Source organism: Astyanax mexicanus, chromosome 22 (assembly GCF_023375975.1).
Source record: "Astyanax mexicanus isolate ESR-SI-001 chromosome 22, AstMex3_surface, whole genome shotgun sequence".
In the NCBI taxonomy this organism is placed as follows: domain Eukaryota; kingdom Metazoa; phylum Chordata; class Actinopteri; order Characiformes; family Acestrorhamphidae; genus Astyanax; species Astyanax mexicanus.
Genome location: NC_064429.1, coordinates 7,887,174 through 8,018,666, shown reverse-complemented (window position 1 = coordinate 8,018,666; position 131,493 = coordinate 7,887,174). Strand labels below are relative to the sequence as shown.

The 131,493-nt window shown below is 36.8% G+C and overlaps 5 protein-coding genes and 1 long non-coding RNA gene across 14 annotated transcripts; 2 read left to right on the top strand and 4 right to left on the bottom strand.

The window, feature by feature from the left end:
• Window positions 1-2,206: 2,206 nt before the first annotated feature.
• On the bottom strand, window positions 2,207-5,955 carry LOC125786799 (uncharacterized). Of its 4 annotated transcripts, XM_049470335.1 has the most exons (10): window positions 5,653-5,955; window positions 4,929-4,979; window positions 4,208-4,297; window positions 4,034-4,093; window positions 3,843-3,887; window positions 3,447-3,506; window positions 3,256-3,300; window positions 2,765-2,992; window positions 2,547-2,603; window positions 2,207-2,390 (listed from the first exon to the last, which is right to left on the bottom strand). In XM_049470335.1, the coding sequence occupies exons 1-10, from the start codon at window positions 5,683-5,685 to the stop codon at window positions 2,337-2,339; spliced, it is 723 nt and encodes a 240-aa protein (XP_049326292.1). In that variant the 5' UTR covers window positions 5,686-5,955; the 3' UTR covers window positions 2,207-2,336. The 4 variants fall into 4 exon arrangements, with proteins under 4 accessions (XP_049326292.1, XP_049326293.1, XP_049326295.1 ...); XM_049470336.1 differs by lacking the exon at window positions 3,447-3,506 and having other exon boundaries at window positions 5,653-5,954; XM_049470338.1 differs by lacking the exons at window positions 3,447-3,506; window positions 3,843-3,887.
• Window positions 5,956-9,290: 3,335 nt separating this feature from the next.
• LOC125787061 (uncharacterized) lies at window positions 9,291-12,888 on the bottom strand. Its single transcript, XM_049470842.1, has 9 exons — window positions 12,842-12,888; window positions 11,291-11,411; window positions 11,117-11,176; window positions 10,926-10,970; window positions 10,530-10,589; window positions 10,338-10,382; window positions 9,850-10,077; window positions 9,632-9,688; window positions 9,291-9,475 (listed from the first exon to the last, which is right to left on the bottom strand). Exons 1-9 carry the CDS (start codon window positions 12,886-12,888, stop codon window positions 9,422-9,424), a joined length of 717 nt encoding a protein of 238 aa, XP_049326799.1. The 3' UTR covers window positions 9,291-9,421.
• Window positions 12,889-15,779: 2,891 nt separating this feature from the next.
• On the bottom strand, window positions 15,780-28,762 carry LOC103025978 (uncharacterized). The gene is made up of 13 exons (XM_049470334.1): window positions 28,587-28,762; window positions 27,675-27,844; window positions 26,047-26,165; window positions 25,890-25,936; window positions 25,672-25,761; window positions 24,592-24,691; window positions 23,124-23,316; window positions 22,860-23,040; window positions 21,288-21,498; window positions 18,530-18,690; window positions 17,207-17,409; window positions 15,959-16,037; window positions 15,780-15,860 (listed from the first exon to the last, which is right to left on the bottom strand). The coding sequence occupies exons 1-13, from the start codon at window positions 28,665-28,667 to the stop codon at window positions 15,810-15,812; spliced, it is 1,686 nt and encodes a 561-aa protein (XP_049326291.1). The 5' UTR covers window positions 28,668-28,762; the 3' UTR covers window positions 15,780-15,809.
• A 783-nt stretch (window positions 28,763-29,545) lies between these two features.
• LOC125786798 (uncharacterized) lies at window positions 29,546-31,599 on the bottom strand. Its single transcript, XR_007428825.1, has 3 exons — window positions 31,511-31,599; window positions 29,996-30,056; window positions 29,546-29,892 (listed from the first exon to the last, which is right to left on the bottom strand). It is a non-coding gene; the product is annotated as an uncharacterized LOC125786798 (long non-coding RNA).
• An 18,415-nt stretch (window positions 31,600-50,014) lies between these two features.
• On the top strand, window positions 50,015-85,977 carry anxa1a (annexin A1a). Of its 4 annotated transcripts, none has more exons than XM_049470333.1 (13): window positions 50,015-50,086; window positions 54,500-54,580; window positions 74,826-74,910; window positions 76,065-76,159; window positions 77,046-77,159; window positions 78,066-78,156; window positions 78,312-78,391; window positions 78,502-78,558; window positions 80,250-80,343; window positions 81,105-81,200; window positions 83,724-83,782; window positions 83,878-84,000; window positions 85,817-85,977. In XM_049470333.1, the coding sequence occupies exons 2-13, from the start codon at window positions 54,527-54,529 to the stop codon at window positions 85,874-85,876; spliced, it is 1,008 nt and encodes a 335-aa protein (XP_049326290.1). In that variant the 5' UTR covers window positions 50,015-50,086; window positions 54,500-54,526; the 3' UTR covers window positions 85,877-85,977. The 4 variants fall into 4 exon arrangements, with proteins under 4 accessions (XP_049326290.1, XP_022524006.1, XP_022524004.2 ...); XM_022668285.2 differs by lacking the exons at window positions 74,826-74,910; window positions 76,065-76,159; window positions 77,046-77,159; ... (6 more) ...; window positions 83,878-84,000; window positions 85,817-85,977 and adding exons at window positions 55,066-55,150; window positions 56,475-56,569; window positions 57,566-57,679; ... (6 more) ...; window positions 63,201-63,323; window positions 65,757-65,918; XM_022668283.2 differs by lacking the exons at window positions 50,015-50,086; window positions 54,500-54,580 and adding exons at window positions 70,976-71,048; window positions 72,898-72,968.
• Window positions 85,978-87,536: 1,559 nt separating this feature from the next.
• On the top strand, window positions 87,537-130,016 carry mfsd3 (major facilitator superfamily domain containing 3). 3 transcript variants are annotated; one of them, XR_007428845.1, is made up of 7 exons: window positions 87,538-87,686; window positions 90,780-91,546; window positions 104,080-104,227; window positions 114,787-114,887; window positions 118,335-118,444; window positions 123,628-127,492; window positions 127,524-130,016. XR_007428845.1 is itself a non-coding variant. In XM_022668245.2 (6 exons), the coding sequence occupies exons 2-6, from the start codon at window positions 90,856-90,858 to the stop codon at window positions 123,829-123,831; spliced, it is 1,254 nt and encodes a 417-aa protein (XP_022523966.2). In that variant the 5' UTR covers window positions 87,537-87,648; window positions 90,780-90,855; the 3' UTR covers window positions 123,832-130,016. The 3 variants fall into 3 exon arrangements, 2 of the variants coding, with proteins under 2 accessions (XP_022523966.2, XP_049326355.1); XM_022668245.2 differs by having other exon boundaries at window positions 87,537-87,648; window positions 123,628-130,016; XM_049470398.1 differs by having other exon boundaries at window positions 123,628-130,016.
• The last annotated feature ends 1,477 nt before the right edge of the window (window positions 130,017-131,493 follow it).

The window sequence follows — 131,493 nt, the reverse complement described above, 5'->3', positions numbered from 1 at the left end:
CTAACTAACTAACTTAATAAATCAAGTGTTTATTTAGGAAAAAGGACACTAAAATGTGCTTTCATGCTGAAATACTCAGTATTGTGCTCTTTAATAGAAATTAACGGGGCTAAATAACATTTAAGGGGAGGTAGAGTCCCCTAAAACAGGTCTACTGACACCCGTATCAAATACTGACTGTAAATACAGTTATAGATTCCAACAGACCGTCCTCATCCTGAACATAAACACACAAATTCACATTTTATATTTTCCTCATCACACTGTGGGGTGGGACAGTTTTACACTGTAGTAATTTTTGTCCTTTTTTACTAAATTACCCTTTACATCCCCTTTAAATTAAGATCACACAACAGAAAACACAGATTATTCCTTTTTTTACTCTCAAGAGAACATCCACCAGCGCTGGACGATATGATATAAGATTAATAATAAGTAATAAATGAAGTTTTGTATCTGATGATCTTATCTAGAGTCTGTAGATGTGAATCAGGCTGCACCGGCTGCTGAATGTGGAGTTATGAGTTTTACCCACAGACTTATACTGCTGTAAGTTTCAATTCCCAGCAAGAAAATCAAACCCTGATCTTCCACAGAGAGAACTGTGGTGTTATCCACTACACCACCTACTTCATTCATTTATTAATGCATTTATTAATCAGATAAAGAGATTTTATTAAACCCTGAGAAATTAAAATAAACAGCTGAATGTTTAAAAGCTGTAAAGTGGAAAAAGCTCTGGTTTTGGTTGTTTATTAAAGAGTGATTTTACAGCAAATTCAACAAAACCACACCATAAAAAAAGAGACAGACAACAAAATAATACAATAAATATAAACTTTATTAAAGCTTTAAATACAAACAAATAATATCAAATGTCTAAGATGGGAGGATCTATCAATCTACCAATCAATCTAATTGATGTCTATAAATATATAAATCTAATAATCTAATTAATGCAAATAAATATATAAATCTATTAATCTAATAATGCCTATACATATATAAATCTATTAATCTAATAGATGTCTATAAATATATAAATCTATTAATCTAATAATGCCTATAAATATATAAATCTATAAATCTAATTAATGCCTATAAATATATAAATCTATTGATCTAATTAATGCATATAAATATATAAATATATGAATTTAGTTAATGCCCATAAATATATCAATCTAATTAATGCCTATAAATATATAAATCTTTGAATCAAATTAATGCCTATAAATATATAAAGCTATGAATTTAATTAATGCCCATAAATATATCAATCTAATTAATGCCTATACATATTTAAATCTATCAACCAATCAATCTAATTAATGCCGATAAATATAATAGAATATCTATAATCAATCTAATAAATGCCTTTAAATATAATAATATATCTATAATCAATCTAATAAATGGCTAGATGGCTATGGCTATATATCTATAATCAATCTAATTAATGGCTATAAATATAATAATATATATTTTATCAATCTAATTAATGGCTATAAATATAATAATATATATTTTATCAATCTAATTAATGGCTATAAATATAATAATATATCTATAATCAATCTAATGAATGCATACTATAAATATATTAGTATATCTATAATAAATCTAATTAATATCCATAAATATAATAATATATTTATAATCAATCTAATGAATGCGTACTATAAATATAATAGTATATCTATAATCAATCTAATTAATGGCTATAAATATAATAATATATCTACAATCAATCTAATGAATGCCTATTATAAATATAATAATAATAAATATACAATCAATCTAATGAATGCCTATTATAAATATAATAATTATATATATATATATATACAATCAATCTAATTAATGCTTATAAATATAATAATAATATATATATACAATCAATCTAAAGAATGCCTACTATAAATATAATAATATATCTATAATCAATCTAATTAATATCCATAAATATAATAATATATCTACAATCAATCTAATGAATGCCTACTATAAATATAATAATATATCTATAATCAATCTAATCAATGGCCATAAATATAATAATATATCTTCAATCAATCTAATGAATGTGTACTATAAATATAATAGTATATCTATAATCAATCTAATTAATGGCCATGAATATAATAATATATCTTCAATCAATTTAATGAATGCCTATATATATAATAATATATCTACAATCAATCTAATTAATGCCTACTATAAATATAATAATATATCTACAATCAATCTGATGAATGCCTATAAATATAATAATATATCTTCAATCAATATATATAATTAATAGGTATGAATATTTAAATCAATCAATCTAATTAGTCCCTCTCTGACCCCCTGAAGCAGCTCAGGAACAGCTTCCTCCTTCCTCCCTGTGTGGAAAAGATCAGAAGAAAACAGAATAAATTAATTCTTGGTGTAAAAATCATTACTATAATAAATCAGAGAATCATTAAAATGTCTCTTTTTATATAGATTTATAGTGGTATGTGTTTTGTGTGTTGCTTTAGATTAAATTGAACTCTGACCTTTCTTTTGGGAGGGGTCTCCACCGCGTCCCTTCGCTCTTCCAGGTCCTGCACGTCCTACAAGAAGCAGAGATAAAGAAGTAAAGGGGTTTAATGTAGAATTGCAGACACTTTATTAATCATTTCACTGCAGAAAATAGAGAACGCTTTTATACCATCAGATAACATCATTATTATTAAATGAGACACATATTGAAGATACTGGAACAAACTCTTACCTGTGCAGCCGGTTCCGCCTCCAGACCTTGGTCCGCCTCCCCAACCAGCACCGAGACTCGAGCACGGGACCTGAAACGAGAAAACACAGAGGTCCAAAAGTTGGTGGTGAATCTTTTCAGGGATCTGCTCTGTGTTCTGATGGTGGGTGAAGGTGCAGTGACTCCCTGGCCGGTTAGCTCTGGTGGGAAGACGGTGGTGGTGAGGTCCTCCACTGAAGATTCTGAGCACTGTCCAATAAAAAGATTAGATAAGATAGTCCTTTATTAGTCCCACAGTAGTGAAATTCACACAGATACAGCAGGAAAAGGACAGCAAGGAACACAGAAACAGAAAGAGATAACAAACTATATTAGTATTAACAATATAAACGATAATTAATCATACAATTAAATGAAAAACCTGCATTGCACATAAAGATTATGCACATTATGTTTTAAAAAAGCCTAAACTGGGTCTGATGTAGGTGTGTAACAGTTTAATAGAGACTCACAGAGGAAAAAGGTGAAGTGTAGACGCTAGAGACGTCTGAATCCTCCTGAAAAAAAACAAATACATACTTTAATTCATACTGATCCATCTCTAGTTTTATTACTGCGTGGTGTTAAAAGTGATTTTGGTCTAAAATTTAAGAATTTTCTATGAAAGATAGTTAAATTGGGTTAAATAACACTGAGCGCTCACCTTCGACATCTCCACCTCATCGTCGAGGTCCTCCACCTCCCAGACAGGGTCGGCCAAAGCCTAGAAGAATCAGAGGGGAAGAAATGAGCAGGTTTTCTAAAGCTCTGCAGATCTTCAGTGGTTTTAAGGAGGCAGAGAGATGGAGATGATACTGGATTAACTGTAAACTCTTACCTGGTACTTGGTTTATTTCAAGTTATGCCCAAAACAAACCCATGATTAATTAAGAGAATTAGTACATTCCTTGTTTCTTTACATTTTAAGCCACACAAAGTGTACTTTTCCCGTCGTTATGATAGCAAAGACACACTGACATGCCCTAAATCAAGCTGTATGTTTAACATTGAGGCTATACTGGGTCTGATGTAGGTGTGTAAAAGTTTGATAAAGACTCACCGAAAAAAAAGACGAAGAGGAAACGGAAGAGACGTCTGACTCCTCCTGAAACAAAACAAATACATACTTTAATTCATTTTGATCCATCTCTAGTTTTATTTTTGAGTGTTGTAAAATGTGAATTTGGTCTAAAATTTAAGAATTTTCTATGAAAGATAGTTAAATTGGGTTAAATAACACTGAGCGCTCACCTTCGACATCTCCACCTCATCGTCGAGGTCCTCCAACTCCCAGACAGGGTCGGCCAAAGCCTAGAAGAATCAGAGGGGAAGAAATGAGCAGGTTTTCTAAAGCTCTGCAGATCTTCAGTGGTTTTAAGGAGGCAGAGAGATGGAGATGATACTGGATTAACTGTAAACTCTTACCTGTGCAGCTGCACCTGGGATGATTGCTGCAGGCTGTGGGCGGGAGGTGGGCACCGGGTGTAGGATGTGTTTCACCCAAGCCTTTCGGCACTGTCCAAAAAAGAGTCCAACAGAAACAAAACTAAACAAACAGCGGCTAAATAAAAAGATAAATTATTTATTATAAACACTCAGGACTGTCCTGAACCCAGCAATTTTTAGAATGCTACCAATTTTACTACCAGAAACACGTTGTTATTCACTCTAAAAAACAGAGGTACGATATAAGTACTTTTTTGTACTCAAATTGTACCCTCAAAGATATAATATTGGTCTTTACAGGGTCAGATGTGTTCCATCTGAAGTACAAAATCTTTCCTAACAGCAGGAAGTACAGATTTGTACCATTTAAAATGTACCAGCGAAAAAGGTACATTCATTTTTTTTGTACCACTGCACTGATAAACAATATATATTTTAATTACTCTTTAAGTATTCTTATAAGTACTCTTTTAAGTACAAATCTGTACTTATTTTTCTAAGTGTTTTCAGGAAATTAAGTTTTAACAGAGATTAAGCTCTCAGTTTATGGCTGTACCCAAAACCACATGGGTTACTATACTATACTATACTATAGTATACTATACTACACTATACTGTACTATTTCTCTGTGCTCTACTATGCAGCAGTAATGTGGTTTAATATTTAACAAGCAATAATAACAGTTTAATGGGAACTTACGGCGAAAGCCGGGGGACGGATGGTGGAGTCCTTCGAGCGGTCAGTACGCACCTGCAATAGAAATATACATATACAATATATTACAACCATTATCCATAATATATCAGCATGAATATGTACTTACAGTATGTGTATCCAACATATTATATATATATACATATATATATATATAATGTATTTTATTATATTTTCTTTTATCAGAAAGGCCAACTTTACAAGAACTTTATAAGAAAAAACTTTACAAGACCTATAAATCTAACTATATCATCTTTATAAAGTAATTTAGAGCTTTTTTACTGGTCTAATGATCATTAAACGAGGCTGTGCATTTAATTTATTGCTTTAAATTCTCTTCAGACACATGGAAAGCAGTGGACACTATATTATCATCTTATTTAATGATATTTTGAGCACATAAAGCAACCTATGCAGCTCCCAAACAGATAAAACAACTTCACAGCCTGATAGCTACAGTTATTAAATATAGTTAAGATATGATAACTAATTATGAGGTGTTTAGCTTAGCTTAGCTTAGTTTAGCTGAGTCAGCTCCTCTTATTGTAGTTTTACAGTGTTTACTCAAAGAAATCGCATCAGAAATGACCTTTGACCCTCACCTAAAAACCACCATCCATACCTGCTTTATTTAATAGTGAGTAATTAATCCAGATCAGTAAATCTGATTAAATAAACTTTAAAAAGTATTAAATTATTTTCTACTGACCTCCAGGGGGCGGACTCTGCTCGGAGACGCCATGTTCGACCGCGGGGTGGCGGTGTCCCTCACCGGCTCCTGTAACCTGTAAAAAAACAAAAACAAAAGGGAAAAAGCGAAAAAGACAGTTAATAAGAATAAAATATAGATAATATACTAATTAATGAGTAATTATAAAGAGTACAGATAATAAACAGTGAGAATAAATCAATAAACTGGTCTGTAGGTGAAGCTGTAGCTGTAGAGAGTCTCCGCGCTGAAAGTCGCTGCTGTTCTGAAGCACAAAAACAACAGAATGAAAACAACCGAATTAAAGCGGCCGCGCGTCGCCTAGGCAACCGGGATATCATATAAAAATCATCACATAATAATAATAATAATAATAATAATAATAATAATAATAATAATAATAATAATAATAATAATAATATCCACAGCAATAAACAATAACCACCACAACAATACCAACTCTAAAATAAATAAATAAATAAATAAATAAATAAATAAATAAATAAATAAATAATAAAAAATCCTTCGTTGAAAGGACACAGTACAAGCTAGAAAAACAGAAAACAAACAAGACGTACATATTTAATGTCAGTGAAGTTTAATACAAACCATACATATAAAAGCATATTAATGTGAAATTAAAGTAAATAAATATATTTATAGTTATTACACGGACAATATTAAATTATATAAATAATAAAATATATAAATATATAAATAAATAAATAAAACTACTTCTATACATTAACTAATTAATTAATTAATTAATTAATTAATTAAAATGCAAAATAATTAATTAAATGTTCAATTTAATGTGACAAAAATGTGATAAAAAAAACACTTTTAACGCTATTTATTTTTAATAAATAAGTGTGATAGATTTTTAACTGAAACTATATTAAGTATTTTATTTTTATTTTTTATTTTATTTTTTTATTTTACACATGATACGGACACGCAATAAAGTGTTTGTTTAAGGGAATTTGTCAGAGTAAATGTACTGGGAAATAAGAAATAATTAATTAAAGGTTTAATTTAATGTGTTTAACTGAAAAAAAAGAAGCGTAAATAGTTGTATGTCATCACTTTTATTAAGTTATTTATTTTATTATATAGGTTTAATTGATTTTTAAGTGAAACAATTTATTTATTTTATTTATTTGTTTTTTTTATACAGGATACGGACACTCTCTCAGAGTCTCTGTTTAAGGGAATTTTTCAGTGTAAATGTGGTGGTAAACGAACGCCCCCTGCTGGATAAGTTACAACATAACACTTCTTTATCCCCACCGACTTCTTCTGTTCTGTGATTGGCTAATCGTTTTTTTACTCAGCACGCTTATTGGACAGTGCAGACTAACTAACTAAATAAATAAATAAAGTATTTATTTTTATTTTATTGTTTTTTTTATACAGGAAAAGGACACTAAAATGTGCTTTCATGCTGAAATACTCAGTATTGTGCTCTTTAATAGAAATTAACGGGGCTAAATAACATTTAAGGGGAGGTAGAGTCCCCTAAAACAGGTCTACTGACACCCGTATCAAATACTGACTGTAAATACAGTTATAGATTCCAACAGACCGTCCTCATCCTGAACATAAACACACAAATTCACATTTTATATTTTCCTCATCACACTGTGGGGTGGGACAGTTTTACACTGTAGTAATTTTTGTCCTTTTTTACTAAATTACCCTTTACATCCCCTTTAAATTAAGATCACACAACAGAAAACACAGATTATTCCTTTTTTTACTCTCAAGAGAACATCCACCAGCGCTGGACGATATGATATAAGATTAATAATAAGTAATAAATGAAGTTTTGTATCTGATGATCTTATCTAGAGTCTGTAGATGTGAATCAGGCTGCACCGGCTGCTGAATGTGGAGTTATGAGTTTTACCCACAGACTTATACTGCTGTCAGTTTCAATTCCCAGCAAGAAAATCAAACCCTGATCTTCCACAGAGAGAACTGTGGTGTTATCCACTACACCACCTACTTCATTCATTTATTAATGCATTTATTAATCAGATAAAGAGATTTTATTAAACCCTGAGAAATTAAAATAAACAGCTGAATGTTTTAAAGCTGTAAAGTGGAAAAAGCTCTGGTTTTGGTTGTTTATTAAAGAGTGATTTTACAGCAAATTCAACAAAACCACACCATAAAAAAGAGACAGACAACAAAAGAATACAATAAATATAAACTTTATTAAAGCTTTAAATACAAACAAATAATATCAAATGTCTAAGATGGGAGGATCTATCAATCTACCAAACAATCTAATTGATGTCTATAAATATATAAATCTAATAATCTAATTAATGCAAATAAATATATAAATCTATTAATCTAATAGATGTCTATAAATATATAAATCTATTAATCTAATAATGCCTATAAATATATAAATCTATTGATCTAATTAATGCATATAAATATATAAATATATGAATTTAGTTAATGCCCATAAATATATCAATCTAATTAATGCCTATAAACATATAAATCTTTGAATCAAATTAATGCCTATAAATATATAAAGCTATGAATCTAATTATAACCTATAAATATATCAATCTAATTAATGCCTATACATATTTAAATCTATCAACCAATCAATCTAATTAATGCCGATAAATATAATAGAATATCTATAATCAATCTAATAAATGCCTTTAAATATAATAATATATCTATAATCAATCTAATAAATGGCTAGATGGATATGGCAATATATCTATAATCAATCTAATTAATGGCTATAAACATAATAATATATATTTTATCAATCTAATTAATGGCTATAAATATAATAATATATCTATAATCAATCTAATGAATGCATACTATAAATATAATAATATATCTATAATCAATCTAATGAATGCATACTATAAATATATTAGTATATCTATAATAAATCTAATTAATATCCATAAATATAATAATATATCTATAATCAATCTAATGAATGCGTACTATAAATATAATAGTATATCTATAATCAATCTAATTAATGGCTATAAATATAATAATATATCTACAATCAATCTAATGAATGCCTATTATAAATATAATAATAATAAATATACAATCAATCTAATGAATGCTTATAAATATAGTAATAATATATATATACAATCAATCTAATGAATGCCTGTTATAAATATAATAATTATATATATATATATATATATATATATATATATACAATCAATCTAATGAATGCCTGTTATAAATATAATAATTATATATATATATATATATATATATATATATATATATATATACAATCAATCTAATTAATGCCTACTATAAATATAATATATATATATATACAATCAATCTAAAGAATGCCTACTATAAATATAATAATATATCTTCAATCGATCTAATTAATGCCTACTATAAATATAATAATATATCTACAATCAATCTAATGAATGCGTACTATAAATATATTAGTATATCTATAATCAATCTAATTAATGGCCATGAATATAATAATATATCTACAATCAATCTAAAGAATGCCTATTATAAATATAATAATAATAATATGTATATATATATATATATATATATATATATATATATATATATATATATATATATATATATACAATCAATCAAATGAATGCCTATAAATATAATAATATATCTACAATGAATCTGATGAATGCCTATAAATATAATAATATATCTTCAATCAATATATATAATTAATAGGTATGAATATTTAAATCAATCAATCTAATTAATCCCTCTCTGACCCCCTGAAGCAGCTCAGGAACAGCTTCCTCCTTCCTCCCTGTGTGGAAAAGATCAGAAGAAAACAGAATAAATTAAGACTTGGTGTAAAAATCATTACTATAATAAATCAGAGAATCATTAAAATGTCTCTTTATATATAGATTTATAGTGGTATGTGTTTTGTGTGTTGCTTTAGATTAAATTGAACTCTGACCTTTCTTTTGGGAGGGGTCTCCACCGCGTCCCTTCGCTCTTCCAGGTCCTGCACGTCCTACAAGAAGCAGAGATAAAGAAGTAAAGGGGTTTAATGTAGAATTGCAGACACTTTATTAAACATTACACTGCAGAAAATAGAGAACGCTTTTATACCATCAGATAACATCATTATTATTAAATGAGACACATACTGAAGATACTGGAACAAACTCTTACCTGTGCAGCCGGTTCCGCCTCCAGACCTTGGTCCGCCTCCCCAACCAGCACCGAGACTCGAGCACGGGACCTGAAACGAGAAAACACAGAGGTCCAAAAGTTGGTGGTGAATCTTTTCAGGGATCTGCTCTGTGTTCTGATGGTGGGTGAAGGTGCAGTGACTCCCTGGCCGGTTAGCTCTGGTGGGAAGACGGTGGTGGTGAGGTCCTCCACTGAAGATTCTGAGCACTGTCCAATAAAAAGATTAGATAAGATAGTCCTTTATTAGTCCCACAGTAGTGAAATTCACACAGATACAGCAGGAAAAGGACAGCAAGGAACACAGAAACAGAAAGAGATAAACTATATTAGTATTAACAATATAAACGATAATTAATAATACAATTAAATGAAAAACCTGCATTGCACATAAAAATTATGCACATTATGTTTTAAAAAAGACTAAACTGGGTCTGATGTAGGTGTGTAACAGTTTAATAGAGACTCACAGAGGAAAAAGGTGAGGTGTATCTGCTAGAGACGTCTGAATCCTCCTGAAAAAAAAACAAATACATACTTTAATTCATACTGATCCATCTCTAGTTTTATTACTGCGTGGTGTTAAAAGTGAATTTGGTCTAAAATTTAAGAATTTTCTATGAAAGATAGTTAAATTGGGTTAAATAACACTGAGCGCTCACCTTCGACATCTCCACCTCATCGTCGAGGTCCTCCACCTCCCAGACAGGGTCGGTCAAAGCCTAGAAGAATCAGAGGGGAAGAAATGAGCAGGTTTTCTAAAGCTCTGCAGATCTTCAGTGGTTTTAAGGAGGCAGAGAGATGGAGATGATACTGGATTAACTGTAAACTCTTACCTGGTACTTGGTTTATTTCAAGTTATGCCCAAAACAAACCCATGATTAATTAAGAGAATTAGTACATTCCTTGTTTCTTTACATTTTAAGCCACACAAAGTGTACTTTTCCCGTCGTTATGATAGCAAAGACACACTGACACGCCCTAAATCAAGCTGTATGTTTAACATTGAGGCTATACTGGGTCTGATGTAGGTGTGTAAAAGTTTGATAAAGACTCACCGAAAAAAAAGACGAAGAGGAAACGGAAGAGACGTCTGACTCCTCCTGAAACAAAACAAATACATACTTTAATTCATTTTGATCCATCTCTAGTTTTATTTTTGAGTGTTGTAAAATGTGAATTTGGTCTAAAATGTAAGAATTTTCTATGAAAGATAGTTAAATTGGGTTAAATAACACTGAGCGCTCACCTTCGACATCTCCACCTCATCGTCGAGGTCCTCCAACTCCCAGACAGGGTCGGCCAAAGCCTAGAAGAATCAGAGAGGAAGAAATGAGCAGGTTTTCTAAAGCTCTGCAGATCTTCAGTGGTTTTAAGGAGGCAGAGAGATGGAGATGATACTGGATTAACTGTAAACTCTTACCTGTGCAGCTGCACCTGGGATGATTGCTGCAGGCTGTGGGCGGGAGGTGGGCACCGTGTGTAGGATGTGTTTCACCCAAGCCTTTCGGCACTGTCCAAAAAAGAGTCCAACAGAAACAAAACTAAACAAACAGCGGCTAAATAAAAAGATAAATTATTTATTATAAACACTCAGGACTGTCCTGAACCCAGCAATTTTTAGAATGCTACCAATTTTACTACCAGAAACACGTTGTTATTCACTCTAAAAAACAGAGGTACGATATAAGTACTTTTTTGTACTCAAATTGTACCCTCAAAGATATAATATTGGTCTTTACAGGGTCAGATGTGTTCCATGTGAAGTACAAAATCTTTCCTAACAGCAGGAAGTACAGATTTGTACCATTTAAAATGTACCAGCGAAAAAGGTACATTCATTTTTTTGTACCACTGCACTGATAAACAATATATATTTTAATTACTTTTTAAGTATTCTTATAAGTACTCTTTTAAGTACAAATCTGTACTTATTTTTCTAAGTGTTTCATATATCATATAAAATTATACACATAATAATAATAATAATAATAATAATAATAATAATAATATCCACAGCAATAAACAATAACCACCACAACAATACCAACTCTAAAATAAATAAATAAATAATAATAAATCCTTCATTGAAAGGATACAGTACAAGCTATAAAAACAGAAAACAAACAAGACATACATATTTACTGTCAGTGAAGTTTAATACAAACCATACATATAAAAGCATATTAATGTGAAATTTAAGTAAATAAATATATTTATATTTATAACACGGACAATATTAAATTATTTTAATTTTAAAATATATAAATAAATAAATAAATAGAACGACTTCTATACATTTAAAATGCAAGATAATTAATTAAATGTTCAATTTTATGTGATAATGTGACAAAAATGTGACAAAAACACTTTTAACGTTATTTATTTTAATAAATAAGTGTGATAGATTTTTAACTGAAACTGAATTAAATATTTTATTTTAATTTTTTTATTTTATACATGATACGGACACGCTATAAAGTGTCATTTTAAGGGAATTTGTCAGAGTAATTAAATGTACTGGGAAATGAGAAATAATTAATTAAAGGTTTAATTTAATGTGTTTAACCGTAAAAAAAATATTATTTATTAATAAATAGTTATTTATTTTTTCATATATAGGTTTGATTGATTTTTAACTGAAACAATTTATTTATTTTATTTATTTGTTTTTTGTACAGGATACGGACACTCTCTCAGAGTCTTTGTTAAAGGGAATTTTTCAGTGTAAATGTGGTGGTTAACGACCGCCCCCTGCTGGATAAGTTACAACATAACACTTCTTTATTCCCACCGACTTCGGACTAACTAAATAAATAAAGTATTTATTTTTTTATTTATTATTGTTTTTAATACAGGAAAAGTAAATAATTATTTTATGCTGAAATACTTAGTATTGTGCTCTTTAATTGAAAATAACAGGGCTAAATAACATTGAAGGGGAGGTAGAGTCCCCTAAAACAGGTCTACTGACACCCGTACCAAATACGGGCTGGACTGGTAGTCTGGTGTACCGGGCATTTTCCCGGTGGGCCGACAGTCCCCAGGGGCCGATGCTGTTGATTTGTTCAGATTTTTTTTTTTTTTCATTCCCTTTTTTTCCTAAGAGACCGAACAAAAATGTGTAAAAATCACTGACATCTTCGCTGCTGGAGTCTCCGCGTCCTCAGCAGCAGCAGACAGAGATGCAGGCTTGTGACAGAAACCGAGGAACAGACAGAGCCGGGAAGTGTAGCACGTAAACAGGTAATGTTAGTAATATTAGGATAACACAGGGACTTTCCTTAGCTCTGTTACATGAGAATGATGAGCAATGGCGATTGATTATCAGTATTAATCGGTATTTGCATACTTCCCAAATCTGGGAGCTATGCCCCCTTATTCTGATAAAACTGCAAAGTGTTGAATGAGCAGCAAGTGCACATTTTAGGCTGCATCATAGCATTTTACATATTTAGATTAAAGCTGTGCTGAAAGGCTGCATAGTAGTTTGAATTTGTAGCCTCTATGCTGTGGTTCAACATGTTTTAAACAGCACTCAAACAAGAAAAAATAACAGATTTTACTGATAAATGATAAGTAAAGGCTTTGCAATTTAAGCATGACTAAAGTAAGTGTAAAAAAAAACATTAAAAGAAATATTAGCAAAATATATGCCCACACTGAATAAGAGTAAGACAGTGTCAAATGCTTTTAGGATATAGTTGCGTTGCATGAATTCATAAAGCAGCCCTGTTTGTAGCCTGATACAAATACATGTTATAGCTGTTTAAAGGAGGAAGCACCTTTAAACTGAAGAATTAGAATTGAGCTGTTATTTCAGAAAATAATTCAGGAAATACATATTAAAGATGATTTCAATAAAAAGGATAAAACATCTATTCAACTACACAAAGCAGACAAAAATGGTGGAGTTAATAACAGACACTAAATTAGTGCTGGGCGGTATGGCCAAAAATGCATATCACAGTATTTTTAAAGGTTCTGGCGGTTTTACAGTATATCACTGTATTATTTATATATTTTGGCATGACTGGGCTTTTATATAGGCTGTTACTTACTATACTGTTTGGAGTGTATATAATATAAACACTAAGGCTTTAAATTAAGGCTTAGTATTGGGTTTACTTTGCCCCACAAAAGAAAAACAGCTAAAGAATGTAAACAACAGACCTTAAAAAGAGATACACCAGCAACTTTAACACCGTTTCCTTTACAAAAATAAATATTTTTATAAATAATTTAAACCATTATTACAGTATGAAAATCAGCCACATAGGGTTAAAGGGTAAAATCCCCCCCCCCCCTAATAATTGGTTTTATTTTATTTTCCCATTCCGCTTAAATGCTGCAGCATCCGCCATCTGTTGCTCAATTTAAGGTAAAAAAAGGGAAAGTTAGCTAGCTAGCTACTAAGAAAAACTACTAGCAATCTTTTTTTTAATGATAGTTATGCAGAATTTGGCAGTTAAACATTAAAACTACACATTAACTATGGTAATATAGTGCTAATCATCAGTTTTAACAAAGAAAATACTTTCTTTGGTTGCTTGCTCCGCTTGCATGGACTCCACAAGACCTTTAAAGGGGTTCTGTTGTAGCAGATGACACTTTATGTCCTGTACTTTGTGATGGATACATGAAATTTCATGTAATTTCATGGAATAAGCCTTGGTACCCTTGATCCTGTGGCTGGTTTACTGGTTGTCCTTTACTGGAGCACTTTTGGTAGATACAGAGAACTCTCCGCAAGAGTTGCTTGATGTTTTAAAGATGGTCTAGGCCGGTCATCTGACATCACAATTTGAGTGCATGTCATTAAAAAAATATATATACAGAAAGCAGTTTATATTTACCCACTGGCCACTTTATTAGTCATAAAGTTATGGCTGTTGCACACCTCCCTTGTTTGGTCTGGACTTCAATTTTTGTTCGCTCTTTGGAGAACTATTTAGGATTTATTTTTATTTTCTATTGATTACAAAAGGACAGGGACATAATTAAACATGAAACTTACAAACGATTAAGAAAAAAAGGAGGGAAAAACTAAAGAGGAAGATAAAAGGAAGGGCAAAATACAAGGAAATCAAATGGAAATAGGTAAGGATAGAAAAGAAGATTAATTGTTGGTAGAGAGTGATTTAGTAAATAATGGGAGAGACCCATTAAAACAGTAGGTGTGAAAACTGTTAAAAGGTTCAGACCATAGATTGTATATAGCTGGACAGAGCATCGTCTCTTAAAAGTGAAGCCACCACAGGTCGGGCGCCCCCTGCTGTTCGGTTTCAGAAAGCTTATAACCCCATTCCGCTCTGCAGCCTGTGACCTCGAGGAATCCTTCAGGGGCGGGGTTATTTAAATGAGTAGGCTGTCTCTCCACAGTCTTTCTCCCTTCTCTGGTCTCTACTGCGCTCTACAGACTCGGGTTTCAGGATCGCCAACATGGAGGAAGATTTTGGCTTCATTTTCATTGAATTAATGGGAACGGCGACACAGCATCCATCTTTTTAACAGTCTCTGGTTCAGACTTTTAGACCAAATACAGCAAGTTAGGCCATGCTATCACTGACCATTAAACAATAGAAGAAGAAAAAAAACCAGGTTGTCATGACAAAATATCACGTTAAAAAAAAAATCACGTATCAGTCTCAGTACAACAGATTGTGCTGGTGATTCCTGTATCTACTGTAGCTGTAGATAATCTCTTATTTATACACAGAAATAAAAGAATCCAACCCCATCTGATATATAGTGAGGCCCTTTAAATTGTATAGGGAGAATTTGCATACGCAGGTAGCTGTAGACCTGTATTTATGGAACGGTAAGCTCAAAATGTCTATTTTTTTCCTGATTAAACTGATGGTGACCGTTTAAATAGCTTCCAGATGTTTCCAAGAATGGAGATGAATATCTGTTTGAGTCCAAAGAAAGGTGTGGTTCATTCAGACATCAACTTCTTCTACAGGTTGTCCAGACTTTAGCCTCAAAATGACCTGGAAAGAGAAGCAGAGAAACAGAGAGGACGTTTCCTGTGACAGGCTGATTTTTTTTTTTTTGAGTCGTAAAGAAGTAGTTATATAACAGTTTAGACCTCTTTGAGCTGAGCGATTTCTTTACTCTCTGTGTTCCTCTGAGCATGGTTGGTGATCGCCTTTACTCGGGAAGCGTATCTGAAATATACAGCATTTATTTGTGTCACAGATGTTTTTTTTCCTGATAAGATTAAGTACATTTTTGGTAAGTATAATTTAAATATTAATATGAACTTTATACTAAATCGGTAAGATATACCATCAGATCCAGATTTGTCTCATTTTGTACACAACCGCAGTGGATTCAAAATAAAGCACTCGTATACTGTATGTATATATTCAGCATCTTCTATCAATTCAGGCCTAGTTCAAACCAATGGCTGCATGAGCATACAAATAAACATGTGAACATCTGTCACAACTGGATTAATGAAAAAAATATGCAATGGTTTAAAACCTCAAACAATGCAAAGAAAACAAGTTCATATTAATTTAGAAACAACAACAATACTAAAGTTTTATCTAAGGAGGAGTCAGAATCAATAATTAGTAGAATAACCAAGATTTGTCTCGGCATTAACTCCACCAGTCTTTCACACTGCTTTTGGGTGACCTTTAAAGCAGTTCTGTTTTGTTTGATGGCTTTGTTTGATCTTACTCTTGATTACATTCCATAGGTTTTCAATAGGGTTCAGGGTTGGAGAGCAATTTTTAAATGGACATAAAACATTGAAACTACACATTAAACCATGGTTCTATAGTGGTTATAATAATTTGCTATAATAATAACTTTCTTCTGTTTTTCTTTTAATTTATCTGGCCAATTGTTCCATCCATCACAGGTGATGCCTCAACAGCAGGAGGGTGAAGACTAGCACACGCCTCCTCCGACACATATGAGGTCAGACTCCGCCTCTTTTTGAACTGCTGTTAGCATCACAGCGCTAAGGCTCGAAGGAAAGTGTAGCAACTCGGTTCTGATACATCAGCTCACAGACGCAGCCTTGTGCTGATCCACATCACCCTAGGAGTGATGAGGGTAAAGAGCCGCACCCACCCAGAGAGAGCAAGACCAATTGTGCTCTCTCAGGGCTCCGGCAGCTGATGGCAAGCTGCATGACCGGGATTCGAACCAGCTCCTTAGACCACTGGACCGCCCAGAGACCCAGAATCTTGCCACTGTTTCTCAATTCGAAGGGTCATGTAGCCCAAACAGTTAACCATACCCCTCCAGCCTAACAAGAATGAAAACAGAGGCTAAGTAATAGGGCTTAGGTGTGAAATGGGATTGGACTCATGTGTCTCACATAAGTGAGGTGAGGGTCTCGTCCAGGTTGCAGTCAGAAGGGGAGATGTTGAGGAACATGAGAGTTTTGGCGTTGCCCCCCAGTGAGTCCTGCATCAGCTGGGTCAGCTTGTTGTTGCGGTAGGGAACATGGGACTGTTCCATCGCCAGAGCCGAGATCACGTCACCCAGTGCGCTCAGGGATTTATTGATGGAGTTAGCTTCCTGCACATAATACACACACATATATACATCTTACACTCTTTCAGTACTGAAAGTATTACAGATCAAAATGTATAATTTATTAGATCCAATAGATTTCCCAAGTATTACATTACTCTGTCCTATATAACCCTAGTTAAAAAACGTAGATTAAAATATACTAAGCCTTATTATGCTATAGTGCACTATAGTATTTTCTTGTAGCCACATTATTATTAATCAGTATATTTAAAGGGTGCTAAAATTAAACAACTTTTTTTTGTACTTATTATACTTTAATTATAGTATAAAAATAGTTAGAAAGTCTTACTTTAATTGTGCTTAATGCACTTAACTGTACAAAAATGGAACTATTTTAAATATACTTAAGTAACATTTAAACATTTAAACTACTTCGTGTATGTAACCCTATATTTTAAATATGCTTACAGTAAAATTATAATACATATAATGAGAATAACAACTGTATCACTATTATATTTTTATACACCAGGTATATTAGAAATGTACTAAGAATTGATGTTAAATATATGTGATCTATATTAACATTACAGTACAAATATGCTTCTTGTTTCTCTCTTTTGTAAGAAGCACACTTCTAGTATACTTTATTGGGTATAAAAATATATATATATATATTTTAATATACTGTACTACAATTTTTTACATTTTCCAAAATTTACTATTTTTTTTTAAGTAGTAGTCGTAATTTAATTTACTTTCTAAAAAGTTGATAATGATACATTGTACTTTAAGTGAACTACTGTAACAGTTGTTTTTAACACACTAAAATGCTAAAAATGTACAAAAGTATATTTGGAAATAAGTATTTAAGAAGTATATTGAATTACATTAAACTTAATGTGGATTTAAAATACACCATATTGTACTTTTTAAAAAGTATGATCAAAGTTTACTTTCAAACATTTGATGAAAGTACATAATAATAATGTACTTTTAATATTTTTTTAGTAAGTACATAAATCTGTTAGTATATTTACAGCATACTTATACATTTCTCAATATGTTTTAAGTACAATCAACAATTGTATTTTTTCTTCACCTGGGAAGCATTACATCTTTACTCCAGTAAACTTATTCTATGTTTGTGGTTTGAACAAACCTTGAGCTGGTCATCTCTGGCCCCTGTCTTCGCTGCTCTCTCACTTCCTGCCAGGTCAACGAGGTTCAGCTTGCCGAAGCTCACGCTACCGTTGGTGAGGTTTCGGCTCTCCAGCATGATGCTGAAGATCAGGTGAGAGCGAGAACTCTCCACATTCATCTCTATCAGATTAAAGTGAACAGAAGATAGTAGATTTACTAGTCAACACAGCCATATCCAGGGTTGGGAGAATTACTTTAAAAATGTATTCTGCTACAGATTACTGACTGACTGTTTAAAATGTAATTGTAATTGTACTGCAGTCCAAATTACTACTATATTAAAGTAAGAAAATCTCATTATTTTCTTTTAATGTTGGATTGATTCCTTGTTCTTTTGAAGCCACACATTCAAATAAAGACAAGAGCAAAACTTATACTTGTGTATAAATTCACACAATACATACCAAATCATCTCATGTGCACATAAAATAGTCTTGTGTCCTTATAAAGTCTTTATAAATGCTATAAAAACTAATGTTTGTCTGTAAAAAGTGCTTAGTAAGTGCCTAAACGTATATATGTATATATACGTATATATAGATATATATACAGGTGCTGGTCAACGAATTAGAATAATTTGAAATAGTGCAATCATGAAATTCTTTGAATGCATTTTTTGTGCAGAAAGCAAATCAGGTGTTCACCGCACCTGTCCTACTCGTTAGACTAATCACAGAACTCGTTACCTGGAAAAAAAATTGCTCAGCTGAGCTTTCCAAAAGGCCCATTTAGGCCATTTAACTGTGACACTGTTGTTTTATTGAATTAGAATAATGGAGAAACCGTTTCATTGAATTAGAATAATTTTTTTTTATAATTACAATCATCACTTTCTCAGTATTTTGTGGCTGCCCCCTTGGCTTGTATGACTGCCTGAAATCTCCGCGGCATCGATTTGACCAGCTTGTCGCAAGTTTCCGCACTCACAGCTTCCCAGGCAGTGGCGATGTTCTGCTTCAGTTGGTCCAGCGTAGTAGGCTTTCTGTCGCGAATTTTTCCGCTTGACGATGGCCCAAAGGTTTTCAATGACATTGAGGTCAGGCGAGTTGGCCGGCCATGCCAAAACTTCAAGCTGTTTTTTAGTGAACCAATCTTTGGTCGACTTTGCCGCATGAGCCGGTGCAAGATCCTGTTGAAATATGAAGTCTTCTTCGCCGAACTGTTCCTCAACAGTCGGAATCAGGAACGTTTCCAGAACATCTTGATATACGGCAGCATTGACAGTCTTCTTGAGGAAGCAGAGTTTCCCTACACCTCGAGCGGACATGCATCCCCAGACCATAACGCTCTGGGGAAACTTGACGGATCTTTTCACGCACTCGTGGTTGTAGGTTTCGCCACCACGACGCCAGACACGAGGACCTTGGTCACCGTAGGAGATGCAGAAGCGTGATTCGTCACTGAAGACCACTTTCTGCCAGTCTTCAGCAGTCCACTCGCCGTGTTCTTTGGCCCACTTCAGCCGTTTCTCCATTTGTTTCTTGTTCAGCATCGGTTTTACTGCTGGAACGCGAGATTTGAAGCCGAGTTCGCGCAGACGACGGTAAGTGGTTGATCTGGAGACGTCAGCGCCGGTCTGCTTGTTCCACAAGTCGGTGAGCTCGGAAGTGGACTTGAACCGGTTGCTGACTGCGATCTTTCTCAGCTGCTTGTTGTCGCGAGCAGAAGTTTTTCAGACGCCGGAACAGTTGGTGCGCTTGCTGCAGTTTTTCTTGAGAGCTTTGCAGACGGAAGACTGGCTGATGACGAGCTGCTCAGCAATTTTTGTTTGGGTCAAGCCTTGTTGGCGAAGGGCTTGAATTTGAGCCACTATTCCGGTTGAGAGGTCGCGCTGCTTACCCATGATTGATTTTACAACTTAGAAATTCTACTCAACCCTGACTTTATACTGCACAGTGAACACTTCACAGAAAACAAAAATTCGAGCATTTATTCTAATTCAATGAAACGGTTTCTCCATTATTCTAATTCAATAAAACAACAGTGTCACAGTTAAATGGCCTAAATGGGCCTTTTGGAAAGCTCAGCTGAGCAATTTTTTTTCCAGGTAACGAGTTCTGTGATTAGTCTAACGAGTAGGACAGGTGCGGTGAACACCTGATTTGCTTTCTGCACAAAAAATGCATTCAAAGAATTTCATGATTGCACTATTTCAAATTATTCTCATTCGTTGACCAGCACCTGTATATATATATATATTTTTTAAAGCAATCAGTTGGGGTGTTCAGGGTTGTTGGGAGTAAGATGCAGAAGGGGAGAAAAAAATAATAAATAATTGTATTATTGTGACTTACTATAATGTTTGAATTAGATGTAACCAAATTGGGTCTAAACCTGTGTTTTTAATGGATTCTGAGTTGTGTGTCTAGAAGGAAACATACTGTTTATAGATTTTTCCAGTGATTGATGTTAATGTTATTTCTTGTTTTCCAGTTCATGAGGATGATTTCCTTGGTGATGACTAGCGATATTAAGATTATTCTATTGTTTTCTGGTGTTGTATTAGTGGTTTATGTCTTTCCTAGTAGGCAGAGTAATGCTGTTGGGTGTATTTGGGTGTGCAGTGCCACATAGCATGGATATAATTATCAACTGTGGGAAACTTCTCTTTGAAACTTCTCTCCTAAGTAATGATGTTTACATGGTGCTATACATTTCTACACACTCTGGCTAAACCGATCAATCCAAACCCTTGAACATTGACAGCATGCACATACTGGTGGCAGCTATTCGGCGAATGGCGCAGCCCTGTTCAAAGAGAGCGAAGAGTTCTCCGGCGCTGGTCGCCTCTTTTGTCTCTGCTCCCTGAGCAAACACAAGCCCCTTTTTGTCCTTCTTAATTTCGATCCGCTTGGACAACGCCTCAGACGGACTCACAAACAGGTCCTGCAGCCGGTCGTTATACAGCTCCAACATGGAGGCTGAAACCTGCGGTTAGACACAAAATAGGATGAGATAAGAGTAGAAACAAGGTAAGGATAATAATTACCTTATTAAAATAGATCAGAAGAGACCAGAACATGCCAGAAGAGATGACAAGAGACCAGAAGAGATGACAGGAGAAGAGTCCAGATGAGAGGAGAACAGACCAAAATAGGCCAGAAGACAGAACAAGAGACCAGAAGAGAAAAAAAAAAGAAACCACAAGAGAGGAGAAAGGCTAGATGGCAAAAGCCCAGAGAAGAGAAGAAGAGACCAGAAAAGAGGAAAATAGACCAGAAGAGAAAAGATGAGGACAGAAGAGAAGAGACCAGAAGATAAGAAATGAGAATCAACCAGAAATATACAAAAATGACAGAGCAGAAGAAATCAGAAGAGAGGAGAAAAGTCCAGAAGAAAGAAAAAGAGACCAGAAGAAAAGAGACCAGAAGTGAAAAGAAGAGTCCATAAAAGAGAAGAAGAGGCCAAAAGAAAGGAGAAGAGACCAGAAGAGAAGAGAAAAGGATCAGAGGAGAGGAGAAGAGATCAAAAGAGAGAAGAAGAGACCAGAACATGTCAAAAAAGATGACAAGAGACCAGAAGAGAAGACAAGAGAAGAGTCCAGATGAGAGCAGAAGATACCAAAACAGACAAGAAGATAGAACAAGAGACCAGATGAGAAGAAAAAAAAAAACACAAAAGAGGAGAAAAAACTAGAAGAAACCAGAAGAGAGGAGAAAGGCTAGATGACAAGAGTCCAGAGAAGAGAAGAATAGATCAGAAAAGAGGAGAAAAGACCAAAGAGAGAAGAGTCCAGAAGAGAAGACAAGAGAAAAGACCAGAAATATACAAAAGAGACCAGAAAAGACAGAGCAGAAAAAAACAGAAGAGAGAAGTCCAAAAGAAAGAAGAAGAAACCAGAAGAACATATCAGAAGTGAAGAGAAAATTCCAGAAGAGACCAGAAGAGAAAAGATCAGAAGAGAAGAGATCAGAAGAGACGACCAGAATTTAAAAGAAGACTCCATTAATGAGAAAAAGAGACCAGTAGAGCTCAGAGGAGAGTTAAAGAAATCTGATAAGACCAGATAAGAGAAAATGACAGAGAAAAGTAGATCAGAATAGACAAGAAGAGAAAAGATCAGAAAAAAGTGTGCAATAGAAAATACAAGATCAAAAGAGATGAGAACAGGCCAGAAAAGATGAGATCAGAAGAGACCAGATTAGAACAAAACAGAATGAAACAGTTCACAAGAGAACTGACCAGAAAAGTCCAGAAGAAAACAAACTTAAACACAATACAATGATAGAAAACAGAGTGAGAACCGAAGACATATGATAAGGATCCAGAAACATGTTTTTTAAAGCTACCTTGAACTCAAACTTGCTCTCGTTCTCCTGGATGATTTCAAAGACAGTAGTGAAGGTTCTGGGGATGATTCCAGGGTTTTTATGCTCTCTGTCCCCAACCATGGTGAAGGTCTTCCCAGAGCCAGTCTGCCCATATGCAAAGATGCAGACGTTGAAGCCGTCCATCGCTGACTGGATAAGCCTTGAAGACAGAGTACAGGATCATCTATTGCATTCATCCTCAATCTCTATTAAATCTGTTTTAGTCTGAGGTTGTTTTTCTACCTGCTGGACTCCTGAAACACCTCGTCCTGCGTTCTCTCTGCAGTGAAGATCCGATCAAACTGAAACTCACGAGGTCCTCTCGGAGTCTCCAGAATCACAGAGTAATCATCCAGACACGACACAATGGAGCTGCCGCCGTTTGCCAGCTCTGCTTTAGTCTGAGGCCTTATTCGGCAGAACACTCGGATCTTACCTGTTCAGAGAATATATAAATAGACTCAGTGGACGCTTCATTGGAAACCCTGTGCTGGTGTACAGCTACACTGGTGTAGTTCCTCTGTTGATGCTCAGTTTGTGGTAGCTATCCTTTAACCTATTGGGGTTTCTTAGATTTGTCTTTAGAGCCCCAAAAATTTATTATATCTCTCTGCTCTGGGTTTTTCTGGAAAAAAAATAAGAGGCCACTTCAATTTCTAAATCAGATTCTTAGATTTTTCTATTTATAGGTTTATATTTGAGTAAAATGAACATAGTTGATTTATTCTATAAACTATGGGCAACATTTCTCCCAAATTCCAAATAAAAATACTGTCATTTAAAGCATTTACTTGCAGAAAAAGAAAAATGTCTGAAATAACAAAAAAGAAAGAAGTTAATATTCATAAAGTTTTAAGAGTTCAGAAATTAATATTTGGTGCAATAACACTGGTTTGGTTTTTATTTGCAGTTTTCATGCATTTTGGCATCATGTTCTCCTCCACCAGTTTTACATACTGCTTTTGGATAACTTTATGCCTTTACTCCAGATGCAAACATTTAAGCAGTTCAGTTTGGTTTGATGGTTTGTGACCATCCATCTTCCTCTTGATTATATTCCAGAGGTTTTCAATTAGGTAAAATCAAGGAAAAACGTCATCATTAAATGATCTCTTAATTTTTCCAGAGCTGTATATATGGGCCCAATCCCATTTCTAATTTGTAATCGTAATCCTTGTTTTGGGACGACATTTTAAAATCCTGATACAGATATCGCTATATCAGTGGAGCGCTAAAGTTTAGCAACCTAGCTGCTGATTAACTAGATGGGGAGCTAAGATGAGCTTTTATTTGCTTTTTTTTTTTTTGTTCAACCCTAAATTCTGCAGACTTTCCCATCTTTAGCACTTTGCATTTAAGGTGGAATGTTGTTTTGGATGATTTGTTTATGCATTTGAATTGTTTTTTTACTGAATCCATAGCTTCCCAGGATCCTGTAAGTGGTGAACTCTCTACTCTGTTTGTTTTTCTGCTTGTTCTGGCTCTGGCCTGTGTTTCTTTTGGACCTGAACACAGATCATTAAAAGCAGGAAGAATGCATGGGAAAGTTTTTAAATTCCCTGGAACGCTGCCATCTGAAGAGAAAAATAAGTCTAGGCCATTTCAGTTAATGTTATGTCTGGCTGTGGCTATTGAGCAAAAAAATTCTTAATTTCCTGTATTTTTCTGTAATAGATTGAGGACAAGTCTATCAATAGGGGAGCTAATGTACCTTTCATATCTTCCACCATGTTGTAGTATTTCTTCCTCAGCGTTCGCTCGGCCGTGTAATTCTCAATGATTTTCTTATTCTCTTCTCTTACCTGCTTGAGCTGAGGGTGAAAAAAACAAAACACAAAATTAGGAATTAGGAATTTATCTCATATATTCATTTTAGCATTCCTACCTTCCTGTCCACTACGGCTACGCTGTACCATCACTGACAAAAAAAATCTACTCTGGATTGCTAAAAAATGTTTTGCACAACTGACTGACTTTTAGAAAATGGATTGGACTAAAAGAAGCAGGAGGATCATTTTAATAAAGTTTTTTTAATATATTTTTGCTTACTCCACTCTCAGCTCAAATGTGAAAAAGGCAAAAAAAATGGGAGGCGTAGTTTGGGCGGGCACTGGGTGATGTATGGGTTTAGAGGCAGGGCAAGAGGGAGTGAAGATTGGTTGCAATTTTAAGCATTTATTTCTTTTATTGTTGATGATTATGGCTTACAGTCAATGAAAACCCAAAAATCAGTGTTTTAGCAAATTACAATATTATATAAGATCAATTGGTACCTTTAGCAGTGTGGGCAGTGTGCCAAGTCCTGCTAAAAAATGAAATCTGCATCTCTATAAAAGTTGTCAGCAGAGGGAAGCATGAAGTGTTGTAAGATTTTAAGGAAAAACAAAACTGCACTGACTTTAGACTTGATAATAAAACACAGTGGATCAACACCAGCAGATGACCTGTCTCTCCAAACCATCACTGATTGGTGGAAACTTTACACTAGATCTCGAGCAGTTTGGACTGTGTGTCTCCACTCTTCCTCCAGACTCTGCTCCCTTGATTTACAAATGAAATGTAAAATTTACTGATGATCAGTGATGGTCTGGAGAGACATGTCATCTGCTGGTGTTGATGCACTGTGTTTTATTATCAAGTCTAAAGTCAGTGCAGTTTTGTTTTCTCACAAAATCTTACAGCACTTACAGCACCCTCTGCTACTGACAACTTTTATGGAGATGCAGAATTCATTTTCCAGCAGGACTTGTTATATTTGGTTGGTGTGTGAATCTTGGCTGGCTGTTCTCACCTCGGCTTGCAGTTGTAGCAGGTGCTGCCCCACACTCTTCCCAGCCTCAGCGTCGAGGAAACCACTCTTTCTGAAATTCTCCTCAAAGGCCTGTAGATCAGAGCTACCAATTACACCATTACCAAAAAAACAATGAAATAAAACATTTTTGATCTAATGATTGGTAAGGATATGAATGGCCTTTACATATGAATGAGTGTGTGTTTATGCATTTATACTTTAACACTCTCATCCAGAGCTGCCAGATCATCTTCATTGATGGGTCCTGAATAAACGTAAAATTATATCAGATCATACATGATATCAGTACGTAGATTTCAGATGACAATGTGATTAAACTGGAATAAAAAAATACATTTCTTTTTGTATGTTTACCTTTGATTGTGGGTGTAGCCCCTGTTTTTATGCACTCTAGCGCCACCTGGATGACCTCACGCTTCTGCAGCTTAACCTGAGTCAGCTGATCCGCCTCGCTGATGTCTGGTTGGGCCTTCCTGCTGAAACACTTCATTAGAGCTTCTATTGGGCTCTTTTTTATGATCACAGTGTGATTTGATACTTTGATATATTGTGATTATCACACCATGGCTTTATATAAAATTTAAAAACAGCCTTAAAAAATTGTAGGTCTACGTCACAGACCATTTTCTTGAGCTAAATCCAGCAGGACCCGAGGCAAGTGTAAAGAAATCTGGTCTAATCTTAAGACCTTTTTAAGACCTTGATTAATATAATTTAAGATTAAAAAATGTAATGATAATTTCTTTGGTAGAAAATTATTTATTATCAAAACTTAACTTTTTCCATTTTTTATACATACATTTTTTGTTTGAGAACCGCAGTAAAATGCAAAAACGTTATTATAGTCTTAGTCAAAACTTATTTTGAGTTTCCAGCTTTCCAGTTAGCTAATTTACATGCCACTAAAGTTAGTATGCTAGCTAGCTCGCTGCTAATGTTAGCTAGCCCTCTGTTATCTTTATTTTCACAGTAACATTAGCTAACTTACACGCCACTAAATTAGTATGCTAGTTTGGTTCTCTTTCTGGTAACGATAGCTAACTCACCACTGAAATTAGTATGTTAGTTAGCTCTCCGCTAACCTCAGTTCTTTCCCCTGTAATGTTAGCTAGCTTGCCACTATGTTAGTATGCTAGCTAGCTCACCGATAATGTTAACTAGCTCGCGCTAATGTTAGTATGTTAGCTAGCTCGCCGATAATGTTAGCTAGCTCGCGCTAATGTTAGTATGTTAGCTAGCTCGCCGATAATGTTAGCTAGCTCGCGCTAATGTTAGTATGTTAGCTAGCTCGCCGATAATGTTAGTATGTTAGCTAGCTCGCCAACAATGTTAACTAGCTCCCGCTAATGTTAGTATGTTGGCTAGCTCCCCAATAATGTTAGCTAGCTCGCGCTAATGTTAGTATGTTAGCTAGCTCACCAATAATGTTAGCTAGCTTGCGCTAATGTTAGTATGCTAGCTAGCTTGCGCTAATGTTAGTATGTTGGCTAGCTCCCCAATAATGTTAGCTGGCTCGCACTAATGTTAGTATGCTAGCTAGCTTGCGCTAATGTTAGCTAGCTTACCGATAATGTTAGCTAGCTCACGCTAATGTTAGTATGTTAGCTAGCTCACGCTAATGTTAGCTGGCTCGCACTAATGTTAGTATGCTAGCTAGCCCGCTAATGTTGGCTAGCTCACTGCTAACCTTAGTTCTCTCCGTGGATTAGACGTTTACGGTGGGCCACTGTGTTTTCCCACCTGCATTAAACGCACAGTCTGAAAATTAAATACCTACAGAAAATTTACAGTAAATTTTAGACAATTTAAGACCTATATTACCTGGATTTTAATTTAATAATTTTAAGACTTTTTAAGGACTTGGGGGAAACCCCGAGAGATAAAAAAACAAGTTGCAAGCAGCCCAAGTTCTCAAAACATTGCCAAGCAGTGCTTAGGAGAAAATAGTTAATACATTTCCCTCCACTAATCTAATCTTTTACCCCTGTAACTGTGGTTCTGCGCTGTCTGTCTCTGTCAGGTTCTCCTGGATGGTCTGCAGCTCCGCTGCGTCGAGGTTCTCTCTGCCCTCGTTCAGATTTTTACGGTTCTCCTCGGACATCTGATCAAACTGCTGCCTCGCCTCCATCACCTCCTCATACACCTGATGAGCCTGAAGTAAAAAAACACACACAACTGTACCTCTAAACTAACTACAGAAAATATTTAGATAAATTCATACTTTTATTTTCATACTGTATGATGTTTTAGATATTATTATTCAGAATTGACTAATAAAAACATCAAAAAATAATAACTTTTCTAAGTATAATCGATAAAAAAGGATCGTCTGAAGTTTAAACTTTATGCTACTATAGTTTAATCAGAATAACTTCAGAACTTCAGAATTTTACTAGGATGAAGCTCTAATAAATAAATGAATGGTTTTATAATAAAGTTTAAAACCATACTGAAATTCTAATAATTAATTGTATAATTCAGCATAAAAAAAATGAATTGTTAGAATTTTATTTAAGATCCAGAATAAGATCCAGTTGTTATAAGTAATAAATATTTAGAAATAATTAATAAATAATATTAATATTCAGGTTGAAGTTGTATCCACATTAAAGCTGTGGTAACTTATATAATATCAAGAATGACTTATTATTATATTGTAGTTTTGACAACTTTATATCCCCTTTGAATTTATAATAATAACATATTTTCAGACTTAAGTTTTAATAGTTTAATATCATATATATTAATATGAATAAATACATATATATATATATATATATATATATATATATATATATATATATATATATATATATATATATATATATATGTTTGTGTGTGTGTGTGTGTGTGTGTGTGTGTGTGTGTTAGTGTTACTGTGCTCCACCCCTCACCTGTCCTACTACAGCAGTAAGGAGGCAGGTGTATGCTGACTGTGGAACTGCAGTAGCTCCTCCGTCCCCCTCCATCAGCATGGAGATCTCCCGCTCCCTCTTATACAGACTGTCCTTCAGACCCTCCAGACGGGCTTGTGCTCCCTCCAGTGGTGCCTCTGGGTCACTGTTCTCCTGCAGGGGTAAAAGAACCTCATCAGAGTGAAGGAGAATATAATATAATTTAAAAATTACTTTATTTCAGTAATTCAGTTCAAAATGTGAAGCTCATATATTATAGAGATGTATTAAACACAGAGTGATCTATTTTAAGAGTTTATAAAAACCCAAAATCAGTGTCTCAGAAAATGAGAACATTATATAAGACCAATTGTTACTTTTGGCAGTGTGGGCAGTGTGCCAAGTCCTGCTGGAAAATGAAATCCGCATCTCCAAAAAAGTTGTCAGCAGTGGATCAACACCAAACTCCAAACCATCACTGATTGGTGGAAACTTCACACTAGACCTTGAGCATTTTGGACTGTGTGTCTCTTCACTCTTCCTCCAGACTCTGGTCTCTTAATTTACAAATAAAATGTAAAATTTACTGATGATCAGTGATGGTTTGGAGAGACATGTCATCTGCTGGTGTTGATCCACTGTGTTTTTTATCAAGTCTAAAGTCAGTGCAGTTTTGTTTCCCCACAAAATCTTACAGCACTTAATACTTCTCTCTGCTACTGACAACTATTATGGAGATGCAGATTTAATTTTCCAGCAGGATTTGGCACACTGCCCACACTGTTAAAAGTACCAATTGGTCTTAAATAATATTGTAATTTTCTGAGATTGTGATTTTTGACTTTTCATTGTCTGTAAGCCATAATCATCAACAATAAAAGAAATAAACACTTAAAATTGATCACTCTGTGTGCAATACATTTAGATAATATATACGTTTCACCTTTTTAACTGAATTACTGAAATAAAGTAACTGGCTAAGATAGAATTGGGCGGCTGACTATTGACTGTTGTCAGGGTTTTAATCAGTATGTGGTGCACCTGTGTTTCCCTTGGCCAAGTTAGATACATGCCAGAAATTTACCTGAACACACCTCACTTCCAGACCACCACATTTATCAGTGTAAATATACTCGCAAGAGACTTGCCCAGGATGTAAGATAGAGCCCTTAAGCTTTTATCACATTCCAGCCATTATTTACCTCTTCTTTGGCTGCTTCTTCTCGCTCTTTAGCCTCCTGAGAGGCCTGCAGCATCTCCTGTACCTGACCCATCTCCACCCGCGCCATCTGCAGCTCCTGCAGCGCTAACACACCACCAGGAGAGGTCAGCACCAGCTCTGTACAGCCAGATTCAGTCATTTTAAACCATCTGAGTCTATATTATACTTTATTATATCAAGCACTTACTGGAGGCCTGGTGGCTGTGCAGCTGGTCTAATCGGGAGGTGAACATCTCCATCATCTTGCTCTGGAAAAACACATCACAGATTTAGATCAGACACTTTAGCATGGGCTCCAAAATCTAATCTTACACATCGGCTAAAACCTCAATTAGCTTTAATCTCACGTTTCTTATTATAATTAACAACAACAACAAAAATAAATAGCCATTCCCCTCCAAAACAACCACTGGTAACGTGAGACTATAGATATTACTGATTATAAACACACTCTGGATAATAAAAGGGTCCTTCTAAATTCTCTTTAAAGCTCAATCCAAGTAATTAAAACATGTCATTTGTATGGGTTATAAAAGGACAAATAAAGTACAATAAAATAATTAATTAATTTAACCAGCCAAACAACCATTGAAGAATTTAAAATAATTTTGAGCTGTCATAGTTCAATATAAAACCATTGTACAACCCCAAATCTGCAAAAGTTGTAATATTTAAAAAATAATAAATAAATAAAGTGTTTCTTACAGTTACTTTTGTTTGTATTGATTGCGGATAGTATTAACCCTATATACAGCTCCGTAAAACAATATATGTTTGAGTAAAATGAACATTGTTGTTTTAATCTATAAATTAATGATTATTTAAAAATTACAAATAAAAATATTGCTACTTAGAGTATGTATTTATAGAAAATGAGAAATGGTCAAATATCGTTTAGAAACAACAATACTATTGTTTTAGGAGTCAAAAATCAATATGACTATATTTACAAATATCACGTACACCTTTACTCCGCCCACTTCTACTCCGCCCCCTTCTCTACTGGACTTGGAGGAATCTGGGATAATAGACCATCATACCGTGTAAAAGATAAACTATGGTCAGATAAATATGTATTCCAGATCTTTTTTGGAAGAAATAGATGCCCTGTGTTCTGGACCATCCAGACTGTTATCAGCATCCAGTCCAAAAGCTAGGCTCTGTCATTGCATGAGCTTTTGTCAGTACACTTTGTGATGCAGCATCAATGCAGAAAAGCTTATTGAGACCTTAGAGCAACTTATTCTGCCTTTAAAAAAGAACTCCAGTGTAAAATTGACTACCTTGTCCACAGTGTCTGCCTCTTTGTGAAAAGCTAAATATCTAGCTAGCTCGCTCATTATTCAAAAAAAAAAAACAGGTTTGAAACTAAAGAAATCGTAAGAAAACTTAAAAAAAAAACGTTGTCAAAATACTGATTTATGGAATTTACGTAGTGTCTGCCTATTTAAAAAAGCAACAAAAGGAGTTCATTTGTAACATTTCCTACGTATTTAGGATGTTTTTACTCACTTTTTTCCCTCCCACAACATTAATCCTTTTCAGCTTCAAAAACACGTATTATGCAAATTAGATAATCACATCATTTAGAGACTTCTAGCAACTTTTAGCACAACCAATAGCTACTTTTTTTACTGAGAAGTTGGCAACACTACTTCAGAGACACGTCTGGAGTTCAGTGCTGTATTTGGCACTGCGGTACCTTCTCTCTGTCCCAGGTTGCAGAGTCCTGCCTGTTTCGCTCCTGAAGAGCTTTCTGCTCATCCTGCAGCTTCTCATTCACATTCTGCAGAGTCTGTTACAGAAATAAACCACAGGATAAGAGAGGATTACAAACAGATACATTCAAAACACTATGATTTAGAAGTTACATTTAAACGGCACACCTAGATAATCAGTAATGATGCTTTTTATTGTCATATATTTGTTTATTAACACAAAATTGTGCATTAATTGTTAACACTGTGAAGGAGTTTATGGTAAAATTAACTCCAGCTGAGAGTGTTTTACTGTAGATGGGATAAGTATTTTAACTCCCACAACAGTTCAGATTTAACTCCTGAACAGAGAGTTAAAAGGCCAAAAAACTATTTTGCATTTGCTGTGCACCTTCTGTCCTCCTTGTGAGCAAAAGCATTGGAACATGTGACTCTTAGGTGTGTTTTGTTAGTTTGAAATGTCCTGAAGAAGAAAGGACCAAGAGGTGGACCAAGGAAAACAACAGCAGTTGATTAAAGAAACATTTTGAGAGCTGTAAAGAAAGAACCAAAAATAACTGGACAGGAGTAAAGATATCACAGTGTACTGTTCACAAAAAACTTCATGAACAAAAGTACAAAGGCTTCACCAAAAGATAAAATCCGATATTAATCTTTATTGACGTAAAGTGAACTCAGACGTCTACCGAGAAAAACCGAGAAAAACACACCAAAACAGCCTAGAGTTCAAATTAAGGCAAAAAAAGCTAATGTCTTCAAACTCACCTTAATCTTCTCCTCCCACAAAGCATTCTTTCTATCAACCTTGTCCTGGTATATCCCCAGGACCCTCTTCAGCACATCCAGCTTGTTCTGGTAATGGCGTCTGATTGTGAGCACTGTCCTTTCCTACTTAAAAAAGCACTTTATTAGTAATATTCATATGCTTACGTATTCATTCGGTTATCTACGCAACCAATCATGTGGCAGCAGTGCAGTGCATAACATCATGTAGGTAAATGGGTCATCAGCCAGCTTTAAACATCCCATTCTATTGTTTTTTATTAATTTTAAATGTCTAGTTGTGGTTTCTATAATAAATTAATGTCATGTGAGATGTTTTCTGTGAAAAAAAAAATGGCTCTGGTGATCCGGTATAACACTGCTTTAGTCCGGTGGAGGAGTGGAAAAGAAAAAGAACAGTAGGATTTTGGCTCCTGCTCATGAATATTCATACATGCAAACATTAGCCTCTGATTGGCGAACAGCGCTGCAACACCAGAAATGTTTTAAAATAAAGAGATTTTTACAATAATAACAGTCTTTGCAATGTTATATGTTTATTTACAACATGTGTAATAATGCTCTGCTAAGACCGATAGTCTTAGAGTCTCTGTAAAACACAAAATCCACCGGAGATCCTATTTAAATCTACAGTTACTTACACACAGAGGTGGGTAGTCCAGGTCCAGAAAAAAATCCACCCCAGGGTTTTGTTGGCAGTTGTTGGGGTGGATTTTTACTTTTAACTAGTGTAAACAGAACATTTTTAAACATACAAATACCTATCTATCTCAATTATACTTGGCTGGTGGTGTTTTTCCTCCATAGACAAATTCTAGCCATTTGTTTCTTAGCTCTGAATTACTGGGTAAAGCATATAACTAAACACTGATGTGTTATTCGCACAAATAACACAGGAATGAAATGCCATGCTGACGAAACGGCGTCGCTGCCCGGCTTCTGCTCTGCCTGTGTGCGGTCGCAAGCAGAGGTAGGCGTGGCCATGAATACTAATTCACGGGTTGATGTAGATGCGGTGCTTTTCCTGATCGACACGTTTTTCGGATTTTTTTCTTTTACTAGCTGCTGCAGACAATGGAGGTTGAGGAATAGTTTCTTGAGTCCGAGATGAGACCCATGTAAGGTTAAGGTGGGCATATCATTTTACGTAGATATATTTCAGATACAATCCAGATTTTAACACAGTTTTAATTCTGACTGTATGTATTTTTTAATCTTTTATTCTCCTGGTTTGCAGCTCAGTGAATCATCATGGTGTTTTTTTTACTGGTACCTGATTCTCCTTTGATGCAATAAGAAAGTTCTCCTCCAGCTCCTGGACCATCTCCAGATGCCGATCCTTCATAGCCATCATGTCATCAGTGATCTGGTACAACGGCAAACACTTAATGGTAACTACAGGTGCATCTTAAAAAATTTTAATATCATTGAAAAGTTACTTTATTTCAGTTATTCAATTCAAAATGCGAAACTTATATATAATATAGATGTTTTACACAAACAGAGTGATCTATTTTAAACGTTTATTTATTTTATTGTTGATGATAATGAAGCTTACAGCCAATGAAAACCCAACAATCAGTGCCTCAGAAAATTATAATATTATATAAGACCAATTGGTGCTTTTGTCAGTGTGGGTAGTGTGCCAAGTCCTGCTGGAAAAGGAAATCCGCACTTCATGCTTCGCACTGCTGGCAACTTTTATGGAGATGCAGATTTCATTTTCCAGAATTTTAAAACAAATTCAGTCAGGAGTAGTGGTGTCAATCCAGAAAAAAAATCTGCACATTGGGCAGGGTCATTGGTTGGGGGCAGGGCAGATTACAGCAATTAACATAATTAATTGCATAAAAAACACATTATTGATACCAAATTATTTGCGTGTGTTAATACTTTAATGTTGGCAGTACTAGTCAGGAGCCAATAGGAAATATGCTTATACTTTTTGTTTAATGTACTAAGAAATGTTAAATAAACTTTACTTTATTTTTTTAGTGTGTCTCAGCTCAGTACTTAATATTTAATCCAAACGTAAGTGCATTTTATTGATTTATTTTAAGAACATAAACAGCACAATGTTGAGTAATATTTAATGGCTTTTTAATGAGATATATTTTACTTCTAAAAAGATTAGATAACTTTTAATTCATGTTATATTTATTAAAACTGGCATAATCAGCATGACCAAGCCTGCCAACCAGACTGATTATTAGTTAGTTTACATCTTACAGCTGATCCCCAACCAGCCAATCAGCTTCACTGACCAGCAGCTTGTTTACCACAGAGAAACTGATCATCATCAGGCAGCAGCAGCAGCAGCAGGAATGACAGTCATGTGATACAGCAGATACAGCCGTAGGGAATCCCCACAATGAGAGCTGTGTTCACCATCACAGCTCTTACATTACTGAGAAAAAAACAGAGAAAAGCCTCGAAATTTTCCTTTACTGATCTGAAAAACCAAAGCTTTTAACACGATTTGTTTTGTGAATATTGTGAATGTCTTATTAATGTATTTCTTAAAATGTTTAAATATATGCATTACTTTGCACCACATAATCCTAAAAAATTGAGGACTAGGAAACATATTAATTGTGTTAATGATTATATTTATTTTAACCTTCAAGTACACTTTACTCATGATTGGGTATTCACATATTCACTTTTCAGAACTATATCTGTTACGTATGCATATTTATATTTATATATATATATTTATATGGCACATAATAATTTCATAATCAATGTTATTGCACCTTGCACTTTGCTATGTTAATTATTTAATGACCATTATAATATATGATGAGAAACATGTATAGAACGTTTTTATGCCTTTATATATTTATTTTCTATTCTTCTATGCTGTTGAACAATGAAACTGAAACACCTGTCATCATTTTAGTGTGGGAGGTTTCATGGCTAAATTGGAGCAGCCTGGTGTTCAATCTTCATTAATTGCACATTGCACCAGTAAGAGCCTGAAGAGTGTGAAGGTTCAGTTAGCAGGGTAAGAGCACAGTTCTGCTCTAAATATTGAACACAATGCACACAACATTATGGGTGACAGACCAGCGTTCAAAAGAGGACAAATTGTTGGTGCACGTCTTGCTGGAGCATCTGTGACCAAGACAGCAAGTCTTTGTGATGCATCAAGAGCCACAGTATCCAGGGTAATGTCAGCATACCACCAAGAAGGACCAACCACATCCAACAGGATTAACTGTGGACACTGTAAGAGGAAGCTGACTGAAAGGGATGTTCGGGTGCTAACCCGGATTGTATCCAAAAAACATAAAACCACGGCTGATCAAATCACGGCAGAATTCAATGTGCACCTCAACTCTCCTGTTTCCACCAGAACTGTCCGTCACCACAATCAATTATTGTGCTCTAAAACCAGGTGTTTCAGTTTTATTTCATTGTTCAACCCCTGTATATTAAAATATAGTGTTTATAAATGTATGATTTGTAAGGATTATATGATGGAGTAGGAAGGTAGGAAGGATCTTCATACTTGGGTTATACAGAGTTTGGCAGAATCATAAGGGATGAAGATCTTCATGTCCGCTGGAGCCTCGATCTCTCCACGTTTCACCGTAGAGCTAACTGAGGCTGTGTTGGATCCTGGGGATTAAATCATGAGAGCGATTCAGCAAAACACTCAGATGTGACCTGTCCACATGAGATCACACTTCAGGAAATGAATCTCTCCAGGAAAGAGGATACCTTTAGCTGCATTATGATGGTCTGAACTGATCCAGTGCTTGAAAGTATTCCACTTCAGCCTTCCCTTCCTCAGCCATGAAGTACCCCCCCGTTTCCAGGTGCCTTCACAGGAATTTATAGATATTATATACTGTCATTTATTGAAATTAGTATGTAATATATCTTAAAACACTCTTTAATTAAACAAAACCCCAATGCTACATGGATTGCTGTCTCAGAAGCTATGTAAATTATATCAGGGTCACGCCACATGAGGACAGAAAAGGTTTTTTTCCAGCTGCTCTAAAAAAAAAAAAAAAGATATTCTCAGAGGCAACTTCTGGGTAGTGTACCTCTTGGTGAAAGATTGTTAACTGCTGGACATGCCTCTAAAAAAAGATTTTGAATGGACTAAAGGATGTGAAAATTAGACTGCTATGGACTGGAACCATAGTGTCTTTAGTGACAATATGTTGGGATCCAACAATGGCTTCAGCAGGATAATGCTCGTCCATACACAACAGAGTACTAGAGCCATCTTTTAATTCTGTATTTTTCCCCAATTAACTTATCCTTCAATACTGTTATGAGACGTGTTTTATGGACGCTTCCATGATGGCTGCCACTAGAACGGTATTTGTCTGACTGCATTGTGTTAAGTGTAAAGTTTGGTGGAGGGGGGATAATTATAATTATGGCATGGGGCTGTCTTTCAGGAGTTGGGCTTGGCCCCTAAGTTGCAGTGAAAGGAACTCATAATCTCTCAGAATTCAAAGAGATTTTAGACAATTTCATGCTCCCAACTGTTCCCCAATGTGGACAGTATGGCATCACATCAATGTCAATGTCAAAAGTTGGGGTTGCCAAAATACTTTCTGAAAATTAACCAGCGTGTTTTAATATTTTGTGTGTGTAAATTAACTTCTTGTGAGCGCAAATGTGAAGCTCACAAGTATAAAAAAGGGACTTGTGTGCGTGCTGAACAGAATATTGCTCTCAAGCTTCATTTTTCTCCTCTCGGGTGTTTATGTTCCTCTGAAATTCACAGTTTTCCTCGTGTGCCATGCAAAATACATGCGGCTTTTGTTTTTGAATGGGGTGGTTTTGACAGTTTGGGGGCAGGGTCAGGGTCGCCTCCCTCAGCGTACGCTATTGGCTGCCCGGGTTGTTTGGATGTTAGCATAGCCAGCTAGCTAACTCTCCTGCTGTCCTTTTTTCTCCGCCCTCCTCCGGCTCTTGGAGGTAGGCGGTCCATGACAAACCCTGGAAATATCAGCCAATAGCATTCGTTGATGGAGGTGACTCTAACCCCGCCCCCAAACTGTCAAAACCACCCCTTTCAAAACTCGAGCGCAAAAGCCTCGCTCCAGTACTAACTTCAGCCTCAGGTAATTTGCATGGTGCCTACCAAGAGGAGAAAAATGAAGCTAGAGAATGAAGCTTCAGTTCGCGCACAATTCCCTGAGTTTTGCTTGTGAGCTTCACATTTGTGCTCTCAAGAACTTAATTGAAACACATAAATTTGTTAAAACACGCTGGTTAATTTTTTTCGCCTGGTATTTTTGCGCGCCCGACTTTTGACATTGATGTGACGCCAGAGGACAGCCTCTTCCTGTTCCAACATGACTGGCCAACATTAGTGTCACAAATGCGCTTCAGGAAGAATGGTCAAAAATTCCCATAAACATACTCCTAAACCTTGTGGAAAACCTTCCTAAAAAGTTTTTAAAAATTGTGGGATGAGTAACTTCTTTTTGGTACTTTATTTTATTTTTTCAGTGAAAGTTTAAGGTAATTTTGCTTTATTTCCTTATTTAGCCTAAAAAAATTACACACCCTCTATATGTATTACTCATAGCACTCACTGGACTGAACAACACTTAGTCAATTGGATTGATTGTTACAGTTACAGGTAAGCCCAAAAATCCCAGGAGTATTGAGAATTTTTGACACATTTCCAAAAAAATTGTATATTCCAATATCATCAGTAACAACTGTAACTACAGTAAGAGTTGAGCAATAGAGTAGGTACAGCAAAATATTAAATGTATGGGTTATCATATATCCTTTGAATCTAAAAGTGAAGTAAATAAAATACAGTAATGCTGGACCAATTTTTTTATTGATTTATTTATATACATTTAAGCATCATATTCGCATCATTTTATAAATAAAAATGCAACAAATGTTTTTTTTTGACTGAAAACAGTGATTTTTGACAAATTTAACAGTAGTGCACATATAGACACAAACTTTTTTAAAAGAGGAATTTTATTCAAATCTATGTTTAGCACTGATTACAGTAATATATAGAACAATAATGCAGTAAGTGCCCAGTTAACACTCTTTCTACACTATCTCTCAAAATGCCATGTTCAGGATCACTGATTGTTTTTTTTTAGTATCAGTAAGTGTTTGAAGCGTTGATGTTAAGTAGCTATAAATGAATAAAAATGTACAGAATATAAAGATAGCTCTGGTTAGGTCCAGCAGCGCCCCCTTGTTGCCCATGCTCTCTTTCTTTCACATGTCTCTTGGTGTCATGCTGATATTTTCCTTCCAGAGTGTCCAACTTACAAGACAAAAAGAAGAAACACAAACCAGAATTCTAAAAAAAGTCTTTAAAAATAGTTTAATATCTACAATTAGATGCTATAGGCTTACATTGTTAAAAAACATTTCACTGACACTTTTTTTTTTTTACAAAATATCCAAAAAGAAAACAGTTATTTGGCCCTTCTGCCAGCCTTTCTTCTAATTAAATGAGAAAATAATTAAAGTCAAACTTTACATTAAAATAATGAAAATTAAAATGTGATGCATATATTATATAGATGTATTACACACAGAGTGATCTATTTTAAGCGTTTATTTATTTTATTGTTGATGATTATTATGGCTTACAGCCAATGAAAACCTAAAAATCAGTGTCTCAGAAAATTAGAATATTATATAAGACCAACTGTTGTTTTTAGCAGTGTGGGCAGTGTGCCAAATCCTGCTGGAAAATGAAATCTGCATCTCCATAAAAGTTGTCAGTAGCAGAGGGAAGCATGAAGTGCTGTAAGATGTTGTTGGAAAACAAAACTGCACTGACTTTAGACTTGATAATAAAACACAGTGGATCAACACCAGCAGATGACATGACCTTTTATCTTTTTAGATGCACTTATATATATAATATATCTGAATACCCAATTTGAGGTTAAGACTACACACTAATAGTAAGTAGGGGTTGGGCGGGGACTTGTCCATTGTGCAAATAAATTATACAATTTGTTGCTTTTTAAAGTTTTTATATTATCACTACTGGGTCAAACTGGTCAGAATATTATGTGTGCAAACAAATATATTAACATACATAATGTAAAGACAGCAAATATAAATTTGCTATTTTATATACACGTTTATTATACCAATTAAACCATAGATTCATGCTCCAAAAATGTATTCAAATATTTTTTTCTGTTTATTGTTTTGTTTGTTTTTTTAACTGAAACTGGTTGATTGGACCCAAAAATAGTAGAAGGGTTGTTTGATATTGTTATTCAGATATGTGACTTATGTTATTATATTATATCGTATACAATATATCGTGACACAGAAATATCATGATAATAAAAATCCATATCGTGATAATAGGGATGGTTTGTATTAAACGTAGTCTATTATTTACTGTGAAGCTTTAAGTGTATTTATTGTATAATTGTTTTAGTTTGCAGTTTATATGCATGAAAATATTCTGCAATATTTTTTGCTGCATTATATTATTTTATGCTATATTATTTATTTTGCCACATTATGATTATTCTGTTATACTCTTATACTATATTCCTGAAATTAATTAATTATTTTTCTGTTTTTCTTTATTGCCAAGTATATCGTTATCGCAAAAATACCCTGAAATATCGTGATATTATTTTAGAGTCATATCGCCCACCCCTACTACTTTGTTTTAAAACGATAAAATGTTCTATTCAGAATTTGCTAGTTTTGTTGGTAGGTTAAACAAGTCAAAATGCTTCTGTTACAATGTAATAGCTAAACAAATTTCTGGGTTTAGATTTACTACAGTAAATTCACTAATTTATCAAATAATTACATTTTATCTGGATGATCAAGGTGTGACTGGTATAAGTGATAAACTCCCACATAATTATAATCATATAAATTATGATTTTTCATTTTAGGCTATATTTATACAGCATGCTCCCTGTTAGATGTTAAATGTGTGAGCAGTAGGAATATACCTGTTTCAGCTTCGTGGTCCAGGTGTGTGTTGTGAACGTTGCAGGGTCGGTGGTGCTGTACGTCTTCTCTCAGGTCCGGGATGCTCCCGGGCAGCTCCTCCCGAACCCGCACTGCTGGCTGGGCTCGGACTGCTCTGGAGGATCCTGAAGGACCTCCGGCATCATCATACTGCAGGTTAGTGCTCTCCCAGGCTCCTGCAGACAAACATCACACATTAATACCATTAATAAACTACTTCCTTTATCCCAAGGAAGCTTAAGAACGCTACACTAAACTGACTTGTGGGATATACAGCTCCAAAAAAAAAAAATAAATAAGAGACCACTTTAAAATTAGTTTTTTTTTTATTTAACCAATTTAAAAACCTCTGGAATATAATCAAGAGGAAGTTGGATGATCACAAGCCATCAAACCAAACTGAACTGCTTGAATTTTTGCACCAGGAGTAAAGCAGCATAAAGTTATCCAAAAGCAGTGTGTAAGACTGGTGGAGGAGAACATGATGCCAAGATGCATGATGAAAACTGTGATTAAAAACCACCAGGGTTATTCCACCAAATATTGATTTCTGAACTCTTAAAACTTTATGAATATAAACGTGTTTTCTTTGCATTGTTTGAGGTCTGAAAGCTCTTAATCTTTTTTGTTATTTTAATTTTGTTATTTTATTTCGTTTTTCTGCAAATAAATGACAATATTTTTATTTGGAATTTGGGACAAATGTCTGTAGATTATAAAACAAAACATATACCTATAAATAGCAAAATCAGAGAAACAGATACAGAAACGTAAGTGGTCTCTTAATGTTTTTTCAGAGCTGTATATGTGGACACCTTTGAAAATGAAAATTTTCAGACACCCTCAACCAATCCGTATTCGGCAGGCATTTTGACAGGCTTGTAATGCACCAATCCTGCATTACAACTTGTGGCTGAAGTTTTGTTTTTTTGTCTTGTTTTGTAAACTCTAAAGTATTCAACACCTTCTTTATTTCTTACAACATTTTTTTCATGAAGCATATGTTGAAGATTATGATGATTATGTAGTCTACACTGCACTGCACAAGTGAAAAGGTGCACCACAACGTTTGACTCAAAAAAATATACAGGTTTCTGACGGTCATTTGGTGCTTTTGATTTGCCTTTCTTACCAGCATAAGATCAGTCATTTCTGAGAGATTCCTAGACCTTCCAGATCATCTATAGACCTCCACAGTTCCCCTGAACTAGTATTCCTTAATAACTAAATACAGTCTGCTCTGTAGAAACGATAAAAACTACCATATTTTCCGGACTATAGGATGCAAAATCCTTTCATTTTCCCACAAATCGACAGTGTGCCTTCTTATCCGGTGCACCTTATGCATTTATTTTACCAGTTAGGTATTAAGGAGCAGTAAAGCCACTCTGCTGAGGTACGGAGTTATACAGTAGTTTTAGGAGTATCACCGGGGCTGGAGCAGTATTAGCATTAGCTGCTAACCACTATGTTCAGAGGTGAGTATTATCGGCTGTAGCCTTCTGCTCCCTTATAGTGCGAAAAATACATTGATTACAATAATGCACAAATAAAAATCACACAGAGCTCTTAACTTCCATTTTTTAACAGGATAATTCTCACCCACACACAAAAAAAGGATTCACAGGAAGTCTTTTTGTTGCATTGCAACATTTTTTTTCCCCTGGGCGTTTATACGTTCGCTTCAATGCCAGCTTCTGTGTTTAGGATCTACAGGCCAAGCTGCAACATTGGTGAGCAATTGTGAAGAGCCAGAGCTTTTATAAAGCTGTATGAAGGAAATTTATTGCAGCTGACAGTTCCTTTTTCCTTTTGTACAATTGATCACATGATCCAGGCCTCGTAGGTCAGGCTAAGAAGGGATAAGAAAACAAACAGGTTCACTTTGTCAGAAAGTCTGTGCTCTAAAGATAAAATCTGACCTCTAGAGTCGTCTTTGTTGGGTTTGCTGCTCTGCTGCTTGGGAAAAGGTGCAGCCAAGCAGCCACCCTATAAACTGGCTGTTTTCGGGCTGTTTGAATGAGAGAAATATGATCAGAACTATGTTTAATAACACTGTAACATAGAAGCATAGAACTATTATTTAATTAAAATGATTTTTAAGAACAGCTAAACACAGTGAGTGCTGCAAGTCAAATGTGGACAAGTGCATAAGTTCACGTGCGCAGACATCCCAAGTTGCAAAAGTTGATTTCAGGGAGGTTAATTGCACACACACTAAAGGATAACGCAACTTTATTCTTTAAAATTATTTTTTTTTCAGAGTTGAAATTAATTTTATCTTTTTTCTTTTTGGAAGGCCCTGCCTCTGCTTTCCTTTCCTTTTTTTTTTTTTTTTTTTTGAAAAAAAGCCTTTATTTGACAAAAAATGACAGTTACAATATCACAAAAAATTGCACAACATCAAAAACATTTCATATCATATTACAAAAATTATTAATATTGCCTCCGCCATGATCTATGACACTAAAAACTGATTGGCTGTCTCACAGACTCTTTGCAGAGAACAGGCCAATCAGAACCCTCTCTGTTTTCTCTCTCTCCTTCCCACACTTGGGGCGCTCGTTCTGAATTCCGGGAGATTATATGTGACTCGCGGGCATCAGGGAGCCACTACCGAAATGCGGGAGACTCCATTTTTCATTATAGTTTAATTTTATTTAGTCTTTATTTTTTCTCCTACAGTTCAGTAAGTTTTTATTCATTTTTTGGAGTGAGCTCTCTAGTTTTTATCAGTTTTCACACATCTTATCATAGAGATCAATCTAAGAAACAAACGAGAAAGAGAGAGAGAGAGAGAGAGATTTGCGTGTTCTGGTGTATGAGCTACTCACAGGTAAAGGTTCTCACACACTGTATCTCTTGTTTCTCTTTTATCTCCTCGTGCTCATATTCTAATCCCATACATAATTCTGCAGTTTCTCAGTGTTTTCTGGTTACTGAGCAACATTGTAATTATCACACCAGAGCTTTATTTAAAATAAAAATAGAATTAAAAAACAGATGCCTACATCCCTGCTATTTTCTGAAGCCCGACCTGACCCGGCTTCTAAATCACACACACACACACACACACACACACCAGCAAACACACACACACACACACACACACACACACACCGGCAAACACACCCTGATGAGGTCAGTCCTGTACTGCAGGAAGGTGATGAAATAACCTTTAATTACTACGATCTTACCTAATACCTGAAATTCTAAACCCAATCTGACCTCATACTACATACTCGGTGAAGACACATGCGTAAGCAGAGTTTGTGTGTGTGTGTGTGTGTGTGTGTGTGTGTGTGTGTGTGTGTGTTTGTGTGTGTTTGGACGAATACTTACGTTGCTTAGCAGCTGGAGCGACCGTGTGATTTCGTAACTTCCTCCCCATGAAGTTGAGTGATAAGCTGACATTTTCTGCTCCAGAGTTTACGTACATGACGCTCCTGTGATTGTCTGTCTCTGTTATGATCCGAGAACAGGAACACAGTAAACCACAGTAACCAAGTGTAACAGTGTGTGTTACAAGTGAAACACTTAATAATGCATGAGGCCTGAATAACATGAATAACTGATTTGATGTGTGGCTTATTGGGCATCCAATGATAATTCATTACTCTGTAGGTAGAAGTATAGATACTAGGGTTTAAAATACGTCTGTAGAAGTTGAAGTATCAACTCAAGTACAGTGTAATTAGTACTGGTTTCACAACTACTTTAAAAATACAAAAGTAAAAGTAATGTAAGCGGATAAAAACAAAAATACAAAAATATATTAATACATTAAAATGTAGTTTAAAGGATAATATTAATGCACACTGAATTTGTTTAGAATTAAGGGAATTATGATGAACTAATAAACAGCTGCTTAAATACTGTAATGCCTGTAATCAATGATAAAAATAATAAAGGTATTTGATATTAAACTAGGTAGAAGTATAGATACTAGGGTTTAAAATACTAAAGTAGAAGCTGAAGAAGAATCAACTCATACTTTTTTCTTAAGTAAAGTGTAGTGCAGAAAAGGACTGGTTTTAAAGCTACTTCAAAAATACAAAAGTAAAAGTAATGTAAGCAGGAAAAAACAAAAATATATTAATACAATAAAATGTAGTTTAAAGGATAATATTAATGCACACTGAATTTGTTGAGAATTAAGGGAATTGTGATGACTAATAAACAGCTACTTAAATACTGTAATGCCTCTAATGGCTTCAATGATAAAAATAATAAAGGTATTTGATATTAAACTAGGTAGAAGTTTACATACTTGGGTTTAAAATACTTCTGTAGAAGCTGAAGTATCACTGTACTTTTTTTCTCAAGTACAGTGTGAAAGTACTGGCTTTAAAGCTACTTAAAAATAGAAAAGTAAAAGTAATGTAAGGGGGCACAAAAAGCTGTTTTTCTGATAATAAAGTCTTATTTTCTGTATATATTGTGTAATTTTGTGGGACAAAGTAAACCCAATACTAATTAAAGCCTTAATTTAAAGCCTTACTTTTTGATGCATGTACTCCTAACAGTAGAGTAAGTCACAAATCTATCTACAGGGGTTGGACAATGAAACTGAAACACCTGGATTTAGAGAACAATAAATTATTGTGGTGACGGACAGTTCTGGTGGAAACAGGAGAGTTGAGGTGCACATTGAATTCTGTCGTGATTTGATCAGCCGTGGTTTTATGTTTTTTTGGATACAATCCGGGTTAGCACCCGAACATCCCTTTCAGACAGCTTCCTCTTACGGCGTCCACAGTTAATCCTGTTGGATGTGGTTGGTTTTTCTTGGTGGTATGCTGACATTACCCTGGATACCGTGGCTCTTGATGCATCACAAAGACTTGCTGTCTTGGTCACAGATGCTCCAGCAAGACGTGCACCAACAATTTGTCCTCTTTTGAACTCTGGTATGTCACCCATAATGTTGTGTGCATTGTGTACAATATTTAGAGCAGAGCTGTGCTCTTACCCTGCTAACTGAACCTTCACACTCTGCTCTTACTGGTGCAATGTGCAATTAATGAAGATTGGCCAACAGGCTGCACCAATTTAAGCACAAATCTATAACAGGTGTTTCAGTTTCATTGTACAACCACTCTTTCTATCTATCTATCTATTCAGTAAGTCTCTGATTGTAATAAATATTAATAAATGTTAAATTAAAATGAAGAGGTGATTTACCTGTGTGCAGCTCTGGCAGAATCAGGAGAGAGGAACTGGAGCGCTGCTTGTTTTGGTGAGGAACTGAATTCTCATCACTGCTGAAATATTAAAGTCAGTGGATGAGGTTTCAGTGGGGATTAGTTTGCCTGGCTGGACAGAGCAGGCCATGTCTTCAGGTTTCCACTGCGTGTGTGTGTGTGTGTGTGTGTGTGTCTGTGTGTGTGTGTGTGTGTTTGTGTGTGTGTATGATAGAGATTGTAACTCAATGCGAATGTGTGGGTCTATCTGTCCTGTCATGCATGCCTTTAGGTCATCTATCACTTTGTGAATGAATATCTGGCCACTTTATTAGAAACCCATATCTTGTGGCTCCGGTGCATGTTTGGTATCTTGATGGCACAAAAATACGCCCTTGTGCAGCTCGAAATGCACAAAAGGCATGTTCTAATTCATTATAACATTTGCACTGTGAAGATATACCAGCAGCTCATTTAAGTGAACAGCTATTTTAAGTTATTTTATTCTTTACTGTTTAATGTTGAGCTAAAAGTCGGGTTTGCATGGCTAAGATATGATTGTGTCCTAATAAAACAGGGCAGCAGAGGTAAAGACAGCGTTCTTTTGATAAGATCTGTTGTTTTATCTGTAGGTGTTTTTATACACGGTCTGCAGGTTGTGTTCTGACTGAGCTGATGAACCAAGATTAATCTGGTGGAAGGAATTAATTCTGCAAACATAACGCCCACTGACAACTCTGTACTTGTTCAACGTTGTATTTTGACAAACATGAAAGATGTCGTAGGCTTGTTTTGGCACTTGGGTTGGCTGGAGTTTTGGTTGGCTGGTGGATTGTTACGGCAGTTACCTGATGACTGGATTCAGGTGTGCCAGGCCCTGGTTCTCAGGACTGGTAGTGAAGTACATTGACATGTTTTTAAAATCAGTGGGAAAAGTAGAAAGTCATGGCATGACACGTCATGTGCTGGCTCAGTTACAAAATTGCAGTCGAAACTCATTTTTATAGACACACTGTCTCTTTTAGACTTTTAGGATTTTCAGATTTTCCCTAGAGTTCAATTAATAGCAGCATTAATAGGCTGGGTTGGCCAATCACAGTGTTCTAGCAACCCTACTCTTCCAGGGGTCTTCCAGGACACATGCCATGACAAACTTTAAATATGGCTCATCAACACAACTCTCAAATGATCTAAAAACAAAGATTGTTCAACATAGTTGTTCAGGGGAAGGATACAAAAAGTTGTCTCAGAGATTTAACCTGTCAGTTTCCACTGTGAGGAACATAGTAAGGAAATGGAAGAACACAGGGACAGTTCTTGTTAAGCCCAGAAGTGGCAGGCCAAGAAAAATATCAGAAAGGCAGAGAAGAAGAATGGTGCAAAAGCACACCTCAGGTGACTCAAATTTTGGTTTAATGCATATTGCACATTTTCTGTTAGTACGATAAACCTCATTTCAATCCTGAAATATTACTGTGTGCATCAGTTATTATATATGTCAAACTAAAATGGCTGTTGCAAACACCCAAATATTTACAACTAAAATATTGTAAGGGTAATAATGAAAGGGTAAAGGGTTGGGGGTGTGTCTGTAGTTAACCGCTGCAGCAGCACACAGAGAAGCGGGGTGAAGGGCATAGGGTTTTAGTGTTGATCTGTGTGTGGATTGGACATATCTGGAAATACAGAACAAATCACCTCCCTTACTGGTTCAATTCGGGACGCAACATTTGGTTGCCAAATAAGGGACGATTCCCTATTTCAAGGGATGGGTGGCAACCCTAGCCGAGTGCGACAGAGAGAGAGTGGGGGGGGGGGGGGGGGGGGGGGGAGTAAACAAAAGCTCACTAGAGAAGCATTTTATTATTTTTTTTCATTATTGTTCATTATAGTTCAAATATCCTCACAGGCCAGCTGTTTCATGCTTGCAGGCCTCTAAAGGTTACCCTAAAAGGTAAGTCTACATCTGATAAAACCCATGGGTGTAACCAAGAAGAATAAAAACAGTAATCTGCAGAACTGGAGTCCTCAATGCCTGCTGCAATTCTAAGCATGCAGTGTCTCCACAAACAGGCCTGCCCTGTTACATTACAGGAAACAACCTCATAGTAAAACAAATGAGTGGTTGAGTTGTGTCTGTTTAAAAGTATGGCTGAAATGCTTTACGTGAATCTGCTCAGTCCTGTTTAGAGGTGTGGGCTGAAAAGCCAGTGAATCAGTCACGCAAACACACCCAAAACTGCCAACTACAAAGCTGCAACCTTTAAAAAGCAACCTTTATAATTATTATATTTCTACACAAACATATCTGAAATAACGTACGTCTGTGGAACGCTGAGACCTGCGTCAGGCGGCACGAACTGAAAAAGAAAACACAAAAGAAAACCTAGTATAAAAGTGAAAGTTTAAGATCCTGAAAGAGACTGAGGGCTGGGGTGGAGTTGGGAGTATTTAAGCATTATAAACATATATTACCAAACATGTATTACAATTTATAGCTGTGTTTATTATGCATTATGAACTGTAACCAAAATGCATTTTTCGATTTGATAAAGTGTTTGCAGTTTACATGCCTGAAATAAATAGTTCTATGGCAGATACATTACTTATTATTTTTATTGCATGTTTTGATACACTATTATCATTTATAATGATATAGGAGGAGTGCTATCTTTACCCATCACACCCATTTACTGTCCTACACAGTTTCATTTCAGGTTTGAGATTCACACAAACACTAAGCCACTAGAAAACACTAGTTTTGTAAAGAAGAATGGTCCAAAATACCTTCAACCAGAAGTCAGACTCTCATTGGTTATAGCTATAGGAAGAGTTTAGAGGATGTTATTTCTGCAAAAGGAGGATCTACTGGTACTAAATACTGATGTCATTTTTATGTTGGGGTTCCCAAATTTCTGCACCTGCCTAATTTAGTTTAAAAAATTATTGCACCGTTTCTATAAATCCCTCCCACAGTTACAATAAGATTAAATATACAGAAAAACTAATAAAGAAATTTAATTTAGTTCCTCCCATGATCTTCAGAAGAACCAGCTGATGTCACTTCCTGTTGTAGATGTGACTTAATGTTGTAGAATATTCCAAGAAGTTTCAGATGATCATCAGGGTGGTGTTTTACGGTAACAGGAGGACTGAGTGAAAACCCAGGGACACAACTAAAATGTGTATTTTAACTTAAATATTATGGATTTATTATTAAAAATATATTGATATATATTCAAAGCATGGGATTTTGCCATGTGCAGTCACACAACAACAATGCAACAAAAAATACATCTCTAAAGGAAATAGTTAGTTTATAGTTAGAGAGTGGGGGCAGGTAACAAAAGCTATTTTTTCAGTGTTTTAAGTAATTTTTACAAATGATTTAAAGTACATATCTTACTTTCGCAATTAGGTCAATATACAAGTCGCTATGCTTAATTTTAAAATGTATTTTAAAGTTATTTTGTGTGCACATTTACACAGGAAATTTGGCAGTGTTAAATCAACACTGTAAGTGTTGAATTAACACTGAGAGTGTAAAGTTTAACACTAATAAGTGTTGATTTAACACTAACAGTGTTGATGTAACACTGCCAAATTTCCTGTGTATACATGTATATTTTTTTTACTAATGCAATTTCAATTATCTGTATGTCCTGTATATAAGAAGTTTTGACAATAAAACTGTTTGACTTGACTTGATTTATGTGGCTTCCATATAAATGTAACAATGTAAAAATACTGTTTTACTACATAAACCCAGACAGGTAATCAGAATAAAATGGGGGCTTTTTAAATGCACAGGTTAAAATATTAAATCAGTCTGTGCAAATCTTTGCAGGATCTCTTTTTTAAATTGTGAAAAAGCTCTCCAATTTAGCAGCAAATAATTAAATACAGCGCTGCAAAAAATAAGAGACCATTAAAAAATGATGAGTTTCTTTGATTTTACCAAATTGAAAATATCTGAATCTGAAATATAATCAAAAAGAAGTTGGATGATCACAAGCCATCAAACCACCAAACTGAACTGTTTGAATTGTTTTGCACCAGGAGTAAAGCAGCATAAAGTTATCCAAAAGCAGTGTGTAAGACTGGTGGAGGAGAACATGATGCCAAGATGCATGAAAACTGTTATTAAAAACCAGGGTTATTCCACCAAATATTGATTTTTGAACTTGTTTTCTTTGCATTATTTCTGCAAATAAATGCTCTAAATGACAATATTTTTATTTGGAATTTGGGAGAAATGTTGTCTGTAGTTTATAGAATAAAACAACAATGTTCATTTTACTCAGATTCAGAAACTGAAGTGGTCTCTTAATTTATTCCAGAACTGTACATAAAAAACTCCACGCAACCCAAAAAACCAGTCACACCTGCTCCGTAAGTATAGCAGTATTTTTTCCTACCCTTTTTAGCTTAATTGATTGTGAGTGTGAACTTTTAGCCAATCGTAGCCCAGAACAGCGCAGTTCCGCGGTGCTAGTAACCAATCAGATCGCTGGCAGGCGGGGCGTGGCGGAGTACGGGTGGGGAGAGGCAGCGCTGTGTATATATGCGGGGCTTCACCGCTGCGCCCCGAGTCTCCGCCGCCTCTCAGAGCTCGTCTCGGTAAGTGAGGAGATATTTTCCTGCTTTTTATCCTCATTTTTATACTTTTGAATCTGCAGAAGAAGTTATTTATATTTTTTTCTTACTAATTGTCTAATTTTTCCCAGAAACTTTTCAGTTTAAGTGTTTTATTGGAATTCTCCGTTCTACCTTAAATTCTGCAGCAGTTACGCTGTGGTGCATCAGGCAGCTGTAATGAAAATCTGCACTATTTAAGGTGGTATTGATAATTCGAAGTTGAATATGCTTTAAACTCGTTTTTCTTTACTATTTTAAAAGCTTAGATGTTCTGACAGGTGATGCTAAACTAATATGAATGGGTGTCAGTCTGCAGAAAGGCGTGGTCCTTCCTGTAGAAGCTGCACAGAACAGGTTTTGCAACTTAGGCGTGTGTTAAAAGATTTCTGCTTTTATATAAAATGGTAAAAATATATATACAAAAATATATATCTTATACATTATAAGATATAAATTAACATATTGTGAAGATGGATCTGGAGATGAATTAAAAGAGCCTAAACTAAACTGAGCAAACGTAAAATTGGCATTATAATCAAACAGAACCTTTTAGAAGTACATAATAATATAACTGCAGATGATACAGAAAAGTGAAGTTGTTGAAAACCTGCTGGATACAGATGAATAAGGGTTGAGTAATTGGTGTTGTGTGTTTAATGTGTTTAAAATATGGATGGACAAAATGGCCCTAAAATAAAATCACAATAACAATATTCTTAGCAATAATGTAAAATATTAATTTAGAAAAGTGTAAAAAAAAATGCAAAAAAAGTTAAAAAAAGTAAATATTAATGTTTTATGTAGTATAATATAAGTTTCAATACATTCAGTAGACATATATCTTTACTAATTTGTCTATTTCATAAACAGTAACTTGCCAAGTCCCTGATTTAGTATAAAAAAATAATGCACTAAAATAAAAAACTAAACAAAATAAAAAAATCTAAAAAAAATAAACGTGCAGCATATTTAGTTCTGCTTATAAATAAACAAACAAACATAAAGTAAATACAGTAAATAAACTGCCTCAGAAATATTGCAATATCACAATATATCACAACTTTTTTCTTTTATGCGATTTTATTGTGTGTGAAATGGTTTAACACACCCCCAGTTTGCATACAATCAGTGTTGGGCACGTTACTTTGAAAAAGTAATTAGTTATAGTTACTCGTTACTTCTCCAAAAAAGTAACTGAGTTACTAAGGGAGTTACTCCACTATAAAAGTAATTAGTTACCAGTAAAAGTAACTATCGCGTTACTTTTTATTATTCGCCCGTCAAAAAAAGGAAATCAATTATGCATTTACTATTATTATTAGAAAAATAACAAAAAATAACAAACGAAAATAAACCCAAAATGTTGACAAAAATATAATCTAACGAATTTCAAAAAAATAAAACGAAATTCTCCACACATTCAAAGAAAATTACTAAAACTTGTAATACTGAAAAAAGCGGAAAAACGCGTCTGGGGATGAAATTAAACAAACCAAGCCACACTCAAAAGAAATATGTATATATAAAACAAAATAATGGACAAAAACAACAATTTAATGCCCGTTAAAATGGTATTAATATAACAGCTTCACCAAAAGAGAATAGAGCTTAGATCCTGCCCAAAAAATCCGACCCAGCCGGAGCCCGTGCACATTCTGCCCAAGCCCGAACCATAAACTGTCATTATGAGCCTGACCCGATCCGCCCCATAAACTGTCTGTTTTCGGGCTGATTGAATGAGCGAAATATAATCAGAATTATGTTAATTAACACTGTAACATAGAAGCATAGAACTATTATTTAATTTAAATGATTTTTAAGAACAGCTACACACAATGCTGCAAGTCAAACGCGGAGGCGTTCACGTGCGCCCAGAGCTACGTGATTACAGTTTTCATTTTTATTATAGTTTAATTTTATTTTGTTTTTATTTTTTCTGTTCATTTTAGGGTGGGCTTGCTAGCGCGAGCGCTTTACACAAGAACTAACGGACCACGAGTGCCGCGCGCTCGGCACAACAACTCCCGCTGTACAACTCCGCTTTACAACAGCGCTTATAAATAAATTAAACACAAAAATGAGGGTATTCTATCAGTAATTTCAGTTCGTTTTAGTTAGTTTTATAAACACAAAATACAGTTCGAGATAGTTATGTTTTTCCTTTTAATTACCGTTTTTATTAGATTCAGTTAACACAAATGTTTTTCACTTTCAATTTTCGCTATTTCGTTCGCTTTAGTGAACAATAATAATTGGTTACTTAGCAACATTGTGATTATCACACCAGAGCTTTATATAAAATAAAAATAGGAGCCTGATTTCGGGTCGGTCAGGTCAGGTGGGATTCGGGCAGAGAATCTAAGCTCTAAAATAGAAAGCAGCAGCACCACAAAAACCGGAGCAGCTAAAAAGAGCTTAACGTCCTTAATTCGGAACTTGGGTTGTCCACGGCAATCACTGAATTGATTAGAGCACGCAAATCGTCACAATTGTGCCTCACTTCACCACGCCAAACCACAGGCACAGCGGCCAGAAGCTCAAGTTCACCGGACAGAGGAGGGGTTAACCAGGGCAAAGCGAAATAAAAAAAAAAAAGTTCATAGAGCTGCTAAAGTAACGTGCAGTAACGGGGTGTCGGAAATGGTAACGGCGTTATAGTTACAGTCATAGTAATTAGTTAGATTACTCGTTACTGAAAAAAAGTAACGGCGTTAGTAACGCCGTTAGTTTTAACGCCGTTACTCCCAACACTGCATACAATGCATACAATTTCAATTACACTGAAAAAAATATAACACTTTTGGTTTTGCTCCCATTTTTCATGAGCTGAACTCAAAGATCTAAGATGTCCAATGAACACAAAAGGCCATTTTCTCTCAAATTGGCTGGCTATAATAAAAGGCCACTCTAAAATATGCAGTTTTACAGTATTGTGAGAATCTGGAAGGATTCTTTGTCCTTGAACTGACTCCGTGATTGGCGTTAAGAGATTTTATAATTACAGAGCGGTCTCCTCATTTATAATACAGCTGAGCTCATCGAAACTATTTGGGTCTACTGGAAAATAATTTGGGGCTAAAGCCCTGGAAGCCCAGGCCAGGCAACGGCCCTGGTTATGACGATGAACTGCAGTCAGGTGGAGCCCCAATGAGGATGATGAGCATGCAGATGAGCTTCCCTGAGATGGTTCCTGACAGTTTGAGCAGAATTTTTTTGGGTTTTATAAAGCGATTGTTACAGCAGCTTTCCGGGTGGCTGGTTTTTGGTGCACACACACCAAAGGATACCAAAGAACATTAACTCACCTCAACATGCCTTTTGTAGTCATTTAGTCCCCCTTGGGCAATGCTAAAATCACTTTTACAAACTGTACAGTGGGCAAGACTTTCTTTTTTTTTTCATCAGACATGGATATACTTTAGAGTAGTCAGAGGTAAAATGAGTTTTGATGGGAGCCATGATGCTCCTGAACGCATCCCAGCCAGAAGGAGAAAAAAAAAAAAACACTGCCCACCCACAATAAAAACTGATTGGCTGACTCACAGACTTTTTTGCAGAGAACAAGCCAATCAAAACCCTCTCGGTTTTGCATGCGCTTCATGAGTATGCACACGAGGGGAGCGCCTTTCTCTCCCTCTGAGATTTTATCGGACTTGCGGGCATCAGTAACCCGTTATTGATATGCGGTAGACTCCCGCAACTTCCAGGAGACTTGTCACGTCATGGTACACCTGTGTAATAATCACTATGTCTAATCAGCATCTTAATATGCCATACCTATGACTGGTTGTTGTTTTACCTCAGCAAGGAGAAGTGCTCACTAACACATATTTAGACCCAATTGTTAACACAATTTAAGAGAAAAAGACCTTTTGTGTTCATAGGAAAAAGGTTTAGATATTAAAGTTCACCTCATGAAAAATGGGAGCAAAACCAAAAGTTTTGCATTTATATTTTTGTTTAGTGTACATTCGTTTGATGTTATATTACACTCCATTATGAACAAACTGTGCACATCAGAATTGTTTATAGTGGTGGTAAATAGCAGAATGCACAATGCTTAAGTACTGAGTACTTATGTAGCAAGTATTTTTTCCCCTGTATCTGTATTTACTATAGTATTTCAACTTTACATGACTTTAACCACTTAACGCCACTTAAATATCTTTTTTATTATGCAGCTACATTGCTTAAAATCCACAAAAGTAAGATACACTACATAAATGTATAAAAAAAGCACTGTATACTTTGATTTGAGCATGTTTTAAACGTCTATGCCACATAAATTATACAGGAATAAGTACAGAAGCAGTCAAAAGTTTAGACATACCTCTTTAATTTAGTGTGTTTTCTTTCTTTCTTTCTTTCTTTCTTTCTTTACTTCCTTCCTAACAGTGTTCTTTGTCTACAAATCCACCAAACATGGCCTTCTTTCAGGAGTTCCTCAACCAGAGCACCTATGTGGGCGATGACTTGGTACGTTTTCACAATGGAGAGAATGTGAGGGGGGGGGGAGAAGAGAAGGAGAAAGGGTATTTAGCAATGTATCAAAGCTAGAGCAGCAACGGTAGAGATGCCCTTGTCCCTGTTGCAGTGAGAGGACCATTAATATAATGTTAAATTGGTAAAATTACATCATGATGTTGCTTTAAATGCTGATGTTTGGTGTGGGTGAAAATTAAATTTGTGACCAGATATGACCTTGTGCTGATTGAGGCCTATGTGCAGTCAGTTTAAACTAGGTTGTGTGTGTGTGTGTGTTAGTTCTGTAAAAGAGGGTGTGTTTAATGTCTGCACTTTCTATAAAACCATGTGTTGTCTTTAAGTTACCTGATTTTCCACACAGTCCTGTTCTAGGGTGTGTATAGCCTGTTGTAAAAAGGCGTGGTTGGTGTGGATGCCTTGTGAAGGGGATTTAAATGTGTGTGTGTGTGTGTGTGTGTGTGTGTGTGTGTGTGTAGAGTGTCCAGGGGACAGTGACTCCTGCTCCTCAGTTCAGTGCCAGTGCAGACGCTGCGGTTCTGGATAAAGCCATCAAAGCAAAGGGTGAGTAGTCCATGGCACTATAGCACCATTTATACTTACAAAGTCATAATGTTAGGGGCACTAAAGCACTAAAATCTACTTAACTACCACTACTTAAAACTACTTTTATTCATACTTATGTATAAAAGTAAAAGTAAAGTAAGGAGGAAAATGCAATTAAGGAACACAGGAGTCTATAATGCACTATGCCCCTTCTAAAAGCACATTTTTCTAAAAGCCATGGTGATTATAATGTTATGTTGATAAATTTCAGATGCACTAGGCTCCCACTTTCAGCTGCATATATGCTCTTTAAAAGCTTATTTTAGGTATTTTAAGAGCGCAAGTTCTCTTGAATCTACAGGCTAGGCTAAAGGCTAGGCTACATACATTATGCGCCATTCATGAAGTCTATCTGCAAAAAAAATGCTTGTTTACCATCATCTGTCCCCATTTTCTGTCTGGAGAATGCAGGCAGGGTATACCCAAACTCAGTGGTGAGCAGTGAGGCCCTTCTAACCCTTCAGAGAAGGGGTGACAATAAATGCATGTAAATAATTACATTATTTTTAATCAGGAAATATATATTATAGTTATTGTAAGTGTAAGATTTAATTTTATAAATTAACTAAAATAAAAAACAGCAACTAATTCAAAGCACTAGTCTGTGTTTCTCAGTTGCTATAGGACACATATCTGACTGACAGCGGTTTTAACCAATCAAAGCTTTTTAAAAAGGCTTCTGCTCACGTGACTGCGTGACCCTTCTCCTGATTTTGAGAAGGGTGTAGTAATCAGTCTGTAAGCAAAGTCATAGGACAGTCTAACCAATCAGATTCATAAATTTCACTCTGGGGGTGGGGCCATTCAGTCAAGAGAGAGAATATGTAATTATTGTAATATTTATCTATGTGTCGGTCGGCTGGCGGCGGGGTATGGGGGGGGGGGGGTGGGTTGCAGAAGGGGTACCCACTATACTCACTGCACGCCACTGCCCAAACTGGCATTCAAAGGGTGATATCTTAAGGGCACAAGTGAGTGCTTGAGATCCCTGGGGTCAGTGTCATCCCCTGAGGCTTCTTGCGTGACACAAGGCCTGGTGGGAGACTTTTCCAGACTCCAGCGACCAACCATCAGTCACAATGGGCAGCGGTTCTCCCAGTAGCACCAATGGCAAAGATGGCTAGATGGAGATCCAATAGGTCCCCCTGCCTGCATTGACATTTCCTGAGAATTAGGGGCAACCCGGCCAGAAGTGGCCAGAACCCCCACAATAGAAGCACCTACCTATGATCTTTGTAGTGTTGGTTGTTTGCTAATCTTGGCTGTGTTGTGGTGATTTCAGGTGTAGATGAGGCCACAATCATCGAGGTGCTCGCCAAGAAGAGCAATGAACAGCGGCAGCAGATCAAAGCCGCCTATCAGCAGTCCACCGGCAAGGTGAAATCTGTTTACACATCATTTCTGCACTCCATCATTAAAGTAAACCCAGGAAGCTTTTACTCTCGTACACTTGCGCAAGTTAAAACTACAAGCTGTGAAAGGAGGCAGCCTGTGCTTTACAGCTGTGAGATTAACTCTGTTCTTACTGAACACTACAGTCTACAGTACCTGTACCAACCTGTGCAAGCAAAAGCACACTCAGATACACTCAGCTAAAGTCAATACAAGACTCACTCAGCCATTCAGTAAAACTGCTAAAGCTTTACACACCCATACAGCCACTCACTGTCTCTGATCAGGTGCCGCCACATACAGCGGTTGGACTGGAAACTAAAACACCTGTCATTTTAGTGTTTAGGGAGGGTTCATGGCTAAATTGGAGCAGCCTGATGTTCAATCTTCATTAATTGCACATTGCACCAGTAAGAGCAGAGTGTGAAGGTTCAATTAGCAGGGTAAGAGCACAGTTCTGCTCTAAATATTGTACACAATGCACACAACATTATTAGTAGCATGCCAAAGTTCAAAAGAGGACAAATTGTTGGTGCACGTCTTGCTGGAGCATCTGTGACCAAGTGATGTATCAAGAGCCACAGTATCCAGGGTAATGTCAGCATACCACCAAGAAAGACGAACCACATCCAACAGGATTAACTGTGGACGCTGTAAGAGGAAGCTGTCTGAAAGGGATGTTCGGGTGCTAACCCGGATTGTATTAAAAAAAAAAAAAACACGGCTGATCAAATCACGGCAGAATTCAATGTGCACCTCAACTCTCCTGTTTCCACCAGAACTGTCCGTCACCACAATAAATTATTGTTCTCTAAATCCAGGTGTTTCAGTTTCATTGTCCAACCCCTGTATTTTAATCATGTTTAAACAGATTTACAAAGGTTTTTAATGTATGTTTGCTATTTCAATTCGAAAAAAAAAATATAAAAAATAGAAGTGTCCAAACTTTTGACCTTTTGATCTTGTGTCTCACTTTTGAAGCCCCTGGATGCAGCTCTGAAAACAGCTCTGCATGATGAGCTGGAGGACGTGGTTCTGGGACTCCTGAGGACTCCTGCCCAATACGACGCCTTTCTGTTGAAAAGTGCCATGAAGGTGAGTGGCTGATCACTGATCACAACAGTGTTACTTTATAACTCTATAGAAATAAAAAGAAACGTGACATTTTATAAGAAAAAATAATAAAAAATAAATAAATAAATGTCATATATATATATGATATAGACATGTATAAAAAAAATATTGCCCTTTTACAGAGTTCTTCCTAAAACCCGGACTTTAGCTTGGTGTGCATTTTTAATTTCTTCCATCTATTTAGGAGGATCTAACAAGTATAAAATCTTAACTTATAATAATAATAACAATATATCCTTGTCATTTGGGATCAGCCGGACTCAATTAGTCAAAAAACTAAATTTTAGCTTTGTACAGAAAGTAAATAACATAATTTAGATTATTTTACCTGTCCCTTCAGTTTCTGTCTGGACTGGCTGTAGAAACCTTTGACTAGGATGTCCGCATCTTGTTTTTAATCACTTATAATGGTGTAATGGTGTAGAGAAGCTGAAATGTAATGTCCTCGTATGAAGACGCTGGGTCTCAAGAGGAGATCATACTTTATCACACATTTTTCAGATTATCAAACAAACTTTAATATCAGACAAAGATAACCTGAGTAAATATGAACAGCAGTTTACACAGTACATTTTGGTGCTGCTACTTGCTGTAACTGATGAAAACATGAATTCTGTTCTCTACCAGAAATTTTCTTTGCTCTCTTTATCATAGTATAGCATAACATTCTTTCTTAACATCATTTTATTTAATTTCTAACACTTACGTCTCCATGTTTAGGGTTTGGGCACAGATGAGGACACTCTGATCGAGATTTTGGCCTCCAGAAACAACAGGGAGATCAGAGAGATCAAAAAAGCCTACAAAGATGGTAAGCTGCACCAAGCAAATTCCAGTTTAGCTTGGGGGCTGCATGATATTGGAAAACTTTGACATTGCAATGTTGTTGTTTTTTCTATGATATATATTGCGTTTTTAAACAATGAAAATGATGTCACCAGTCCTTTCCTTGAACCCCTAATAGTCAAAAGTCAGTGCAGTGCCACAATGCCTAATCTATTTTTATAAGGGGCCCAAAAGCATGGCTAGGGCCCCCAACAGGCCCTGGGGTCAAAGTCCCTAATAGTCAGAGGATCCTTAAATATGAAGTGCCCTCGGAAAAAAATAAATATTGTATCATAAATGTTGGAATCACAAAATGTTTTGGGCCAGGGGCCCCCCCGACCTTAAGGGCCCCTAGGCGCTGGCCCCACTGGCCCGGTCTGTAATCCAGTCATGATAGTAAGTAGGGCTGCAACTAATGATTATTTTTTCGATTAGTCAGCGATTATTTCTGCAATGTCCTCCATCTCTAAAAACAAGAGAAAAACTAGTTTTTAAACGAGTTTTAAACGAGCTAAACATGAGATTTAAAAGGCATTTAAAGATCCAGATGTTGTTAAAACAGAGAGCTCTGATATTTAGTGAGTAAATCTTTAATCTGTTGAGTTTGGGCACTTTTGGAGACACAGACTAAGTTGAGTAGCTGTAAACTGTGCGAGTGAGTCCTGTACCCACACAATTTCCAGAGGTGACAAGAATAGTTGTTTCTAAAAGAGGATAAATGTTTTCACTAAAGTGAATTTATTTGATTTAATATTTTTTCTGCAGAGTTTAAAAAGGATCTGGAGAGTGACATCACATCTGATACGAAAGGAGACTTCAGGAATGCTCTTCTGGCCCTCGCCAAAGTAGGATTTTACTCTTATGGCATGCAAAGTGTTTGTGTGGGTGTGTGTCTGTGTGTGTATTGTGTGCGTGTTTGTGTGTGTGTGTGTGTGGGTATAAAATCACATCTGTTTCTCATGTACTTTTTGCAGGGTGCCAGGAGTGAAGACAGGACTGTGCTTGAGGATCAGGCGGATAAAGATGCCAAGGTAAGTGTGCCTGTTGTACCCTGTAAATTCTAATGTAAACATATGGGCACCCTTGGATACCTTTTTTTATGTGTTTTTTTTATTTTAATTTATTTATTTACATACCATCTATGCTAGCTATATAGCTACATAAATAGCTAAAACACTTGTTTCTAGCAAATTGTGTTATTATGAGAAGTAGGAGAATATATCGATAAATATATTGAAATATATTGTATCATATTCATTTGCAAATATACTATGGAAACGTGGCATCAAATATTGACATATAGGCGCTCTGAACTCCCTAAGACTCTTACCCTAATTAGACTTACTAAAGTTGCTGCTTTAATACTCAAAAAAAATAATATATATATATATACTGCTTTTATAATTAAATGAATAGGGTAAACCTGTGGTAAAGCATATTGGTTGTTAAATTCTGTGAAACTGACACCAATAAATCCATAATAAAACCATAATTTCATTTTTTTGCTTATTTAGAAATATTAAATAAAGTAACACAAATGCTGTATGGTGATCTGCTAAATGCTGCTCAGTTGGGTCTGTTTTTTATGATTTCTGATTTCTCTCACTGATTTATGTATCTGTAGGCTCTGTATGAGGCTGGAGAGAAGAAGAAAGGCACAGACTGCGCTGTGTTCATCGACATCCTGACCAGCAGGAGCGCTCCTCAGCTCAGAAAAGGTAACGACCTCTTTAACGATCCACTACAAGCTAATACTTAATATACTAATACTCTAATAAAACAAATCTAGTAATGCTGAAGGCTTAAAGGAGAACTCCGGTGTAAAATTGACTTTCGGTGTAATAAAACATGATAAAGAGTACTAATAGCCCTCCGATTTCTGGCAGCTTTCAGAGATCCAGTTATTTTTTACAGTTTGCCGAACATGCATTATAATGGATGATATGGGGCATATTTTGCTCCTGCAGATAAATCACTTTTTACACTGTTATCCAGGCTCAAAGTAGCTCCACACCTAATTGGTAGTATTCGGAGAGCCCTGACATTTAAAACGAGGCATTAGGAAGTTTAAAAGTGCACAAGAAGCTTATTAAAAAACACTGTTTACAATCCCTTGCGTAAGCTAATCACCATCTTAAAGTAAAGGTAAAAGATGTCAAAAACAGTGTTTATAACCATATCATCCATTCTAAAGCATGTTTGGACAAACTGTAAAAAAATTACTAGATCCCAGAAAGCTGCAGGAGAGCGGAGGTGGGCTATTCAACAAAGGTTTGTATTTTTTATCATGTTGTATTATAACAAAAGTCAATTTTACACCTTTACTGGTAAGCTAATAGAAATTCACTACAGTAGTGTTAAGGCCCTTTTTTATCATTTTATTTCAACATTTTCTCATTTTCTCCCCAATTTACATGGCCAATTACCCAACCCACTCACTAGGACACCCTCTATCACTAGTGATGCTCCAACACCAGGAGGGTGAAGACTAATACACGCCTCCTCTGATACATGTGAAGTCAGCCACCACTTCTTTTCGAGCTGCTGCTGATGCAGCATTACCGAGTAGCCAACATGCTAGGAGGAAAGTGCAGCGACTTGGTTCTGAAACCTCAGCTCACAGACAGGAGTGATGTGGGGAGAGAGCGCCATCTACCCACCCGGAGGGAGCAGGGCCAATTGTGCTCCCTCTGAGAGCCGGCAGCTTGATGCAAAGCTGCATGAGCTTGGGTGCGAACCTACAACCTCCCGCTCATAGTGGCAGCGCTTTAAACCGCTGGACCACTCGGCGCCACCGTTTAGGCCCTTTTACACTAAGTAGTGTATTTTTGTGATATTTAATGTAGTGGAACCAGGGCCAAATACTCCACAACTCTCATAAATCTCCATTCTTTCAGTTCATCTCTGTGCTTTCTGCTCCTTTTACCTGCTCTTCCTCCTCCACATTAGGGGGCGCTCATCAGTGAGAGAGATGAGAGAAGTCTGTGGTTATTTGTGGAACTGCATCTTGATTTAAAAACTTTATAAAATTACTAGATAAAGGGTAGGGGTGTCACGATTCTCAAAATCCTCGATTCGATTTTATTTCCGATTTTAGGGTCACGATTCGATTCGATTCCCTTTTTTCTTTTTTTTACAGCAGAGAGGCCTATGGCAGTTTTAGATTAGTCTATGGTCAGTCATTGGTTTGATTCATCAAATTTACAATATCTTATTTCAAAAGCTGGGCTTGATATAAGTGATGCAAAGTGATACAAGTGATCTGTAAAACACCACATTAGGCACTAATGGTCAAATTTAAATAATTTAATTAAGATATAAATGTAATGCCATCTAGTGGCCTTTTTTGGTAGCAGCGGTGTGCGCTATTAAAACAGCAAATGTGCAACATAACAAAATAAATAATAAAAAAATACAGGAGCAGTCATGTACAAAATAATAGAACAGTTAGAGCCTTAACAAACTGAACTCTATCCTACTATAACAGTTAAACATGAAAAATAAGACTTTAAGACTTTTTCGGTCTCTGAGAATGAGAAGTTTTTTTCTTTAATAAAGATATATTATTAACTTTATCGGAGAGAAAGATGCTCCTTAAGGTACCAAAACTATTAACATATTTGAGGCTAGACAAAACAACTGTTATTTTTATATTTTAAAGTTTTTCTTTAAGAAGATGAGAATGTTCACATTCTCTGGAGAAAGGGCTGCGCCATTTGAGGGACGGCTCGTCAATCCTCTTTTTGACTTCGAGGCTTGAGACCATGACGTAATTTCGATCGATTTCGATTAAATATCGAAATCGGGACACCCCTAATAAACGGGCGTCTGCTGCAAATCAATACCCAGTGTTTCTCACCATCAGACTTTTAGCTCTGGCTATTCGGAGAAGGCTTGATTGAGGTTCACCCGTGTGTGACTACATATGTCCACAGCTATCGCCATTGTGATTCTAGAGCCTGCCTCTCTGCTTTTTTTGAGAAATCTGTCTTTGATGTGTTTAACATATCATTTGTATATGTCCTGCAGTTTTTGAGCAGTACTCCAAATACAGTAAGGTGGATGTGGGCAAAGCGATTGACCTGGAGCTGAAGGGAGACATCGAGAACTGCCTGGTTGCTGTTGGTAAGATATTCCTGCACAGCTGTGACTTTATGAGCAGGTTTTTAATATACTGTAATCATAGCTTCTATCAAACAGCATATTTGTGTCTTTTGTAATGGGAATAGTATAGATGTGTGTGGGAGGCCCTGATGCTGCCCTGATGCTGCTGAACTTTCTGTCCTTTTGATTACCTCTCCCAGTCATGTCTGATTGAGTTTTAATAGCTGACGTATGTCAGGAATACTGTGTTGTAACGTGCAGAGCAGTGTGGTGTAAAGGCAAAACCCCACGCTACACTGTTCCCTTGAATGTTTTTGGAATAAGATCAGATTTTGTTGATCACTCATCGATTCTTCTCTCTTTGTGTACCCGCTAGTGAAATGTGCTGGAAGCAAACCTGCCTACTTCGCTGAGAAACTCAACCTGGCCATGAAGGTAAGAGTGTGTGTGTGAGTGTTTTAGGATTTTACAAGTAATCTGTGTGTGTGTAATAACAGTAACTGTGCAGCTCTGCGTTAATGCTCACAGATTTGAACCTCTTTTCCGCTCACAGGGCTCTGGCTGCAGAGAGAAGATCCTGACCCGCATCTTGGTGAGCCGCTCTGAAGTGGATCTGGTGCAGATCAAGCAGGAGTACAAAAAGAAATACGGCAAGATCCTCTACAAGGACATTCTGGTAGGTTCTGACCAGTGGTGGGAAAGATTAATCACTACGTTAAAGCTGCATGAAGCAAGAATTGGTACTTTTTTTTTCATTGGAGAAGTCCATCAAAGAGAAACAGATAATACAAAAATATCATTATGCTCTCAGTGTCCATACATTTCGAACAATTTACAATGTTGTACAAAGTAAAATAACAATGGTAATACAATTTAACAGTGTAATCTGACTTCCCTAGGATGTAAATCACCTTTTTCTTATCTATTTATTTATTAATTTATTTATTTTAAGGCACATAACTATTTACAATAAAAGTGGGGAAGTTTCAATACAAAGAATGTATTGGTATTTTGGGATGTTGAGCTCCCCCTCCTAACTAGTGGTTTGAGCCACCGCTAAAGCACACACTTTTCTGGACAAGCTGAGAAATGCTGAACTGTCTGAAAGAAAAAAAAGTAAAAAAAGGATACATGTGGCCTGAGGCTGTGCAAAATAATAACCCCAATATAACTTTGATTATGCTGTTTTTGCAACAATTTTCCTGCCTGCTTCGCCTGATTTAAAGAAATTGTGTGAAAAACTTTAAAAGACATATATTCAACAGAAAATTAAACTTCTTCCAAATGTTCCAATAAAACCACTGAAAGGAATTGTTTCAGTTGTTGGCAAAAAAACTAATATAGTAGTTTGTTCAGACATGTCAGTTATCATGTCGGTGTGTCTTTGGTATCGAGAGGAAGCAAAAAGCACAGCTCATGCTTAGCTCGAAACGTGCAAATTTTCTTATTAATAATCATGGGTGCGATTTAGGCATAACGAGAAATAAACAGTTTATATACTTCTTTCTGATGCCGACCTCAATCTGCCAGCCTGAAATCGTATATTTCGAAGCGTCAATATGAAGAGACATGTTTGGTTATCTCGTCCATCCTGTTCCATCCTGTGACGCCAAATTGTTGTATAACTTAGTGTGGCCACAGTTACTGAAGAAAGAAGAGTCTCAGAGCTTCTTGCAGGAAAATTTCATCTTTTTTAAATGTTTGTCCAAAGCCTAAAACTCTGACAGTATTTATTCTGGAGCTTAGAACTGAGTTCCCAGACTTACGTCTGCACTGTCCAAACACTTTCCAGTGTGGGAGGGACTTGCAGCGCGCGAAAGAGAGGTTGAGACACAAACGAACACATTTAACTCCACAAAAATACTCTACAGTCTATCTTTACTAGTTCTGTACAGTTTAAACACTGAGTTCTATATTACCCATGGTGAGTTAAATTACTGCAGAGAGAGTTTAAACAGTATTCACTCCTTCATTAACATCACTAACCTTAGATAAATGAAAGTTAGCTGGATAAGTGTTGGGGAGATACTGTACTCTGTCCTCTTCATTTAAATTAAGTTATATTTTATAGTAACTACAGACTTTATTAAAAAAAAAAACTTTTTATTTTCCCTTTCTGGGAGGTTTCTCCTTGGAAAAAGGTAAGAAATGAAGAATAAAAATACATACAAGTATCCTAGAATCTCCTGAAAATAACATCCAGCCTGTGTGAATGTTTCCTATAATGTACTTCATAATTTTTTGTTTAATATAGGTTCGTCAAACTATCAAAATATGTCTAATGTTACAAAAACGCAAAAACTGAGCCAGTCCTTAATTATTATTTTTTTTTAATTAAAGAATGTATTTTGTTATACCATAAAAAAATGTCTGCTTTCTTTTCCTAATGCATAATTACTTGAGGAATATATAATATAATACAATATAATTATCATCATATAATATATACTTTTTGAACTCAGTGTTTTTAGCAACTATTTAGCTGGTATTTTTAAAGGCCCTATTGAAACACTGAAATTCAGGTGACAAAACGCCACTTATCAATTAATCGAAAGTCGATCGATAAGATCAATCAACTAATGATTAATGAATTCATCGATAATTTGTATCCCTAATTGTGACTAATCGAACAAATAATCGGCAGATTAGTCGACTACAAAAATAGTCATTAGTTGCAGCCCTAGTGTTCAAAGCATTTACCCAAATAAAACAGAATAATGATGGGGTTATGAGTAACAGGGGATGTGGTAAGTTCTGATAAAATCATGTCCATTTCCTTGAAACAGGCTCTAAAGGAGTATGAACAGATTTAGTAGTTAATTTTTGTTAATTGTTTTGTTTTGTTAATGTTGCAGCTACTGAGCTAAGCCTAGATGTCTCTTATTTCAAAACTTTCTTCTTTAATTACAAACCTACTAATTATTATTTACTACCTGTAAAGAATAAGGTGGATAGATGATGCTTTGGGCTTGTTGCAGCCAATGGCACCGGGAACATTTGCACTTTACACAACTTTATAATTCTAGAACTTATAAGAGGACAATAAGAGGACTTGTAGTGGACAGTCCTATTACTTTTTATTCTTTAATCTTGTGATCTGTCATTTCAGGATGACACCAAAGGAGACTACGAGAAGATCCTGCTGGCCCTGGTCGGAAGTGATCAGTAAAAACATCATATTCCCCCGAATATCTGCTAACAAACCATCTGTGGAGAAGAAGAAGAACTGTAATCATGACCTTTCTGATGAATAAATCTTGTGTTCAGTGCCGCTCTGTGTCCTGTGGTTTGTTGAATTGAATGAATTTAGAAACATCAAAGTCTGTAGAGTAGAGTCACTCTACTACATAAAATACAAGATAACACGTCTGGATCTTTCTAGAAAGGTGTGGTGTGGGTGGGTGTGTCCTGCAGATGCTATCTTGTCACTAGGAAGCTTCTGGATGCATTGAGAGGGTTAGTATCTCATGATGATGAGCGAGACTGTCTGCATTCCTCCCCTAAAATCCTGAAGAATGCAGGAAACTCCCTGCTGCTGAACTGCTGATCCTCACTCTGAGAGAACATGGAGACAGTAGGAACACAATAGGACACCAATTACCAAGGACACCATAATAACTGCCTTTATCAACACAATAAATAGCACCATGAAGTTGATTGTTAAAAAGGAATTAAGCTTTATATGTGTAAATTTAATGATGATATATGTAAATGATTACAATATTAGACTGAAAGGATAAGGAAATCAAATACCCTGTTTGGTGCCTCTTGCCTGGATGTAAAATGAGATTTACCTACAGATGTTGCAGCTGGGCCTGTAGATCCTGCTCTACACTCCTAGGTTGCTGAAGCTGGTGACCAGCTGGTTGCATAAGTACTTTATTGGTTACACCAGAATATCCTATTAGTATTTATTATTTGTGTTGCCTTTTTTGATACACTATTATCATTTTAAATTATATCAGAATTTTTTTTTTTTTTGTAATCTCACCCATTTACTGTCCCTAAAGTTTTATTTCATGTTTATGATTCACATGAACACTAGGCCACCTACCTTGTCTCAGCACTAAAGGTAACATAAAAGAAAAACAAGCCAGCATCATTGTTTATGCTACAGTTTGCAGATTTGTGCCACATTAAATAGTAAGGCAATTTAGTCTAATGCCTGTACTGTTTAAGGTGGACTGAAAACATCAGTTGTGTGAATATAGTGGCAGCTTTTAAGGTATAATTAATTGTAACTGTGTAAATATATTTGCAACTTTTGAGGAACTAGTGTGATAGTGAATATAACATCATTTAAGGTGGACTTTGTGTAATTGTGTGAATGAAGTGGCAGCTTTTAAGGTGAAACTAGTGTGACTGTGAAAATACAAACAACATTAAACAAGGAATTAGTGTGATTGAGTATATAGTGTGGCAGCTTTTAAGGTGGAACTAATGTGATTGCATGAATATAACAACATTTAAGGTGGAATTAGTTTGACTGTGTGAGTAGAGCAACAGCATTTAATGAGAAATGTATTATGTGAATATAACAACATTTGGCAAGGTGGAATTAGTGTAACTGTGTGAACAGCCTTAAACAACATTTAAGGTGGATTTTATTTAGTAATTGTGTGCATGTAGTGGCAGCTTTTAAGGTTTTCGTATTTAATGAGGAATTAGGTGAAACTGTGATTGTGTGAATATGGTGGCAACTTTTAAGATGGAAATAGTGTTATTGTGAATATAGCAACAACATTTAAGGTGGAATTAGTGTAATTGTATAAATGTAGTTTCAGCTTTTAAGGTGGAAATAGAGTGAGGAATTCAACTTTGCTCGTCAGTAGATTGTCCTAAGTATAAGAGTGTATTGTGTATTTGGGGAATTTAGGTGTTTTTTTTTTATACAGGCATTATTTATAAAGGCAGTTAAATCGATATGTTCCTACAGAAGTCATTGATTTTAACTGAACTGATTTTGGCTTACTATAGCTGTCTTGCTTAAGCGTAGTGTTTAGAGCTGAAATGAATATCTATGAGAGGTAGGAATAGATACCAGACAAACCAAGTCTCCCTGAAGCTGCGGGAGTCTCCCGCATTTCAGTAGCGGCTCCCTGATGCCCGCGAGTCACATATAATCTCCGGGAATTCAAAACGAGCGCCCCAAACACGCACACAGGCCACAGACTTTTATTCTCTAATCGCGTGTGGGAAGGAGAGAGAGAAAACAGAGAGGGTTCTGATTGGCCTGTTCTCTGTCTGTGAGTCTGTGAGACAGCCAATCGTTTTTTAGTGTGGGCGGGCAGTGTTTTTCCCCCCTCCCGGACGGGATTTGTTCAGTGAGTGAGAGAAAGCAGATCATGGCGGAGGCAATATTAATAACTGTTGTAATATGATATGAAATGTTTTATTTATTGTAACTGTCAATTTTTCTCAAATAAAGGCTCCCCCCCCCCCCCCCCCCAAAAAAAGGAGGCAGGGCCTTCCAAAAAGAAAAAAGAAAACGCATTTCACCAAAAAATGTAAATTTAAATTTAATACAAAAAAAAATAAATAAAATTAATTAATATAAAGGTCAAGTTTCATAATCCTTTGGTGTGTGTTTTTTTTTTTTTTTTTTGGCGTGGGGGGTGGGGGGTGGGAGTGGGTTTGTAGGGTAACCTCCCTGAAATCAACTTTTGCAACTTGGGATGTCTGAGATAAAGTCAGAGTAAGAAAGACAGCAGGCTCCAGTTTGTGTAGCTAGTGGTTAAGAAAGATAAACTGCTGCTTGGTAAATTCTGAGTCTAAGGTAATTGGACTAGGTTAATGCAAGCTATCTAGCTATTCAGTTCAATGAGTAGTTTACATTTTTTATGCTCATTTTCTTAATTACAAAATTTCGCAATCCAAGGCATAACATGTAATCTGTCAAACACTGTGGAGGTACTGTTCAATCAAATACTGCAGTACAGTTGGAGTTGGGTAATGAACCAAAACATTCCTCAGAAGCAACACATGAACGTGTTAAGGTAAAAAAATTGAATGCTTTAAATGGCAGGCCAGTCACCTGGTCACAACCCAACTGACTGAATCTGAGCAGAACATACAGTTAAAATCACTGCTGTTATCTAAAGCATGCAGCATCTTCACAAACAGACCAGTCACACCTTACACCATCCTTACTGTACAACAAATGAGTAGGTGACAAGTGATCATTTGTAAAGGAATGGCTAAAATGCTTCACAGGAATGGTATTTTCTCAGCGTCTGAGTCCTGTGTGGGCAGACAGGTCTCAGACAGGTATCAGTGTATCTGTTTTACAAAAACACCAACTCACATTAATTTACATGTGAAAAGCAGCAGGATTTCTTAAGCAGGTTTTCTTATCTTATTCAGATTTACACAATCTGTGTGGAACACTGAAACCTGTTTCCAATCTCACATATGTCTCCTCTGAAGGTTTAAGATGGATATCAGATTTGCCACAATAACTGTATAACTGGAGTTTGTCTGTATTGTTAAAACATTTGATACACAAGAACATATATTTTAGTATTTGTAAACTCTGATTTTGCCCAGTTGTTTTATTTAAACCTTTTTATTTTGGACTCACTTCAAGTGGGTATTCTCCTCTGTAGAGATTCTTTTGCATGGCATTGCAAGCTCCCAAGTGCGTTTAATACTTATGTTCTTGTGATAAAACATGTTTTGGAGAGCATCCAGGTGAATCTTTCATGTCCTACAATGAAAAACAGTACGATTCGTGACCCTGTGTCGTGGGTCAGTTGTGTAGTGTGAACAGCACAACGACCCGACGACTCAAAGGCTACACCTTCATATTACCAGGCTGAAGTGACTCAAAACGTATTGTTTGCTTAATGTGGCTCAGATCTGATTTTTTTCCAGGCTGTGTGAACGTGCCAAATCGCATTTTTTCAATTAAGATTTGAGTCACTTTTTGATATGTGGTGCTAAATCCGATCCATAGACAAGGGACATGAATGTGAACGGTCAAATCGGAATTCATGCGTCTTTTTTACTATTTTACGCATTAGCATAAGCGCTACGTGCTTCTCTCTCGTACCCACACTGCATCTCTTGAAGCAGCTTTGCAGCTATAGCTGAAAAAAAAAAAACAGCAAAAGCAAACCGCCTGTCCTTTTTATCACCTCCTGGACCTGAGTATGAACTTCAGACCAGCTGTTTCCTGTTTCTCCACTCCAGCAAAAGATGCTCCACATATGAGCTGCTAACACATCCATTTCCCTTTGTAAAGCTATGGGTCGTCTCTGTATTATGATTTTTTTTTGTTGTTGGTGAAGATGGTGAAGTTTATACTGGTTTCAATGTGATTAGTTCACATTACACACAGATACAGATCACTTACATTTGTGAATGTAAACCATCAAGAGAGCCAAACCAGATTTGAGCAATGTGGCTTGTAATGTGAACAAGGTCACAATGTCCTGTAGTGTGAATCAAGCATTAGTTGTCATTCTAGCCCCTGCCACCAATGGAAGCAATGAACAAATAGAGTGAATGTAAGAACACAGCCATGTGTTGCATGTGGTTTATGGTTTGCTTCACCTGTGAACTAATTTTGTGGGAAAACAGCTTTTTAATTGGCTGTGGATTTTAGTTAATTGACTACCAATTTATTTAGTTGTACCCCACAGGGATTATACTGTTTGAATAAAGTCTCTGGATCATCTAATTTACAACCATCAGCTTACCTTAGCCCTGGATCATCTCCCCAACAACTTTCAACCTACAGCCTGGTTACAGATTGGTGAGGCTAATCTGATTAATTTTTTTTTTATTGTACTATTTAGAGCTTAATTGACTTTTAACGACTACAGACAGTTTTCGAGCCAGAGTTATATGAACTGGCCACAACAACCTGCCTCACCTGTTCTCACTTTGGGACAATCAGCAGTCTTAAAAAGCGTTACTGACAAACTCTCTCACTGCAAAGCCTCTGGTGTTTAAATTATAAAGCAAAGTAAATATTAAATCAGTTTGTGGAGATTTTTGCAGGATCTTTTTTGTAAACTGTGTGAAACCGTTCAGATCTAGCATTATTTAAAAAACGTAATGCACTTAAAACAGTGAAATAATTGAGTAATTTAATATATTTACACGCTTGGCCACGCCCACAAACCAAAAAACTCCAAGCAACCCAAAAATCCGTCACACCTGTTACGTAAGAGTAGCGATAAAATTTTCAGCACCCGTTTTTAGCTTGATTGATTGTGAATGTGAACTTTTAACCAATCGTAGCCCAGAACAGAGCAGTTCCGCGATGCTAGTAACCAATCAGAGCGCGGGGAGGCGGGGCGTGGCGGAGTACGGGTGGGGAGAGGCAGCGCTGTGTATATATGCGGGGCTTCACCGCTGCGCCCCGAGTCTCCGCCGCCTCTCAGACCTCATATCGGTAAGTGATAGTTTTAGTATTTTCCTGCTTTTTATCCTCATTTTTATACTTCTGGATCTTGTAGAAGTAGAATAAACCTGTTTTTTAGTTTTTTTACACTAATTGTTTGCTATTTTTCTTTACAAAGTTTTAGTTTTAAATGTTAAATGCTGCCTCACGCTGTGGTGCGTTTATAATTCGAAGTTCAATATGGTTTAAACTCGTTTTCTTTACTATTTTAAAAGATTAGTTAGATTAGAATGGACAGAAAATGCTAAACTAATATGAATGGGTGTCAGTCAGCAGAAAGGCGTGGTCCTTCCTGTAGAGGCTGCACAGAACAGGTTTGGCAACATAGATGTGTGTTAATTTTTTTTTGCTTTAATTATTTTAAAAATTAAGTTACTGTAATTGTGAAGATGGGGATTTAGATAGAATAAAAGAGCATAAACTAAACTGAGCAAACTTTTAATTGTCAGTAAAATTAAGCAGAGCCTTTCAGTAGAACGTAAAAATGTAATTGCATTATTCTGCCTTCTAGGTTTGTAAGTTGATACTGAAAAGTGAAGTTGTTGGCAACCAGCTGGAAACAGATGAATAAGGGTTGAGTAATTGGTGTTGTGTGTTTAATGTGTTTATAATAGGGCTAGGAAAAATGACCCTAAAATAATATCACAATATTTCAGGGTATTTTTAATAATGATAACTATTTTTGGCAATAATGCAAAACATTGTTTAGAAAAATATTTAAAGTGTACAGTTCTGCAAAAAAAGAAAAAAATAATAAAGTTTTATTTAATATAATATAGTGCCTGCCGGTATGACCAAAAATGTATATTACTGTATTATTATTATTATTATTATTATTATTATTATTATTATTTATATATTTTTGGGATAGATGGACTTTAATATAGGTTTTGTGCCTTACTCTACTGTTAGAAGTATATTCAATATAAAACATTAAGGCTTTAAATTATGGCTTTGATTTGATTAGTATTTACTTTTGTCCCTCAAAATAACACAATATATGCAGAAATCAGATCAGATTCATTAGCAGAAAAAACTAACTAACACTATCAATAGACCTAAAATACTATTTAAGTATTCAAAAAAGATCTTACTCAAATGTTCTATTGCACAAGTAAGACACAAGTTTAATATCAAATTTACAAATATGTTCTTCTTAAAGCCATTAGAGGCATTAAAGTATTTAGGTAGCTGTTCATCAGTTTATCACAATTCCCTTGGTTCTCCAGTTAACAAATACATTCAGTTCAGTGTGCATTAAAATGATCCTTCAAAGCTACAGTATTAATATATTCTAAAGGGCTTTAGTTACTGCTCTTGAAGTTTATTTGCACCTCGTATCCAGTGTTTAAGGGAGTTTTATCACTTTTATCACAACTGAGACTCACATCAGACATTTAGAAAAGCAGAATAATTTAAGGTTTACAATGCAAACAAAGTCATTTACATTGTTTTGATGTTATATTATACTCTATTATGAACAAATCCTGCACAGTCAGAGTTGTTCACAGTGGGGGTGAATACTGAATAAGCTTAAACCTAAACTTGTTGTTGAGTCTTGTTCTAATAATAAATCATGATACATTTACTCAATATAGATGTAAGGATCATATGTAGCTTCAGTGGAGCTTTTGGATCGTTTTGGTAAAGGAAATGGTTCAGTGTGCTCTGTAGACAAGTGAGGGCTGGTTCCAATTACAGTTTGGACCACTTCACATCAAAGCTAAACGACTGTTTACATCCCATCAAGTGAATTTAGCAGGAACTCAGTAGAAAATCAGTAAAATTCACCTTTAAAGTTTACCATAGCGCTTTAATAACAGTGTTTTTTTGTTTGCAGATCCACCAACCATGTCCTTCATTCAGGAGTTTCTCAAGCAGACCGTCTATATGGGCGCGGCCGATGACTTGGTATGCTTTCACAACAGTTCGTAGAGATTTTCTTACTCTTTTTTTTTTTTTTCTTATTCGCCACAGTGAGTGGAAAAACTGAGAGAGAGAGAGAGAGAGAGAGAGAGAGAGAGCGAGCAAATTACTCACCGATCTGGACTGAACTGAACTGAAGGAGGAGAGAGGGGAAGAGGGTGGGAGATGGAGAGAATGAGAGGTGGGGAGAAAAGGAGGGAGGGGAGGAGACAAGTAGAGAGTGAGGGAAGTGGGAACCAACATGCAGGAGCGAGTGAGTCAGAGGTATGCAGGACCCCGCCCATCCTAACCCCTCATCAGTGTGGTGGAGAGGAAAAGCCTTTAACTGTTTGTGTTCCCTCTCTCAGGGTTCGTACGGGTGCTTAAAATCCTGGAAAATGCTTGAATTTTAATATTCTGTTTTCTAGGACTGGAAAGTGCTGGAAGTTTGGAGAAAATGCTTAAAAATGCTTGAAATTCTAACTACATTTACTTTACGATAAATAACTATATAAATAAATTAAATGAATTTGCAGAGTGTAAAATACAAAGTCTTTAATTTATTCTCCTTCTGATTACCAAACACAATTCTGCTTGTGTTCACATAAAAATAATACCATCTCTTGCAGTGTGACAAAAAACAAATCAATAATTTTGAGAATATGTATGTATAAATGCTCTCATCCTGAATTTGATATACTACAGTAACTCAATCAGCTTAATCAAATGAATAGGTTAACATGCTGTGAAGAACATTGGTATTTAAATTGTGTGAAACTGACACAAATAAATTCATAATTCCTGCTATTTACTTACTTAGAAGTATTTTTTTCTCAGTAGTATAGTCACTGTGAAGTGTGGAGAATAGTTTTGCGATATATTGATTATCGCTGAATCGCTGTTTTGAGATCACTGTTATCATTAATTTATAGGGGTGTCACAATAAATCCTTGATTCAATTCTCGATTCTCGATTTTTTTTTTTTTTTTTCTTTTTTACAGCAGAAAGGCCTATGCCAGTTTTAGATTAGTCTATGGTCAGTCATTGGTTTGATTCCAGGGTATTTCATCAATGGATTTATTTTTTCTTCTCTGATGAACACGGCCATATTCCAACATGACAATGTCAGGATTCATGGAGCTGGAATTGTGAAAGAGTTCAGGGTTCAGGGAGCATGAGATCATCAATTATCATTTTCACACATGGATTGAGAGAGTTCACCACATCTTCACCAGATCTTAACCTCATTGAGAATCTTTGGGATGTGCTGGATGGAGAAGAGCTGCTTTGTGCAGTGGTCAGACTCTACCATCATCAATGCTGCTGCAAGATCTTGGTGAAAAATAAATAAATTAATGCAGCAACACTGGATTAAAATAAATCCTGTGACATTGCAGAAGCATAATCAGATATGACCCTGTGCTGATTGAGGTGTTATATGCCGTCAGTTTATACTAGGTTGTGTGTGTGTGTGTGTGTGTGTGTGTGTGTGTGTGTGTGTGTTAGTTCTGTAAGAGAGGGTGTGTTCAATGTCTGTCTGCACTTTCTTTAAAACTGTGTTGTCTTAAGACACAGTCCTGTTTTAGGGTGTGTATAGATTGTTGTAACAAGCTGTGGCTGGTGTAGATGCCTTGTGAAGGGGATTTAACTGTGTGTGTGTGTGTGTGTGTGTGTGTGTGTGTGTGTGTGTGTGTGAGAGAGAGAGAGAGAGAGTGAAAGGTTGTAACACCCTGTATGAACTGTGTGTCACTATTTTTGGACTATTTTTGTTTCCTATTGTTTTTCTTATATTGTATATGGAAACAAAGTAATGTATTGTGTGTGTGTGTGTGTGTGTGTGTGTGTGTGTGTGTGTGTGTGTAGAGTGTCCAGGGGACAGTGACTCCTGCTCCTCAGTTCAGTGCCAGTGGAGACGCTGGGGTTCTGGATAAAGCCATCAAAGCAAAGGGTGAGTAGTCCATGGCACTAAAGCACCATTATTACTTACAAAGTCCAAATGTTAGGGGCACTAAAGCACTAAAATCTATTATTCTTTATTAGATATTAGATATTCTGTCTCTAAAAGTAATAAACTATATATAATAGACTATACTCTAAATTAAAGAAGTGCAAAATGTGATCGTCACCCACTGCTTAAATACGTAAAGAGGCTCCAATTCTTCTGCCGGTGGTGCTGTAAGTAGAAGGTTTTTATCTTTTGGCTAAAGGTGTGAAAAGTGTTGAAATTCATTACTCTGTAGGTAGAAGTATAGATACTAGGGCTTAAAATCCTGACATGCTTTGACCGGTGTTCTGTTGAGTTGATCTGCTTTGTCGAACCGTGCATCCCTAGTGTATATTTAAGATCTCGGTTAAATGCAGAATCAACCGGAGATCCAATTTAAACCTACAGTTATTTTCACAAGATAGCTAACGCTAACTAGCTCTGTAAACAAAAGCTGTAAGCTCTGCTTGTGGGTGGTCCCGAGCCGAGGCCATGAAGACACTGGTTGACGTAGAGACCCTAAAGTCTCTCTGATCAACTCGTTTTTCTGAGGCTTTTCTTTTACTAGCTACTGCAGACATTGGAGACTGGGGAACAGTTTCATACGCAGCATCATATACAACTCTACTAGGATTTTAGCAGAATGAGACTTTTAATGTATAAAATTCTAAATAAATTTAGGAGAAAGCTTTGTGCTTACCAACAAGGGTTTCTCCACAGAGCATTAGGTCTTGTTTTTTCTTGAGGATCAAATCATTATTTTACTTAATTAAATAGAATTTAATATCTATATTGAATTTATATTTAAATATTTTTTTGATATTCTATCTCTCTCTCTGTTAAAATACACCTATAATCAAAATCAGTGTGGAACAACAAATTATTTTAATGGCTGTTTGTGTGGCATTTAACCCAAAGGTTTCTTAACCAAATGTTAAGCATAGTGGTGGTAGCATCTTCCTCTTGATGGAATAATAAAGATAACTAAGGTCTATGGCAGAATTCTTCAGTATAACCTCACCATTAGCTACACAAGCTTGTGTTTAGCCAACAGTATTGTGTATGATCTTTGTAGTGTTGGTTCTTTGCTAATCTTGGCTGTGTTGTGGTGATTTCAGGTGTAGATGAGGCCACAATCATCGAGGTTCTCACCAAGAAGAGCAATGAACAGCGGCAGCAGATCAAAGCCGCCTATCAGCAGTCCACCGGCAAGGTGAAATCTGTTTACACATCATTTCTGCACTCCATCATTAAAGTAAACCCAGGAAGCTTTTACTCTCGTACACTTGTGCAAATTAAAACTACAAGCTGTGAAAGGAGACGGTGGTTCTTCAAAGCTGGACATGTCTACAGTACCTGCACCAACCTGTGCAAGCAAAAGCACACTCAGATACACTCAGCTAAAGTCAATACAAGACTCACTCAGCCACTCAATAAAACTGCTCAAGCTTTACACACCCATACAGCCACTCACTGTCTCCGATCAGGTGCCGCCACATACAGGGGTTGGACTGGAAACTAAAACACCTGTCATTTTAGTGTTTAGGGAGGGTTCATGGCTAAATTGGAGCAGCCTGATGTTCAATCTTCATTAATTGCACATTGCACGAGTAAGCGCAGAGTGTGAAGGTTCAATTAGCAGGGTAAGAGCACAGTTTTGCTCTAAATATTGTACACAATGCACACAACATTATGGGAGACATACCAGAGTTCAGAAGAGGACAAATTGTTGGTGCACGTCTTGCTGGCGCATCTGTGACCAAGACAGCAGGTTTTGTGATGCATCAAGAGTCACGGTATCCAGGGTAATGTCAGCATACCACCAAGAAGGACCAACCACATCCAACAGGATTAACTGTGGATGCTGTAAGAGAAAACTGTCTGAAAAGGATGTTCGGGTGCTAACCTGGATTGTAACCAAAAAACATAAAACCACGGCTGATCAAATCACCACAATAAATTATTGTGCTCTAAAACCAGGTGTTTCAATTTCATTGTTCAACTCCTGTATTTTAATCATGTTTAAAAATTATTCAATTAGAAATAAATAGATGTGTCCAAAACTTTTGACCTTTTGATCTTGTGTCTTACTTTTGTAGCCCCTGGATGCAGCTCTGAAAACAGCTCTGCAGGGTGAGCTGGAGGACGTAGTTCTGGCACTCCTGAAGACTCCTGCCCAGTACGACGCCCAACTGTTGAAAGGTGCCATGAAGGTGAGTAACCACATCAGTGACACTTTATTGGAAACAATAATGGGAAATAAAATAAACATCTATTTTAAGTGTTATTTCTTTTATTGTTGATGTTTATGGCTTGAAAACCCAAAAGTAAAAAAAAATGAATATTATTTAAGACCAATTGATACTTTTGGAAGTGTGGGCAGTGTGCCAAGTCCTGCTGGAAAATTAAATCTAAAATCTCCAAAATCTTACAGCACTTCATGCTTCCCTCTGCTACTGACAACTTTTATGGAGATGCGGATTTCATTTTCCAGCAGGACTTGGCACACTGCCCACACTGCCATACATCATGAAATATACAGAAAACAGTATTTTAGTACTTAAGTACAGTAGTGTAGTAAAAATAATACTCCAGTAGACACAGATACAGTATTTTAGTACTTAAGTACAGTAGTGTAGTAAAAATAATACTCCAGTAGACACAGATACAGTATTTTAGTACTTAAGTACAGTAGTGTAGTAATAATAATACTCTAGTAGATACAGATACAGTATTTTAGTACTTAAGTACAGTAGTGTAGTAGAAATAATACTCCAGTAGATACAGATACAGCATTTTAGTACTTAAGTACAGTAGTAAAGTACTTGCTATACATATCTGGTTATTGTTAGTAATCTTATCTGCTAATATTTAGCTTTTAAATGAAACTGAAAAATTTTCATATTACATTGAAAATGACCATGAATGGAGCTCAAGCACAAAATGCTGTTATAGAAAGCACAAACGATAGGCAGTGTGTTTTTTAGACTGGCCTTTTTTTTTAATAATGGACATTTTGTAATATCATTTTGTTTAATAGAATTTTGGCTTTAATCTCTTTATCATAACGCATTATAACATCCTTTCATAACATCATTTACTTACGTCTCCATGTTTAGGGTTTGGGCACAGATGAGGACACCCTGATCGAGATTTTGGCCTCCAGAAGCAACAGGGAGATCAGAGAGATCAAAAGGGCCTACAAAGATGGTAAGCTGCACCAAGCAAACTTTCAGCTGATGTTTCCTGTATTTAGCATTTCAGTGTTTACCGCCTGTTTTTTGCACAATGTGAAATACAGAATTGATTCTGAATTGAATTCGAAACTTTTTGGATTTATTTGATTTAATTTTTTTTTCTTGCAGAGTTTAAAAAAGATCTGGAGGCTGACATCAAGTCTGACACGGGCGGAGACTTCAGGAACGCTCTTCTGGCTCTCGCCAAAGTAGGATTCTGCTTTTATTGTGCCTGTCTGTCTCTTTTTGTCTATTTGTCTGTCTGTGTGTTGGTAAATATTTATTTAAAATCACATCTATTTCTCATGTACTTTTGCAGGGTGAGAGGAATGAAGACAGGAATGTGAGTGAGGACCAGGCAGATAGAGATGCCAGGGTAAGTGTGCCTGCTGTAGATTGTACATCCTTTATAGATACTTAAGTCTATTTATTGCACATCTTTAAATACAGTGATGGCATAGTAACTTTGAAAAAAGTAATCTAATTACAAGGGGTGGGCGATATGACTCTAAAATAATATCACGATATTTCATGGTATTTTTGTGATAACGATATACTTGGCGATATAGGAAAACAGAAAAATAATTAATTAATTTCAGGAGTATAGTATAAGAGTATAAAAGTATAATCATAATGTGGCAAAATAAAAAATCTAGCATAAAATAATATAATGCAGCAAAAAATATTGCAAAATATTTTCATGCATATAAACTGCAAACTAAAAGTATAAACTAAAACAATTATACAATAAATACACTTAAAGCTTCACAGTAAATAATAGACTACGTTTAAGACAGAACATCTCTATTATCACGATATGGATTTTTAATATCATGATATTTCTGTGTCGCGATATATTGTATACGCTATAATATTGCCCACCCCTACTAATTACTGATTACCCCTTTAAAAAAGTAAAAACCAAAACCCTATCCGGACAGGATTATTTTCTCAGGGGGTTCTGGGGTAATTTTATTTATAACATTTCTTTTATGGCATTTTTTATCCTCTGTGATTTTATTCTCATCCAGAACGATCATGTACGTGTATTTCTCAGACGTCCTCTAAGTAAAAAAAGTACCGGCTGATTTATCTACTGTTTTTCTCTGAACTCGCTAAACGTGGTCCTCCGGTAATTTTAGTCTCATCCGGATGCACATCTCTGAGTTTCGTCTCCTCATCATGTTTAATAAAATAGCTATTTGTCCACTGCTGTGCACCATAATTACACTTTGGCTGCACGTTTCCACGGAGATCCACGTTACAAACACAACAGCGAGTGGAAATGGAGGAGCTACTGAACCCCGCAATGTCATGTGATCGAGAAAGCCGAGAAAAAAACTCACTGGTCCTCCTGTTTTTTAATTGCAGTCCGGATGCAGGAGTTTTATCACTGAGTAGAAGTGTGAAATATATATTTTTACAAACGTCCCCCTGAGAAAGTAGTTGGATTACTTGATTCTAAAAGTGTTTTAGCTTGTTAGCTCACTAGCCTGTTGTATTTTTGGCGTGGTTGAGACCGACAGCAACCATTGTAAGTTCCAGCAATAAACTACTACTAACGACTATTTTTACGTATCTTTTTACAAAAAAAAAATGACAAAAAAGTAATGCACAGTGACTTGGAAACGTAACTTCTATTTGATTACTAGATTAGAAGTTGTAACGTTTCAGAAAACTCGTAACTTAAAAAATAAAAAGGTCAGAATAGAGTAAAGTGTTACTGACATCACTGTTTAAAACACTACTATACTCCACTACTACTTACATGACTATGATGTTTGTCCAGGATTCATCTGTTCAATATTACTATTGTCAATCCATCAACCACCATGCTTCACAGTTGGAGTGGTGGTCTTTTTTATTAAAGGCTGTTCTTTTCTGTTTTGTTTCCAAGACTTTTGAGACTGTTGACTGTTATTTAGATTCATCCATGAACATTAGGTTAATGAAGCTACGCTGCACAGTGGAACAGTGCACCACCACTTGACTCCTCTATAATGCTATGATATGCTGTCAGGTCTGTTTTTAATTTCTGATTTCTCTCACTGATTTCTGTTTGTGTAGGCTCTGTATGAGGCTGGAGAGAAGAGGAAAGGCACAGACTGCGCTGTGTTCATCGACATCCTGACCAACAGGAGCGCTCCTCAGCTCAGAAAAGGTAATGACCTCTTAATAATCCACTACAAGCTAACGTTAATACTCTAATCCAGGGGTGTCCATTTGCGAAGTATTTTAGATTTTAGAATTAAAATGAAAGTTGACTTGCTATTAAGCAGGTTTTTATAATGTGAGATTCAAAATTGCTGTGACATAAACCCTATCTAAAACTCTCCTCGTTTCATTTCCTTTCTTCACTATGCCTACAATAATGTACATTTTGGGAGAACATGGCAACTCCAAAGATAGAAAAAGACAGAAAATAGACAGTAAATGCACATCATTTCGCATTTTGCCAGTTTTATTTAAGTTGTCACCAGATTATCATTAAAGTTGATTTCACCACTGAGCCAGAGTGCAAGTAAGATGAGAGTAAGATGCTTTCGGCCAATCAGAGCCCTGCCCCTGGTTTTGGAGAGTGAGTGTGCTCGTGGCTGCTTGCACTGTTTATCACATGTCTGGTTAGCAAAAAGAATTGGAGATCATAAAATTATTTTAAGGTAGGCAAGGGTGGCTGAACCTTGATTTTACCCTGTCATTTCTCATTTATTAATCAAAAACAGTATATAAAACACAGTAATTAACTAACCATTTTACATAGTGTGCCTTTAAAACATCCGACACAGCAGAAATTCAAGCAGGCTCTGCTTTTAAATAAATTACGCAGCTTTGCAGTTCCTTAGTTTCAGACTCAACATAGTCAACATTGACAAATTTGTGTCGTTTGTTGTTTTTAACACATCCTTTTTATTTGTCCTGCAGTTTTTGAGCAGTACTCCAAATACAGTAAGGTGGATGTGGCCAAAGCGATTGACCTGGAGCTGAAGGGAGACATCGAGAACTGCCTGATTGCTGTCGGTAAGATATTCCTGCACAGCTGTGACTTTATAAACTCGATTTTAACCTTTTCAGACCTGAATAATGTGCCAGCGTTGAAAAAATATCGATAATAAAAAAAAAAATGCTGTTTTCTGTGTGCAGTGTACACAAAAGATGACTCTAATATTATAATATAAAATCTATATTAACATTAAAATCCAATTAACTTAAATAAAGCAGACGGGATTAGTTTCTCAGGGGGACGTCTGTGAAAAATATTTCACACTTCTACTCAGTGATAAAACTTACATTAAAACGGGAGGACCAGTGAGTTTTTTTTTTTTTTCTTGATTTTCTCGGCCATGTGACATCGCGGGGTTCAGTAGCTTCTCCATTTCCACTCACTGTTGTGTTTTTTATGCGTATCTCCGTGGAAACACATTCCCAAAGTGTAATTACGGTGCGCGGCAGTGGACAAATAGCCTTTTTTATTAAACGTAAGGAGATGAACCTCAGAGATGTGAGTGCGGACAGGACTAAAATTACTGGAGGAGCACGGAGTTCAGAGAAAAACAGTAGATAATTCAGCCTGTAATTTACTTTCTCAGAGGAAGTCTGAGAAAAACACGCACATGATCGTTCCGGATAGGAATAAAATCACAAATGACCCCCAGAACCCCCTGAGAAAGTAATCTCATCTAAATATGGCTTAAGTTAAAAAAAAAAGCCTGTGCTTAACATATTTTATGAAGTTCACAAGCCATCCCTAAACATCAAAACGTGGTCTAAACTGAACTAAAAGTTCTCTGAATGACTTCTAATCAGTACAAATAAGCTCTTTTTTTTAATTTGCCTTTTTAGTTCTAGTGCTGGGTATTTTTTCCAGTGCATTGTGCAGGGCTAAGCTATTGTTTCTTTGGCTTATAAACTGATTTAAAATATATATTTATAAATATATTCTGATTTAAAAACAGGTCTTAATTAGTGTTATGTGCAACAAAACATTTGAAAAAAAAAAGAAAATGCATGGCGTCCATTGTAATGGACAAAGGGTCTGAAGGGGTTGATCTTCATTATTTCTCCATTTTTATCAATTATTATTTTTAGTTTGTTACAAAATTTGAACAAACAAACTGTGCCTTACACTGTGCCAAAATTTCTTGATAAACGGATCAAAATAAATATTTTTAAATGACCTGAGAAAAACGTTTTTTTACTTTGATTTCCATTGAAAGTTTAGAAGTTTTTTTTTTCTCTCTCCTAAAAGAAGTTGCTTTTGAAGTTTTGGAGATGCTTGTTTTTCATTGGACAGTGACGATATAATCATAGCTTCTATTAAACAGCGTTTTTGTGTCTTTTGGGTGATGAGTGTAGAAGTGTGTAGGAGGCCCTGATGCTGCTGAACTTTCTGTTCTTTCGGGTGTGTCTCTCAGTCACGTCTGCTTGAGTTTTAATAGCTGAAATATGGCAGGAATGATGTGTTGTAACGTGCAGAGCAGAGCAGAGCAGTGCTCAGTAAACGCAACTCCTCTTACAATGTTTCTGGAATGTTTTTGGAATGAGATCAGATTTTGATGATGAAATGTTTTCACTGTTTCTCACAGTGTTTTTGCTTCCCCTGAACTAAAGATGATCAGGAATCTGATGGCTTTGCTAAAAACATGATTTTTGGGATTCATTTTTTTTTCTTTTCAATGCCCCAGAAACCCAGACCAGGAGACCCTGATTATAATTACTTTCATTATGGTGATTTTTCACTAGACTGATTTGTGATTTACATGGGTGGATGATGCATATGATACATGTTATGAAGCAATATGTAGTTAAGATAATTATTGGTAAATCATTGGTATTTTTACATCAGTGTAGTAGAAGGAAACCAGAGTAAAACATTTAAAATAGAAAAAAAAAATTAAAGCTGTAGCAACAGGCTGGTTCATGCCCATTAATGTTAAACAAGAAATATTAAACGACCTAAAAACAGCTGTAGTAAACAGACATACACTAGGAAAGTCAGTAAGAGAAAATCACATTTAAAATATAATTATAAAATATGTAAATTCATACATTTTATGAATTTATACGATTGTTTGTTTGTAGTGGTGCAAACTAGGGCTGCACGATATTGGAAACATTTGACATTGCAAAGTTGTTTTTGTTGTTGTTAAGTTTTTTTTTTTAATTATATATATTGCAATATTAAACAATGCAAGACCTGTTCTGTTACGTCACCAGCCTTAGAGTCAGCTGAGCACTCAAAACCTGAGAAAACAGCAAAAAAACAATAATCAGCCCTTTAATCGGGCATTCAAACTTACCTTTTAAAAGGTAAATAAGAGCCTTTACTGTGAATAAAACCATGGTTTTGGCTGTAACTGGAAATATCTGCACAAAACTGTGCTGGACTGAGCTGCACAGCTTTTGACAAGCTGTCTGCTGCTGCTTTTACAAGCACGTGCCCAACCATGTGGACGCCACATTTCGAGCTTGTGAAATTTTGTAACATTTTCTTATTTTAATGGCCTTGGTTCATCTGTTCTTCTTTTTTTGTGTACCCGCTAGTGAAATGTGCTGGAAGCAAACCTGCCTACTTCGCTGAGAAACTCAACCTGGCCATGAAGGTAAGAGTGTGTGTTTTTTTTTTGTTTAATAAACCTGTGTATGTAATATTAGTAACGTGAATGCACACAGATTTTAACCTGTTTTCCTCTCACAGGGCTCCGGCTACAGAGGCAAGGTCCTGACCCGCATCTTGGTGAGCCGCTCTGAGGTGGATCTGGTGCAGATCAAGCAGGAGTACAAAAAGAAATACGGCAAGACCCTCTACAAGGACATTCTGGTAGGTTCTGATTAGTAGTGGTTATGATTGATCAAGTCAATTCAAGTAGTCAATACTTATTGTCAATACTGCATAAAATACAGAACATACAGAGGATTTATAAAAATGCATTTCTCTCCTTCCTAAAGTTACAACAACAACAAAAAACATGAGCAACAAAAGACTAAAGTACAACTAAATAAAAATAGAAATAATATAAGAATAAAATGGACACTTAACAAGGTCAGACATATTTTAGACAAGAGACACAAGACAAAAGTGAAATATATGAGGAAGAGTGTACCAGTAAGGTATGATGGGGGAGATTAAAGGCAAACAGAACCCATATAAAAATTAGTGCAAATATAAAAATCCCATAAAATTCTAAAGTGTGATGTGCAAAAGTATTTAGCATTTTAGTTTATAACAAAATTTGAACAAACAAAATGTCTCCTACACTATGCCAAATTTTCTTAAAGAACCGACCAAAATAAATACTTTAAAATTACCTGAGAAAAACTCTTTTTACTTTGATTTCCATTGAAAATGTAGAAGGTTTTTTTCTCTCTACTAAAAAGTTGCTTTTGAAGTTTTGAAAATACTTGTTTTTCATTGGACAGTGACTATATAATCAGGGCTTCTATTAAACAGCGTATTCATTCCTTTTTGTGATGAGTGAAGTAGTGTGTAGGTGTAGTTTCTCAATTTTAATCACATAAAATTCTAAAATGTGACGTGCACAAGTATTAGTATTATTACACTAGTAAGGAACAGAGGTAAGCTAAGCTAAGTAAACAAAACCGTAATTCTTAAAAAACAATATTAAAAAAGTCAAACGAGTGCTTGATGTTAATCCACACAGATTTTTCTTCTAAAACGGTTTACTTGGGTGAGTAAAACGCTTCCGATTATTAACAGTAAGCTTAGATTTCCAGATTTCCACTTAGGCTAGCTGCAGTTAGCAGCTAATGCTGCCAGACAGTGCTATACTGAGGAGCCCTGAGTGTTTTGGTAACCCAGGGCGATATTAGTTAACGGTTCGTCACGCATAGTTTGTGTTTTATCATGGTAAACGCACAGGCTATAGTCTGATATACTCTTCTTTGAATGACAAAAGCAGGTTAGTGGCTAGTGCTAATGCTGCTCCAGCAGTGCTAGCTAGTGCAGGGTTAGCAGCAAATTACAGGCTGATAATACTCACCGCAGAATGGCAAAAGAGCTAGCGATTAGCGTGGTTAGTGGCTAATGCTAATGCTAATGCTGCTCCGGCAGTGCTAGCCAGGGTTAGCAGCAGGCTACAGGCTGATAATACTCACCTCTGAATGGCAAAAAAATTGCGCTAACACAAAAGTAAAATCAAAGACTGGCAAAATTCAAACTGAAATAATGTTTAGATTACTGCAAGCAATAATAAAGTAACAATTAATATAAAAAAATATAGTTGCTATATATTTTCCTCTTTTTTCCATTTGATTCTTAAAATTTTGATTGCGGCTTTTATTTTTGTGCGTAAAATTTTTGTCGCAAAATTCACACTATGGGCGTCCACCCAAACTTACACTTCAAGCATGGAGAGCACTGGTCAGAGAAGCAACCAAGAGACCCATGGTCACTCTGGAGGAGCTGCAGAAATCCACAGGATAGATGCTCAAAGCTGTTAGAGACATAAAGTAAAATCTTAATAAAATACATTAAAATACAAGTTTCTGGGATTAACAGTATTGTATGTTTAGTGTATTTATTGCACTTTACACAACTTGTAATGCTATAACTTATTTACCAAGTAGCGAACACTATATTACTTTTTATTCTTTAATCTTGTGATTTGTCATTTCAGGATGACACCAAAGGAGACTACGAGAAGATCCTGCTGGCCCTGGTCGGAAGTGATCAGTAAAAACATCATATTCCCCCGAATATCTGCTAACAAACCATCTGTGGAGAAGAAGAAGAACTGTAATCATGACTTTCTGATGAATAAATCTTGTGTTCAGTGCCGCTCTGTGTCCTGTGGTTTGTTGAAAAGAATGAATTTAGTAACATTAAAGTCTGTAGAGTAGAGTCACTCTACTACATAAAATACAAGATAACACGTCTGGATCTTTCTAGAAAGGTGTGGTGTGGGTGGGTGTGTCCTGCAGATGCTATCTTGTCACTAGGAAGCTCCTGGCTGCATTTAGAGGGTTAGTATCTCATGATGATGAGCGAGACTGTCTGCATTCCTCCACTGAAATCCTGAAGAATGCAGGAACAATACAATTAAAAGCACCAAGAAGTAGATTGTTAAAATGTAATGAAGCTTTGTATGTGTGAATTTAATGATGATATAAGTAAGTGATTGTAAATGAGTGCTGTGATTGACTCAGTTCATCAATAGTCAAGAGCCTATTAAAGGGATCTGATGTATGTTGTAGTGTGTGTCCTCCTCTGCGTGGCGGCGCTGTTTAAGAGTATCTTCATACGATAGTATTTTCATACTGACATCTAGTGTGTCTGCAGTATATTGCATTACAGCTTTTTTTGCTGTATATATTAGTCTCACTTTATTATTTGTTATTTGTTTTTTAAACCAGAATACAATATCTTATGCTGTTCTATAGATAAACTACTGGTATTTATGGTATTACGTTCATCTTAACATTAGTGTGTTGCATGCCTTGTATATTTAAGCTCTATAGTATAAAATTCACTTTGATGGCAATTAACCAATACTTAAATATATGCCCTGTTGTATAATAAATAGGTTTTATGAGTTTTTAAATTTATTTGTTGATTTATTTAGCTCTGGTGACACATTTGTTTCAACACACTTTCCTGACTAACCCTAACTCAATATATTCTGTTAAATACAAAAAGTTATTTTTAAGTTAATTAAATAAGCATTTTTAATAAGTGGGACATAAAACAATAACAAAAAGTTAATTTAATTAGATTTTACATCAATTACCGTTATTAACAAGAGAACTAGAAAATTATTGTTAATGTTATGCTGTACAAAAAAATAGATTTAATTATATAAAACGAAGCAACTTTAAGTTGACAATCAAAAGTTGACCAACACTGTAATCTGTGCACAATTGCTGTGATTTCAGAGACGATCATCTAATATGTAAACATAACTGTATTTTATATATTGATAAAAGTCATGTATTGACATAAAATTATAGATTCAAGATTGTTGTATCCTACTAGGATGATGAATCAGAGAACATTGTATAAATATTACAGATAATATTAGAGTAGTGAGACCTCAGTAGGGTTTTTTAAATAAATATATATATATTTTTCTTTTCATTATTGTTTTTGTGTGTGCTTGTTTTGTTGTACTTGTCTTCTTCAGCTGAACTGTATCTGCTGGTGTGATTGAATAATTTCACATTATTAACTTTTCTTTATCGAACCATTTTTATGTTTTGTCTGAAAAAAAAAGCTTAATATGAAATATAAAAAAGCTTATGAAAATTGTCAATCATAAATATAAAAGTCATGTATTTTCTGCCATGGTGGGGCGCGTGTTCCTCCTGCAGGCCGCTGATTGGCTGAGGGGCGGTGTCGTCACGGCGCAGCTGCGTGCTGGTGGTAAGAGGAGGCTGTGGCGGCGGAGGCTGGAGGAGCTTTAGCCCGGAGTTTCTGTCTGACAGCGGGCTGCAGAAGCGCTCACACCATGCGGTCTGTACCCAGCACAGCCCGGCAGCCCGGCGGGGGAAGTAAGCGCTCCTTTAGGCCGCGGGGTAGAGCCGCGGGGCTGGAGCTGCTGTAGCGTTAGCCTCAGCGGTCACCGCCGCGCTGCTGGAGCTGTGTTTATATATTAGCTAATCTAGCTAACTTATTACCCTTATATTCGCTATTACTGTAATTCATTTGCTGTGATTAATCTGCTTTAAACTCGCAAATAATCATATTTTACAGTGGTTTTACCTTATTGTTTAATTAATAACTTAGTAAACCGAAGCATAATGAGAAACGAGGCACTGCTGCAGGTGAAAGTGGCATAACTATAACGTTATATAGTTTTAGCTAATATATATATGTTTTTTTTAACCTATAATACAAAAATAATGTGTTAAAACATTCTCTGCTTCAGCTGGTTAATCAGGATTTAAAAAGTGACATAAATAACACGTATTTCCAGTAACGTTAGATTGACCATTCTGGTTGACCAGCATGACCAAGCTAAATGACTAAAACCAACTGACTAAATTCAACACAGGGCTGGATGATATATTAAGCTTAATTTTGCTCGATACAATATAATTTCGATATTAATATCAATAGTATAACGTTACAAGCCACCACTATGGTTGTACGTAATCACTCACTGATAGGGCGGGATGACATTTTATTTGTAAGTATTATGGCATATGGTATGATATGGCACCTAAAAATCTCATGTCTCAGTAAATTAGAATATTAAATAAGCCCTTTTGGTACTTTTACAATGTGGGCCGTGTTCCAAATCCTGCTGGAAAATGAAATCCTCATCCCCATGAAAGTTGTAAGTTATGGTCAATGATGAACTTGGAGAGAAATGCTGGTGTTGATCCACTGTGTTTTATTATCAAGTCTAAAGTCAGTGCAGTTTTGTTTTCCCTCAAAATCTTACAGCACTTCATGCTTCCTACCAAAAGTTCCAATTGGTCTTATATAATATTATAATTTTCTAAGACACTGTATTGGTCACAGATGCTCCAGCAAGACGTGCACCAACAACTTGTCCTCTTTTGAACTCTGGTATGTCACCCATAATGGTGTGTGCATTGTGTACAATATTTAGAGCAGAACTGTGCTCTTACCCTGCTAATTGAACCTTCACACTCTTACAGCTCTTACTGGTGCAATGTGCAATTAATGAAGATGGAACACCAGGCTGCTCCATTTTAGCCATGAAACCTCCCACACTAAAATGACAGGTGTTTCAGTTTCGTTGTCCAACCCCTGTAGTTGTACACAGCAGCAAAATATTTTAAGAATTCTCTAGTAATAAGAAACAGTAAAAAATGTATGAAATGTTAATAAGGTAAATAATATACAGTGAGTCCAAGAAGTATTTGATCCCTTGCTGATTTTCTTTGTTTGCCCACTAATAAAGACACTATCCTTCTGCACTTTTAATGGTAGATATATTCTAACATGGAGAGACAGAATATCAAGACAAAAATCCAGAATATAATTTTAAAGAATATATTTTAATTAATTTGTATTTCAATGAGGAAAATAAGTATTTGATCCCTCTTGCCAAACACACTCAATACTTAGTGGCAAAGCCTTTGTTTGCAAGCACAGCGGTGAGACGTTTGTTGTAGTTAACCACAAGTTTAGCACACACACCAGGGGGAATTTTGGCCCACTCTTCTTTGCAGATCCTCTCTAAATCATGAAGGTTGGTGGGCTGTCGCTTGGCAACTCTGACCTTCAGCTCCCTCCATAGATTTTCGATCGGATTGAGGTCTGGCGACTGGCTGGGCCACTCCATGACCTTAATGTGATTTTTCTTGAGCCAATCCTTTGTTGCCTTTGCTGTATGTTTAGGGTCGTTATCATGTTGGAAGACCCAACCACGGCCCATTTTCAGATCCCTGGCAGAGGGGAGGAGGTTGTCCCTCAGGATTGTGTGTTACATGGCTCCATCCATCTTCCCAGTGATGCGGTGAAGTAGCCCTGTACCCTTGGCAGAGAAACACCCCCAAAACATTATGCTTCCACCTCCATGCTTGATGGTGGGCACAGTGTTCTTGGGGTCATAGGCAGCTTTTTTCTTCCTCCACACAAGGCGGGTGGAGTTGAGGCCAAAAAGTTAAATTTTGGTCTCGTCTGACCACAAAACCTTCTCCCAATAACTTGGTTCATCTTTCAAATGATCATTGGCATACTTGAGGTGCGCCTCCACATGTGCTCTCTTCAGCAGGGGTACCTTTCCGGCACTGCAGGATGTGAATCCATTGTTGCGCAAAGTGTTGCCAATTGTTTCCTTTTAAACTGTGGTCCCAGCTGCCTTCAGGTCATTTGCTAACTCCTGCCGAGTGGTTGCAGGACGATTTCTGACCGTTCTCAGCATCATTGCCACCCCACGAGGCGAAATCTTCTTTGGAGCACCGGGCCGAGGTCTGTTGATTGTCATTGTCTCTTTAAACTTTCTGATAATTGCACCAATAGTTGTTACTTTCACATCCAACACCTTACTAATCTTTCTGTAGCCCATTCCAGCTTTGTGAAGGTCAACAATTCTGACTCTGAGGTCCTGTGACAGCTCTTTGGTTTTACCCATGTTGGAGACTTGAAATCTGTGTGATCTGTCTGATTCTGTGGACAGGTGTTTTTCACACAGGTGATTAGTGAGAACAGGTGGCTTCAGGTCAGGTAACAAGTTGATTGGGAGTGTCTAACTGGTCTGTAAAAGCCAGAACTGCTAAGGAATACTAAGGGATCAAATACTTATTTCACTCCATGAAATACAAATCAATTAATATATATTCCTTAGATTTATTTTCTGGATTTTCTTTTTAATATTCTGTCTCTCCATGTAAGAATACATCTACCATTAAAAGTATAGAATGATCATGTCTTTATTAGTGGGCCAACGAAGAAAATCAGCAAGGGATCAAATACTTCTTGGACTCACTGTATGTAAAAATGCATAGGCCATAAGATACAATATGTAATTTAGTTCACCTGCTTTGCTATAGCCTTTTGTCTCTTAATACTGTGTAAAATGTAGAGTCACAATCCAGTCTGTAATCCACTTGTAATTTAAACATTATTTAATTAAATTTTTTTTATGTGTTTTTTTTTTTTTTGTCCAGGTTAAGACCATGAGCTGAAGATCGTTCAGCCGTCCTCTTCCTGTCGTCCTCCCTCCTCCCCACCCTGCTGTTCCCAATGATGAACGATAAGCTTGTGTTCCTTGGGTTGCTCTACTTCATCCAGGGCATCCCATATGGCCTGCAGTCGTCCCTGCTGCCCGTGTACCTGCGCGGCGCCGGCCACTCCCTCACCCGCATCAGCCTGACCAAAGTGCTGTACTTCCCCTGGGTGCTTAAAGTACTCTGGGCACCCCTGGTGGACCGGACGGGCACCAAGCGGTGCTGGCTGGTGACCACCGTAGCTGGTCTGGCCCTCACGTGCTTGGTCAGCGCCACCGTGGCGCCCGAGTCGCAGTACGCGGCCGTGGCCGGCGCCCTGCTGGCTATGAACGTGCTGGCCTCGGTGCAGGACATCGCGGTGGACGGGGCGGCCGTGCGCCTGCTGCGGGGGCAGGGCGAGCTGGGGCTGGGTAACACTGCGCAGGTGGTGGGCTACAAGGCGGGCTCCGTGTTCGCGGGAGGCGGGCTGCTGGCTGTGATTGACGTGGCCGGCTGGGGCTGGATGTTCACTCTGCTGGCCTGTGTGTACGGAGGTGTAGCACTGTTCGTTTGGGGAGCCCCCGTGCTTGACGGCGAGGCAGGCAGGACTCAGACGGAGACGCGCCGGGGGTCCCGAGACGTGGTGCGGCCCTGGAGGGTCTGGAGGAAGCTGATGGCCGTACCAGGGACGCCGTGGAATATGCTGTATGTGCTCACCTATAAACTAGGTAAGTGAGTGGATGAGCACACAGTGCGTATTACATATTAAAACACATTCTCATACCAAGATTTGGGGTGAAACTAACATGTATGTAGTTATGTATGCACACTTAGTAGGGATTAGTTTTTGGGAAAAACAAAACTGCACTGACTTTAGACTTGATAATAAAACACAGTGGATCAACACCAGCAGATGACATGTCTCTCCAAACCATCACTGATTGTAGAAACTTCACACTAGACCTCGAGCAGTTTGGACTGTGTGTCTCCACTCTTCCTCCAGACTCTGCTTCCTGAATTTACAAATGAAATGTAAAATTTACTGATGATCAGTGATGGTTTAGAGGAGAGACACGTCATCTGCTGGTGTTAGTCCACTGTGTTTTATTATCAGGTCTAAAGTCAGTGCAGGTTCTTTCAGAAGATTTTACAGCAATTTTGTTTTACACCTGAGAAAAACAAGTGCAAGCAACAACTGTTCTGAAACACCTTCTTAAATAATTGAGTTGTGTTACACATTATTATTGGGATAGCCAGCATTTTTTTACATTCGATTTTCACATAATTTTCCTTAGTATTTGTTTGTTTACCAAAACACTGTCTGCCTTTCGCTCTCACGTGATCCTCTGTGGTTTCTGTGTCTCCTTATGGTTAAGATTTACTTTAGGACTGCCAGAATGCTCCGTGGTGTGTTGTGGCTGACTGTGGAACAGTGAGTCATGAAGCATCTGTGTGCATAATCGTGTGGTGATGGTTATGTTGCACATGTTTTTTTGAACTGTAAAACCTAATTTACAGTTAGTTATTATACTTAGTTTACTTTAGGCTTGTCTGGTCTGGTCTCTCACTGCCTTTCTTAAATCTCCACTTTCTGTACCTGTAACTTCAAAGTAAAAGCCCTTTGAAGAGTCTTATACTTGAAAGTCTGTGACTTTTTTTTTATTCTAAAGCCAAGATGACAATAATTTTGATAATTATTGTTATTTATATTTTAATCTATGAAGTGGAATGAGTGACTTATGTTGGGTTTTGACATGAAAGTGTATACAATGGCAATGAATGGGGTCCAAGCACTGTGCACTATTATAGAACTAAAAAAATGATATACTAGTGTATCTCAAAAAAATAAAATATCATTGGAAAGTTACTTTATTTTAGTAATTCAGTTCAAAATATGAAACTCATGTAATATATTAATTATATTTTTGATAATAATGGCTTACAGCCAATGAAAACTAGAACATTTGAATATTATATAAATCCACTGTTGGCAGTGTGGGCAGTGTGCCAAGTCCTGCTGGAAAATGAAATCTGCATCTAGGTAAAAGTTGTCAGTAGCAGAGGGAAGAATGAAGTGCTTTTTTGGGAAAACAAAACTGCACTGACTTTAGACTTTAGGATCAACACCAGCAGATGACATGTCTCTCTGCTGACAACTTTTATAGAAATGCGGATTTCATTTTCCAGCAGGACTTGGCACACTGCCCACACTGCCAAAAGTACCAATTGCTCATATATAATATTCAAATTTTCTGAGACACTGACTTTTTTTTAAAATTGGTTGTAAGCCATAATCATCAATAATAAAAGACATACATGCTTAAAATAGATCACTCTGTAAGTTTAATACATCTATATAATATATGAGTTTCACATTTTCAACTGAGTTACTGACATAAAGAAAGTTTTCAATAATATTAAAATTTTTTGAGATGCTCTACTATATTGTTTTTAGCAGGAAAATGTATATAATTAAGAAAAAGACAATAAATACAATTGAGTTAGTTTTTTTTATTGTTTTATTGTTTTATTATACTTTTTTAATGAATAATGAGTCACTGCTTGTTACGAACTCCAGCGTAGCCATTCTATACCCTTTTATAGTCTCAGTATCTTTAAAACCGTAGTGGTCAGTGTGAAAAAGCATCAGCTATACTCGTGATATCTGTAGTGGCTGTCAGTGGAGGAGGCAGTAATGTAAAGTTCAGAGATCTATTACGTAAATAGCTGAGGTAGGCAGCAGCACGCACTGATCCAGTGTCCTTTATTACAGAGCAATTCTAAACGGCCTGTGGAAACAGAAGCCGGGCGTTTCAATATCACTTTCCCATAGGTTATGGTATGGAGGGCTCTGTATACCGTATCGGGATACAAGCGCCTGGTATCCTGAGAGGCCTGCTGTAATGTAACTCTGAGACTCTACCGATTCCTCCTCTCCTCTCCTGTAAGATGGTTTATCTGATCTCACAGTTATAATGGGATCTGCAGGATATTCAGATACTTTTTTTTTTCCTACGAATGCTTTGTTTGAGTGGTGTGAATGCCGGGTTCACATGACCCTGAACAAGAGAAAAAAAACAAAACAACGTTTCACAGAGTGAAAGTTAACAACTAAGAAAGATTTATAAGGTTAAACAAGATTAAAAAGTGCTATTATAAACTATTTTTTAATGTAACCTACAGTACAAGTCAAAAGCTTGGAAACACCTTTTAATTTAATGGTTTGTTTCCCAACAAAAATATTGTTTCTACATTTCATCAATTATTCATGCATATATATATATATATTGTATATATATATATATAGTAGGCTACGATAAAATGTATTGACGTGGTCACTTTGCATAAACTCGGTTTATATAAGTGATAATAAAGTAATCTTTGCCAAAAGAAGGTTCATAATGTGGTTTTTGAAAAAATATATATCGTTATCGTGATATAAAAAAAAAAAAAAAAAAATCCATATCGTGATATATGATTTTTCTCATATCGCCCAGCACTACTGTGAAGCATTTTCGGTCCTCTTATCTTATCTATCTAAGGGCCAATGCTATTGCGATTTGGACAAAATAGGTAAATATGTTAAGTTCCTTTTTAAATGTGTCTTGTGTAGTTGCGTATTTTTTTTTTTCAACAAATAGACACAGGTAGCACAATTGCATAATAATAATAATAATAATAATAATAATAATAATAATACATTAATCACATTTCTTTTTACATTAGCTTTTATTAAGAATATTTTTCTCATTTTCTCTCGTTTTCTACTTGTGTTTTGTGGATATGTTTATGCACAGTACTTTTTGCCACATTTTAATGTATGAAAGGTGTTATATAAATAAAGTGATTAATAATATTAATACATTTATTTCAACATTTTTACTCCAAATGCAGTTCAAATAGCTTTACAATAATAAATAAAAATAAAAAGTTTACAACTGGAGGATTTTTTTTAACTGTAGGTATCAATAAAACTATGAGAATAAAATGTTTTATTAAAAAAAATATATACATATATATATATATATATATATATATATATATATATATATATATATATATATATATATATATATATATATATATATATATATATACTAGGAAAACAAAGAAATGTTGAAATAATGTATAGATCTATATAGATGTTTTTAGCTGATCTTTGGTGGTAAAATATGAGGCAGCATTGATGATCTGAGGGCTCGATCTGGATCAGATTTTTTTTTTGTCATTAGTTCTGCTGATTTGTATGTAGGTGCAAGTCCATTAAAAGACTTTATAATTAGAGTAATAAAATATTCCTCAATAAAGATCCTGAAGAAGCATCTCTTCTCAGTGTTATCTTGTCGTAGGCTGCTGCTCTCTTGTGGTTGTGGGTGCAGCTCCCTCTCTCACCACTAGATGGCTGTCTTCCCATGTTTTTGTTTTCAGTACCGGAGCAGCACATTTAGCTGTCAGTGTTCAGACAGACAGACAGACAGACAGACAGACCCTCACACAGATCAGTTATTACACAGAGGTGTGCGGTGACCCCCGGCCGGACCGCTCTGCCGGACGCGTGACTGTGGGGGTAGAGCGGCGGGGTTCGGTTTGTGTGTGTTAAAGTGTTTTCCTGTCTCCGCAGGCAGCGCCGGCAGACCCGGTCTGACTGAATGAGCGAGTCTCCGTGAGCCGAATTTGGTGTTTTGGCAGCAGAAGGGGATTATATAAGGATTAGCGTCTCTTTGTGTCTGTGGCGTTTTCATCAGAACCCAAATGGAAAATATGCGGCCGCAGTCTGTACGTGTTTGTTTGTGTGCCTGTGTGTGTGTGTGTGCGTGTGTGCGTGTGTATGTGTGTGTGAGTGTGTTTTTGTCTCTCCACTAGTGTGTAAATAACGGCTGAATGAATTGAAGTATGAAAACCTGTCTGAGTGTAGAGTAGGAGTGTGTGTGTGGGTGGAGGTTTGGAGTGTTTGTGTGTTTGTGAGAGAGGGACAGACAGACACTCTGGGGGAGAAAAAGAGAGAGAGAGAGAGAGAGAGAGAGAGAGAGAGAGAGAGAGAGTAAATCAGAGGTGGCTCAGTAATCGGATAAGCTCCAGACAACGAAAGCAGGCGGGACATTAAGTGTCCAGGACCCCCTTAATCTGTCTTATGGTGCTTTTCTCCACCGCCAACCTCATCACCACCCTCGTCACCACCATCCGTACCATCCGCACCATCAGCACCACTGCTGAACTGGGGTTTAACTCTCAGTGTGATGCTCTGTGTTGATTTTATGCCAGAGATGTAACAGGAAACACTACTTACAAGAAGTTCCACTTTTGTCTCATCAGTCCAAAGAATATTTACCCAAAGTCCTAAAAAACATCAAAATGTTAGTTGGTAAATGTGAGACGGGTGGTTGTGCTTCTTTTTGGTCAGCAGTGTTTTTTATATTGAAATTATTATAATAAAAATAAATGAAAAGACTTTCAGTCCTGATTTATTAACAGTAACAGGAATCAATAAAACTATGAGAATAAAATGTATTACAAAATAAGGTTAATAAATGATATACAATACATATGTAATACAGATAGTATGTATGTATGTATGTATGTATATGTGTATATATATGTATGTATATATATATATATATATATATATATATATATATATATATATATATATATATATATATATATATATATATATATATAGATAGATAGATAGATAGATAGATATTTAGGAGAGTAGGTGCTCTTTGAAGAGCTCAGTCTTCAGGAGTTTATTAAAGATAGCGAGAGATTCTCCTGATCTGGTAGTAGAAGGTAGTTAGTTAGAGGTGTTAGGAGAGTAGGTGCTCTTTGTAGAGCTCTGTCTTCAGGAGTTTATTAAAGATAGCGAAATAATATCCCCAACAATGACTGTTGCCCCCCTGTGGAGCACGCCCGACTTCTGGATTCAGAGTTTACGGGATCAGTTGATCAATTGGAACATAATTCTTCTGACTTAAATCTCTCAGGGAGGGATGGAGGGAGGAGGGAGGATTATCTGCACTTTTGGTTCACATCATTAAGACGTCAAGCCGACTGCTGCCCCTCTCTGGCCGCCCAATGAAAAGCTTGTGTGACCCCTGTGGTGTTAGAGGTGAAATCTGGAAAACAGGAACTGATCCTGGAATAGAGTGAAATTCAGAACAGTGGATAACAGTGAATAATAGTAAATAACGCTGCTGTTCCAGGATCAGTTCCTCTTTTCTTATGTACATTATTCTGCTGATGACAAGGAGGGGGCCATGTTTTTTCACATTCTTTACTTTGTGTTGGATCTTCTGGTGCAGAAGTGGACTATTTGTATAGATTACACCCACAGTAATGATAGTGAAGTTAGTATCAAGGTGTCACAATAATTTAAAGATGAGGAGAATTTTTTTGTTTGAAGAACAGATTTTTGAACAAAAACAAATATGTTGAGTTCCATTTACCATATTTTTTGCACTATAAGCCACACTTAAAATCCTTCAAATTTCCCAGAAATTGTCAGTGCGCATTTTATCAGGTGCGCCTTATGTATGAATTCTACTAGTCAGGTATTAAGGAGCAGTAAAGTCACTCCACTGAAGCACAGCTTAATAAGGGTGAGTTTTCAGTAAAGTTTCTCCAGCATTAAGGCTGGGTGCAGCAGCATTAGCATTAGCCGCTAACCACAGCACTAGCTTTTAGGCCGTTCAGAGGAGAGTATATTAGGGGTGTGAAGAGACACTAATATCACGAGACGAGACGAGACACTATACTGGGTTCATGAGAAAGAAACAAGACGAGATTTAAAAATAACATTTTATTTTTTATTAAATAACGCAAACTTAACAGACAGGTTTCTCTCACACATTGATTCTATAAGAAATAGAAATAAAAATAAGAATAAAAAATAAAAACTTTTTTTAGGTCTTATATAGTGCATACAATAAGTGCAAACCACAACCAGTCATATTAAGCCTATGGTTTGTGTTTTTTTCTCCTAAATCACTTGTAATTTAACTATTCATAACCATAACCAGTCATATTAAGACTATGCTTGAAGTGCAAAAAGAGACAGAACATGTTTTTTAAATACAGTACAGAGCTAAGGGATTAGTACAGCTGTCTATGAAACAGTCAGGTGTAGGATTTACTTACAGTATTTATATATGTTTTGTGTCTTGTTGGTCACTCTGTTACCGTTTATTGTTTCAACTGGAGCCAAAATGCAGCCAGACATACAACTTAAAAGTAGCAGAAGCATCTTCTATACAAATGCCCAAATTTTCCTCTTCTGCTGAGCGCTACTGGGTTGCCAGATCCCTCTTAAAAAGTCCTGTGAGACAGGTTTAAGCTTGACGAGAAACGGGCACGAGATCTCGACGCATCCCTAGAGTGTATTGGACTGTAGTCTGCATGTTTGCTGTTTTAAAACATGCTATGTGTAACAAACCGATAGCTGATTGAGCCCTGGAACACTCAGATTTCCTCAATCTACTGCTATCAGGCGGTATTTATGTCCTGCTAGCGCTTCGATTAGCATCTAATGCTAATGCTGCTGCACCTAGCCTTAGTCCTGGAGAAACTTCACTAAAAACTTTCTCAAAACTTACTGTAAATAAACGGAAGCATTTTACTCATACTTTACTAATAAACATTTTTCAGAAAAAAGAAATCTGTGTAGATAAACATCCAGCACTCATTTGACTTTAAAAGAAAATGTATTTTTTTAAGAATTACAGTTCTGTTTGCAACCTTGCTCACTTTGATTTAGGCATTCTTACTAGTGTCGCCTAATGCGCCTTATAATCCGATGCATCTTACATATAAAAAAATATGGTAATAGTATTGTGGGAGAGCTGTATATGGTGAGGTGGTTGGGGGGTCAGGGGGGGCGTGTCCGGATGAGGACAGGTGTAGACGTTCCCTGGGAAGGGTCCAGGTGGAGCTGGAGCTGTGTGAGGTGAGGTGAGGTGAAGTATGAATGTGGGGAAAGGGTTTTTTTGTTAATTTTGTAGTATTTTTTTCCTCTAGTCTGTCATTCAGAAAGCATCGGACCGTCCTGGTGCTGCTTTTTTTACCTTTCACCCCATCCCCCCCTCCTGTTGGAGCCTGGGGAGGGAGGATGGTAGGGGAGGCTGGGCTAGTGGTGGGGATTTGGAGGGGGCGGGGCAGACGAGGGCAAGTATGTTTTAGAGGCAACCAGGAGGACTGCTGGGAGGCTGGGGGGAGGTGGGGGGGTGGGACGATGAATTAATGACGAGCTACCACATGGTGCACCATGAGAGAGATAGATAGAGATAGAGAGAGAGAGAGTGAGATGGAGAGAGCGAGGGAGCCAGGTAGGCGAATGATAGATGGCCAGAGTTGGGGGGAAAAAAAAGTAAAAAATTGAGTTGACCTATATGTTTACCATTTTCTAGTCCATTGTGCCGCACAGGTGTGTGTTCACTTGTTTTTTTCCTTCAACTTTGGGTATATAAGCTTTAAACACACACACACACACACACACATCCCTATCAGTGGCAGCAGTAATGGATAGTTCTGTGAGGATGCTCTCCTTTTGTCTGCACAATTATGTCATTGTGGTCTGCAGCGTTAAAGGAGTAACCCAGATATGCTTTTATTCCCACAGAGACCAGCTAAATGCATTGTTTCTCCTTTTTTATGAAGGTTCATAAGGGTGTGGTGCTTCACACACAAACACACTCACACAAACATCAATACAGTGACCTACATGAACTGTGATCTGCTGAACTGCTGGTCTCTATTTCTTTCTGAATCTCTCAGCTTCCTGATGATGATAAGTACTAGGGGTGTCACGATTCTCTAAATCCTCAATTCGATTTTATTTATTTATTTTAGGGTCACGATTCGATTCGATTCGATTCTCGATTTTCTTTTTTCTTGTTTTTTCAGCAGAGAGGCCTATGCCAGTTTTAGATTAGTCATTGGTTTGATTCATTAAAGCCTGGAGATGTTTTTAGAAAGCTCAGTTCTAATGCTCTACTTACTAAAAAATGTCTCCCTCTACTGGGACACAGGGGTTGTACAGGGGTTGGAGAATGAAACTGAAACACCTGGTTTTAGAGCACAATAATTGATTGTGGTGACGGACAGTTTTGGTGGAAACAGGAGAGTTGAGGTGCACATTGAATTCTGCGTGATGTGATCAGCCGTGGTTTTATGTTTTTTGGATACAATCCGGGTTAGCACCCGAACATCCCTTTCAGACAGCCTCCTCTTACAGCGTCCACAGTTAATCCTGTTGGATGTGGTTGGTCCTTCTTGGTGGTATGCTGACATTACCCTGGATACCGTGGCTCTTGATGCATCACAAAGACTTGCTGTCTTGGTCACAGATGCTCCAGCAAGACGTGCACCAACAATTTGTCCTCTTTTGAACTCTGGTATGTCACCCATAATGTTGTGTGCATTGTGTTCAATATTTAGAGCAGAACTGTGCTCTTACCCTGCTAATTGAACCTTCACACTCTGCTCTTACTGGTGCAATAATGTGCAATTAATGAAGATTGGCCACCAGGCTGCTTCAATTTAAACATGAAACCTCCCACACTAAAATGATGACAGGTGTTTCAGTTTCATTGTTTAACCCCTGTAGATCACCAGGGGCTCTTTTGGGTTGGTATTTTTATGGCGATATGTATCGCTAAACAACAAAATATCATGTATCACATATATATATATATTTTCTCAGTATCGTTCAGCCCTGGCTTGTTACATTGTGTAAAGCGATGTTTGGATGATACTCAGCAGGGAAACCCAAAGAACCCTGAACAAGTGCATCAGCAGTCCTGTGCTTCAGCACTAAAATATAACAGTCTAAAATAAAGGTATTGTCTCTTATTCATCAGAGAGAACCTCGCATGAGGATGTACGCTGCAGCAGCGTACGATATGCTTACGTCTTTTAATGTCATCCTCTTGTTACATCTCTGTCAATCTCACTGTATTTTCCTGTTTTTCTATTTGCTCTGTTCTCTTCTTTTCCCTATTAGCTATCATTACCTGCTCACTATAGCTCCTCTCTCTCTCTCCTTCTCTCTCTCTCCTTTTCTCCTTTCTACCGTCTCTCTCTCACTCTCCCTCTCTTCCATCTCTCTCTTTCTCGCCGCCCCTCCCTCTCCCCCTTCAGTCTGTGTTTTTGTGGATGTCTAATGAAATCCCAGCTGAAATGGACAATTGTTGCTCTGAGATTATTTATAGAAATGAATAATCAGCCTTGTTGTTTGTTTTTTTGCTGTCCCCACTTAAAAAAAAATAATTAGTTTGAGGCAACGTAGCTGAAAAAAGAAAAAAGAACCCAAAACACTCGGAAACAGACTGGAGAAAGAGCAAGAACAGACTGAACTCATCAAACCCTGTACAATCAGCCCGGCCTGAGTGCTCTGTACAGAGTATAGGCTCCCCTGCTCCATGTCTCAGTTAGTAAAGGATGTATTTCAGCATGAAGTGCTGTAAGATCTTGTGGGAGAACAAAACTGCACTGACTTTAGACTTGATAATAAAACACAGTGGACCAACACCAGCAGATGACATGTCTCTCCAAACCATCACTGATCATCAGTAAATTTTACATTTCATTTAAAGGAAATGAAGGGAGCAGAGTCTGGAGGAAGAGTGGAGAGAAACACAGTCCAAACTGCTTGAGGTCTAGTCTGAAGTTTCCACCAATCAGTGATGATTTGGAGAGTCATGTCATCTGCTGGTGTTGATCCACTGTGTTTTATTATCAAGTCTAAAGTCAGTGCAGTTTTGTTTTCCTGCAAAATCTTACAGCACTTCATGCTTCCCTCTGCTACTGACAACTTTTATAGAGATGCAGATTTCATTTTCCAGCAGGACTTGGCACACTGCCCACAGTACTGCCAAAAGTATCAATTGATCTTATATAATATTCTAATTTTCTGAGACACTAATTTTTGGGTTTTCATTGGTTGTGAGCCAGAATCATCAACAATAAAAGAAATAAACACTTAAAATAGATCACTCTGTGTTTAATACATCTATATAATTATAATATGAGTCACAATTTGAACTGAAATACTGAAATAAAGTAACTTTTCAAAGATATCCTTAATTTTCGGAGATGGCCCTGGATAATATGCAGCTCTGGAAAAAAAATAAGAGAGTGTGATTAGTTTCTCTGATTTGTTCGTTGAATATCTCTGGAATATAATCGAGAGGAAGATGGATGATCAAAAGCCATTAAACCAAATCAAATTAAACTAAGCTGAACTGTTCACATTTTTTGCACCAGTCATAAAGGTATCCAAAATGTACAGCACTAATAGTCTTGGGCCCTAAACGTTTAACAGTGAATGTGCAGTAAAATACTCATTGATTGAGGAGCATCACCACTAGAAAGTGCAAATAAAGGGAATGACAAACAATAATCGTGACTAATCGACTGAAATTATATATAAAAAAAATGATTTGCAGATTAGTCGACTGCTACAATAATAATAATAATAAATAGTTAGTTGCAGCCCTATTTAATATGAGAAGATGCTTGTTGTTGTTTCCTGTTAAAAAGTTTATTTTTTTGCCTGAAAGTAAAGGCAAAGCGAGGCGTCGCTTTAAAAACACTACAGGCTGACTGCTGGAGTTGTCGAGCCTAAAGAAGTGAGGAAAAGAGAGAAAGAGAGAGAGAGAGAGAGAGATTTGCTGAATGTGAAGAAAACCTCCCCCCCAACTTTGTTTCGTGTTTTTGCCTTTATCGACGGATTCTTTTACACGTTTCAGTGCCACCACCTCACACAGTCACTCCGCAGAGAGTTCGCTGGGGAGGAAGAGGAAGAAAAAAAAAAAAAAAAAAACGTTGAAAGGAAAAAAGCCGTCAAAGCACTCACGTGGCGCTGTCAGCGTTCTGGCGGGAAATTTGGCGCGCGTGTCTGACGAACGACTCTCTCTCTCTTTTTGATTTGCTTTTCTGTTTTTTGTTTCGCGCCACTCTTCTCGCTAGTCAGTCTCAGAGCTGTCAGTCACGCTGAAGCCGGGCTCCATAAATAATGCCGGTGCCGTTAAATAATACACGGCGGCGGCCTAAACCGAAGCGGCAGCGACGATCTCTTTCGCGCTCATCATAACGCTCTCGCGTCTGAAGAACAGTGGGGTTGAATGTTTTCTCTGATGGGTTTTCATTTTCCTCTCAACTGTCTGAATTAAAGTGACAAGCTCTTTGTCTTAAAAACAGCGAGGCTTGCGTTTCATCTCATTTACGGCGTCTGTGAGGAAGGTAGCTGTGGGCCGGCGGATTACGATACAGTCAGGATCATCAATATTTGGATATTTGGATGCCAACATTCATTATCATCATTAATTTAACTCTCTACCACATCATGCAATGACTTAAATCACCTTTTTTTCTCTATGTGGCTCAGATCTGATTTTTTCATGTCTGTGTGAACGTGTCAAATCTTGATTTTTTTTGTCTAATCAAAATGTGGCTCTAAATCGGATACGTATACGATCCATGGACATGCGATATGAATGTGAACAGTCAAATCTGGATTTATGCATCTTTTTGCTTTTAAGCATTAGCATTAGCGCTACGTGCGTCTCTCTCATACTGAGAGTCAAGTGACTCCTTTGCTGCGTTTCCTCCACTGGCTTCCTGTTGACGCCCGCATCCGATTCAAAACCCTAACTTTGGCCTACAAGGCAAAAAACTGACCAGCTCCTTCATACTTGATGGCACTAATGGTCAAAGCCAGATTTGTACCAAGAACTTTTAGAGCTTCCAGTACGGCTCGGCTCAAACCTCCATCCCTCAAGACCCACAGAAAACAAACATCCAGACTCTTCTCTGTGCTGGAGCACCAAGGTGGTGGAATGAACTTCCACTGGATGTCAGAACAGCTCTGAGAGTCACTCGCGGTCTTCAAACATCGACTGAAGACTCATCTTTTCAAAGAGTTCCTAAACTAATCCAAAAAAAATAAAATAAAAAAGAGGTTCCTAGGGTTCTAAACATGATCAAGCTCTGTGTATCTCTTGATCCTAGTCTACAAACTAGCTATCAAAGCACTGTTGAAAGTCGCTCTGGATAAGGGCATCTGCTAAATACCTTAAATGTAAATGTAATACTGTTTACTCTGCACTCCAGCAAAAGGTACGTCAGGAAGTCAGATTCAGGTGGGGGCAGAGTTTGGCGTAACACCTGAAACCAGATGTAACTGGAACAAATGTGTACAAAACAACATACAGCCAACTCTGGTGTGCATGTAACTCTAGTGACTCTAGATTTTGTTTGTCGACAGGTGAGCAGGGAGCCATCACCATGTTCCCCCTCTTCCTGCTGGATCATCACATGACCTCACGAGAGCTCAGCATGTGGAACGGCGTGGTCGCCATGGCCTTCAGCATCTGCGGATCCTCTGCTGGAGGCTTCTTACTGTCCCGATACAGGTATTGTTGGACTTGCAGTCGCTGTTACAATCGCTAAAATAAATAAAACATACACACGTACAGCTCTGGAAAACAAGAAGAGACCCCCTAAACATTGAGTTTCTTTGATTTAATTAAATTGAAAACCTCTAGAATATAATTAAGAGGAAGATGGATGATCACAAGCCATCAAACCGCCAAACTCAACTGCTTGAATTTTTGCACCAGGAGTAAAGCAGCATAAAGTTATCCAAAAGCAGTGTGTAAGACTGGTGGAGGAAGAGAACATGATGCCAAGATGCATGAAAAAAACTGTGATTAAAAACCACCAGGGTTATTCCACCAAATATTGATTTCTGAACTCGTAAAATTTTATGAATATAAACTTGTTTTTTTTGCATTATTTGAGGTCTGAAAGCTCTGCATCTTTTTTTTTTTGTTATTTCATCCATTTCTTCTCATTTTCTGCAAATAAATGCTCTAAATGACAATATTTTTATTTGGAATTTGGGAGAAATGTTGTTTGTAGTTTATAGAATAAAACAACAATGTTCATTGTACTCAAACATAAACCTATAAATAGCAAAATGAGAGAAACTGATTCAGAAACTGAAGTGATCTCTTAATTTTTTCCAGAGCTGTAAATAACAAAAAACAAAAAAACAAAATTAAGAATATGTCTAAGGGCGTTTTCACACCAGCACTTTTTGCTCCTGTAAAAAAAAAAAAAACACGATTCTGGTTTGTTTGTAACTTTTGTGCGGTTCGATTGAGCCGGTGTGAAAACAGTAATTGCACTCTGGTTTGGATCAAAACGATGGTCCACCTAGGAACAGCATGGCAGTTCATTCCTGTGTTATTTGTGCAAATAACACATCAGTGTTTAGTTATATGCTTTACTCAGTAATTCAGAGCTAAGAAACAAATTGTTAGAATTTGTCCATGAAACACCATCAGCGAAGAACGGTTAAGATAGGTAGGTGTATGTTTTAGAACAGTTCTGTTTACACTAGTTAAAATAAAAAAAAATGGATTTTTACTTTCTGTATCTGGATTACCCACCTCTGTGTGTAAATAACTATAGGTTTAAATAGGATCTCCGGTGGATTTGGCGTTGATTTTACAGAGACTCTAAGACTATAGGTCAGCGGCTGAACTGCACTTAGCAGGGCATTATTACACATGTTATAAAGTAACATAAGACATTGCAAAGACTGTTATCAGTGGAAAATTGTCTTTATTTTAAAATGTTTCTAAATGTTGTATATCTCACAGTGCTGTTAGCCAATCAGAGGCGATATGTTTGCATGTATGAATATTTATGAGCAAGAGACCACAACTAGACATTTTTTTAAATGAATGAAAACAAAACAAAACAAAACGATGGAATAAGATCTTTTAAGGTCCAGCATGGGTCTCTCCATCCTCCTGTGTTTTTTCCCGTGTTTTTTTTTTCTTCATATCTATGGGTGTGTGTGTGTGTGTGTGTGTGAGAGAGAGAGAGAGAGAGAGAGAGAGAGAGAGAGAGAGAGAGAGAGAGAGAGAGTGTTCTACTCAGACCAGCCCTCGGGAGAGAGAGAGAGAGAGAGCGAGAGAGTAATGGAAGTAAACACAGCTCTGTCAGGGAGGTGTGATCTGAGCTGAGATGGAGTTTATGAAGCTCTATCTCTTACAGTGATGATCTACGTACTGTACATCCAGCTTGCATTGGGTTATACTGGACGACTAGACGACTATTAAAAATCTGTTCCTGGAAATGATGAAGAAAACTGAACAGCTGAAGCTCAGTTTGTGTAGTTGCAATTTTCTCTCATTGTGCTCCCAACTTATCTGGCCAGTTGTCCCACCCATTCAACAGCTACTCAGTTCAGCTATATATCCCTCATATCACTGGTGATGCTGCAACACCAGGAGGTTAAGACTAGCACATGCCTCCTCCAATACATGTGAAGTCAATCACCACCTCTTTTTAAACTGCTGCTGATGAAGCATTACCGAGTAACGCTCGGAGGAAAGCGCAGCAACTTGGTTCTGATACATCAGCTCACAGACGCAGACTTGTGCTGATCCACATCACCCAAGGAGTGATGAGGGGAAAGGGCAACATCTACTGTACCCACCCAGAGAGAGCAAGACCAACTGTGCTCTCTCAGGGCTCCAGCAGTACAATTGGTTATACAATTTTGAACTGTCTGCACTTTTCTACCAAAAATGAAAAAGGTTCTGGAACCAGCAAAGTTCGTTTCCAACTGGAATCAAGTTGGTAACCAAGGTTTTTCAGTGCCACCTGAGAGCCGTTGTGTGCAGCTGACTCTGTTGATGGTTTATTTTGGGGCGTGTCCTCAGTTTCACTAATACTAATGGAAACGTGGGTTGGTTAGCTAAAGAACACCAAGATTCTTAAAAGCCGGAACTGGACCAGTTCCAGTTTCATAACCAGAGTTATATTGGTCGAAAAAGTGCTACCAGTGGTGGTTCTTTCTGGTTTTGCATTTGTGTTTCTTCCTTGTTTCTTCTTAAAGTTTTTCATTTTATGCTTTTTGAAATTAATTTTGAGTCTTGGTTCCCTGTAGTGAGCATTACAAAGTTATTGTTGCATGCTTTTTTTTATTAAAATAGTTCAATGTCTTATTTTGAAAAAATAAAAGAATGTTCTATAATTCTTTCTCCAATTTACTGTATTTTTTTGCAATATAAGGTGCGCTTAAAATACTTCAGTGCATTTCAGTTTAGCTCTCCAGCACTATTAGCATTAGCTGCTAAGCGCTAGCCATTCAGTCATTGAAAGGTGAGTATTATCGGACTGTAGCCTGCACGTTTACCATGTTAAAACAAGCTTTGTGTGAAGAACCGCTAGGTACTACTGATGCAGTTTTGTTAACTTCACTTAGCTTAGCTTTACAGGTCTTGCCACCCAGCGAGAGACCTGCTGAATTAGAAGGGAAACATGGCGATACCCCTGTTCCTTACAAGTGCCGCTTAAAACGCGCCTTATAATTCACACCTTGTTTGAAATCACCTTATGTTTGAAAATTATAGTGCAAAAAATATGTTATTTATTTCTTATTCAGTACATTACTGACTGCAAATTTAGAGTTACATTTAAACTGTGTAACTCTAATTTAAGATTTATACTTTAAGATTTAATTAATAGATTCTGTTTTAATTATCTGTGTTTTCTTTCCTTATAATTCTTATATAAATCTTTTTTTTTTTTTTTTGTCTTTTTTTCAGTAAAAGTTCACTTCCTCCTCTCTTATCTGGGCTGTTCTGCTCTGCATTTTGCCACTAGGCAAAAAGCCACTTTTCACACACTTAACACACCATTCATGTTAGATTACGTAAGCCCCCACACCTGCCCCCTCTCGTATGATAGGTGCGGCCCTCGGCCGGCGTGATGTAATGCGGCTCTGATGATAATGCGCTGAACCTGACACTTCTGTTTGTGTAATCTATAGCAAACCAAGCGCAAAACGGCAGCAGCAGCAGCAACAGCGGAGGTGTGAAGTGATTTTCACACTCTTCCAATCAAAACACGGCTTTATACTGACTCAAAGAAGGGCTTTCCTTTCGGTTTATTTTCAAACAAAACAGAAATAATGAAATAACACATGGGATTGACGATGCAGTGGCTAAAACAAATAAATCGAATAAATCAAGGCTACTATTTTTGATACTTTTTAAAAGTAGCTCCCCTCCTGATGTCTTCATGCTTTACACGCTCCAGCGTTCTCTCTAACATCTTCATAAGGAGCTTCTGAAAATCCATATCTATATCCAACAGTTTTGAAAAAGATATACACATACTGACTAGGGGTGTGACGAGACACTCACATCACGAGAATGAGACGAGACGAGATTTAAAAAGAAAAATTTAAAGAAAACGTCAAAAATGTAAAATGGCTTGAAAACTAGAGTTTTATTTGACAAAATCATATAACGCAAACTTAACAAACTGATTTCTCTCACACATTGATTTAATAATAAATAGAAATAAGAATAAAAAGTAAAAAAAATATAAAAATTATATAGTGCAAACAATAAGTGCAAACCATAACCAGTCATATTAAGACTATGGTTTGTGTTTTTTATCTTCTAAATCTCTTGTAATTTTACTATTCATAACCACAACCAGTCATATTAAGACTAGTGGAAGTGGTGGAAGTGCAAACAGAGACAGAACATGTTTTTAAATACAGTACAGAGCTAAGGGATTAGTACAACTGTCTATGAAACAGTCACGTGTAGGATTTACTTACAGTATTTACTAGGGATGTGAATCTTTGGGACAGTAAGAGCACTGTGTTTAATGAGCGGGGTGTACGAGCGCTAGGAGAACCTATAGGAATAGACTCTGATGATTGACTGTTGTCAAGGTTTTAATCAGTCAGTGGAGCTCCTGTGTTTTCCACCAACAAAATATAAAATAGAAACTCACCAGAAATTTACCTGAACACGCCTCACTTCCAGACCACCACACCAGACCATCAGTGTGGATTTATTCCTAATAATCTTATAAATGCAGGTGCTATTTTAACGGGACAGGCACAAGGCGTGAAATTGGACTGTTGACTGGGTGAAAGATAGCAAAGAACATGACGACACGCCTTGCGAAGGAAGTAAGACAGGGCCCACAATGTTTCTAAATTTAATGTTTGGAATATTGTGTTTTTTTTTGTTGTAAAAGGTTAAAAAGTTCAGACCACAGTACTTTTATATTCTAGTTTTCAACAAGTTCAGTGTAATTTAATTTTATTATATTAGCTAATGCTAACACTAGCTGTGGTTAGTGGCTAATGAACACTGAGTGTTCTGGTAAGCCAGGGCGATATTAGCTAGCGGTTCATCCTACGTAGCTTGTTTTAACACAGTAAAAACGCAGATTACAATCCAATATACTCACCTCTGAACAGTGAAAGAGCTAGTGTTTAGTGTGATTAGCAGCTAATGCTAATACTGCTCCAGTCTCTGTGCTGGAGAACTAAACTAAATTTCCTGTACAATGCTGTACTTCAGTGGAGTGGTTTTTCTGCTCCTTAATACCCGACTGGTAGAATTCATACATAAGACGCACTGGATTATAAGGTGCTCTGATGATTTTTTGGAAAAATGAAGGATTTTAAGTGCGGCTTATAGTGTGTTAATTCGGAATATTTGATCTGAAAAATTCATAGACGTTTTGGAAACACTGGAATTGAAAAATAGGGGTGAAAACTAAAATGTAATTTTTTTTTTTTTTATCCAGACTTTTGACCAGTTCTGCTTTATTCTGAGCTAAAGTTCAAGGCTGGCTGTGGAATACGTTGGGCAGAATTTGATCTTGAGTTTTTCCTCTCTCTTGTGCTTGGAAATGGAAACCCGTGCAAAACGCCCGCTGATAGAAGGAGGTAGTGTGTCCTCTGTCAGAGAGTGTGTGTTGAGAAGTGTAAAGTAATTTGTATCTCTCTCTCTCTCTCTCTCTCTCTCTCTCTCTCTCTCTCTCTGAATGGAGTGAGAAGGTGTGTTTCACACAGTTGCTCATTCAGTCCTCGGCTTCCCACAGATTGGGTTTCGGCTGTTGTCCGTTTGGGGCTGCTAAAAGCTAATTTGGACACTTATCCCGATCCCCATCTGAAGCGCTCGAGTGGCCAAAGACTGACCCCCCCCGTACACCGATGGCCATCAGCAATCTGAGATCGGCCAGCTTTATCGGCCTACTGCACGTGATACTGCAACCAGAATCTCACTCTTTCTTTATGTCTCTGTTTTATCTCTCTTTTTTATTTGTACGTCTCTTTTTTCTGGTTTCTTATCTCTTTGGGCTTCTTTATATCTTGTTTTCTCGTTCTTTTTGTCTCTTGTTTCTTAATTTGCCTCATTCAGTCCTTTTTTCTCTTGTTTTTCTCTTGTTTTCTGTATAACTGTCTCTCTCTTTTATCCATAATCCTTTATTCTCACTCTTTCTCATTATATTGTCTTAACCTTTCATCTCCACTGGTGCAGTGTCTTGCAAAAGTATTTTGCATAGCCATTAAATCTCGACATTTTATCACCTTACAACCACCTTGTATTAACTAAATGTGCACAGCCTGGCAAAAAAAAATGGTAAAAAAAAAAGAAGTCTCCACCTGGATGTAAGTGAGTAAATGATGTGGGGTTGATGCTGCAGTTGGTCTGCAGGTTTGGGTTCAGCAACAGTATGTTGAGACAAGAAATTCAAGTAATTAACTCTTGAGTTCAGCACAGCTGTTAACTCAAAGCCTGAATTCCAGGTGACGCTACCTCATAAAGCTGACTGAGAAAATCCAGCAGAGATGTGCAAAACTGATCATCTAAGCAAGAGTTGCTACTTTAAAAAATCTAAAATATAAAAGATATTTTTATTATTTATTATTATTATTTTTTTTTTTAGCACTTTTTTGTTTTGTAAATAATTCCATATGTTTTTCTTCATTTTGACTGGTACTATATATACACACAGCTCAGGAAAAAATGAAGGGAGCACTTCAGTTTCTGAATCAGTTTCTCTGATTTTGCTATTTATAGGTTTATGTTTGAGTAAAATGAACATTGTTGTTTAATTCCATAAACTACAGACAACATTTCTCCCAAATTCCAATTTGCAATTTTTTTAGAGCATTTATTTTCAGACCTCAAATAATGCAAAAAAAAACAAGTTCATATTCATAAAGTTTTAAGAGTCAGAAATCAATATTTGGTGGAATAACCCTGGTTGGTTTTTAATCACATTTTTTTTCATGCATCTTGGCATCATGTTCTCCTCCACCAGTCTTACACACTGCTTTTGGATAACTTTATGCTGCTTTACTCCTGGTGCAAAAAATCAAGCAGTTCAGTTTGGTGGTTTGATGGCTTGTGATCATCCATCTTCCTCTTGATTATATTCCAGAGGTTTTCAATTTGGTAAAATCTTTTTTTCCAGAGCTGTATATATTAAATGCTTGATTTGTGAAAATATGGTATTTTGTTCTCATTTCTCCTCATAATCTTCTGGACCTTTAATATTGGTCTTTTCCTCCCATCTGTCCCTCTATTCCAGTCTGTGCCGTCTTTCCTGAACATTTAAAGGAAACGATCACACACACGTCAGACATGTGAAAAGCTAAATCTGATTCGACTGCCCGTCCAAGCACAGCCTCCGTCGAGCCGCCGCCATTTCTCCTGCTCTTGACACTAACCCAACCTGACGTTCTGTGGCCTTTCACTATAACTAGACCTTTCAGTTCAGACGAGGGACGCAGACTTAACCTCATGAGCAGAACCAGCATTATTATGGGATTTGTGTTTAGGAGCCAAAGCTTTGATAATGAACCTGAATTGCATTCACCTATAGGAGTAATTTGGTGTAAAATTGAATTTTTTTTCAGTTTTTTTCTATTGTTTGTCTGTCAGACAAGAGATGGACCAAATGTTTTTAAACTAAAATTGTTCGGTGGTAAATACATGTGGTTGAACAATAAAACTGAAACACCTGGTTTTAGAGCACAATAATTGATTGTGGTGACGGACAGTTCTGGTGGAAACAGGAGAGTTGAGGTGCACATTTTATGTTATTTTGGATACAATCTGGGTTAGCACCCGAACATCCCTTTCAGACAGCTTCCTCTTACAGCGTCCACAGTTAATCCTGTTGGATGTGATTGGTGCTTCTTGGTGGTATGCTGACATTACCCTGGATACCGTGGCTCTTGATGCATCACAAAGACTTGCTGTCTTGGTCACAGATGCTCCAGCAAGACGTGCACCAACAATTTGTCCTCTTTTGAACTTTGGTGTGTCACACAAAATGTTGTGTGCACTGCAATATTTAGAGCAGAACTGTGCTCTTACCCTGCTAATTGAACCTTCACACTCTGCTCTTGCAATGGTGCAATAATGTGCAATTAATGAAGATTGGCCACCAGGCTGCTACAATTTAGCCATAAAACCTAAAATCCCACACTAAAATGAGACGGGTGTTTCAGTTTCATTGTCCAACCCCTGTAGATCATAATGGCAATTTAGATCATTTTAGCAAATATTCTCTCAGTCAGTGTTACCAGAGCCTGCTAGAGTAGTACTTGGTCAACTGGTCAGTTATTAATTACTGCAATTTGGCAGCTATGGGCTGTAAATTCCAGTGACCGACTCTGGCAACCCAGACTGGCCCTCGATAACCCTCACCCCTCAGTGCACGCACCCTCACATTCACTCACTTCCTGTGCCCCTGGGGGGCTTCGGGTATGTGTGTGTGTGTGTGTGATTGACAGGGTCCACTGGGTGCTCTGATTGGCACGAGGAAATAATAGTGTGTGTGTGTGTGTGTGTGTGTGTAAGGGTGTGTGTGGCATCTGATGGTCACTAATTAGAGCCAGTCTAATCAGCCAGTGTCTGTGGATCTTGTTGTGTTATTGATTATGCCGTGAAGCAAGCACACCAGGAGGCTCTTAAACTGCTAACAGGGAATCAATTAGACTGTCTGAGGAAAAACGTGCGCATGTTTGTGAGAGATGCATTTCTTTACTTCTTGTGTGTTGCTGTCTTTTTGCTCTCATTACCCTAAAGTCTACATTCTTGGAGTAATTCTAGAGCTGGGCGATATTTTCGATTTAAATCGATTTTTCCCCTACTAAAAATCTTATTAAAGATGATTAAAAAAATGGTTAAAAACTAGTTTTTATTTATTTAGTTTTCACTTAAAAGTTCCCTTTGTGGTTAAAGTGCAACCAGAAACAAGCAAAAAAAAAAAACATTTGTAAACAGTGAGAACATCTACTAACTTTTCGAAAGCTTCCTCCAACATAGCTTAGGTACTGACACAATGCACCCTCAAACTTAAAATATAAATAAATAAATAAACACACCGTCAAAAAACAAATAAAGTAATAAAATTATGCCCTTTTTGTTAAAATTTACAAAATAGAATACAAGTACAATTTAATATACTATTAAGTAAATACTTTTTCCCCATTGGGCTTGCATTGCAAAACAAAGCTTTTAAATAAGTGCCAGTGTTCTATAAAATAAGATGATCTTTTCTCATAAATATAAATTTGTCGTGCTGCTTCATTTAGAAGCAATCGGTTTAAACACACCTCACACCGAGGACCTGTTTGGTCTACGTCCGAACCGATAAAATCGATTTATTGCCCAGCTCTAAGTAATTCCTTTATTGGTTTTGTTTCATACTGTAGATCATAATGGCAATTTAAGTCATTTGATCACATCTGGAGCATCTTTCCATTTCCAATTTGTACAATTTGAGTCGCTCACTCTGTGTTACCAGAGCCTGCTAGAGTAGTTAAACAAGTTTTCAAGTCTCATTTTAGTAAATTTATATACATTTCACTTACGTTTAGAGGTCGAGAGTTTTCCCTTCTACATTTAATGTAATGTTTAAATCACTAATTCAGCAGTTTTAGGGTGTTTTCACACCTGTTTTTGGTTTCTATAGTGCAGATCAGTTGATGAGTTAATTTATTTGGAGCGTTTCTCCCTCTGTTTGGTTTGGTTTCACACAGGCACAAAGCTAAACTGTGCACCATAATGCGCACCAATAAACCAAGCGAGCACATGGTCTTCTCTGATTGGTCAGAGCTGTCTGGTGCAAGAGCAAGAAAGTAAATATGTAATGAGAAGATTCTGTGTTTCAGTCTGTATATCTGTATATCTGTGCAGTGTGAAACTGCTTTAACACAGAATGCTGAAAAGTTGTTGTCCCCCCCCCTTCATCCACTAAAATCCACTTGTTCTTATTCTTTGTGGAATACAGTAGGTTTCTCTGAGTTGTTTATGATGCTGCACATGAAACTCTTTCTCAACCTCCATTGTCTGCAGTAACTAGTAAAAGAAAATATTCAGAAAAAGTAGGCGAAAAGCACCGTGTCTACATCATGTCAACCCGTAAATTAGTATTCATGGCCCTGCCCACGTCTTGTCAGATAGGAGCTAACAGCGCTAGGAGCAGCATGGCAATTAATTCCTGTGTTATTTGTGCGAATAACACATCAGTGTTTATATAATTTACCCAGTAATTCAGAGCTAAGAAACAAATGGTTAGAATTTGTCTATGAAACACCACCAGCCAAGTACAATTGAGATAGGTAGGTGTATGTTTAGAACCGTTCTGTTTACACTAAACAGAATTTTAACACTAAAAATCTAACCTGGGGTTTTGTACCAACTGCCCCAGGGCAACTCTGCTGTGGCTCAGCCAACAAATCCCTGGTGTGAATTTTTTCTGGACCTGGATGACTGACCTATGTGTGTAACTATATGTTTATATAGGATCTCCGGTGGATTTGGCATTTTACAGAGACTCTAAGACTAGGTCATAATATATATATATATATATATATATATATATATATATATATATATATATATATATATATTATGTCAGTAGCATAAATGGTCTTAAAATGACTATATTTTTTTATCTCATACAATTTGGGCCAGTATATTTTCCAAACAAAAATAGTTATTGCAACAGACTAAAAAAAATTACTTTCCACAATATCATTGGTAACATTAATGATGAATAAAGCTTCTTTTATTTGGCTAAAATGGCTCATATTTTTTATTTCTGTGTGTTTTTGCAGCATTGGTTTGTTGATGAGGCGAGTATTCGTGATCCGGACCATCAGCATGGTGTTCCAGTGTTCCCTGCTCACAGTTCTGGAACCTTCACCACTGATGAAAGGTGAGACACACACACACACACAGTGGCACCAGCAGACCTTCAGAAATGTGTCAGGGTTATTGGCAGTGTACATAAAGGTCTCGATGATGGTTCTCCTCCCAGACCGCCGGATTAGTAATTAGCTTCATGACTGCAACCCCTGCATGAACTCCTGACCTGTTTCTGGAGGTTGTAATTTTGCTGAACTCCTTATCCACCTTGTGTCTGATTTCCTGGCACGTATCTTATATAAAGGAAAAAAGGGAGTAAAATGAAAAAAAATAATAATAAATGAAAGAAAATACAGTCATATGAAAAAGTTTGGGCACCCCTATTAATCTTAATCATCTAAATATTTGGAACAGAGTCACCTGAGGTGTGCTTTTGCTTTTTGTGCTTTTGCATCACTCTCCCATACAGCTTCTCCTTGTGTAAAGTGCGCTGTATTGTTGAGCGATGCACAGTGACACCATCTGCAGCAAGATGAAGCTGCAGCTCTTTGGAGGAGGTCTGTGTATTGTCCTTGACTGTTCTCACCATTCTTCTTCTCTGCCTTTCTGATATTTTTCTTGGCCTGCCACTTCTGGGCTTAACAAGAACTGTCCCTGTGGTCTTCCATTTCCTTACTATGTTCCTCACAGTGGAAACTGACAGGTTAAATCTCTGAGACAACTTTTTGTATCCTTCCCCTGAACAACTATGTTGAACAATCTTTGTTTTTAGATCATTTGAGAGTTGTTTTGATGAGCCCATGATGCCACTCTTCAGAGGAGATACAACTTGCAATTGGCCACCTTAAATACCTTTTCTCATGATTGGATACACCTGGCTATGAAGTTCAAAGCTCAATGAGGTTACCAAACCCATTTTGTGCTTCAGTAAGTCAGTAAAAAGTAGTTAGGAGTATTCAAATCAATAAAATGATAAGGGTGCCCATACTTTTGCACCGGTCAAATTTTGGTTTAATGCATATTGCACATTCGGAAATATTACTGTGTCCATCAGTTATTAGATATATCAAACTGAAATGGCTGTTGCAAACACCCAAATATTTACAACTAAAAATGATTAAGATTAATAGGGGTGCCCAAACTTTTTCATATGACTGTATATGTAGTGGTACCCTCATCCCTGCCCTCTGGAGGTTGTTGCTGCTGTTGCTGTTTTCTTTGTTCTGCCTGTTTAACATCTGTTACTTAATACACCAGTGATGACTTTCTTCTCCAGGACATTCCAAACAGACATATTGTGCAGCCCTAATTTATAGATATGCTAGAGGGCTCTAACTAAAAGAATACATTCTCTCAGGAGCTGTAGAGTAGTGTAGATTTATTCACAGCTGCTGCGTGTTGAATGAAGACGACCTAACCTCGCTTTGTTTCTTTACATTGAATTTTTTTAGTGGATTTAAAAGTGTATTACTTTTCACCCCCAGGTTTTACATTTACACCTAAAACGCCGGCGTATGGAGCCGGCGCGGTAAGCAGCAGCACTCAGGCAGACAGTATTTCTGCAGGAGGCGTATGAAGCAGATCATACTGAAGTCGTGTCAAACATTTTCTCCTGTCTCCCAGCTCTGCTCGGTAATGGAGGTTTCCGTCGCTTCCTCCTGTTTTTCCTTGAGTCTTCTCGCTGTTCGCTTTGATAAATGAATAACCCCCCGCTCTCGACTCCCGTCACTTTCTTTCTCTCTCTCTCTCTCTCTCTTTCTCTCTGCCACCGCCGCAGCTTTTCGGATGTTTATTTAATGACAATAAAAAGAGAATATGTGGAGAAAAGCTCAGGGTTTTAGCTGCCTTACTTTTGTGTGTGTGTTTTTTTTTTTCCTGGCTTCTTTTTTCCCCACTGCTTCCCCCGAAGTGGTGGCTTTTTAGTCAGGTTCTTTTTTTTTTTGTCAGCATGTGTGTTTGATGAGTTCTGTCTCGCACGCTCTCTCTCTCTCTCTCTCGCGCGCTCTCTCTCCCTCAAAGCTACTATCTGCGTCCCATCTCCACCCCTCCGCAAAAAAAAGCAAAAATCTTGCTGAAAATATTTCTCAATATTGTATGAGTGAGCGTTTCTGATCTGCACGTCTGTGGGTTCTGGATTAGTAATGGAGAAGTCTTGTTAGGCAAAGTTGATCGGAGTGGGGGTCCGGAAGCCCGCTGCTGAGTGATACGAATAAAGAACTCATCTCTCGATATGTGTGAGAGAAATGCTGATATACAATATTATAGACAATGTGATGGAAACCTTAATAAAGCAGAATGTTCTGATAAATGTCCTGTTTTTATCAGTAATAACAAAACATTAATGTGTATGTATATACTATATGTACCGACAAGTGCATTAAATAAAAAGAAATCATTGAAAAGTTACTTTAATTCAGTTAAAAATGTGAAACTCATATATTATATAGACGTATTAAACACAGAGTGATCTATTTTAAGAGTTTATTGTATTGTTGATGATTTTGATTATGGCTTACAGCCAATGAAAACCTTCTTTTGTCCATTGTTCTAATGGCAGTGTGCCAAGTCCTGCTGGAAAATGAAATCCGCATCTCCATAAAAGTTGTCAGCAGCAGAGGGAAGCATGAAGTGCTGTAAGATTTTGCAGGAAAACAAAACTGCACTGACTTTAGACTTGATAATAAAACACAGTGGATCAACACCAGCAGATGACATGTCTCTCCATTAAACCATCACTGATTGGTGGAAACTTCACACTAGACCTCGAGCAGTTTGGACTGTGTGTCTCTCCACTCTTCCTCCAGACTCTGTTCCCTTGATTTCCTTTAAATGAAATGTAAAATTTACTGATGATCAGTGATGGTTTGGAGAGACATGTCATCTGCTGGTGTTGATCCACTGTGTTCTATTATTATCAAGTCTGAAGTCAGTATAGCAGTGATTTCCCAGAAAATCTCTTGCTCTTCCTTTCCTGGGGGTGGTCCTGATGAGAGCCAGTTTCATCATAACGTATTTATTGATCTTTGCGGTGACTGTACTAGAGGATACTTTCAAAGTTCTCGAAATGTTTCTGATTGACTGACCTTTTATTCTTTATTTAGTTGAGTAGTTCTTGCTTCTCATAATCTGGATTAGAACATTACTCAAATATTCACTATTCACTGTATACCTGTAACTCCACCTCTTCACTACTTTACTTTAACTGATGCTCTCAAACACTTTATTAAGAGACAAGAAATTCAAGTAGTTAACTCTTGAGTTCAGCACAGCTGTTAACTGAAAGCTGAACATTCCAGGTACCTCCTAAAACTGCCTGAGAAAATCCAGCAGCAGAGATGCACAAAACTGTCATCTAAGCAAGAGGTGCAACTTTGAGGAATCTAAAATCTAAAACATAGTCTGGTTTGTTGAACATGTTTTTGTTTCCTTATTCTTCATAGTCTGGATGACTTCAGTATTAATCTGTAATAATAATAATAATAATAATGTTTGTGTGTGTGTTTTTGCTCTGTTACAGGGATGTCTGTATTGAGTTTGAGCGTGCAGCACTTCATAGCAGGTCTCATCACCACCCTGACCTTCACCTCCATGATGAACTGCACTCAAAGAGCTGAAGAAAGCATCCAGGTACATCATCATCATCTCCAGTCTCACTAACATTCAAATCTCTCCACACTCATTTAGCATACAATACTTATTCCTTCTATCCCCAAAATATTATTATGAATAGAGTAACACTGTTCGTCATGACCTTCCCTGCAATCATCTGGGTCCAAGCACTATGCGCCAGCTGACAGCAGGTTTAGCCAGCAGACTTTGTCTGAAGGAGGGATCTGTGTCTACAGTAGTTAAGCATGAACTAGCTTATTCGTGTTTTGCCATTTGGCACAAGCTTAAAATAACATGGTAAATGCTCAGCGTATAAATGGGGTGTGGCCAGCAACAGCTTATTTGCATAAAAGTGGCACGTAAAAGTGCTCACTCTGAAAAGGACTGACACCGTGGAGAATAGAGCTGTTGAGATTTCTTTTTGTGAGAGTGATTTTGTGAAAAGAACTTCATGGACATGTTGCAGAGTGTTTCCCTGATTCTAGCTCAATTTTACAATCTTCTGTCTCACTAAAAGGGGATTTTAGCTGGTGTCAGGTGCATAAAGTAATATGCATTAGAAAAAGATTTGTAGTTTAAGCACAAGCAGTAATTTTGTCTATAATAAAGCGCCACAAACATGCTCACTGTTTGTTCCAACAAGATCCAGAAAGATGGAGCATCTCATGATGACGGTATAAGATTACTAATGTTAAATAAAACATATATAATTATTAGGATTTTTTTTTTTTTTTTGGTATTTTTAGTTACAGTTTAGAAAAAGTTATCGCAAAAGTATTGTTTGGTTATTGAAACCAAATTAAAAGTATCGTATTAGAACCGGTATCAATTTTGGGACTGTGTGCATTTGATTAGCCAGCAGACTTTGAATGAGGGAGGGATCTGTACCTACTGTTCGTGGCAAGTCAGCAGACGAGATTTTGTGCTTATATCACAGTTAGGCGTGAACAAGCTAGTATGTGTTTTTTGCCATTTAGCACATTAACAATAAAATTTGGTGAATGCTCAGCGTATACATAGGGTGTGGCCAGCAACAGCTTATTTGCATAAAAGTGGCAGAGCCCTGCCAGAGGCGTGAGGCTCACAGTGAGAGTAATTTTGGGACTGTGTGCATTTGATTAGCCAGCAGACTTCGTCTGAGGGAGGGATCCGTACCTACTGTCCGTGGCAAGTCAGCAGACGAGATTTTGTGCTTATGTTACAGTTAGGCGGGAACAAGCTTGTATGTGTTTTGCCATTTAGCACATTAACACTAACATAAACGTAAATGCTTAGCGTATACATAGGGTATGGCCAGCCACAGCTTATTTGCATAAAAGTGGCAGAGCCCTTAAACGGCTTATTCTGAAAGAGACTGAAATTGGTAGGAATAGAGTTATTTTGTGAAAAGAACGTCATGATCATGTAACAGAGTGTTTTTTTTTTTCCCTGATCCTAGAATTTTAGAGTCTTCTGTCTCACTAAAAGGAGATGAAAGGAGTTCCTCCCTCTCTCTGTGCTCCTCCTTTAGCTGGTGTCAGATCAGCTCTGAGGCCTCCCTCTGTAGGAAGCCAAAATATCTGTTTGTCACTCTTCTCCATATTAAATGAGGAGTGTGAAAGAGCGAATGCCCTGTCGAGCTGTCGGGTGGAGATGACGAGCGAGTTTACAGCGGGCATTAGCGCGAGTTAGCGTTAGCTCGGCGTGAGGCTCGGCGCGAGAGCGATTTTGGGACTGTGTGCGTTTGAATCCAGACGCGGGTCTGTCAGCCCTCGTCCCGCTCTCACCTGCCTGTCATAACAGGGGAACTTCAGAGGGCACGGGACGCCCATTCAAGTGTCAGTCACCGGCTCCGCACTGTCAGCTCCGAGTGTTCTCTTCCCTTTCAGATCAACTCATCACCAGAGATAAAACTACAGACACTTTCTTCAGCGCCCGCCAATCATCCTAAAAAGCATATATTTTTAAAATAATGATGATACAAATAATAATACTTTGTTTATATAGCACCTTTCTGTTTAAACACGTGTACAATGTGCTTTATAAGAAGATAAGGATACAGCGGAAATGTGTGTGTGTGTATATATGTGCAAGCTTAATTGATATGAATCTGGTTTAAATGTATAAAAATGTAAAACTAGAACATAATAATACTACATAATAAATCTGTTCTGAAATAACAAATAATAATAAAGGAACAATCAGTACTAAATATGAGCACGGGTTAACTTTCCAAACACTGGATAGAATTTTCTGCCTAACCTGCTCCTCCCCAAATGTGAAGCTGTGAATGAGAATCCAGATTGACACACAGTGGTTAGCAACTTTACTGAAGCTCAGTGATTACCTGTTCAGGAGAATAATGTCCAGTTCGCCTGTTTCCATGGCTGTGGCGCACTATTTGTGTGCTGTTATGTTCTATACCTGGCTGTAGCTTGAAGAATAATTTTTATGCACACCAAACTGAATTTGTTTGTTAACTGGAGATAGAAGGGCAGTGTGTCGGATTTTAGTACTGTAATGCCTTTAAAGGCTTTAATAATAACATATTCTAAACTGATACTAAACTTGTGTCTTACTTGTGCAATAGAGCTTTTGAGAAATATCTCTTTTGAATACTTAAACATTGAGTATTCTATGACCATTTGTGGTGTTTATGGAAGTAAGGCGTGTTAAAGTTTTAGGCGTATCTCTTTTTAAGTTCTATTGTTCGAAAGCCAGTTTTGGTCCCGCACAGTTTTTACGGTTAAAAAGCAATGTTAAGGGTGCCGAGTGGTCCAGTGGTTTAAAGCGCTGCCACTATGAGCGGGAGGTCGCAGGTTTGAACCCCCGCTCATGCAGCTTTACCATCAAGCTGCCGGCGCTCAGAGGGAGCACAATTGGCCCTGCTCCCTCCGGGTGGGTAGATGGCGCTCTGTGAGCGGCACGAGGCGTCTGTGAGCAGATGAATCAGAACCTAGCCGTTGTGCTTTCCTCCGAGCGTGCTAGCTGCTCAGCCAATGATTAATCAGCAGCAGACTGCATTCACACGTGTCGGAGGAGGTGTGTACTCGTCCATATCCTCCAAGGGTCGCAGGTGCCACTGTTGATGGGGACGCACAAAAGGGGTAGGATTGGATTTGGATAACCAAATTGGGAGAAAATGGGGGAAAATCAGAAATAAAATTATAAAAAAAAAAAAAAAAAAAAAAAAAATGACGCTATATTAAATAGAGACTGATCAAGCACTAGGACCAAGCAGAAAACTACCACTCAAGCGGAATCCAGTTTCCCTTTAGACTACCCACAAGCTCATCCACTGGCTCTGCCGCCACGGCTGTCGCTCTCATGTCCTCAAGCCATTTGTGTCCCCCCCCACCTCTGAAATCAAAATTTCGTCCATGCAGTTCAGTAACTCAGAAACCTATATTAAAGCCCAGTCATGCAAAAATAAATAAATTAATTAATTTAAAAAATAAGAAAAATGAAGACGTGATATACCACAAAACCGTCAGAATCTTAAAATACAGGGATATATTTTTATTTTTGGCCATACCGCCCAGCACTTCTGCAAATATCGATAATGTACCAAACAAAAGCAATAAAATACAATATATCTAATGCAAAATCTGTAGTTTGTTCCAAACCCAGTCCAGACCACATACAGACAGTTATATTTGTCTTTGCTGCAGTGAAGTTAATGATGGGGACAACGAAGCGCTACTAGGAGTATTAAAATTGTGAATCTCTCCAACAGGTGCTCTTTTAAAACCGGGCAAATGATAGGGAGATGTGGAGTTGAGTTGAGTTGAGTTATCAGTGTGTAGTTGAATGGCGTGGTATTAATGCTGTATTTTGTTAGGTATGAGTGTGCGCAGTGTTTGTGCATGTGTGTTTGTTTGTTCGTCCGCTTGTGTTCTTAAGGTGGTATTGGGTGGCGGAAAGCCGATACTGTGAGTGCTTGAGAAAAGCCCCGGAGACAGAAACGGAACACCTTAAACAAGTCTGCAGGAATAAAAGTACCTCACTTAACTCCAGCGGCAGCACTGTGTGAGCGGGAGCAGCCATCGCGCTCTCGGCTTCAGTAATGCTGTAAATGGAAGAGTGCTGGTTAGTGTTTCAGTCATCAAGCCCTCCCTCTCTCTCTCTCTCTCTCTCTCTCTCTCTCGCGCAGGGGCTGTGTGAAGGCCCTCACATGAAAACACCTAGCCCAGCTCACTGTGTGATACTGCACTTTGTAGAAGTGGCTGTGTGCTCAGAGCGTGATTTGCGATGCGTTTTTATTCGTCTAGTTCTCCCTCGCTCCGTTCTGTCTCGCTATGCTCTGTAACGAGGCAGGATTTGGTTAAAATTTAAAAATGCATGAAATGCACTGTACTGATATATTTGCAAGACATGATGCACGATTATATCTACAGCTTTCAGAAATAAAAATCAGAAAATGTTTGCAGCCCTAGTATGAAAAAATCATCTGAATATTACTTTCAAGTCCTGGAGGAACAGGAGGCATTGTAATGCAAATATTTGAATTGTTCTCAGCTACTGTGGAGTAACTCATACCCACCCAAAAGTTCTCCTGCCTTTATTAACTTAGATTAAGTTAAAGAAAAACTCTGGTGTAAAATAGAATTTTTTTAGGTGTAGTAAAACATGATAAAGAGCAGGGCTGCACGATATTGGAAAAAAATTACATTCGCTTCTAGTTGCTAAATTGGAGCAGCCTGTTGGCCAATCTTCATTAATTGCACATTGCACCAGTAAGAGCAGAGTGTGAAGGTTCAATTAGCAGGGTAAGAGCACAGTTCTGCTCTAAATATTGCAATGCACACAACATTATGGGAGACATACCAGAGTTCAAAAGAGGACAAATTACTGGTGCACGTCTTGCTGGAGCATCTGTGACCAAGACAGCAAGTCTTTGTGATGCATCAAGAGCCACGGTATCCAGGGTAATGTCAGCGAGATACCACCACGAAGGACCAACCACATCCAACAGGATTAACTGTGGACGCTGTAAGAGGAAGCTGTCTGAAAGGGATGTTCGGGTGCTAACCCGGATTGTATCCAAAATAACATAAAACCACGGCTGAACAAATCACGCAGAATTCAATGTGCACCTCAACTCTCCTGTTTCCACCAGAACTGTCCGTCACCACAATCAATTATTGTGGTCTAAAACCAGGTGTTTCAGTTTCATTGTCCAACCCCTGTACAACCCCTGTGTTTCTCCTCTTCTGTTTCAGGCCACTCACTACAGTTTCCTGGCTACTCTGGAGGTTCTGGGAAAGCTGAGCTTCAGCGCCCTGGCTGGAGGAATGGTGGACACGGTGGGCTTTCCCGTAGCCTTCCTCCTCTTCCTCTTCCTCACCTCCAGCAGCGCCCTGCACGTGTGGAGCGCCACGGAGTCGGGGGTACTGAAGGAACAGCTGAAAGGGCAGCCTCAGTGATCAGCTTTACCCGCAGGCAGGAACAGTGAGGTGTGTGCGCGTGTGTGTGTGTGTGTGTGTTAATGTAAAGAAAGCTGATAGACCGGCTGCTGTGATCAGCTTTACCTGCAGATAACCAGACCGTAATGATGGATAAATTAATAAATAAATGAGTGTGAGCAGAATCAGGACGTAGCTTCACCCACAGTGTGTAGTGTGTGTGTGTGGCAGGAGAGGTAAGTGTGTGTGTGTGTGTGTGTTTGTGTGCGGTCAGACGTTTCTTGAATGTTCTGAGGTGTGTTTAAGAAGATCTGGGGGCTTTAAGCAGAAATCAATAATAATAAAAATCCCTTTTTGGGAGAAAAGCTTAAAAATCAAACTTAATTAAATCAAAATGACTGATAGAATTCTTTCTAAAGAAAACCCAGCAGCTACACAAGCTAAAGCACTTCACTTTGTGAAACTTCACAGGGTGGTGCTGTTCATGATCTTCAGGGATTCAATAGAAGAAGAATACCTGCCAGTCTGAGTGAACTAGATTCTCTAAATCCTCGATTCGATTTTATTTCATGATTTTAGGGTCACGATTCGATTTGATTCGATTCTCGATTTTCTTTTCTCTTTTTTTTTTACAGCAGAGAGGTCTATGGCAGTTTTAGATTAGTCTATGGTCAGTCATTGGTTTGATTCATTAAATTTACAATATCTTATTTCAAAAGGTGGGCTTGATATAAGTGATGCAAAGTGATACAAGTGATCTGTAATACACCACATTAGGCACTAATGGTCTAATTTAAATAACTTAATTAAGATACATATGTAATGCCATCTAGTGGGCTTTTTTGGTAGCAGCAGTGTGCACTATTAAAACAGCAATGTGCAACATAACAAAATAAATAATAAAAAATACAGGAACAGTCATGTACAAAATAATAGAACAATTAGAGCCTTAACAAACTGAACTCTATCCTACTATAACAGTTAAACATGAAAAATAAAACTTTAAGACTTTTTCGGTCCCTGAGAATGAGAAGTTTTTTTCTTTAATAAAGATATATTATTAACTTTATCTGAGAGAAAGATGCTCCTTAAGGTACCAAAACTATTAACATATTTGAGGCTAGACAAAACAACTGTTATTTTAATATTTTCAAGTTTTTCTTTAAGAAGATAAGAATGTTCACATTCTCTGGAGAAAGAGCTGCTCTCTGAGCAGTCACAATGTCCGCGGCGTCGGCTACAGTGTGCTGCGCCATTTGCGTAGCTTAGAGGGAGGGATCGTCAATCCTCTTTTTGACTTCGAAGCTCGAGACGATGAGATAATTTGATCGATTTCGATAAAATATCAAAATCGTGACACCCCTATTATATACTGGTGTGTTAGAACTGGTAAAGACTGAACCCCACAGTGTCACGCTTCTCCCTGACTGGCATCACCCGTCTTTATCCCACTGCAGCACCACCCGTTTATCAGAGCTAGACATTAACAACAGCAACAGCTACAACTACAGCGCTCCCCGCAACCCAACACTGCTAACATGAGAAATCTACAGCCTCCTGTATTTCTCAGCAGCAGCAGCCGTTTAAACTGAGCCAAAAACGGATCTGCCAGCTTATTAATGCACTTCATAGCAAGGTATAATAATTTAATGACCTGTTATTAAATAAATTACAGTAATTCAGGTTGTACTAGTTAAGCTGTAAGGAAACGGAATAGAAGTTAAAGTACAGAATAGAATATGCGATATGATATGCGATATGCTGTAGGTATGAGGTCATGTCTGTGTCACAGTGTTCTTAGTTCTTATTAAGGTACAATATAGAATTATGAAAGAGCTACATATGTAAAGATGTAATGGTGCAGGAATTTGAATTTTCAATTTGTATATATCGTTTCTGAATTTAATTTGTATATTTTCTTATGATCTTAAATCTTGTGTCCATCGAATCATTATGGCTAGGGCTGGACGATAACTGGATTTCAGTATACATCACAATACAAAGTGTTTCAGTAACTGTTATATACTACAATATGATTTTTTAACACATTTTAACACAATATTTCAGTATCGATTTTGAGACCTGAATTAAGCAGAAGTTCAAATTACAAGTCAATAGATAAATAACGGACAAACTAAAAATACTAGTGCATCGCAAAATATTAGAATATTATTGAAAAGTGATTTAGTTCAAAATGTGAAACTCATTATAATTATATAGATGTATTAAACAAACTGAGAGATCTATTTTAAGTGTTTATTTATTGTTGATGATTATGGCTTACAGCCAATAAAAACCCAAAAATCAGTGTCTCAGAAAATTTGAATATTATTTAAGACCTATTGGTACTTTCTGCAGTGTGGGCAGTGTGCCAAATCCTGCTGGAAAATGAAATCTTCATCTCTTCATCTCCACCAGCAGATGACATGTCTCTCCAAACCATCACTGATCATCAGTAAATTTTACATTTCATTTGTAAATGAAGGGATCAGAGTCTGGAGGAAGAGTGGAGAGACACACAGTCCAAACTGCTCGAGGTCTAGTGTGAAGTTTCCACCAATCAGTGATGGTTTGGAGAGACATGTCATCTGCTGGTGTTGATCCACTGTGTTTTATTATCAAGTCTAAAGTCAGTGCAGTTTTGTTTTCCCACAAAATCTTACAGCACTCCATGCTTCTCTCTGCTGCTGATAACTTTTATGGAGATGCAGATTTCATTTTCCAGCAGGACTTGGCACACTGCCCACAACTGCCAAAAGTACCAATTGATCTTATATAATATTCAAATTTTCTGAGACACTGATTTTTGGGTTTTCATTGGCTGTAAGAGATAATCATCAACAATAAAAGAAATAGACATTTAAAATAGATCACTCTGTGTTTAATACATCTATATAATATACAAGTTTCACATTTTGGACTGAATTACTGAAATAAAGTAACTTTTCAATGATGAGATGCACTATTTTATTTTATAACCTGTGATCTAAATATGGTTAAATATCTAAATTCTGTGTTTTTGTCTATGACATGTATGACATATTTGAGTAATCACAATTCCCTGAAATCGTAGGGACTATGTTCTATAAATATGTTTTTTATTTTTAGGCAAATAAAAGTGCATGAACATCCTTCAAACTGGTCTATAAAAAATATATACAGTATTTAAAGCATCTGTTGCTGACTGAGCTTCATTACAGGATGCTGAAGACGCTGCCATCAGTTCACTATAGGCTACTAGAGGCGGTGGATTTATACTGTATTTATCGATATTACAATTATATTGCATTGACCGAAATAAAGAGCTTTATATGGTGATGTATACTTTGGCCGTATCGTCCAGCCCTATTTAACAGAAATAAAAAAACAAAAACAAATGCAGTTTTTTTTTTTTTAAAGGAACAATTCTGTCCACAACGAATATTTTTAGATAAGTATGTCATATTCATTACTGTGCACAAATCAGAAGTGTCGGATGTACATTATTTTTGCCAATGGGTTTGGAGCACACTGATTTGCTTTCACTCATATTGTATGTGAAACACTTCATGCATTTATGTGCATTTTCTATGCAACGATGCAATAATATGTTCACTTTTATTATTTAAAAGTGTTTAAATCAAAAACTGTACATTGTATTTCCTTGTGTTTTCTTGTTGAATACTAGCCAAAAATATAGTTTGTTGCTATTAATGAAGGCTTGCAGAGGCCAGGTAGCAATTATGCAATGGACATCGGAAGCCATGATTTAGCTGGATACACGACGGGCGAGTTTTTTGAACATTGTTTAATTTGTTCAATTGTCTTATTTGTTAACTTTGATTCTGAAACAATATGAATGTGTAGCACAGGGCTGCAGAGTTGTTTTAGGATTTATTTGATTGTTTATGTGTGTGTGTTTTTTTTTTTAAATGATTATCTTTCCCAACTGGAATTTTTTACATCTTGTGTTTATTATGTTAAAGCATCAGGAGATTCATCGTGTACAGATGTGTATGATAGATTATGAATTTGTTGAATTTTAACGTGTTTTATGGGGCCTTAAAGATGAACAGCGGAAAGATGGACAGTGAATGCGTTTACATGCACTCAAAAAAATTACTTTATAATCTGATTACTGCAGATATTTGAGTATATATTATTATCTGTGGCTTTAATACCTAGTTTAGAGTAATTTGATTAAAAGAATTGGATTTTAATTCTCTTTATTTTTATTTTTTATTTAGTATTCGCTATTTGTTAAGCCTGTGCAGGAGTAAAAACAGACCCAGTTGGTGTTAAAACATTTCGATTTTAATTATTTTATCTTCTAGCTGATATACAGTGTGAAAAATAATTATTTGATCTTAGACAAAAATTTATTTGTAATTTTTTCCCCATTTTCTCCCATATTTACACCGCCAATTACCCAACCCACTCATTAGGACTCCCCACACCAGGAGGGTTAAGACCAGTACATGCCTCCTCCAATACAAGTAAAGTCCGCCTCTTTTTGAACTGCTGCTGATGCTGTAGCATTACCGAGCAGCATCACAGCGCTAACGCTTAGAGGAAAGCACAGCGACTCGGTTCTGATACATCAGCTCAAAGACGCAGCCTTGTGCTGATCCAGATCACCCTAGAAGTGATGAGGGGGAAAGAGAGAGCGCCATCTACTGTACCCACACAGAAAGAGCAAGACCAATTGTGGTCTCTCAGGGCTCTGGTAGCTGATGGCAAGCTACATGAACAGGATTCGAACCAGTGGTCTCCTGATCATAGTGGCAGCGCTTATCCCGCTGGACCACTTGGAGCCCCTTGATTCTCCTGATTTTGAAAGTTTACTACCTTATGAATAAATAAACAGTATAATTAATTTAATTTAATGATCTTAATTTAACTAAAGAAAACAATATTAACAAAAATAAGTATTTGATCCCCTACTGACTAGCAAAATGTGTGACCCTCACAGATCAGATATGTACCCCTAAGGCACACAAATTAGTTTTGTCCCTTTAAGAAAGTACTTTTACTCTCACCATGTTATGTAAGGGTCAAATCTCTCGATCGTTATGGATAACACCGAAGAGTTGTCCAACGATGACCCAAACAAGATTGTAGACCTGCTTAGTGAAGCTTAGTGAAAAAGAAGCTCTACTGAATTGAGAATTCAGATTATTAATGATCTCAAGGGAGCTGGAAGCACAGTCAATCAAGAAAACCATTAGTAAAACGCTTCACAATTATAGGTTAAGGTCCTGCAGTGCCTGTAAAGTCCCTCTGTTAAAGAAGAATCATGTTTTGGACCGTTTAACAGTAAACATCTGAATGACTTAGAGAAGGCTTGGAAGAATGTAAAGTATTTAGATGAGACCATCAACTCTTTATGCCGTGTTTAGAGGTAGAAAAATGATGATTATTACTTCAAGATTACCTTCAGCTTTTGGGATGTTTCTTTGCTAACAGTCCAGGAAGACATTGACGTATTGAAGAGCTGATGTATGTACTTTATAATCTCAAATAAGAACCTCCTTGCTTTAACCAGAACACTGAAGAAGAAAACATGTGGAGGGAGTTTAAGGTTCAACTTTTTGTACTAAACTTACAAAATCAGCCAGGGATCAAATGAATATTTTACCAACTGTATGTCCATATTGCATTTCGATGTGTTGTTAAAAAATGTTTACGTCGCATCTCATTCTGTGAGTTTATTGGCTGATTGCAAATGATCAGATTTCCTAAGTTCATGCAAATGCATTGATCAGATTTTCTGTCAGATAAACACTTGTGATCGGATATATGACGTGCATATAAACACTTTCCCTGTCTTTACAAAGCACCACAGGCTATTTAACTATGCTCGGCGCCCCCTTGTGGAGAATCTTTAACCTGCTAAATGTGAGATACAAGCCAGAATTGAGGTGCTTTGCATCTAAACGGTACAAACATTACAACATAATTTATTTATACTTAGGGTAAATAAATACTTATAATTTCAAAATAACAGTGCAGATTAACTACATACGAATCAACAGCATGGAATGGTTTGATCAGTGTGGTTAATTAAGGCTTCCTAGGGCTGTATGAGACTACCATATCAGGTGCTCTCCTTATATGGTGTGTTTTTGTGTTTCCCTTGAATTCACACAAAACCAGTACACACGTTCTATGATATACCAGCAACGCCTTGCACAAAATATACGAATAAAAATATTATTACACTTAAACACTCTTTCTGTCTGTTTTTTTTCTTCAATAAAAGTGTTTACTCTGCTTTCAAATTTTTCTTTTCAACAATTAATTTTATGGGCCATTCCACTGAATGTGTGCAATTTGCTTGTTGTAACTCTTCCAAATTAAACTTAATTTTTAATATTTTAATATAATAACTCTACCTGTTCAAAACATGTACTGGTTAAAATCAGGCAGCTTCATTTTTTAAGGTTTCTAATCTGAAGATTTTCTGATGGCAAGCTACATGAACAGGATTCGAACCAGCGGTCTCCTGATCATAGTGGCAGCATTTAGCCAGCCCGCTGGACCATAAGGTAGTTATTTATTCATAACTACCTTATGAATAAATAAACAGTATAATTAATTGAATTATCCTCATTTAACAAAAGAAAACAATATTAACAAAAATAAGTATTTGATCCCCTGCTGACCAGCAAAGTTTGTGACCCCTTACAGATTAATTATGTACCCCTAGGCTCACAAATTAGTTCTGTCTTCTTAAGAAAGTACTTTTACTCTCACCACGTTCTGTGTGTTCAAACCTCTCGATCATTAAGGATAACACTGAAGAGTTGTCAAACGATGACCCAGACAAGATTGTAGACCTGCAGGAGGATAAAATGGGCTACAAGACCATCAGCAAGAAGCTTAAAGAGAAAGAAACACTACTGTTGGTGCAGTAATTCAGGATTCAGATTATTAATGATCTCAAGGGAGCTGGGAGCAAACATGTATTCAAAACATGTACTGGAAAAACTCCGGCAGCTTTACTTCATTTTTTTAAGGTTTCAAGTCTGAAGATGTTTACAAAATTAATGTGAGATTTAAAAAGCATGTTTAAAAGCAAGTCCACTAATTTCTTTAATTTTCTCTCAGGAAAGTCTATTTTAAAGAATTGTTGGACTGCATGTTCAAAAAATTGATATTTATGATAAAAAAAAATCACTCCTGTTACTGGCACACTCATTCTTGTTACTGATGTTTTATGTTTTTTTGATAACAAGAATAAAGGTAATACGATTAAGTTTTTAGTATAGAATTAGCAAAAACATGACAAATAGCTAAATGGCGGCTATGCTAATAGCATGAGGACACCGAGCACATTCTAGTGATTTTCCTAAAATGTGTTTTTTTAAATTTAAAGCGCTTCTGTTTATTTACAGTAAACTTAGATTTTCAGTTTTTTTACAAAGGCTGGGTGCAGCAGCATCCAAGCAGATTGTTTAATGTTCCCAATAATAACATTATCAGGAATTATCATAAAAAACATGAAAACATTCAAAAAAGAATGTCGGTGGGCGCATGCGCAGTGTCGTAAAGAAGCACATATTGATGAGTAGCATAACCGTATAAACATAACCGTAGCATAACCCACTAACCGTAATAAACACTGCTGGGAGAAGTTCAGCTGCGCTAACATGGAGAACAAAACTTTTTTTTATATATATATATATATATATTCAGACAGTT

What these genes read in the sequence shown, in the direction of transcription:
- LOC103025978 (XM_049470334.1), bottom strand. Translation starts at nt 28,667, where the DNA reads ATGCTGATGGAGGGGGACGGAGGAGCTACTGCAGTTCCACAGTCAGCA. An exon ending in CTCTGGATGAGAGTGTTAAA is followed by an intron (nt 25,762 to 25,889) that starts GTATAAATGCAT and finishes TCTGATCTACAG; the next exon opens with GCCTTTGAGGAGAATTTCAG. An exon ending in AGAGCAAGTTTGAGTTCAAG is followed by an intron (nt 21,499 to 22,859) that starts GTAGCTTTAAAA and finishes GTCTAACCGCAG; the next exon opens with GTTTCAGCCTCCATGTTGGA.
- mfsd3 (XM_022668245.2), top strand. Translation starts at nt 90,856, where the DNA reads ATGATGAACGATAAGCTTGTGTTCCTTGGGTTGCTCTACTTCATCCAG. An exon ending in TGTGCTCACCTATAAACTAG is followed by an intron (nt 91,547 to 104,079) that starts GTAAGTGAGTGG and finishes GTTTGTCGACAG; the next exon opens with GTGAGCAGGGAGCCATCACC. An exon ending in ACCTTCACCACTGATGAAAG is followed by an intron (nt 114,888 to 118,334) that starts GTGAGACACACA and finishes GCTCTGTTACAG; the next exon opens with GGATGTCTGTATTGAGTTTG.
- LOC125786799 (XM_049470335.1), bottom strand. Translation starts at nt 5,685, where the DNA reads ATGGCGTCTCCGAGCAGAGTCCGCCCCCTGGAG. An exon ending in ATGAGGTGGAGATGTCGAAG is followed by an intron (nt 3,888 to 4,033) that starts GTGAGCGCTCAG and finishes GTTTTGTTTCAG; the next exon opens with GAGGAGTCAGACGTCTCTTC. An exon ending in ATGAGGTGGAGATGTCGAAG is followed by an intron (nt 3,301 to 3,446) that starts GTGAGCGCTCAG and finishes GTTTTTTTTCAG; the next exon opens with GAGGATTCAGACGTCTCTAG.
- LOC125787061 (XM_049470842.1), bottom strand. Translation starts at nt 12,888, where the DNA reads ATGCCCGGTACACCAGACTACCAGTCCAGCCCGTATTTGGTACGGGT. An exon ending in AGCCCGTATTTGGTACGGGT is followed by an intron (nt 11,412 to 12,841) that starts GTCAGTAGACCT and finishes CTGTTTGTTTAG; the next exon opens with TTTTGTTTCTGTTGGACTCT. An exon ending in CCTCTTCGTCTTTTTTTTCG is followed by an intron (nt 10,590 to 10,925) that starts GTGAGTCTTTAT and finishes TGATTCTTCTAG; the next exon opens with GCTTTGACCGACCCTGTCTG.
- anxa1a (XM_022668282.2), top strand. An exon ending in TGGGCGCGGCCGATGACTTG is followed by an intron (nt 72,969 to 74,825) that starts GTATGCTTTCAC and finishes GTGTGTGTGTAG; the next exon opens with AGTGTCCAGGGGACAGTGAC. An exon ending in CTCTTCTGGCTCTCGCCAAA is followed by an intron (nt 78,392 to 78,501) that starts GTAGGATTCTGC and finishes GTACTTTTGCAG; the next exon opens with GGTGAGAGGAATGAAGACAG.